This window comes from Aulostomus chinensis, chromosome 13 (genome assembly GCF_037954235.1).
Source record: "Aulostomus chinensis isolate RoL2024-O1b breed Wild chromosome 13, RoL_Achi_v1.0, whole genome shotgun sequence".
In the NCBI taxonomy this organism is placed as follows: Eukaryota; Metazoa; Chordata; class Actinopteri; order Syngnathiformes; family Aulostomidae; genus Aulostomus; species Aulostomus chinensis.
Window position 1 is genome coordinate 3864392 of NC_141332.1, and position 133066 is coordinate 3997457.

Below are 133066 nucleotides of genomic sequence, written 5' to 3' on the forward strand. Positions count from 1 at the left end.
AAAGTGAAATATAGGGATGTGATTTTCACGAGAGGAAGGTTCGTTTTCATGCCGCGTGGTGCTCTGCTGTGCAATTTGTTCAGCACATCATTCAGTCCGTCAGTAATTCATCTGGCCAATTTCTTGAACCAGTCATCCATTCAAGCACTCAGCCAATCAATACGCATGTGAATCAGCCAGCCATTTTTGCTGGTCATCCATAAAGAAAGCTGCAGCTGCACTAAAAATAGTTGGTGTTTCAATGCCAGGTTGGACTTCAGTCCAACCTTTAATTTGCCTCAAATGAGTAATTAAAGTGAATAAAACATCCCACAAAGCATTTTAATAAGACCGAGTGCCTCACAGAAATTGGATTTATAGGCTCCTCACGGTGTACTTTCCTCTGCGGCCGCTATGGAATTTGATGAGAATTTCTGGATATTTGATGTTTGCAACTGGGAACATACCAGACTCAAGCGAGATCCCTGCCACCTCACCTCAGGACTGACGTGAGGAGATATCGGGTTGGTTTAAGAGGTGTAACTGCAGCGAGGAGAAGCGAGGTGTAGCCTCTGCTAGACGTAGCAAGGTGTCCAAGATGGCAGGCCTTATCGTGCCCACGAGACTCACGTGGCGTAGGGACTCACATCACTTCCTGACCCATCCATTAACAGTACGGCGAAGCATCACCAGAGTTCAACTTCATTTACCAAGCGCCACGCTTTGTAGTCGACATGCAGTTTAACCTTCACAGTAACATATTTATACACACAGGGATGAACGTACTTTTAACTACTTACCTGTAGTACTGCCACAGCCTTCATGGCTTCGTCTTGTCCAGCTCTCCTTAGCTTAACGTGTCTTTGAACGAAACGTTGCAGTATTTTCATACCTGTATGGAGCAGGGAGACATTAAAAAACTTGACATTTTGTTTGCAAAAGATTTGTTTTAATGCTAAATGTGAAAACTTCAAATGTCTGTCTTCGTTCTTCCAGACAGGCTGTTAAACAATTGCACAACCGTTTTCGGCCGTGCTATCGAAAATAGAATGTTGCAGAACAATAAATCCAACTCACTCTTTCACTGGCACCGTTTAGGAAGTAAAGGAAGGTGTGCAGTGGCGTTGAGCTGCAGAGGAGTCACTGATGGTCAGGTGACACACAGCTTGTCAGAGCTGCTGTCTGTGTTGTTGGAATTCAGCAGAACATCGCGACACATCACATCTTGTCCTGCTACGTGTTTTACTTGGGAGATTTTGCAACGAACGCCTGCCTGCCAAAAATCCCACGACTCTGGAAATGAGTCAGCTGCAGCGAGTTAGCCGAAGCTCACTGACGTCGCTAATGTCAGCTAGCAGCAATGTTAAGCTCCGACCAAAACACAGCAAGGACGAGTTCAGAAGCAATTCAGAATGAATAAGAAGTACTTCATAAGGAAGTCATGCCTTTTCTTTTCAAGATATCAGGATAGTAGATATGTTTTCTTGCTAAATTATTCATATTAATAATACTAACGGCATACTGGATCTTTTAGTTGTATGCAGTACTGAACTGTTCCGGCCTACTTTCACCCCTGGATATAGGAAGAAAATAAAGGTTGTCCACAGGGTTAATTTGTCATTTGCATTTTTGCTTTGTCATTTATTAATTTTTTTATGTTCATGCACAGTCACATTGTTGTCTTTAATTAGGTTTCAGTTTCTGCCTCCCAGGTGGTCCCCGAAGAGGGACCACATCGCAAAAAGCCCACCCTGAAATCTGCAGGATAACAATGAGTCCAGCAGCTGTGAAAGAAATATTAGTGACCGGAACACTGAGTTCTCCTTGCTGAAATCCCGCCATATCCATCCAAGTCCCAGCTGTCAGAGAGCTTCACATTAGCATGCAGAGAGTTTCTTCAAGTCAAGGCTAAGAAATTAAATCCAAATACAATTTACTGCCAGTGAAATGCAAATTTGGACAGGAGGCTGAAAACTTTCCTGACCTGCCAACTCTTTAGTTCAGGACCGGTTTTATATTTAGAAACAAGGAAAGACGAAGATCTGGCAAACCAGTGCCCACACACACTTGATCATCTTTCAGCCACATAGCTGGATAATACCTTATTAGGTCAGATGGCAACACTGGAGATTCTCATCAGTGGAAGGAAAAGGGTGAAGGTAACGGGTAACACACAAACTGTCGTAGCATAAAATGCCCCATGGAGGGGATCGAGAGTGCTGGTCTCCTGGCAAGATATATATTGCTTTCCTCTGATTGGTCAGCAAACTGTAAACATACTATTACTACATTGGAAATGTCAAGCTCTCGTGATACTGTAGTGCACCTGAAATACCAGCATATAAACTCTCTGCAAGACACTGCACTTTTCTGTTGATACAATGTCATTCGAGCAGCTACAGCCTGTCCACATTCGGGCTTCCATAAGCCTGTTTTTTATGCGGATTTTCTACTTGAGAATAAAAATACTTGAATGGAAACACAGAACGTTCAAAAGAAAAACCCTGAGATTTAAGGCTCGTGTGCTTTCGCTGACATCATCACATCTTCTTCTGCCGCCGTAAACGAGACCTGACTGGATATTTGGCGCCACTCACGTCTCATCTCGATGAACTGACGCCAAAAGTTCCTTCCGTCCTGTCTCGTGTTGGAACGTGACAAATTCAGGAGGTTGTCAATAAGTTATATTTGATCAGTCGTCATTATTGTGTTTTTTGATCCCGTTGTTATTTAGCCAAGCCAACGTCATATTGCTGTTTTATACACCGCTGGTGCAGTACACGTGTCCTCAGTCATTTGTTCGTTTCTAATTAACCTGGAAAGTAGGAAACAAACAGTGAAGATCCTCCATAGCTTGTCTTTATCACTCCCATTCACCAAGCCTCCCCCGGAGCTGTCTGGAGCCCCCCCGGGGAACGCCGCCTCACACTTGGAAAACCTCTGGTTTACTGTATTTGAATTTAATTCATACAAAATGGGGCACAGTCAAAACCAAAAAGGAAAAAAAAAATAGAAGTAAAAGTTGAAAGGCTTTTAGCTCTCTGTGTCACGTAATTTAGAGAGGACGCACAAAAGCGCTGATAGAAAAATGTATTACATTTATTTCAATTTGGCCTTTCTAAGCACCCCAAGTCTGAAGCTAGACAGCTCGCCTGCTGTGCTCATGTTAACTTGGCTATGATGAGGAAATCAGTGCTTGGGAGAAAGACTTAGCAAGAGGCGCGAGAACATTTGAATGTTCGCTCATCCCAGGCTCTTCATCCTCGTCAGCATCATGCAGGGGTCGTGACCTTGCCACACGCTTTGCTTTCACTTTGGGAGGTTGAGAGAGTTGCAGGGCAAGAGCAGAACCCAGCAACAGCAGAACGAGTTTAAAAGGGGTTTCCATACAGCCTAGAGGGAAGAGCTGAAACCGTAGAGAAGCGACTTTGCTCCAAAGACAGTCACATTTATACATTTGCCGTCATGCGTCTGGGAATCATTAGTTCTTGTTGCCACTTAGAGACTCATCCTTGGACAAATGTGGTTCCAGCTGGTGGGCCTCGGTCCTGCTTCAGGTCCTGCTTCTGCTACACAGGTTTAGTCTGAAGACTGTACGAGGGGATAAGTGCTCTGTTTTTATTTTTTCATGGTCCTGACAAAATGATTATAAACTGTTTTTGCTATCAAATTGGACAATTGCACATTTGTTCATGAGCGGGACAGAATCCCAGTAAATATAATTGAAACTGCCCATCAAACCCAGCAGGAGCTGCACACAATTGAGAGAGAAACACTTTGTTTACAATGAACAAGAAGCCAGATGGCAACGGGCCTGGTGGACGGTCCCAGGTGTTTCTTCGTTGGCGAGGTGACAAGTCTAGCGGATGAACAGCACACGCACAAATATGATCTGAGGCTGTGACCACCTGAAATACTAACGAGACAAAACAGAGCATCTTGTCTGTTGTTGGGAGAGAAAAGAAAAACATGACACTCAATATCGCACACGTCAGTTAGCTCAGGTGTTTGGAGCCAAGAAGAGAAGAGAAAGCTTTTGGGGGAAAAAGTGCTGCTAGATTGGTGTGTGTGTGTGTGTGTGTGTGTGTGTGTAGCACCTGTAGCAACATGGTAATGTGACAAATAGAGCAAGTATGTGAACCAGAGCAAAGTCTTGCCTGCTGTCACACGAGTGGAAGCCCCTGCACCGATGGCAGGACCGAACCGAACCACCAGAGTGATGTTTTTCGGCCCGTTCTAACCCTCAGAGTCTCATCCACCAGGTGACCCTGCGAACTGAATGCCTGGGGGCATTTAACCACAGTGGGCGATGTTCTTCCATTTCTGAGCCCGTGGCTCGGATCTGTGTCCTCAGGGTCAAACCTCCTGGTGGACACTGGAGGTCGAGGGAGTTTGGATGTGTCATGGAGAGGAACTGCATAACCTTTCAACACCTCAGGAGGGGGAGGAATGGGGAACCATCCAAGCTCGAGCACAGCAAGAACAAGACACTGCTGGCCTAAAGTGATGAAGTAACGAGGCAGAAGGAGGGGCCTGAAGCATCTGTGTGTGCTGTCTTGAATGACACGCCTCTTTAACAGAGTATGGAGGGCGGAAGTGAAGGAGTAGCAGACAAAGAGCGGTGGTTCCCATCTTCCAAAAGGGGGACCACTGATTGTGGGCCTACGACACTGAAGTCTGCTGGACTGAAGAGGAACAATCCAGGTTCCATCCTGGCAGTGGAACAACCGCATCTTCTCACTCTCATAAGAGTTTGGTCCGGGAACGTGCACAACCGGTCTACTCGTGTTTCGTGGATATGGCGAAGGCTCGCGACTCAGTTCCTCGGGAGATGCTTTACTGTGCGGGAGTGGGGGGCTGCTCAGGGTGTTGGGGAGTGGTGCTTGTATTAGCTGTACTACACCATTGGGACAACAGGAGGAAAAGCTCTCAATCTACGGGTCCGGTGCCGTTTCTGCTCTCACCTTTGGTCATGAAGTTGGGTTTATCAAGGAAAGATGAGGAATACAAGCTGCCTGTCAGGAAGGTGGCTGGCAGCTCCCTCAGGGGTTAGAGTGAGAAGCTCAGTCTACCACGAGGGTGTCGGAGCTGCTGCTGCTGCTGAGAGGAGCCAGTTGCAGTCAGTAGAGGGGGTTTGGGCGTTAAGATGCCACCCGAGTGTCTCCCTGGGGAGATGTTCCAGGAGTTTCACGAATTCAAGTCAAAGATCTGAGAATTCTTCTAGTTACACGTTCTTCTATAAAATCTGTGAGTGAGTGCGTCACCTTTGCAAAGAAAATCCCTCCACTTTACAGGTGCGGAATATCAGCTGGATGAAGAGCAAGAAACCTCTCAAACGTGCAGTTTTATCCTGAAACAGTTCTAGAAATATCGAGGTTACTGTGGGTTGTGTGATGAAGAGCGCCTCTGACCGTGGAGATGTTCACCATTCAGCCTTCCTGAGATGTTGCATTCATGATAAAAATGATAAAAGTACAGATGTCGCATACATCAGGGGCTACAGTGACCTTGACCACCAAGATCTACTCAATCCATCCTTCACTTTGTGTCAAATACGAGGGCATTTCAACCAAGAGCTTCCTAAAATCTCATATTAACAGGAACAGGATAGACAGATAAAAGAAAAGAGAGAAAAATGCCAGAGAAGCAGTGTTTTTTGGTAGTTCTAGATTCATCATGCAACTATTACTATAAAGAACGCTCCTACTTCCAGGACAAGTAGGCAGGAGTATGGAAGCGCTGGGCACTAGGCTGGTAGAAATCTCCCACAGTTCAAAGAGGCAGCAGTGACGAGACTGGACGATCTGTTACCATGATAGTAGTTTTGTGTACCGTTTATCCTCACAAAACTATTCAGAATACTTGTACATGAATATGTAATGCCTAGTATATGATTCTGGGTGCAACACATCCAGTTTTCGTTCTTGCTGTACGAAGCCGTCTTCTCTCTGTACTTCCCTTGTTCTCTGGATTGTGATGTCACTAAAACAAACTCAAGGCTTGATGTTCCCTCATGCTGGAGAAAAGTAATGACAAATGCAGAACAAGTACATGATAATAAGGGAGTGCGAGAAATGAGAGACCTCCAGATGACAGTTTGTACATGTCAATGTGAAAAGATTACATCCAAATCATTAAAACGCTCTCTCTCCCTCACACACACACACACAAACACATGCGCGTGCGCACATACGCTCACATCAGGTGGTTCAGTGTCTTCAGATATAGGAGGAGGATCACAGCGTTCAGTGTGGGTGTGGATTCTTAAACCTCCACACGCATATGCAGGCACGGAACCGTTTGAGCGCGGTTCCTCTCCCTTTATCTCTCTCCAGGTTATTTAAAACTTAACATGACAGCTGCATGATTAAAGGAGGAGTCATAGATGCCAGTTCTGTGATTGCATGTGTGTCAGAGCAGACGGGGAAGTCTGATGAACTGCAACCACCACCTTGATCAGGCAGATGATACAAGACTGCAGAGGAAGGCGCTGCAGTGCCGAGGAGAAGTCAGGATTCTCCCCAGGCTACAACCTCTCCAGCAGAAGGGCTAAATACTTCAGTCCAGCGAGTATCCCAATCATGAAACCTCTCAAGATACTGCAGTTATTGGCAGTAGGCTTCAGCTATTGGCAGTGGGCTTGGAGCTAACTACTACCTGGAAACACTGAATAACAAAGTCCATAAGTACAGTGGTCCGGCGGGACCGGGACAGCGGAACCTGCTTACCAGTCCCACTCAAGCACAGCTGACATGTGATCCCTACTGCAGGGCAGCCAAGAAGTTGTAGCGATGCTTCTTGGGTTCAATTGCCTCCCAACATCGCATGATGATGGAGATGCGACTGTTGCACATGTGCACCTCGCTATGGCGACGCCTGAGTGACACATTGTGCAGCTCCAGTGTGTGTGTGAGTGTGTGTGAAGGAGGTGACGTTTTAAAGCACTTTGAGTACTGCAGAGGTAGAAAAGCAATTTATAAAACTGACAACATTTAACTTTAAACTCATATTTTTACACCATAACTCATGGAAGTAATTTCCATTCATCACACTGAACAGCGTCAGCCTCCATGAAACGCTGCACCACTCTAGGTGAGCCGTTTGTGAAGACACATTTCAGGCCACTTGGACAAAAATGAAAGAAGCTAAACATGAAATTGTCGTACCTTACAATGTTGATTTCCTGGAGTGGTTAGTGCCATGGATTAAACACTTCAGACACCAGGAGATCACCATCCATCCAGGAGCAAATACATCCAACACATGAGGAGACCGGCCATGAAGCTGCAGCACCGACTGAAGCTCACTGTCATCACCTCCATGTGCTTCAGAGATAAAAGAGCAGATGTACTTTCATCCTTAAAGTACAAATTGTACCAATGGACACGTTTCAGTACCTCTGCCTCATTGTCACCGGGGATGACTCTGCAGGAGAGGAGCAGGCAATTCCAGAACTAACCAGGCTGTTCGTCACGTGTGACTGAGTAGATGGGTTGAGCTTAATTAACATTTTAATGGGAAATGTACCTTTATTGTTCCTGTATACTTTCAAGATGGATGACTTCCTCAAACTCACAGTTCAACTCAGGGGAAGTCAGGATGTATTCTCTGACGCTGGGCTGTGAACCACGGCTGCAAAACACTACGCAGCAGACTGTGAGGTACAGCCAGTGTACTGCAGTATGTACTTCTACTAAGAAAACAAAAAGCAAAACGTCACACTTTATCAGGCAGCGTGCTGAGGGCTGGTCAATGACGTGGTCCTAGAAGGGTGGTAAGCTGCCGGCCTCCTCTGTTGACCTCCTGGCAGCTGCAGGAAACTGCTGTGCTTTCATGGACAGAAACACTCCGATAGTAAACAACACTTTGAATGGGACGCTGCCATCCAAGCAACACTTTAAGTAAGAGTAAATACTGAGATTCGTCTCGCTACTGAAGCGAAGACATGGATACACCTTGATCCCACCATGAAGACTCCATGGACAGAGTCACCTGTGACAGTTGTTACACCTCCGATGCACCGAAGGAGGAGCTGCTGAGGAGGACGTGGGGCACTCGTGGGTAGCTTCGCTCGCCGTCCTTCATGAGGACCCACACAGTCGTCTCCTACAAGCCCAAATATTGTCAGAGCCTGCTGCTTCTGAGCAGCAAACATTGTGAGCCAACGGTGACCAGGCCTGACACCAGGAGCGATCAGTGGCCACCAATTACAGCCGCTGCAGGAGAGGTGTCAACAGCGTTGAGAGGCACATTTATTCTTGTCAGTTTATATTCTGCTCTGCCATATGAAGTCCTAGTGCCTTTAGAAGGAATGACATGACATGTTCATATTATTCTATCGTGCTTTAAAATAGAAGACCTGGCCTCAGAATAGCAGGTTTTATATTTTTCAGGGGCATTTTCCCTGATTTTTGTGAGTAACAGAGATACAAGTTGTTCTGCTCATTATAATTATGACCAATTATTTTTCCGAACTATGTTCTTTTCTGAGAAGTACACAACATTATGCTGTTCACTTTCGACGCCAGGGTAAATCAAGCACACAACTTCAAATACAGTGTTTTTGTGGTGGGTGTCTTTAATTGTCTTTCCCAAGGTGCGATTCTCACGGAGAAAAATACAGAGTCACAGTCTGTCTGGTGGTTGCATACAAAAAGGAACTGATTGAGCTCAAAGCGGGAAAAAAACCCAAAGGATTCCAGGAATGTTCCCGTAGAACTCCAGCCAAAAAAATGCAGCACACCTACGGTACACATAAATACGGAAGAGGCTTTCTAGTGGAAGGAGAAGCCAAAAGAAGAAAACAAGACCAACAGTCACCACACTGCCTCAGAACATCACCTTACAGTACTCGTCTGCAACACACCAACCTGATGAACTGCTTAATTTCACTGAGTAAACAAAAGGTTTCCACACAGGTAAATACATAAGAACAATAAAGTTATTATTCAGCATATTAGGCATTATCAACAGACGCTTTCCCACCGAATTCACAGGTAACGAGCCCGGTGGCCCACTCGTCACGTTTGGGTTCCGCCAGCATGTGAAACCGTCAACAGCAACAGCAACGGCTCCTCCCTGTGACGCTGCGCTCCTGCTGGTTTTCTGGAGCATCCTGACCCCTCATTAATCACATGACTCAGGCAGAAACGGAGAATCTACGCCCCCTGCTGTCGAACACTGATATCTACAGCGGTACTGCTGAAGCAGAAAAATTGTATTTTCTGTGGCTTTATGTTTTATGAACAAATTTAAGTGTCATCATTTACCACCTGGTTACACTTAAATTCATGTGTGTGTGTGTGTGTGTGTGTGTGTGTGTGTGTGTGTGTGTCCCTGCCTCCCATTTGAAGGTTGCGTCCTCCATCCAGTGTCTTTTTCTTGTCCGGAAGAAGCATCAACCTGCACACGTTTCTACCGTCCCAAGTCGTTCTGGTGTGTAGCTCTGCCAAGTGTCAACGGAGAACCTTCTTTGGTTTACTTGATACAGATGTAGTTTGTTTAAGAGACTTTTCCCAGCCTCCGTGTGTACACATTCGATTATCCAACCCATACACGCCCGAGAATCTCATTCCCCAAGTCTCCAGCTCTGTGAAGGCAAACAGAGATACCGAGGTGGATTTGTTGGCGTTGTCGGCGCACTGGAGAGCAGTCGAGTGAAATGAGCTGATTTCGCCCCAAAAATGACAGTTACAAAGCGTCTATGGAAGCTCAGAGGGAGTCTGCGGCTGTGCGGCTCCGTGTAGTCCCCCATTCAGCCTCTTCGGGACGTTTGATAACGCGCATTCCACCTGCATATCTCTTTGCTGTCAGACTTCTCTGCTTTCCTTCATCCTGAGTCATGGTGACTCAGGAACTAATGGGAGTCAGACCACAAGCCGCCAGTCATTTGTCCCAGCTGACTGGGTAAACAGGCTACTCTTAATGAGCGTTTTAATTGAAGCGTTACCTTTTTGAACTTTTGGCTTCTGACTTTTCCAACAGCTGCATCCGATGGTTCAGACATCACTCTTCATTAACAGGCCGGTCCTTTATGGTGCTGCCGTCAGGACACACACATGCCAGAACCATCGGAGGAGCACACACACACACACACACACACACACACACACACACACACACACACACACACACACACACAGTCATAAACACCAGCGTCGTGTGAAGGAAATCATGGACACATAATCACTAAACTAACCAGACCAGCAGTGTAAAGTTTATTTGAAGAGATAAAACCGGACTGTGCTGACAGACCCATCAGTCGTCCTTCCGCTGTGTTTCTGTTCCCTTTCAAATGGCTGCACATGAACAAGTTATTTCTCTCTAGTTATTAGACACATTTCACCAACAACCAATACAACTGTCATCCCACGTAGCCCAGAGATTATTTGTTGTATACTTTACATTTTTCCCTCTCTCATGGAATCAATCATCCCTGGTACCAGCCACTAAAAGCTGCGCCTCATTACTTTCGCTGCTGCCAGACTTGATTTCCCACATCTGACATGCGATGTGTTCACTGCTGGCTGAATTCAATCAGAACTTTGCAGGTGGGATAAATAATGGTGACATTGGGGTTCAGAAACCAAAAAGCTGCAAAACTTTGCTGTTACTGGGCGACTTATAAAACAAATGACTCCAGCACTTTGATTCTGATGAATCCAAGTGAGTGTTACAGTTCTCCATGTTGTGGTCAGAGTCCCTGTCAGAACAACTAATTAAAAACATTTCCCACACCTACCAGCTCACATTTCATGGTTCAGCTAGGGTGTATACCTACCATACCTCTGCGGGAGACCGCCGACCTTCAAACCCTTGTGCTTGTCGCAGTGTGTGCGTGTGTGTGTGTGTGTGTGTGTGTGTGTGTGTGCGTGTGCGTGTGTATTCTGTAAAGTGAGATGGAGGTGTAACCTGATATTTGGATTTGCATGATGCGCAGAATCGTGGCACCACTAGGTGGCCCTAGAGAACACACATTTAGTACGTATGTTTATTGCTGTGTGTCACATAAAGACAACACAGGGTCAGTTTCGTTACATCAGGCTCACTTCCAGTAACCACGAGGTGGCACCGTACCTACAAAGTAAATGTAGCCTGTAACTGTCGTGAGGAATCAAAACATGTGCATTTTGGAGAAGATCTGAAAATATCAAGTCTCGTTATGTTTCTCTGCTCTACAGTATGACGAAATATCAAACATGGCCGCTTCACCGTGGTGAAGCTGCTGGGTAATTCTGACCTCGTCACTCCACGAGGAGGACGTCAAAGTACAAAAACAAAAACAAAAAAGGTTGGTGGCTGTTGTCACCAGGTGGCGCTATGATGAATAATTATGACCTGAAGCCCACCTTCATGGTGCAGAGGCCTACAGACTCCCAGTTGGATGAAAGAGTGTGGGGTCATTGGCTGGGCACGTTTACAGTAAACAACTCATCAAAATGATGAACAGCAGAAGCACCAAATGTATTCTGCTCTGTTTCTTCACCTCTTTCTCATTCTCTCCATACGCTCCTGAAAGTTTGATTGGCAGCACATCAACAAGTATAAAAACACACACACACATACACACACACACACACACACACACACACACACACACACACACACACACACACACACAGACTTCTTACCTCCAGTGTTGTCCTCCCCGTTATCTCAGAGGTACTGGCTGTATTTCCCTGTTTGGACCAGTGAATAATAATACGACTGGTGCTGGTGGGAGGAGGGGTTGCTTATTATTGTGTCTACACTGACGGGGTTATGTAGCACCACCAACACACCACACACACACACACACACACACACACACACACACACACACACACGTACGCGCGCACACACACATGTACACACTCACACTCTTCCTCTGTTTTCATCCTCTGGCTGCAGAACAGATCAACACCAGAGGGATTCAGCCTTTATTTATTTATTATTTTTTATTATCAACAGTCATAGAAGCAAGGACCCATAAACTACATTTATTTCAGTGTGTGTGTGTGTGTGTGTGTGTGTGTGTGTGTTTGTGTGTAATCAAGGGTTTTATGTGACGTTTTCTCATCTGTGTGTGTGCACTTATCCCATTTGTGTTTCTGTGAGTCGATGACTGCAAGGTTTGTGTGCCTTGTGAGATTTGCATACATTTTCTTCTGTTTAGTGTGTATTTGTGTACGTTTGGTTAATTCATCTGTGTTTATGCAGGTAACTGTGCCTGTGTGTGTGTGTGTGTGTGAGTGTTCAATGAAAAAAAACCCAAGAAGTTCATCTAAAGCTATCTCAGTAATCAGAGATGACCTTGATAATCGTAATGAGAAAATCTGAGCGTTAAAAGTCAAGAGAAGGAGATAAGGGCAGTGAGTTTGTGAGAGAACTTTGCAGATGGAGGGAGAGACTCACCGTCACACTCAACTCATCCGTCACCACCAGACGTCACACAGGCAAGGTGACGCCATGGCGGTGGATTAGGATGCACCCAGTCCAAAAATGTCTCTGGAAAATGAGATGCAAACATATTTCTACAACCCTACATTATTTATGACTTTTCCTAAAGAAATTAAAAGGGCAAATGCATGTCTTTTATGTTAAGCAGCGTTCCAGCTGAGAGACCAGCAGGGTTCCACACAGGGTCACTCACATTACTTCCATCCATCCATTTTCTATACTGCTTATCCCTGAAGGGTCGGGGGGTGGAGCCTATCCCTGCTGACATTGGGCGAGAGGCAGGGTTCACCCTGGACAGGTCACAGTCCATCACAGGGCCAACAGGAGCAATTAGGGGCTCAGTATCTTGCTCAAGGAGACTCACGGGGGAAGTAAGGATCGAACCAGCGACCGTTCAGTTGCTAAACGGCTACTCTACCATTGAGCCATGCTGCATACATTACTTAAAACCCTCAAATCTATACACTCAAATGAGGCGTAGAGCTTGTAGTTTTCAGCTGCTTGTGTTAATTTCCACCCTCTTAAGAGTAATGTAGTTTACTACCAATACCAGTTGATTTTTAGTTTTTTTTCCTCCTCAACGCGCTGAGAGCAGCAAGCCTCAGAGCTGAGAGTTCTTTAATTTGCTACACACTACTGCATCCATCAACCTCTAACTACGCCCCATGAAGTATCAAGAGTTAAAGCTACAAGCGCGGAGGAGTCTGATCCAGCTGAGGTCTCTGCACGGCCACAATTAGTAGAGGCAGACACAAGAAACAAGCTTTAAACACTGAAGGTAATAAACCTGCATAGGTAATGATTAGCTAATGATGAGGGTGTGATTACCTCACCAACATCTACCAACCCTGGGCCACCGAGTAGATGACCATGACCTCATCCCTCCCCAGTGGCTCTCAAAGCTTCCTTGGGGAGCTCAATGGCAAGTTTCATCAGCACCAGATCTGAAACTGCCTACGAGACTCTGGTGCTTGAAAGCGTCTAGCCAGTTTTTATGATCCCAATGGCACCAATTTAAGGAACTCCCTCTTGGATCCCAGAGTCAAGATAATGACCAAGTCTCCTCTCAGACTGGCTGACAGTTGATGTTTCTGAGGAGGACCACAGGTCGAGTCAGCTGACACTGTGACATCAGCGTCACCAGTATTGTAGTGGACGACAGCCAAGAAACACAGAGCCCCTGTCCTGAGAGCCACTGGTCCCCTAGTGGTCAAGTAAGGTAATCACACATCAGACACCACAGCTGTGAGGCAGCGGGAGGCGCGGTGTTTCCTCATCACTCCACACGTCTCCCAGCTCATGTGAACTTGTTCCCTTTCACAAAAACTGCCAGTGTAAGTCCCACCCAGTCAAGCTGGGGTTGTCACGGGACACGTCAGGTGGCCTCATCCCCCAAAGTGCAGACATTTGTTTGGTGACGCCATTTGTGGAGGAGGGAGAGTTTTATTCTTTTGGGTGCTTAACTGCGTGTGCTAAATTAGTGTTTCACAAAACTAACAGGAGCCTTGGTGGGTATGTTCCGCACCTTTTCTTTGATGCTGGATGTAAATTCTTCTGACTCAGGTGTAATGCCGGGGGAATCCTGAACTGCGTGAACAGAGTTGAAACATAAGGTGAGAGCGTCTAAGGCTCCCATCGAGCGTGTGCAGCAAAAACGAAGACATCTGCAGCCGAAGTTAGTGCAGGACTCCGGTGAGTTGCTGTGGAGCCTCATGTTGTGAACCACCAGCAACACAACATGCATATGTAGAAGCAGGGACCAGTGCAGAGGGCTGACTCAGCCTCCCCCAAATAGTAGCTTTAGAGGATAGAAAGTCAAAGCCAAAAGCACTGATATAAAACCAATTAATTTTTAAACTCATGATTAAAATTCCTTATGCGAATGTGTCATAGGAAGCGAGAACTCCTACAGTAGTTAATTACAAATGTGCATTAGTCATGTGAATTTTAATACAGCGTAAAAATCAGCAACTACACCAAGGCCGTAACGAATAACGCTGCAGCAGTGTGAAGGGTTTTTATATATATATAATATATATTATAATATTGTATATATATATATATACATTATACAAGAGATGCTTCATTGTGTTCTTGTATGATGACAATAAAGCTTCTTCTTCACATTCATTTATCATCACATATATCATAGGTATCATCATCATCAAGGTTCTGTCTTTAATCTCTGTCTTTGGCCTCAGTCCACACGCGTCTGTTATACACTTAACAGGAGCCAATCACATGCCAGTGTCCCCACAGCTGGAGGTTGTAGTCAGAGCCATTGATCCAAGGTCACCCAATCCGTCCCTCAGTATTTGTTTTTGTTTGTACTCGTGTTCTTGTGAGCTGTCATCACTGGCAGAATTTTACGTCGCATCCCAGAATGCCTTTCACTGCACCGGCTGACTGGGTGGGAGGATACTAGCGTTTGCGAGCCGCAACTTATTTCTGTTTTTGGCCAGGCTTACGTTTGAATGAAGACATGGCTTATACCTGAACGTGCAGTTGAGAGTTGAGTGTAAAAAGATCTTTTTGGCCAGTTTTGCCAAAACTCAACACAACAACCCAGAGACAACAACCAAATCAGCTAGCAAAGCCAGCGAGCTACACCAGGGCGTCACAAACAGTGCAGCCCTGCAGAGGGGGAATGTAAACAGCGGCGTGGTCTTAACGCAACGCAACCACACTTTGCATAAATTAGAGGCAACAGAACTGGCAAGCAACCACTGGCGGTAAGGAAATGCTTTCAGGTGGCAGAGTGGCTCCGACTGTGTGACTGAACCAAAAGTAGAAACCTACAGTGTAACAGCGTAACGGAAGTTACTTCCATAATAACTGTTAAAATACTGTATACTACGAACCCTTTTAGTTATGTCTTAGGTACTGCATTACAGCTAAGAGTACTACAGCACCATGCTGGTGTTACTTCTGCGAGGCGTTACTCCCAGCACTGTTGATCGTAGACAGAATGCATCAAGTGAGGCACAGCCGTCAAAGACAGGAAGAGTCGGACTGTCAGTCTCCATGAGGCAATAACCAGCAATGAGACATGAAGAAGCTGAAATGAAGAGAATCAGTCTGCCTGCTAACAATCAACTCTGACTGCAAACAAAACATTTGTTCTTGCTCTGTGTTGGATCAGTCATTTGACGTGAGCCTGTATGAGCTGCAGCACTCATCCTGCTGTGATATTTGGTCTCTCCTCCTCACTGTGACATATTCGCTTTCCTGTAAACTACAGAAATGTTAGTGAATTTTCTCTCTTTACATCATTTAATCTTCCAGTCGATTCCCGCCGGAACGCTGCCGGGCATCATTCCTGACCTTCAATTCACATGCCTGAATCCTCCCTCCAGCCGCTCTCCTCCTGCAGGTAAACTCTAATCTGGCATTTTTCAGGTTTTAAAGCACCTTTGTAGTGAATCAGCGTTCTCCCGTAAAGACGGGAGAGTACGTTCTACTAGATGGACAGAGTTAACTTGAATCATGTTTGTGGTTTAAAAATGCATCACCTCACGTCTCCTGCCATGAATACGTGCTGTCGCCACACTGTGACTACAAAAGGGCTGTGCAAATGACCCCATCATTATGATGCAGGGCTTGTTTACAGAGAACTAAAAAAAATTGCGATTACAGATTCCAGGGCTCTGCAATTCGAGGCGGGAAGTGTTACACAACAATGTCGGCATCAAGAACAAGCTGTTCTGCTGCTACCTTTGCCGCTGGAACGCTCTGTCCCCAGATTCCGTTGCAATTTAATACAGAAGGTGTAAGAGTGGTGCAATACTTCTTGAACGGGTGTATAAAAGGGGCTCTTGAGAGAGCCAGCACTGGCCTGAACTCTCTCCTCCTCCTTCCCTTCCTCCTCTGCTCCTCTGATCCACTGATGGATGAAGAAAGTGAGGAGGAGGAGGTACGTCAGATCAAACACAGCAATCTGAAAAGAGAGCGAGAATCCTAATTAAAGACAGAAGAAGGAAATGTGTGCAATCAAATGATTTCCCCACCAAAGGCAACTGTACAACAGGCTTGGTGTTTATGCATCACAGGAAAGACATAAAAGTCAGCGGAGACACAGACCACAACAGGAAGGAAAGATGGCTCCGCCGATAATTGGCTAGTTACCCGCCGTCTTTTTCTAGTTCGCAGGAATATATCACATTGTGTACATTCCCCTCAGCCACGCTGAACAGGAAGGTTCTATTATTTAGAGTATTCCACTACTTGAATGGTCTTTTTACAATACAGCAGCAGGAAGGTGCAAATACTGCAAATATTGCGACGTGACAAGAGAAAACAGGAAGGAGGGAGATGGACTGCTCGCCATCTCCCGGGGCCACACCCATATCTCTGCCAATGAAACACTGTTGCACTTAAACATCTTTTAAAGCGTTTCTCTTCTTTTCTTTAATTTAATTTTCTTAAATCCCCGGTCCCTACGGACGTACAAGCGTATCGAGTATAGCCTTTAATTCCTTTGAGCCAAGATCCTGCTCGGACCAGATGGGCAGTAATAAAAGATCCACACTGTCCCTGTAAATACCATTAACCGTCCTTCCAGTGCCGTTCAGTCATTGTGAAAAATGAGACGAGCACTTCAACATGTAAAACATGTATCTATTTTAGGACCATGTGTAACCACAGCTTGTTAAAAGCTGCCCCTAAAACAGACTTGGATGATCAGACACTCCAGACCAACCACTCTGTCCTGTTCTGTGTTAATAAGTCCCAGTAAACAGAGCTGTACTCGTACAGCTGCACAGTTACAGTGTTTACCCTCTTCTTTTTTAACCTCTTACACAGTAAAACATTATTGACACATTAAGTGGTTAAAGAGGTATTTAGCTTTTTTCTTTTTATTTAAATGATAGAGGGAGGGTCTCCTGAAAAACGCAGCTCATGTGAACAGTGGTTCAATGTTGGAGCCGCGAACTTCGTTCAAGTTGTAAATTCGGATCTGTGAATTTGATCTGGTTCATGCTGAGTCGTGTGAACTGACCTTTGCTCATGCAAAGCGTGAACTTGCACAAAACAGGAGTGGACAGAACCGTGGACTCTGGGCAGACAGACAGATGGACACCGATTCTAGATGATTCTCTCACCGTGTATCGAGTGGAATCGCTCCAGTGTGTAACTGTCGCTATCGTGTGCATGTGTGCAACCCACTGGGAGAGCATCTTCACGTGGTTGTGGCAACACTAGACTCTTGGGAGTCTTAGGCTTGGTTTTTTTTTAATAGTTTTTATACTATTTTCACTAAATCGACCCACAGACGTCTTCTTCCGTGGTGGCGTGGGAATGACCACCCTTGTCATGACCCATAGTTCACAGGTGGGAGCCGAGACTGACTGAGCTTTGCTGTCTGGCTCAGCTCTCTTTACATCGACAGTGCTCTGATACCGAGATCATCTGAGGCTCCATGAATGACGAGAGGTGCAACCAAATAGTCAACTCACGAAACGATACGGAATACAAAACAGGGTTCACGATACGAAATAAAGATGAAAGAAAATCAAAAATCAGAAATGCAAAAATCAAATATTCTTTATTTTCTTCTTTAATATGCAGACATACAAGTTATTGCTGCGTCAGTACAAAATAAAATGCTCTTTGCTTTGAGAAAACAAAATATTTGTTTTACATATATCTGGCGGCACAGTGGTGTTTTTTTTTTTTTTTTATCACTGTCGCCTCCCAGCAAGAAGGTTCCGGGTTCTAGTCCCGGCTGCAGCACGGGGTCTTTCTGTGTGAGTCTCCATGTTCTCCCTGTTCCTGCTGGGTTCTCTCTGGTACTCCAGCTTCCTCCCACAGTCCAAAGACATCAAGAGGGACCAGGTTAATCCAGACTCTAAATTGACCGTAGGCGTGGCTGGGAGAGCCAATGGTTGTCTGTCTCTATGTGTTGGCCCTGTGATGGACTGTTTTTTTTACATTGATTTTTATTTCGTGCATCTTTGAATTCTGTTTTGTCATTATTTATTTTGCAAAATTTTGTGACGCGGAATTTCGTAACACCCCAAGCAATGACTCATTCTTCGCTCGAAGTTGATGCTTCTACACCGTTTTCCAACTAGAACTGTGGCCTGAGATTCGATGAGCTGTTGTCATTCTGCTTATCAGTTCAATCCTTTATCATTCGGATGGATTCCTTATTCACGTTGCCTCACGTTGCTCCCCAACTCAACGTACAAAGCCAGACATTCATCCACACTTGCAATATTAATAAATGTATTTGTGAATAAACTCATGCTGGTTTGTTTAATGTTACGTGCCAGTGAATGTAAGGAAACATCTTCTTTCCTCTGACCTTTACTGGCTTTTGATGGTAATTGTGTTTATTAACTGAATCATTCCACGTTGACGGGTCAGTGGATTTTAATGAGACTGAATCGGAGAATGTGCTGGCCTTTCTTCCAGGGTGGTGCCCCGAGGCGGATTTAATAACAGTTCAATCGCATTACTTTGTACAATAATAATAATGATTTACAACAACGATTAATTATTTTTGATAGCCAAATTTAATCTGCAACATCCATAAAATCCCCCAACAGGTTATAAATCGGCCCCCACTCATTGTGGATGGATTGTGGAGATATGACAGGCCCAAGGAGGTTCGCCTCCTCCTGAGAGCTACAGACGCACCAGGATCACCATGGCGGACCTGCAGCTGTGTACATTTGGAAGTATTTTTACCCTCATCACCCACGTGACATCAACCTGACCCTGTTTGAGAAGGAAAGCAGCAGCTTGATGAAGTAGGCGTGCTGATGAAGTGAATGCTGCGACATCAGCATAATCAAGGCACTGCTGAAGTGGGTGAGGATTAAGTTGGGGACTTTTTCTGGGCTCTTTATAGGCCTTATCTTAACAGTACTTTTCCATGTTGTCATGTTTAATGATATGCGTTGATGTTATTGTTAATGTCTCCAATTTTTGGTCTAAATCTGTTTTTCTTTTCCAGTGAAATCACTTCCTTCCTGTGTCGTCCTTGTTACTTCCTGTCTGTCTGTTTCCTGCCTTTCTGAGGGACTCGCCTGCGTCAGTTGTCAGTTCAGCAGTCCTTGTCGTCCGCAAACCTGCTCCTATTTGCAGTCAGTGTTAATTATTATTCATACACATATGAAGGTTAACCTGTAAACTAACTACTACTACTAACTACTAACTGTAGTTCAACTTTCATTTGTTTTTTTGCTGCCTTTTAACTCCATCAGACTTTTAGCTGCAGCAGCAATGGAATATGACAGACATCTAATGACTTACTAGATGTTATACTTTCAAAAGTCCTTTTTTTCCAACGAAAGTCGATGAAGAACCTTTGGAGTGAGTGACATCACTTCTACTCCTGTAGACTGTCAAGATCAACAAAAGAAAATCTCCAACAACTTTTTTTTTTTTTCCTAGTTTCAAATTCCACGTCTGGCACATGCAGTATGAAGCACACAGAGGGTCTTTTTTCTTTTTTTTTGCATGTGTTGCACATCTCAGTCTCTCACTGTCCTCACAGTCACACTGGCTGACCATCATCTGGGTGGCCGGCATCAGGATTCTGTTCAGGTGGAATCCTGGATCATCTCAGAAAACCTCCAATCACAGCATGGCCCACTTCTGATACGACTCTGCTTTGTCCCTCAGCTGCTTACATAAGTAGCCTTCAGATGTGATTGTCTGGCCCTGGCCTCCACCACCGTGGATATAAAACTGGAGTAAACTGCTATCAATCAACCAGAGCGAGTGGACCGTCTTCTCCCCAGCAGGGGACACCCAGACAGACAGCAGGACTCTTCTTCATCCGGGGGCTTTCACATGTTGGGGGCCATATTGTGGCGCGATTGGTGACCGGTGAGTGAGTTAGTTGAGACTTTTCGGACCTCATAGCAACCTCTATTCCAAAAGCAACCCAGTTTGCAACGTTTAGGACCAAATATACAAACTTTTTACAGCATAGAGTCGTTCGTAATGAGTTGCATCTTTTCCGTCTCATTGGAGGCAAACTGCCTGTCCTCAGATCAGTGAGCATTAATGTCACCTCTCATCCAAGAATTCCGAATGACATATTTAAGAGCAGCTGGAACACACGCAGGCGAGAAAATGCTGCTCTCAGAATTTAATCCCAGAATGACACATTAAAGAAAGATACTTCTACAGCTTATATTTGAACGCACTCAGCTTCATTAGTGCGGTGTTCAGGCGCCGGGTCGAGAGTGACTCACTCTGGTGGTCGACACACATGAGGCCTCAGCCAGAACAGGCTGTGTCCTTCCATCCTCCAACCAGTGAGACTTGATAGGAAAATAAAGAAAATAAATAAACAATGCAGTTGTTTGCATCTCATACATGTTAACTGCTCAGTTGGCTAACACCACAGCAAGCTACTGACAGGAGTCAAAACATGCCACTTTGTCTTGTTCTGTCCCTCGCGCGCGCACACACACACACACGAGAGTCCATCCATCCACAGGGCTCTCAAGTTTTGAAGTGTAGTTCAGAGTGAGATTGTGGTGGCGGCCGTGGGGGTTAGGGTGGGGACTGAGGTCTTATCTGATAAATGTCACATAAACGTGTGTATGTGTGCACGCGTGATCAGTGTTTTGGTTGAAGGTGTTGAAACTAGCAAGCAGTCATTCAACTATTAACGAACATACCAGCTGCCTGGACACAGATACTCCCCAGCAACGGAACTCAAATCAAAGACCAGACGACTTCCTGTGTCGTAGGATATGGTGTTCTCCCACGTCGATACGTAGCCTGAGAGCCTTGGACAATGACAGTCGTCCTCTTTAGCGGAATATCTAAATCTTGCCCAGATACAACAATGCTATTATCTGATTGGCTGTTTGGTAGCTGGTAGGGAGGGCTTCTGAAGTCTAGGGGAGGGATTTTCTTCCTGTTCTGTTTAAAAAAAAATCGCAGTGCAACTTTGTGGGCGTTACCTTGGAAATTTCTCTGTGTGAGACATACATGGTGTGGCACGGGAGCGTGTCAACGGACTGAAATGTGTGTGTCACGCTCAATGCGTGAGACTTCCGAACGCTGCATCCATTTTCTATACTTCTTATCCCTGAAGGCTCGCGGGGGGGGGGGCTGGAGTCTATCCCGGTGGACATTGGGTAAGAGGTGCAGTTCTCTCTGGGTGCGTCACCAGTCTGTCGCAGGGCCATCAGGAGCAATTAGGGGCTCAGTATTTTGCTCAAAGAAGTCACTGGGGAAGTGTGGTTCCAACCAACGACCTTTCGGTTGCCAGACAGCCACGCTGCCTCAGAGCCACGCTGCCCCATAAGTCCACACGAGAGTCCTAATACTTAAAATTCCTAATAAGCATGAATCAAGCTCTTCTACCATCAGGTGCTACATTTGTTAGCTGCCTGAGGAACAGTAGAGCAGCGGAGATTCACCCCCTCCAGGGTCTTCTTTATTTTCACGACTTGAAATATTTCTGAATGTCTGACGGCTGCATGGAGACTGTCAGGCTGACCATTCTAGTAGAGGGACATGTATCCCTTCATGGCTCTCGCAAGCTAGGTAGGTCTGTTACCTGCATTTGCCGACACTCATACACACAGAGAGATGTTACGTAAGTGTTCATGGAAAAAGTATAAAAGAAGCTATGATCACAATGTGGAGTTAATGACGGTCGACAGCAGAATATTCTGGAGAACAGAGAGCAAGAGAGAAAGCGCGAGAGAGAGAGAGCAGATCTGCAGCGATTGTCAGGGGAAGCTGGAAGAGATTCAAACACAGCAGTTTTAACGACGCGCTTCAAATGATGAAACAGAGCAAAGTCAAGTTTGACACTCGTGGCCTCGACATGATGAAAAGGTTTCTCTCCAGATGGATGTAGCTCGGCCTCTCCGGGTCTCCTGGGGATTCAATGTCTCTGTCACAGATGCTTTATGATTCAACAAACTTTCAACACAGGAGCTTTGATTAGTCAGACTATGATGACACGGTTTGGAAATGTTTGGAAAGAGAAGCACATGATTTGTCAGAAATAATCTGTACTTCAGGCGTCGAGATTGTCATCAGTGACACTGGAGGTTAAAGCACTCGGCTTGTGAGCTCAATCATCTCATTTGAACACCGTCGGCTTCCTCTCCTCAGTACTGCACCCCGCTGCTGGTGCGGGGAGGTGAGGGCAGGGTCCGGGAAAGTTGAATGGATTGTGGCGCTCCAACAGGGAACAACATCTGTTGAAGCTAAGTATTTGTTAGGACAACAAAAAAAGACTCAAACGTACCCAAAGCTGTGCGTTGAGAACACAAGACCTATAAGTTCCGAGGTCATTCTTTTACTCATTTCAGTTTTTCCTCTGGCAAATACAGCCAGGCCAAATTATTGGGTGATTATGGGAACAAACCAACCTGGGAACTCAGCTGGTTTTGTTATATCATAATTATTATAATAACTAAAGGCCTGGGTGTGATTCTGAGACCTACATTGGGACTCCCAACGTAGATTGCGCTGCATTTTTAATTGTGCTGCAGGTGCGAGCAGGTTGTCAGAAAAACCAGCAGGTCCCAGTCGTGGATGAATGGAGATGGAGTCACCAAACAACGATGAAAGGAAGATAAATGCGGAGCAAAAAGTGTTTGTAGATCACCCAGCGTCCCTCTGGTTAAGGCAGACGTGGATTACACCAAATGATGCACTTGAGAGGTTGTAAATGAGTGTTTTTAGACATTTTTCTGCCCTCTGGAGTCCCTAAGAAGAAATGAAGCAGGCAAACAACATCTTTAGTGAGCTCAGGACGCTTATTTGTGAGTACTTGACAGGCAAACTACTTGTTCAAAGTACTTGTTTTCCCTGCAGGACAGGATGAGGCACAAAATCAATGGAACTTTATTATTGTCTGGGCATGAATGGTAATGTTGTTTGCAGGTGCTGGCGAGACTGGATACACACGTCACGGTAATGGAGTTAACACGCATGTTGCGCTCAGAAATGGTGGTATAAAAGTGAGCTTTGAACGCAGATAAGAGCTACACAATCAATCGCGTGTGCGACAGCCATCCAACAAGCTTCCCTGACATTCCACCATGGAAAGAGTAGAGAGGGAATTCTGGTGCTATGAAGTTCTGCAACAAAAACATCAAAAGGAATCATTTCATTCTCATGAACCTTGTGTTCTTGATAGATGACAGGATTTCACTGACAGATTTCACGGAGATGAAAAGGGTTCCAGTCCTAATGGACGCGGTTAAGGCCTGATTGGATGATGATGAATGGATGAATTATGAAGGCTCAAGGACGGTGAAATACACATCAGCTACAACGTCCAGCAGCAAGCGGAGAATTTCTTTACTTCGTTGTTAAGGGGTGCAACATTTGAGGAACTTCCCTTTCACATTATTCTCCTGGGGATTTTCTTTTTTTAGAGAAGCAGCTTGATCATCTTTAGTTGAGATGAGCTGCTCTGATGAGGTTAATTCATTCTGTCAAACGGTCTTCTTTTCATCAGTTAACAGCTTCTCAAGTCGCATTTTTCCCTCCTGTCCCAATTAGTGTTTAGTACACAGTGCCACTGTCATTATTGCTCACCCCACAGACACAGACAGACACGCACACACACACGCACACACACACACAACACGTTACAGGCAGACAGGTGACGGAGGGCAGTTGTGGCTAACTGTGACAAGAAAGACATGCTCTTTAATCACAGGACACACACACACACACACACACACACCTATCCTCTGTGATAAGGCAGAGGATGTGGAGGAGGAGAGCAGGCAGAGATAGAAAATGACTTAGCAAAGACAAGAAGGCGAGCAACCAAACAGGGAAAGAGAAGGGACTCCCACACTGCAGACGGCAGGACAGCAGGGCCGGGCAGCGAGACAGACGAGTGATTCACCTCTTCCCCCGTGAAAAGCAGCAGATGCTCAGCTGTCAGCCGTTATGAACCCGTCTGACTGTGTCCTCTAACACAGCAGCCCTCTTTTCTATGTTTTCATTTTCTTTACAACTGTTTGGCTCTGACCTCTCTGCTCCATTAACGTCCAGGCTTGTCGGGCCGGTTTCCTTGCTGTTCACCAGAGGTGGTTTAGGCACTGTTGCACCACAGGTAACAAACAAGCTGAGGCTGTGGGAGGTTTTTTTCTACTGTGCGAGGCCCAGCCCCGACTGGGGGGGAGTTGGGACACGTACCCTCATCCGGCTTCCGACCTGCAGACAGGACCAATAGTTTCAGGCTGGAGGTAACAGAGATTCAAACTTGCATCCACCCTGTTCGCACAACCCAACAGACCACTGCATCTCCTGGGAGCCCAAAGGCTCTGAGCACTGAAAACCTCCCACATAACCGCGTTCTTAAAAATAATGAGGGACAACGAGGAGCATTACAAACACCATCTTGCTTCTATCGTCAGAATCCAGAGTTGTTGTGTTCGACCAGGTGCAGCAGGCGAGGTTCATAATCTGATCAGTACGTCCATAGCAGGAAGGAGGACTGCGCTATGACAGACTTTGACCTCGAGGAGCCAGATGCTCCTGCTAACTTTGTCCTCATGTCCGTCGTCGTTGACATCTGTCTGATGTTCCACATGTTCTTGGAAAGGAATATGTGCAGCGCTCATTTTTTAACATGCCAACACAAATGTTCCTGCACACATTTTTTCTTTCTCTTGTTTTGTCAGTTTTGCTTTAACTGTAGTGCAGAACAACAAAAGGTGCTTGCATGCTCTCCTCTGTGGACAGTCTACATCTAGAATCCTGTACCCTCATACTTAAGGCCAATAAAAACCTTTCATTAAAACAGAGGATTTTTAAATAAATGTCTCAGATAAACCTGAAGCAATGATGAAAATGCAAAGACTGAATAAATTTCAAAAACACAAACTGATTTGCCAAGGCGGAGGTGATAAACCAAAACACACACACACACGCGCACACACACACACACACACACACACACACACACACACACACACACACACACACACACACACACACACACACACACACACACACACACACACACACACACACACACACGCACACACTTACCTCCTATACTGATCTGATCTTCTTAAAAGAGTCACACCTGACTGCAGGGCTCCTTTTATAGTAAGGGAAGGTAATTGGAACCCACCATTTGGACAGGGGAGTTTGTTGAGGTGTTGAGTGTTTATGTTGCATACACAAAGAGATCTATTGCTTAAAACATGTAGAATACTTACCTTGTATGTGTTCATGAGATACCTGAGATGTTGAAATATTTTTACATGGAGTAAAGTCACTTGAATGGTAGGTGAGTTTGTGTGACAGTACTAATATAGGGAGAGTTGGTTTGGTCCAGCGCAGAAAAGGCTCTGGCTGGAGAGCTTTTGGTTAGATTTGGGTGGTGAAAAGCTTAGGATGTATGGTAGGGAGTTAGACAGTGGGGTCCTTTAAGTATTTGGGAGTAGTTTTTAATAGTAAGTTGACTTGGGTGGAGCACATTAGGAGGGTTGAGGGCAGGTGTAGGAAGGTGATAAATGTGATGAGGTGTTTGTCAGGTAGGGACTGGGGGGGCTAGCTGTGCATCACTGAAGACGATTTGTACTTCAATGGAGAGGGCGGCACTAGATTATGGGTGTATAGTGTATGGGTCTGCTGCCAAGTGTCACTTGTGGGTTCTGGATGTGGTAAACAATAAGGCACTGAGGGTGTGTTGTGGGGCACGAGGGACGACACCGGTGGCAGCACTGCAGGTGGAGATGGGTGAGATGCCCCTGGAGCTAAGAAGGAAGCAGTTGATAGTGAGGTATTGGGCTAACCTGCAGGGTCACTCAAGTCATCAGTCTGGAGGGAGTTCTGAGGATGGAGGACAGGGAGAGTGTTAGGGTTCTTTTAGATTATTTGAGGGATACAGGATTGTATGATAGGATTTAGGTTTAGGAATTATGTTTAGGATTTAGTTGTAGGGGTTAGAAGTAGGGAAAGATGGTGTTCCGTGATGGGATAGAAGAGGGCGGTAATGCTCCATCTGGTTGGTTGCCAAACGCAGTAAAAACCAAGGAAGAAGAAGAAGCTTCTGGTTGGATTTTTCTTGAGGAAAGTGGAGAATGAGGTTGGGCACCAGGCTGCCAAGAGCTCTGCCCATATATGGCACGAGAGCCTGAGTATGCTCTATCTTGTTTGCTTGAGTTGAAGCATATATGTTTGTTATTTTAATTTTTGAATATCCTTTTTGTTTATAAAATTTTCGAATTTTAGTTTTCCAACTTGCAAGAAGAAAAATAAATTTGCTTAACTGCAGCTTTGATTTGCCTGTTCTGTACACCCAGCCCTCATTCAAGGGAACTCTTTTACACAGCAACATTATTTATTCTTGAAAAATTGAACCCTGTTCAAATTTCAGCCATATCGTCCAGCGGCAGCAATTAAACGCAACCTTTTGTGGCTCGTTGGTCTAGGGGTATGATTCTCGCTTTGGGTGCGAGAGGTCCCGGGTTCAAATCCCGGACGAGCCCCGTGACTTGCAGTCACGTCCATTGTTCTGGTGTCACCCGTCCTTTGAGAATCTATGAAATAATCCCTCACAGGTTACTCAAGATTGACTCTCTGCAGCAGCCCCTTGTCAGATCGCAAATGTAGGGTCAGTAGGTTGTTTCTTATGGAGGGTGTTTTTTTTACTGTAAACCCGTGACTTGCTGCATCATCCCCAATAATCAGTTTCAGCCAACATAACCCAAAAAGGAATCAATAAAAACACTTGGAGCAATTTTGGATGTTGCAAAATGAATCTCTTCAGCCATAATGACTTTCCTTTGTATGGGCATACTTGATCAGGTGGAAGGTGTCCTACTGTCCTTCAAAAAGCTTTCACCTCATCCATTAGAACAAATTGAGGGGAGAGGGCTGAATTTGGCAACCTCAAAGAACAGAACCATATTGTGTGAATTAAAAACGGAACCTGGTTCAATATCCAGCCAGCGACTGGCAAAATGCTTTTCTTTTTGTGGCTCGTTGGTCTAGGGGTATGATTCTCGCTTAGGGTGCGAGAGGTCCCGGGTTCAAATCCCGGACGAGCCCTTAGGCTCGCAGTGCGGTGCTTCATCCTGGACTCATTCTTCCCTTGGGAATGCTAGAGAAGGTCCACCTAAAGCTCTGCTGAGCGGTCATCATTAAAACCTCTGTAGGCTAAACTCAGAAGGGTACAGTGCGTCTCTGTTCTTTACCAAAGTTACCTGAAACTATCACTCTACTCATTTCTGCTGGTCAAAAAATACATCTTTAATCAAACTACGTTGCTTGCAATATCCATACTTGATCTGGTGGAAACTATACTTTTGTCCACAAATCAAGTTGAAATCTGATCACGGTTGGAAAACTTAGGAGAGAAGGCTGAATTTAGCCTGCTAAAAGGTCAGCAACATTACTTAATCTTGAAAATTGGAACCCTGTTCAAATTTCAGCCATATCGTCCAGCGGCAGCAATTAAACCCAGCCTTTTGTGGCTTGTTGGTCTAGGGGTATGATTCTCGCTTTGGGTGCGAGATGTCCTGGGTTCAAATCCCGGACGAGCCCCGTGACTTGCAGTCACGTCCATTGTTCTGGTGTCACCCGTCCTTTGAGAATCTATGAAATAATCCCTCACAGGTTACTCAACATTGACTCTCTGCAGGAGCCCCTTGTCAGATCGCAAATGTAGGGTCAGTAGGTTGTTTCTTATGGAGGGTGTTTTTTTTACTGTAAACCCGTGACTTGCTGCATCATCCCCAATAATCAGTTTCAGCCAACATAACCCAAAAAAGAATCAATAAAAACACTTGGAGCAATTTTGGATGTTGCAAAATGAATCTCTTCAGCCATAATGACTTTCCTTTGTATGGGCATACTTGATCAGGTGGAAGGTGTCCTACTGTTCTTCAAAAAGCTTTCACCTCATCCATTAGAAAAAATTGAGGGGAGAGGGCTGAATTTGGCAACCTCAAAGAACAGAACCATATTGTGTGAATTAAAAACGGAACCCGGTTCAATATCCAGCCAGCGACTGGCAAAATGCTTTTCTTTTTGTGGCTCGTTGGTCTAGGGGTATGATTCTCGCTTAGGGTGCGAGAGGTCCCGGGTTCAAATCCCGGACGAGTCCTTAGGCTCGCAGTGCGGTGCTTCATCCTGGACTCATTATTCCCTTGGGAATGCTAGAGAAGGTCCACCTAAAGCTCTGCTGAGCGGTCATCCTTAAAACCTCTGTAGGGTAAACTCAGAAGGGTACAGTGCGCCTCTGTTCTTTACCAAAGTTACCTGAAACTATCACTCTACTCATTTCTGCTGGTCAAAAAATACATCTTTAATCATAACTACGTTGCTTGCAATATCCATACTTGATCTGGTGGAAACTATACTTTTGTCCAAAAATCAAGTTGAAATCTGATCACAGTTGGATAATTTAGGAGAGAAGGCAGAATTTAGCCTGCTAAAAGGTCAGCAACATTATTTAATCTTGAAAATTGGAACCCTGTTCAAATTTCAGCCATATCGTCCAGCGGCAGCCATTAAACGCAGCCTTTTGTGGCTCGTTGGTCTAGGGGTATGATTCTCGCTTAGGGTGCGAGAGGTCCCGGGTTCAAATCCCGGACGAGCCCTTAGGCTCGCAGTGCGGTGCTTCATCCTGCAGTCATTCATCCCTTGGGAATGCTAGAGAAGGTCCACCTAAAGCTCTGCTGAGCGGGCATCCTTCAAACCTCTGTAGGGTAAACTCAGAAGGGTACAGTGTGCTTCTGTTCTTAACCAAAGTTACCTGAAACTATCACTCTACTCATTTCTGCTGGTCAAAAAATACATCTTTAATCATAACTACGTTGCTTGCAATATCCATACTTGATCTGGTGGAAACTATACTTTTGTCCACAAATCAAGTTGAAATCTGATCACGGTTGGATAATTTAGGAGAGAAGGCTGAATTTAGCCTGCTAAAAGGTCAGCAACATTACTTAATCTTGAAAATTGGAACCCTGTTCAAATTTCAGCCATATCGTCCAGCGGCAGCAATTAAACCCAGCCTTTTGTGGCTCGTTGGTCTAGGGGTATGATTCTCGCTTTGGGTGCGAGAGGTCCCGGGTTCAAATCCCGGACGAGCCCTTAGGCTCACAGTGCGGTGCTTCATCCGGGAGTCATTCTTCCCTTGGGAATGCTAGAGAAGGTCCACCTAAAGCTCTGCTGAGCGGGCATCCTTCAAACCTCTGTAGGGTAAACTCAGAAGGGTACAGTGTGCTTCTGTTCATAACCAAAGTTGCCTGAAACTATCTCTCTACTCATTCCTGCTGGTCAAAAAATACATCTTTAATCATAACTACGTTGCTTGCTATATCCATACTTGATCTGGTGGAAACTATACTTTTGTCCACAAATCAAGTTGAAATCTGATCACAGTTGGATAATTTAGGAGAGAAGGCAGAATTTAGCCTGCTCAAAGGTCAGCAACATTATTTAATCTTGAAAATTGGAACCCTGTTCAAATTTCAGCCATATCGTCCAGCGGCAGCCATTAAACGCAGCCTTTTGTGGCTCGTTGGTCTAGGGGTTTGATTCTCGCTTTGGGTGCGAGAGGTCCCGGGTTCAAATCCCGGACGAGCCCTTAGGCTCGCAGTGCGGTGCTTCATCCTGGACTCATTATTCCCTTGGGAATGCTAGAGAAGGTCCACCTAAAGCTCTGCTGTGCGGTCATCCTGAAAACCTCTGTAGGGTAAACTCAGAAGGGTACAGTGCGCCTCTGTTCTTTCCCAAAGTTACCTGAAACTATCACTCTACTCATTTCTGCTGGTCAAAAAAATACATCTTTAATCATAACTACGTTGCTTGCAATATCCATACTTGATCTGGTGGAAACTATACTTTTGTCCAAAAATCAAGTTGAAATCTGATCACAGTTGGATAATTTAGGAGAGAAGGCAGAATTTAGCCTGCTAAAAGGTCAGCAACATTATTTAATCTTGAAAATTGGAACCCTGTTCAAATTTCAGCCATATCGTCCAGCGGCAGCCATTAAACCCAGCCTTTTTTGGCTCGTTGGTCTAGGGGTATGATTCTCGCTTAGGGTGCGAGAGGTCCCGGGTTCAAATCCCGGACGAGCCCTTAGGGTCACAGTGCGGTGCTTCATCCTGGAGTCATTCATCCCTTGGGAATGCTAGAGAAGGTCCACCTAAAGCTCTGCTGAGCGGTCATCCTTAAAACCTCTGTAGGGTAAACTCAGAAGGGTACAGTGCGCCTCTGTTCTTAACCAAAGTTACCTGAAACTATCACTCTACTCATTTCTGCTGGTCAAAAAATACATCTTTAATCATAACTACGTTGCTTGCTATATCCATACTTGATCTGGTGGAAACTATTCTTTTGTCCACAAATCACGTTGTCATCTGATCACGGTTGGACAACTTAGGAGAGAAGGCTGAATTTAGCCTCCTAAAAGGTCAGCAACATTATTTAATCTTGAAAATTGGAACCCTGTTCAAATTTCAGCCATATCGTCCAGCGGCAGCAATTAAACACAGCCTTTTGTGGCTTGTTGGTCTACGGGTATGATTCTCGCTTTGGGTGCGAGAGGTCCCGGGTTCAAATCCCGGACGAGCCCCGTGACTTGCAGTCGCGTCCATTGTTCTGGTGTCACCCGTCCTTTGAGAATCTATGAAATAATCCCTCACAGGTTACTCAAGATTGACTCTCTGCAGGAACCCCTTGTCAGATCGCAAATTTTGGGTCAGTAGGTTGTTTCTTATGGAGGGTGTTTTTTTTACTGTAAACCCCTGACTTGCTGCATCATCCCCAATAATCGGTTTCAGCCAACATAACCCAAAAAGGAATCAATAAAAACACTTGGAGCAATTTTGGATGTTGCAAAATGAATCTCTTCAGCCTTAATGACTTTCCTTTGTATGGGCATACTTGATCAGGTGGAAGGTGTCCTACTTTTCTTCAAAAAGCTTTCACCTCATCCATTAGAAAAAATTGAGGGGAGAGGGCTGAATTTGGCAACCTCAAAGAACACGACCATATTGTGTGAATAAAAAACGGAACCCGGTTCAATATCCAGCCAGCGACTGGCAAAATGCTTTTCTTTTTGTGGCTCGTTGGTCTAGGGGTATGATTCTCGCTTAGGGTGCGAGAGGTCCCGGGTTCAAATCCCGGACGAGCCCTTAGGCTCGCAGTGCGGTGCTTCATCCTGGACTCATTATTCCCTTGGGAATGCTAGAGAAGGTCCACCTAAAGCTCTGCTGTGCGGTCATCCTGAAAACCTCTGTAGGGTAAACTCTGAAGGGTACAGTGCGCCTCTGTTCTTTCCCAAAGTTACCTGAAACTATCACTCTACTCATTTCTGCTGGTCAAAAAAATACATCTTTAATCATAACTACGTTGCTTGCAATATCCATACTTGATCTGGTGGAAACTATACTTTTGTCCAAAAATCAAGTTGAAATCTGATCACAGTTGGATAATTTAGGAGAGAAGGCAGAATTTAGCCTGCTAAAAGGTCAGCAACATTATTTAATCTTGAAAATTGGAACCCTGTTCAAATTTCAGCCATATCGTCCAGCGGCAGCCATTAAACCCAGCCTTTTGTGGCTCGTTGGTCTAGGGGTATGATTCTAGCTTAGGGTGTGAGAGGTCCCGGGTTCAAATCCCGGACGAGCCCTTAGGGTCACAGTGCGGTGCTTCATCCTGGAGTCATTCATCCCTTGGGAATGCTAGAGAAGGTCCACCTAAAGCTCTGCTGAGCGGTCATCCTTAAAACCTCTGTAGGGTAAACTCAGAAGGGTACAGTGCGCCTCTGTTCTTAACCAAAGTTACCTGAAACTATCACTCTACTCATTTCTGCTGGTCAAAAAATACATCTTTAATCATAACTACGTTGCTTGCTATATCCATACTTGATCTGGTGGAAACTATTCTTTTGTCCACAAATCACGTTGTCATCTGATCACGGTTGGACAACTTAGGAGAGAAGGCTGAATTTAGCCTCCTAAAAGGTCAGCAACATTATTTAATCTTGAAAATTGGAACCCTGTTCAAATTTCAGCCATATCGTCCAGCGGCAGCAATTAAACACAGCCTTTTGTGGCTTGTTGGTCTACGGGTATGATTCTCGCTTTGGGTGCGAGAGGTCCCGGGTTCAAATCCCGGACGAGCCCCGTGACTTGCAGTCACGTCCATTGTTCTGGTGTCACCCGTCCTTTGAGAATCTATGAAATAATCCCTCACAGGTTACTCAAGATTGACTCTCTGCAGGAACCCCTTGTCAGATCGCAAATTTCGGGTCAGTAGGTTGTTTCTTATGGAGGGTGTTTTTTTTACTGTAAACCCGTGACTTGCTGCATCATCCCCAATAATCGGTTTCAGCCAACATAACCCAAAAAGGAATCAATAAAAACACTTGGAGCAATTTTGGATGTTGCAAAATGAATCTCTTCAGCCTTAATGACTTTCCTTTGTATGGGCATACTTGATCAGGTGGAAGGTGTCCTACTGTTCTTCAAAAAGCTTTCACCTCATCCATTAGAAAAAATTGAGGGGAGAGGGCTGAATTTGGCAACCTCAAAGAACACGACCATATTGTGTGAATAAAAAACGGAACCCGGTTCAATATCCAGCCAGCGACTGGCAAAATGCTTTTCTTTTTGTGGCTCGTTGGTCTAGGGGTATGATTCTCGCTTAGGGTGCGAGAGGTCCCGGGTTCAAATCCCGGACGAGCCCTTAGGCTCGCAGTGCGGTGCTTCATCCTGGACTCATTATTCCCTTGGGAATGCTAGAGAAGGTCCACCTAAAGCTCTGCTGTGCGGTCATCCTGAAAACCTCTGTAGGGTAAACTCTGAAGGGTACAGTGCGCCTCTGTTCTTTCCCAAAGTTACCTGAAACTATCACTCTACTCATTTCTGCTGGTCAAAAAAATACATCTTTAATCATAACTACGTTGCTTGCAATATCCATACTTGATCTGGTGGAAACTATACTTTTGTCCAAAAATCAAGTTGAAATCTGATCACAGTTGGATAATTTAGGAGAGAAGGCAGAATTTAGCCTGCTAAAAGGTCAGCAACATTATTTAATCTTGAAAATTGGAACCCTGTTCAAATTTCAGCCATATCGTCCAGCGGCAGCCATTAAACCCAGCCTTTTGTGGCTCGTTGGTCTAGGGGTATGATTCTAGCTTAGGGTGCGAGAGGTCCCGGGTTCAAATCCCGGACGAGCCCTTAGGGTCACAGTGCGGTGCTTCATCCTGGAGTCATTCATCCCTTGGGAATGCTAGAGAAGGTCCACCTAAAGCTCTGCTGAGCGGTCATCCTTAAAACCTCTGTAGGGTAAACTCTGAAGGGTACAGTGCGCCTCTGTTCTTAACCAAAGTTACCTGAAACTATCACTCTACTCATTTCTGCTGGTCAAAAAATACATCTTTAATCATAACTACGTTGCTTGCTATATCCATACTTGATCTGGTGGAAACTATTCTTTTGTCCACAAATCACGTTGTCATCTGATCACGGTTGGACAACTTAGGAGAGAAGGCTGAATTTAGCCTCCTAAAAGGTCAGCAACATTATTTAATCTTGAAAATTGGAACCCTGTTCAAATTTCAGCCATATCGTCCAGCGGCAGCAATTAAACACAGCCTTTTGTGGCTTGTTGGTCTACGGGTATGATTCTCGCTTTGGGTGCGAGAGGTCCCGGGTTCAAATCCCGGACGAGCCCCGTGACTTGCAGTCACGTCCATTGTTCTGGTGTCACCCGTCCTTTGAGAATCTATGAAATAATCCCTCACAGGTTACTCAAGATTGACTCTCTGCAGGAACCCCTTGTCAGATCGCAAATTTCGGGTCAGTAGGTTGTTTCTTATGGAGGGTGTTTTTTTTACTGTAAACCCGTGACTTGCTGCATCATCCCCAATAATCGGTTTCAGCCAACATAACCCAAAAAGGAATCAATAAAAACACTTGGAGCAATTTTGGATGTTGCAAAATGAATCTCTTCAGCCTTAATGACTTTCCTTTGTATGGGCATACTTGATCAGGTGGAAGGTGTCCTACTGTTCTTCAAAAAGCTTTCACCTCATCCATTAGAAAAAATTGAGGGGAGAGGGCTGAATTTGGCAACCTCAAAGAACAGAACCATATTGTGTGAATTAAAAACGGAACCCGGTTCAATATCCAGCCAGCGACTGGCAAAATGCTTTTCTTTTTGTGGCTCGTTGGTCTAGGGGTATGATTCTCGCTTAGGGTGCGAGAGGTCCCGGGTTCAAATCCCGGACGAGCCCTTAGGCTCGCAGTGCGGTGCTTCATCCTGGACTCATTATTCCCTTGGGAATGCTAGAGAAGGTCCACCTAAAGCTCTGCTGTGCGGTCATCCTGAAAACCTCTGTAGGGTAAACTCTGAAGGGTACAGTGCGCCTCTGTTCTTTCCCAAAGTTACCTGAAACTATCACTCTACTCATTTCTGCTGGTCAAAAAAATACATCTTTAATCATAACTACGTTGCTTGCAATATCCATACTTGATCTGGTGGAAACTATACTTTTGTCCAAAAATCAAGTTGAAATCTGATCACAGTTGGATAATTTAGGAGAGAAGGCAGAATTTAGCCTGCTAAAAGGTCAGCAACATTATTTAATCTTGAAAATTGGAACCCTGTTCAAATTTCAGCCATATCGTCCAGCGGCAGCCATTAAACCCAGCCTTTTGTGGCTCGTTGGTCTAGGGGTATGATTCTCGCTTTGGGTGCGAGAGGTCCCGGGTTCAAATCCCGGACGAGCCCTTAGGGTCACAGTGCGGTGCTTCATCCGGGAGTCATTCTTCCCTTGGGAATGCTAGAGAAGGTCCACCTAAACCTCTGCTGAGCGGGCATCCTTCAAACCTCTGGAGGGTAAACTCAGAAGGGTACAGTGTGCTTCTGTTCTTAACCAAAGTTGCCTGAAACTATCACTCTACTCATTCCTGCTTGTCAAAAAATACATCTTTAATCATAACTACGTTGCTTGCTATATCCATACTTGATCTGGTGGAAACTATACTTTTGTCCACAAATCACGTTGTCATCTGATCACGGTTGGACAACTTAGGAGAGAAGGCTGAATTTTGCCTGCTAAAAGGTCAGCAACATTACTTAATCTTGAAAATTGGAATCCTGTTCAAATTTCAGCCATATCGTCCAGCGGCAGCCATTAAACCCAGCCTTTTGTGGCTCGTTGGTCTAGGGGTATGATTCTCGCTTAGGGTGCGAGAGGTCCCGGGTTCAAATCCCGGACGAGCCCTTGGGCTCGCAGTGTGGTGCTTCATCCTGCAGTCATTCATCCCTTGGGAATGCTAGAGAAGGTCCACCTAAAGCTCTGCTGAGCGGGCATCCTTCAAACCTCTGGAGGGTAAACTCAGAAGGGTACAGTGCGCCTCTGTTCTTAACCAAAGTTACCTGAAACTATCACTCTACTCATTTCTGCTGGTCAAAAAATACATCTTTAATCATAACTACGTTGCTTGCTATATCCATACTTGATCTGGTGGAAACTATACTTTTGTCCACAAATCAAGTTGAAATCTGATCACAGTTGGATAATTTAGGAGAGAAGGCTGAATTTAGCCTGCTAAAAGGTCAGCAACATTATTTAATCTTGAAAATTGGAACCCTGTTCAAATTTCAGCCATATCGTCCAGCGGCAGCCATTAAACGCAGCCTTTTGTGGCTCGTTGGTCTAGGGGTATGATTCTCGCTTTGGGTGCGAGAGGTCCCGGGTTCAAATCCCGGACGAGCCCCGTGACTTGCAGTCACGTCCATTGTTCTGGTGTCACCCGTCCTTTGAGAATCTATGAAACAATCCCTCACAGGTTACTCAAGATTGACTCTCCTCAGGAGCTCTGCAGGAGCCCCTTGTCAGATCGCAAATGTAGGGTCAGTAGGTTGTTTCTTATGGAGGGTGTTTTTTTTACTGTAAACCCGTGACTTGCTGCATCATCCCCAATAATCAGTTTCAGCCAACATAAACCAAAAATGAATCAATAAAAACAGTTGGAGCAATTTTGGATGTTGTAAAATGAATCTCTTCAGCCATAATGACTTTCCTTTGTATGGGCATACTTGATCAGGTGGAAGGTGTCCTACTGTCGTTCAAAAAGCTTTCACCTCATCCATTAGAACAAATTGAGGGGAGAGGGCTGAATTTGGCAACCTCAAAGAACAGAACCATATTGTGTGAATTAAAAACGGAACCCGGTTCAATATCCAGCCAGCGACTGGCAAAATGCTTTTCATTTTGTGGCTCGTTGGTCTAGGGGTATGATTCTCGCTTAGGGTGCGAGAGGTCCCGAGTTCAAATCCCGGACGAGCCCTTAGGCTTGCAGTGCGGTGCTTCATCCTGGACTCATTCTTCCCTTGGGAATGCTAGAGAAGGTCCACCTAAAGCTCTTCTGAGCGGTCATCCTTAAAACCTCTGTAGGGTAAACTCAGAAGGGTACAGTGTGCCTCTGTTCTTAACCAAAGTTACCTGAAACTATCACTCTACTCATTTCTGCTGGTCAAAAAATACATCTTTAATCATAACTACGTTGCTTGCTATATCCATACTTGATCTTGTGGAAACTATACTTTTGTCCACAAATCACGTTGTCATCTGATCACGGTTGGACAACTTAGGAGAGAAGGCTGAATTTAGCCTCCTAAAAGGTCAGCAACATTATTTAATCTTGAAAATTGGAACCCTGTTCAAATTTCAGCCATATCGTCCAGCGGCAGCAATTAAACGCAGCCTTTTGTGGCTCGTTGGTCTAGGGGTATGATTCTCGCTTTGGGTGCGAGAGGTCCCGGGTTCAAATCCCGGACGAGCCCCGTGACTTGCAGTCACGTCCATTGTTCTGGTGTCACCCGTCCTTTGAGAATCTATGAAATAATCCCTCACAGGTTACTCAAGATTGACTCTCCTCAGGAGCTCTGCAGGAGCCCCTTGTCAGATCGCAGATGTAGGGTCAGTAGGTTGTTTCTTATGGAGGGTGTTTTTTTTACTTTAAACCCGTGACTTGCTGCATCATCCCCAATAATCAGTTTCAGCCAACATAAACCAAAAATGAATCAATAAAAACACTTGGAGCAATTTTGGATGTTGCAAAATGAATCTCTTCAGCCATAATGACTTTCCTTTGTATGGGCATACTTGATCAGGTGGAAGGTGTCCTACTGTCCTTCAAAAAGCTTTCACCTCATCCATTAGAACAAATTGAGGGGAGAGGGCTGAATTTGGCAACCTCAAAGAACAGAACCATATTGTGTGAATTAAAAACGGAACCCGGTTCAATATCCAGCCAGCGACTGGCAAAATGCTTTTCTTTTTGTGACTCGTTGGTCTAGGGGTATGATTCTCGCTTAGGGTGTGAGAGGTCCCGGCTTCAAATCCCGGACGAGCCCTTAGGCTCGCAGTGCGGTGCTTCATCCTGGACTCATTCTTCCCTTGGGAATGCTAGAGAAGGTCCACCTAAAGCTCTGCTGAGCGGTCATCCTTCAAACCTCTGTAGGGTAAACTCAGAAGGGTACAGTGCGTCTCTGTTCTTTACCAAAGTTACCTGAAACTATCACTCTACTCATTTCTGCTGGTCAAAAAATACATCTTTAATCATAACTACGTTGCTTGCTATATCCATACTTGATCTGGTGGAACCTATACTTTTGTCCACAAATCAAGTTGAAATCTGATCACAGTTGGATAATTTAGAAGAGAAGGCTGAATTTAGCCTGCTAAAAGGTCAGCAACATTATTTAATCTTGAAAATTGGAACCCTGTTCAAATTTCAGCCATATCGTCCAGCGGCAGCCATTAAACACAGCCTTTTGTGGCTCGTTGGTCTAGGGGTATGATTCTCGCTTCGGGTGCGAGAGGTCCCGGGTTCAAGTCCCGGACGAGCCCTTAAGCTCGCAGTGCGATGCTTCATCCTGGACTCATCCATCCCTTGGGAATGCTAGAGTAGGTCCACCTAAAGCTCTGCTGAGTTGTCATCCTTCAACCCTCTGTAGGGTAAACTCAGAAGGGTACAGTGCGCATCTGTTCTTAACCAAAGTTACCTGAAACTATCACTCTACTCATTTCTGCTCGTCAAAAAATACATCTTCAATCATAACTACGTTGCTTGCAATATCCATACTTGATCTGGTGGAAACTATACTTTTGTCCACAAATCAAGTTGAAATCTGATCACGGTTGGATAACTTAGGAGAGAAGGATTAATTTAGCCTGCTAAAAGGTCAGCAACATTACTTAATCTTGAAAATTGGAACCCTGTTAAAATTTCAGCCATATCGTCCAGCGGCAGCCATTAAACCCAGCCTTTTGTGGCTCGTTGGTCTAGGGGTATGATTCTCGCTTTGGGTGCGAGAGGTCCCGGGTTCAAATCCCGGACGAACCCTTAGGCTCACAGTGCGGTGCTTCATCCTGGAGTCATTCATCCCTTGGGAATGCTAGAGAAGGTCCACCTAAACCTCTGCTGAGCGGGCATCCTTCAAACCTCTGTAGGGAAAACTCAGAAGGGTACATTGCGCCTCTGTTCTTAACCAAAGTTACCTGAAACTATCACTATACTCATTTCTGCTGGTCAAAAAATACATCTTTAATCATAACTACGTTGCTTGCTATGTCCATACTTGATCTGGTGGAAACTATACTTTTGTCCACAAATCACGTTGTCATCTGATCACGGTTGGACAACTTAGGAGAGAATGCTGAATTTAGCCTCCTAAAAGGTCAGCAACATTATTTAATCTTGAAAATTGGAACCCTGTTCAAATTTCAGCCATATCGTCCAGCGGCAGCAATTAAACGCAGCCTTTTGTGGCTCGTTGGTCTAGGGGTATGATTCTCGCTTTGGGTGCGAGAGGTCCCGGGTTCAAATCCCGGACGAGCCCCGTGACTTGCAGTCACGTCCATTGTTCTGGTGTCACCCGTCCTTTGAGAATCTATGAAACAATCCCTCACAGGTTACTCAAGATTGACTCTCCTCAGGAGCTCTGCAGGAGCCCCTTGTCAGATCGCAAATGTAGGGTCAGTAGGTTGTTTCTTATGGAGGGTGTTTTTTTTACTGTAAACCCGTGACTTGCTGCATCATCCCCAATAATCAGTTTCAGCCAACATAAACCAAAAATGAATCAATAAAAACAGTTGGAGCAATTTTGGATGTTGCAAAATGAATCTCTTCAGCCTTAATGACTTTCCTTTGTATGGGCATACTTGATCAGGTGGAAGGTGTCCTACTGTTCTTCAAAAAGCTTTCACCTCATCCATTAGAAAAAATTGAGGGGAGAGGGCTGAATTTGGCAACCTCAAAGAACACGACCATATTGTGTGAATAAAAAACGGAACCCGGTTCAATATCCAGCCAGCGACTGGCAAAATGCTTTTCTTTTTGTGGCTCGTTGGTCTAGGGGTATGATTCTCGCTTAGGGTGCGAGAGGTCCCGTGTTCAAATCCCGGACGAGCCCTTAGGGTCACAGTGCGGTGCTTCATCCTGGAGTCATTCATCCCTTGGGAATGCTAGAGAAGGTCCACCTAAAGCTCTGCTGAGCGGTCATCCTTAAAACCTCTGTAGGGTAAACTCTGAAGGGTACAGTGCGCCTCTGTTCTTAACCAAAGTTACCTGAAACTATCACTCTACTCATTTCTGCTGGTCAAAAAATACATCTTTAATCATAACTACGTTGCTTGCTATATCCATACTTGATCTGGTGGAACCTATACTTTTGTCCACAAATCAAGTTGAAATCTGATCACAGTTGGATAATTTAGGAGAGAAGGCTGAATTTAGCCTGCTAAAAGGTCAGCAACATTATTTAATCTTGAAAATTGGAACCCTGTTCAAATTTCAGCCATATCGTCCAGCGGCAGCCATTAAACACAGCCTTTTGTGGCTCGTTGGTCTAGGGGTATGATTCTCGCTTCGGGTGCGAGAGGTCCCGGGTTCAAGTCCCGGACGAGCCCTTAAGCTCGCAGTGCGATGCTTCATCCTGGACTCATCCATCCCTTGGGAATGCTAGAGTAGGTCCACCTAAAGCTCTGCTGAGTTGTCATCCTTCAACCCTCTGTAGGGTAAACTCAGAAGGGTACAGTGTGCATCTGTTCTTAACCAAAGTTACCTGAAACTATCACTCTACTCATTTCTGCTCGTCAAAAAATACATCTTCAATCATAACTACGTTGCTTGCAATATCCATACTTGATCTGGTGGAAACTATACTTTTGTCCACAAATCAAGTTGAAATCTGATCACGGTTGGATAATTTAGGAGAGAAGGCTGAATTTAGCCTCCTAAAAGGTCAGCAACATTACTTAATCTTGAAAATTGGAACCCTGTAAAAATTTCAGCCATATCGTCCAGCGGCAGCCATTAAACGCAGCCTTTTGTGGCTCGTTGGTCTAGGGGTATGATTCTCGCTTTGGGTGCGAGAGGTCCCGGGTTCAAATCCCGGACGAGCCCCGTGACTTGCAGTCACGTCCATTGTTCTGGTGTCACCCGTCCTTTGAGAATCTATGAAACAATCCCTCACAGGTTACTCAAGATTGACTCTCCTCAGGAGCTCTGCAGGAGCCCCTTGTCAGATCGCAAATGTAGGGTCAGTAGGTTGTTTCTTATGGAGGGTGTTTTTTTTACTGTAAACCCGTGACTTGCTGCATCATCCCCAATAATCAGTTTCAGCCAACATAAACCAAAAATGAATCAATAAAAACACTTGGAGCAATTTTGGATGTTGTAAAATGAATCTCTTCAGCCATAATGACTTTCCTTTGTATGGGCATACTTGATCAGGTGGAAGGTGTCCTACTGTCCTTCAAAAAGCTTTCACCTCATCCATTAGAACAAATTGAGGGGAGAGGGCTGAATTTGGCAACCTCAAAGAACAGCACCATATTGTGTGAATTAAAAACGGAACCCGGTTCAATATCCAGCCAGCGACTGGCAAAATGCTTTTTTTTTTTGGCTCGTTGGTCTAGGGGTATGATTCTCGCTTAGGGTGCGAGAGGTCCCGGGTTCAAATCCCGGACGAGCCCTTCGGCTCACAGTGCGGTGCTTCATCCTGGAGTCATTCATCCCTTGGGAATGCTAGAGAAGGTCCACCTAAAGCTCTGCTGAGCGGGCATCCTTCAAACCTCTGTAGGGTAAACTCAGAAGGGTACAGTGCGCCTCTATTCTTAACCAAAGTTACCTGAAACTTTCACTCTACTCATTTCTGCTGGTCAAAAAATACATCTTTAATCATAACTACGTTGCTTGCTATATCCATACTTGATCTGGTGGAAACTATACTTTTGTCCACAAATCAAGTTGAAATCTGATCACAGTTGGATAATTTAGGAGAGAAGGCAGAATTTAGCCTTCTAAAAGGTCAGCAACATTATTTAATCTTGAAAATTGGAACCCTGTTCAAATTTCAGCCATATCGTCCAGCGGCAGCCATTAAACCCAGCCTTTTGTGGCTCGTTGGTCTAGGGGTATGATTCTCGGTTTGGTTGCGAGAGGTCCCTGGTTCAAATCCCGGACGAGCCCTTAGGCTCGCAGTGCGGTGCTTCATCCTGCAGTCATTCATCCCTTGGGAATGCTAGAGAAGGTCCACCTAAAGCTCTGCTGAGCGGGCATCCTTCAAACCTCTGGAGGGTAAACTCAGAAGGGTACAGTGCGCCTCTGTTCTTAACCAAAGTTACCTGAAACTATCACTCTACTCATTTCTGCTGGTCAAAAAATACATCTTTAATCATAACTACGTTGCTTGCTATATCCATACTTGATCTGGTGGAACCTATACTTTTGTCCACAAATCAAGTTGAAATCTGATCACAGTTGGATAATTTAGGAGAGAAGGCTGAATTTAGCCTGCTAAAAGGTCAGCAACATTATTTAATCTTGAAAATTGGAACCCTGTTAAAATTTCAGCCATATCGTCCAGCGGCAGCCATTAAACACAGCCTTTTGTGGCTCGTTGGTCTAGGGGTATGATTCTCGCTTCGGGTGCGAGAGGTCCCGGGTTCAAGTCCCGGACGAGCCCTTAAGCTCGCAGTGCGATGCTTCATCCTGGACTCATCCATCCCTTGGGAATGCTAGAGTAGGTCCACCTAAAGCTCTGCTGAGTTGTCATCCTTCAACCCTCTGTAGGGTAAACTCAGAAGGGTACAGTGCGCATCTGTTCTTAACCAAAGCTACCTGAAACTATCACTCTACTCATTTCTGCTCGTCAAAAAATACATCTTCAATCATAACGACGTTGCTTGCAATATCCATACTTGATCTGGTGGAAACTATACTTTTGTCCACAAATCAAGTTGAAATCTGATCACGGTTGGATAATTTAGGAGAGAAGGCTGAATTTAGCCTCCTAAAAGGTCAGCAACATTACTTAAACTTGAAAATTGGAACCCTGTTAAAATTTCAGCCATATCGTCCAGCGGCAGCCATTAAACGCAGCCTTTTGTGGCTCGTTGGTCTAGGGGTATGATTCTCGCTTTGGGTGCGAGAGGTCCCGGGTTCAAATCCCGGACGAGACCCGTGACTTGCAGTCACGTCCATTGTTCTGGTGTCACCCGTCCTTTGAGAATCTATGAAATAATCCCTCACAGGTTACTCAAGATTGACTCTCCTCAGGAGCTCTGCAGGAGCCCCTTGTCAGATCGCAGATGTAGGGTCAGTAGGTTGTTTCTTATGGAGGGTGTTTTTTTCACTTTAAACCCGTGACTTGCTGCATCATCCCCAATAATCAGTTTCAGCCAACATAAACCAAAAATGAATCAATAAAAACACTTGGAGCAATTTTGGATGTTGCAAAATGAATCTCTTCAGCCATAATGACTTTCCTTTGTATGGGCATACTTGATCAGGTGGAAGGTGTCCTACTGTCCTTCAAAAAGCTTTCACCTCATCCATTAGAACAAATTGAGGGGAGAGGGCTGAATTTGGCAACCTCAAAGAACAGAACCATATTATGTGAATTGAAAACGGAACCCGGTTCAATATCCAGCCAGCGACTGGCAAAATGCTTTTGTTTTTGTGACTCGTTGGTCTAGGGGTATGATTCTCGCTTAGGGTGCGAGAGGTCCCGGGTTCAAATCCCGGACGAGCCCTTAGGCTCGCAGTGCGGTGCTTCATCCTGGACTCATTCTTCCCTTGGGAATGCTAGAGAAGGTCCACCTAAAGCTCTGCTGAGCGGTCATCCTTCAACCCTCTGTAGGGTAAACTCAGAAGGGTACAGTGTGTCTCTGTTCTTTACCAAAGTTACCTGAAACTATCACTCTACTCATTTCTGCTGGTCAAAAAATACATCTTTAATCATAACTACGTTGCTTGCAATATCCATACTTGATCTGGTGGAAACTATTCTTTTGTCCACAAATCACGTTGTCATCTGATCACGGTTGGACAACTTAGGAGAGAAGGCTGAATTTAGCCTCCTAAAAGGTCAGCAACATTATTTAATCTTGAAAATTGGAACCCTGTTCAAATTTCAGCCATATCGTCCAGCGGCAGCAATTAAACACAGCCTTTTGTGGCTTGTTGGTCTAGGGGTATGATTCTCGCTTTGGGTGCGAGAGGTCCCGGGTTCAAATCCCGGACGAGCCCCGTGACTTGCAGTCACGTCCATTGTTCTGGTGTCACCCGTCCTTTGAGAATCTATGAAATAATCCCTCACAGGTTACTCAAGATTGACTCTCTGCAGGAACCCCTTGTCAGATCGCAAATTTCGGGTCAGTAGGTTGTTTCTTATGGAGGGTGTTTTTTTTACTGTAAACCCGTGACTTGCTGCATCATCCCCAATAATCGGTTTCAGCCAACATAACCCAAAAAGGAATCAATAAAAACACTTGGAGCAATTTTGGATGTTGCAAAATGAATCTCTTCAGCCTTAATGACTTTCCTTTGTATGGGCATACTTGATCAGGTGGAAGGTGTCCTACTGTTCTTCAAAAAGCTTTCACCTCATCCATTAGAAAAAATTGAGGGGAGAGGGCTGAATTTGGCAACCTCAAAGAACAGAACCATATTGTGTGAATTAAAAACGGAACCCGGTTCAATATCCAGCCAGCGACTGGCAAAATGCTTTTCTTTTTGTGGCTCGTTGGTCTAGGGGTATGATTCTCGCTTAGGGTGCGAGAGGTCCCGGGTTCAAATCCCGGACGAGCCCTTAGGCTCACAGTGCCGTGCTTCATCCGGGAGTCATTCTTCCCTTGGGAATGCTAGAGAAGGTCCACCTAAACCTCTGCTGAGCGGGCATCCTTCAAACCTCTGGAGGGTAAACTCAGAAGGGTACAGTGTGCTTCTGTTCTTTCCCAAAGTTACCTGAAACTATCACTCTACTCATTTCTGCTGGTCAAAAAAATACATCTTTAATCATAACTACGTTGCTTGCAATATCCATACTTGATCTGGTGGAAACTATACTTTTGTCCAAAAATCAAGTTGAAATCTGATCACAGTTGGATAATTTAGGAGAGAAGGCAGAATTTAGCCTGCTAAAAGGTCAGCAACATGATTTAATCTTGAAAATTGGAACCCTGTTCAAATTTCAGCCATATCGTCCAGCGGCAGCCATTAAACCCAGCCTTTTGTGGCTCGTTGGTCTAGGGGTATGATTCTCGCTTTGGGTGCGAGAGGTCCCGGGTTCAAATCCCGGACGAGCTCTTAGGGTCACAGTGCGGTGCTTCATCCTGGAGTCATTCATCCCTTGGGAATGCTAGAGAAGGTCCACCTAAAGCTCTTCTGAGCGGTCATCCTTAAAACCTCTGTAGGGTAAACTCAGAAGGGTACAGTGTGCTTCTGTTCTTAACCAAAGTTACCTGAAACTATCACTCTTCTCATTTCTGCTGGTCAAAAAATACATCTTTAATCATAACTACGTTGCTTGCTATATCCATACTTGATCTGGTGGAAACTATACTTTTGTCCACAAATCAAGTTGAAATCTGATCACGGTTGGATAATTTAGGAGAGAAGGCTGAATTTAGCCTGCTAAAAGGTCAGCAACATTACTTAATCTTGAAAATTGGAACCCTGTTCAAATTTCAGCCATATCGTCCAGCGGCAGCAATTAAACCCAGCCTTTTGTGGCTCGTTGGTCTAGGGGTATGATTCTCGCTTTGGGTGCGAGAGGTCCCGGGTTCAAATCCCGGACGAGCCCTTAGGCTCACAGTGCGGGGCTTCATCCGGGAGTCATTCTTCCCTTGGGAATGCTAGAGAAGGTCCACCTAAACCTCTGCTGAGCGGGCATCCTTCAAACCTCTGGAGGGTAAACTCAGAAGGGTACAGTGTGCTTCTGTTCTTAACCAAAGTTGCCTGAAACTATCACTCTACTCATTCCTGCTTGTTAAAAAATACATCTTTAATCATAACTACGTTGCTTGCTATATCCATACTTGATCTGGTGGAAACTATACTTTTGTCCACAAATCACGTTGTCATCTGATCACGGTTGGACAACTTAGGAGAGAAGGCTGAATTTAGCCTGCTACAAGGTCAGCAACATTACTTAATCTTGAAAATTGGAACCCTGTTCAAATTTCAGCCATATCGTCCAGCGGCAGCCATTAAACCCTGCCTTTTGTGGCTCGTTGGTCTAGGGGTATGATTCTCGCTTAGGGTGCGAGAGGTCCCGGGTTCAAATCCCGGACGAGCCCTTGGGCTCGCAGTGTGGTGCTTCATCCTGCAGTCATTCATCCCTTGGGAATGCTAGAGAAGGTCCACCTAAAGCTCTGCTGAGCGGGCATCCTTCAAACCTCTGGAGGGTAAACTCAGAAGGGTACAGTGCGCCTCTGTTCTTAACCAAAGTTACCTGAAACTATCACTCTACTCATTTCTGCTGGTCAAAAAATACATCTTTAATCATAACTACGTTGCTTGCTATATCCATACTTGATCTGGTGGAAACTATACTTTTGTCCACAAATCAAGTTGAAATCTGATCACAGTTGGATAATTTAGGAGAGAAGGCTGAATTTAGCCTGCTAAAAGGTCAGCAACATTATTTAATCTTGAAAATTGGAACCCTGTTCAAATTTCAGCCATATCGTCCAGCGGCAGCCATTAAACGCAGCCTTTTGTGGCTCGTTGGTCTAGGGTTATGATTCTCGCTTTGGGTGCGAGAGGTCCCGGGTTCAAATGCCGGACGAGCCCCGTGACTTGCAGTCACGTCCATTGTTCTGGTGTCACCCGTCCTTTGAGAATCTATGAAACAATCCCTCACAGGTTACTCAAGATTGACTCTCCTCAGGAGCTCTGCAGGAGCCCCTTGTCAGATCGCAAATGTAGGGTCAGTAGGTTGTTTCTTATGGAGGGTGTTTTTTTTACTGTAAACCCGTGACTTGCTGCATCATCCCCAATAATCAGTTTCAGCCAACATAAACCAAAAATGAATCAATAAAAACACTTGGAGCAATTTTGGATGTTGTAAAATGAATCTCTTCAGCCATAATGACTTTCCTTTGTATGGGCATACTTGATCAGGTGGAAGGTGTCCTACTGTCCTTCAAAAAGCTTTCACCTCATCCATTAGAACAAATTGAGGGGAGAGGGCTGAATTTGGCAACCTCAAAGAACAGAACCATATTGTGTGAATTAAAAACGGAACCCGGTTCAATATCCAGCCAGCGACTGGCAAAATGCTTTTCTTTTTGTGGCTCGTTGGTCTAGGGGTATGATTCTCGCTTAGGGTGTGAGAGGTCCCGGCTTCAAATCCCGGACGAGCCCTTAGGCTCGCAGTGCGGTGCTTCATCCGGGAGTCATTCTTCCCTTGGGAATGCTAGAGAAGGTCCACCTAAACCTCTGCTGAGCGGTCATCCTTCAAACCTCTGTAGGGTAAACTCAGAAGGGTACAGTGCGTCTCTGTTCTTTACCAAAGTTACCTGAAACTATCACTCTACTCATTTCTGCTGGTCAAAAAATACATCTTTAATCATAACTACGTTGCTTGCAATATCCATACTTGATCTGGTGGAAACTATACTTTTGTCCACAAATCAAGTTGAAATCTGATCACGGTTGGATAACTTAGGAGAGAAGGCTGAATTTAGCCTGCTAAAAGGTCAGCAACATTACTTAATCTTGAAAATTGGAACCCTGTTCAAATTTCAGCCATATCGTCCAGCGGCAGCCTTTTGTGGCTCGTTGGTCTAGGGGTATGATTCTCGCTTTGGGTGCGAGAGGTCCCGGGTTCAAATCCCGGACAAGCCCCGTGACTTGCAGTCACGTCCATTGTTCTGGTGTCACCCGTCCTTTGAGAATCTATGAAACAATCCCTCACAGGTTACTCAAGATTGACTCTCCTCAGGAGCTCTGCAGGAGCCCCTTGTCAGATCGCAAATGTAGGGTCAGTAGGTTGTTTCTTATGGAGGGTGTTTTTTTTACTGTAAACCCGTGACTTGCTGCATCATCCCCAATAATCAGTTTCAGCCAACATAAACCAAAAATGAATCAATAAAAACACTTGGAGCAATTTTGGATGTTGTAAAATGAATCTCTTCAGCCATAATGACTTTCCTTTGTATGGGCATACTTGATCAGGTGGAAGGTGTCCTACTGTCCTTCAAAAAGCTTTCACCTCATCCATTAGAACAAATTGAGGGGAGAGGGCTGAATTTGGCAACCTCAAAGAACAGCACCATATTGTGTGAATTAAAAACGGAACCCGGTTCAATATCCAGCCAGCGACTGGCAAAATGCTTTTTTTTTTTGGCTCGTTGGTCTAGGGGTATGATTCTCGCTTTGGGTGCGAGAGGTCCCGGGTTCAAATCCCGGACGAGCCCTTCGGCTCACAGTGCGGTGCTTCATCCTGGAGTCATTCATCCCTTGGGAATGCTAGAGAAGGTCCACCTAAAGCTCTGCTGAGCGGGCATCCTTCAAACCTCTGTAGGGTAAACTCAGAAGGGTACAGTGCGCCTCTATTCTTAACCAAAGTTACCTGAAACTTTCACTCTACTCATTTCTGCTGGTCAAAAAATACATCTTTAATCATAACTACGTTGCTTGCTATATCCATACTTGATCTGGTGGAAACTATACTTTTGTCCACAAATCAAGTTGAAATCTGATCACAGTTGGATAATTTAGGAGAGAAGGCAGAATTTAGCCTTCTAAAAGGTCAGCAACATTATTTAATCTTGAAAATTGGAACCCTGTTCAAATTTCAGCCATATCGTCCAGCGGCAGCCATTAAACACAGCCTTTTGTGGCTCGTTGGTCTAGGGGTATGATTCTCGGTTTGGTTGCGAGAGGTCCCTGGTTCAAATCCCGGACGAGCCCTTCGGCTCGCAGTGCGGTGCTTCATCCTGCAGTCATTCATCCCTTGGGAATGCTAGAGAAGGTCCACCTAAAGCTCTGCTGAGCGGGCATCCTTCAAACCTCTGGAGGGTAAACTCAGAAGGGTACAGTGCGCCTCTGTTCTTAACCAAAGTTACCTGAAACTATCACTCTACTCATTTCTGCTGGTCAAAAAATACATCTTTAATCATAACTACGTTGCTTGCTATATCCATACTTGATCTGGTGGAACCTATACTTTTGTCCACAAATCAAGTTGAAATCTGATCACAGTTGGATAATTTAGGAGAGAAGGCTGAATTTAGCCTGCTAAAAGGTCAGCAACATTATTTAATCTTGAAAATTGGAACCCTGTTCAAATTTCAGCCATATCGTCCAGCGGCAGCCATTAAACCCAGCCTTTTGTGGCTCGTTGGTCTAGGGGTATGATTCTCGCTTTGGGTGCGAGAGGTCCCGGGTTCAAGTCCCGGACGAGCCCTTAAGCTCGCAGTGCGATGCTTCATCCTGGACTCATCCATCCCTTGGGAATGCTAGAGTAGGTCCACCTAAAGCTCTGCTGAGTTGTCATCCTTCAACCCTCTGTAGGGTAAACTCAGAAGGGTACAGTGCGCATCTGTTCTTAACCAAAGTTACCTGAAACTATCACTCTACTCATTTCTGCTCGTCAAAAAATACATCTTCAATCATAACTACGTTGCTTGCAATATCCATACTTGATCTGGTGGAAACTATACTTTTGTCCACAAATCAAGTTGAAATCTGATCACGGTTGGATAACTTAGGAGAGAAGGATTAATTTAGCCTGCTAAAAGGTCAGCAACATTACTTAATCTTGAAAATTGGAACCCTGTTAAAATTTCAGCCATATCGTCCAGCGGCAGCAATTAAACGCAGCCTTTTGTGGCTCGTTGGTCTAGGGGTATGATTCTCGCTTTGGGTGCGAGAGGTCCCGGGTTCAAATCCCGGACGAGCCCTTAGGCTCACAGTGGGGTGCTTCATCCTGGAGTCATTCATCCCTTGGGAATGCTAGAGAAGGTCCACCTAAAGCTCTGCTGAGCGGGCATCCTTCAAACCTCTGTAGGGAAAACTCAGAAGGGTACATTGCGCCTCTGTTCTTAACCAAAGTTACCTGAAACTATCACTCTACTCATTTCTGCTTGTCAAAAAATACATCTTTAATCATAACTACGTTGCTTGCTATGTCCATACTTGATCTGGTGGAAACTATACTTTTGTCCACAAATCACGTTGTCATCTGATCACGGTTGGACAACTTAGGAGAGAAGGCTGAATTTAGCCTCCTAAAAGGTCAGCAACATTATTTAATCTTGAAAATTGGAACCCTGTTCAAATTTCAGCCATATCGTCCAGCGGCAGCAATTAAACGCAGCCTTTTGTGGCTCGTTGGTCTAGGGGTATGATTCTCGCTTTGGGTGCGAGAGGTCCCTGGTTCAAATCCCGGACGAGCCCCGTGACTTGCAGTCACGTCCATTGTTCTGGTGTCACCCGTCCTTTGAGAATCTATGAAACAATCCCTCACAGGTTACTCAAGATTGACTCTCCTCAGGAGCTCTGCAGGAGCCCCTTGTCAGATCGCAAATGTAGGGTCAGTAGGTTGTTTCTTATGGAGGGTGTTTTTTTTACTGTAAACCCGTGACTTGCTGCATCATCCCCAATAATCAGTTTCAGCCAACATAAACCAAAAATGAATCAATAAAAACACTTGGAGCAATTTTGGATGTTGTAAAATGAATCTCTTCAGCCATAATGACTTTCCTTTGTATGGGCATACTTGATCAGGTGGAAGGTGTCCGACTGTCCTTCAAAAAGCTTTCACCTCATCCATTAGAACAAATTGAGGGGAGAGGGCTGAATTTGGCAACCTCAAAGAACAGAACCATATTGTGTGAATTAAAAACGGAACCCGGTTCAATATCCAGCCAGCGACTGGCAAAATGATTTTCTTTTTGTGGCTCGTTGGTCTAGGGGTATGATTCTCGCTTTGGGTGCGAGAGGTCCCGGGTTCAAATCCCGGACGAGCCCTTAGGCTCGCAGTGCGGTGCTTCATCCTGGACTCATTCTTCCCTTGGGAATGCTAGAGAAGGTCCACCTAAAGCTCTGCTGAGCGGTCATCCTTCAAACCTCTGTAGGGTAAACTCAGAAGGGTACAGTGTGTCTCTGTTCTTTACCAAAGTTACCTGAAACTATCACTCTACTCATTTCTGCTGGTCAAAAAATACATCTTTAATCATAACTACTTTGCTTGCAATATCCATACTTGATCTGGTGGAAACTATACTTTTGTCCACAAATCAAGTTGAAATCTGATCACGGTTGGATAACTTAGGAGAGAAGGCTGAATTTAGCCTGCTAAAAGGTCAGCAACATTACTTAATCTTGAAAATTGGAACCCTGTTCAAATTTCAGCCATATCGTCCAGCGGCAGCCTTTTGTGGCTCGTTGGTCTAGGGGTATGATTCTCGCTTTGGGTGCGAGAGGTCCCGGGTTCAAATCCCGGACGAGCCCCGTGACTTGCAGTCAAGTCCATTGTTCTGGTGTCACCCGTCCTTTGAGAATCTATGAAACAATCCCTCACAGGTTACTCAAGATTGACTCTCCTCAGGAGCTCTGCAGGAGCCCCTTGTCAGATCGCAAATGTAGGGTCAGTAGGTTGTTTCTTATGGAGGGTGTTTTTTTTACTGTAAACCCGTGACTTGCTGCATCATCCCCAATAATCAGTTTCAGCCAACATAAACCAAAAATGAATCAATAAAAACACTTGGAGCAATTTTGGATGTTGCAAAATGAATCTCTTCAGCCATAATGACTTCCCTTTGTATGGGCATACTTGATCAGGTGGAAGGTGTCCTACTGTCCTTCAAAAAGCTTTCACCTCATCCATTAGAACAAATTGAGGGGAGAAGGCTGAATTTGGCAACCTCAAAGAACAGCACCATATTGTGTGAATTAAAAACGGAACCCGGTTCAATATCCAGCCAGCGACTGGCAAAATGCTTTTTTTTTTTGGCTCGTTGGTCTAGTGGTATGATTCTCGCTTTGGGTGCGAGAGGTCCCGGGTTCAAATCCCGGACGAGCCCTTCGGCTCACAGTGCGGTGCTTCATCCTGCAGTCATTCATCCCTTGGGAATGCTAGAGAAGGTCCACCTAAAGCTCTGCTGAGCGGGCATCCTTCAAACCTCTGTAGGGTAAACTCAGAAGGGTACAGTGCGCCTCTATTCTTAACCAAAGTTACCTGAAACTATCACTCTACTCATTTCTGCTGGTCAAAAAATACATCTTTAATCATAACTACGTTGCTTGCTATATCCATACTTGATCTGGTGGAAACTATACTTTTGTCCACAAATCAAGTTGAAATCTGATCACAGTTGGATAATTTAGGAGAGAAGGCAGAATTTAGCCTTCTAAAAGGTCAGCAACATTATTTAATCTTGAAAATTGAAACCCTGTTCAAATTTCAGCCATATCGTCCAGCGGCAGCCATTAAACCCAGCCTTTTGTGGCTCGTTGGTCTAGGGGTATGATTCTCGCTTAGGGTGCGAGAGGTCCCGGGTTCAAATCCCGGACGAGCCCTTAAGCTCGCAGTGCGATGCTTCATCCTGGACTCATCCATCCCTTGGGAATGCCAGAGTAGGTCCACCTAAAGCTCCTCTGAGTGGTCATCCTTCAATCCTCTGTAGGGTAAACTCAGAAGGGTACAGTGCGCATCTGTTCTTAACCAAAGTTACCTGAAACGATCACTCTATTCATTTCTGCTGATCAAAAAATACATCTTTAATCATAACTACGTTTCTTGCTATATCCATACTTGATCTGGTGGAAACTATACTTTTGTCCACAAATCAAGTTGAAATCTGATCACAGTTGGATAATTTAGGAGAGAAGGCAGAATTTAGCCTGCTAAAAGGTCAGCAACATTATTTAATCTTGAAAATTGGAACCCTGTTCAAATTTCAGCCATATCGTCCAGCGGCAGCCATTAAACCCAGCCTTTTGTGGCTCGTTGGTCTAGGGGTATGATTCTCGCTTAGGGTGCGAGAGGTCCCGGGTTCAAATCCCGGACGAGCCCTTAGGCTCGCAGTGCGGTGCTTCATCCTGGACTCATTATTCCCTTGGGAATGCTAGAGAAGGTCCACCGAAAGCTCTGCTGTGCGGTCATCCTGAAAACCTCTGTAGGGTAAACTCAGAAGGGTACAGTGCGCCTCTGTTCTTTCCCAAAGTTACCTGAAACTATCACTCTACTCATTTCTGCTGGTCAAAAAAATACATCTTTAATCATAACTACGTTGCTTGCAATATCCATACTTGATCTGGTGGAAACTATACTTTTGTCCACAAATCAAGTTGAAATCTGATCACGGTTGGATAATTTAGGAGAGAAGGCTGAATTTAGCCTGCTAAAAGGTCAGCAACATTACTTAATCTTGAAAATTGGAACCCTGTTCAAATTTCAGCCATATCGTCCAGCGGCAGCAATTAAACCCAGCCTTTTGTGGCTCGTTGGTCTAGGGGTATGATTCTCGCTTTGGGTGCGAGAGGTCCCGGGTTCAAATCCCGGACGAGCCCTTAGGCTCACAGTGCGGTGCTTCATCCGGGAGTCATTCTTCCCTTGGGAATGCTAGAGAAGGTCTACCTAAACCTCTGCTGAGCGGGCATCCTTCAAACCTCTGGAGGGTAAACTCAGAAGGGTACAGTGTGCTTCTGTTCTTAACCAAAGTTGCCTGAAACTATCACTCTACTCATTCCTGCTTGTCAAAAAATACATCTTTAATCATAACTACGTTGCTTGCTATATCCATACTTGATCTGGTGGAAACTATACTTTTGTCCACAAATCACGTTGTCATCTGATCACGGTTGGACAACTTAGGAGAGAAGGCTGAATTTAGCCTGCTAAAAGGTCAGCAACATTACTTAATCTTGAAAATTGGAACCCTGTTCAAATTTCAGCCATATCGTCCAGCGGCAGCCATTAAACCCAGCCTTATTTGGCTCGTTGGTCTAGGGGTATGATTCTCGCTTAGGGTGCGAGAGGTCCCGGGTTCAAATCCCGGACGAGCCCTTGGGCTCGCAGTGTGGTGCTTCATCCTGCAGTCATTCATCCCTTGGGAATGCTAGAGAAGGTCCACCTTAAGCTCTGCTGAGCGGGCATCCTTCAAACCTCTGGAGGGTAAACTCAGAAGGGTACAGTGCGCCTCTGTTCTTAACCAAAGTTACCTGAAACTATCACTCTACTCATTTCTGCTGGTCAAAAAATACATCTTTAATCATAACTACGTTGCTTGCTATATCCATACTTGATCTTGTGGAAACTATACTTTTGTCGACAAATCAAGTTGAAATCTGATCACAGTTGGATAATTTAGGAGAGAAGGCTGAATTTAGCCTGCTAAAAGGTCAGCAACATTATTTAATCTTGAAAATTGGAACCCTGTTCAAATTTCAGCCATGTCGTCCAGCGGCAGCCATTAAACGCAGCCTTTTGTGGCTCGTTGGTCTAGGGGTATGATTCTCGCTTTGGGTGCGAGAGGTCCCGGGTTCAAATCCCGGACGAGCCCCGTGACTTGCAGTCACGTCCATTGTTCTGGTGTCACCCGTCCTTTGTGAATCTATGAAACAATCCCTCACAGGTTACTCAAGATTGACTCTCTGCAGGAACCCCTTGTCAGATCGCAAATGTAGGGTCAGTAGGTTGTTTCTTATGGAGGGTGTTTTTTTTACTGTAAACCCGTGACTTGCTGCATCATCCCCAATAATCAGTTTCAGCCAACATAAACCAAAAATGAATCAATAAAAACACTTGGAGCAATTTTGGATGTTGTAAAATGAATCTCTTCAGCCATAATGACTTTCCTTTGTATGGGCATACTTGATCAGGTGGAAGGTGTCCTACTGTCCTTCAAAAAGCTTTCACCTCATCCATTAGAACAAATTGAGGGGAGAGGGCTGAATTTGGCAACCTCAAAGAACAGAACCATATTGTGTGAATTAAAAACGGAACCCGGTTCAATATCCAGCCAGCGACTGGCAAAATGCTTTTCTTTTTGTGGCTCGTTGGTCTAGGGGTATGATTCTCGCTTAGGGTGCGAGAGGTCCCGAGTTCAAATCCCGGACGAGCCCTTAGGCTCGCAGTGCGGTGCTTCATCCGGGAGGCATTCTTCCCTTGGGAATGCTAGAGAAGGTCCACCTAAAGCTCTGCTTTGCGGTCATCCTGAAAACCTCTGTAGGGTAAACTCAGAAGGGTACAGTGCGCCTCTGTTCTTTCCCAAAATTACCTGAAACTATCACTCTACTCATTTCTGCTGGTCAAAAAAATACATCTTTAATCATAACTACGTTGCTTGCAATATCCATACTTGATCTGGTGGAAACTATACTTTTGTCCACAAATCACGTTGTCATCTGATCACGGTTGGACAACTTAGGAGAGAAGGCTGAATTTAGCCTGCTAAAAGGTCAGCAACATTACTTAATCTTGAAAATTGGAACCCTGTTCAAATTTCAGCCATATCGTCCAGCGGCAGCCATTAAACCCAGCCTTTTGTGGCTCGTTGGTCTAGGGGTATGATTCTCGCTTAGGGTGCGAGAGGTCCCGGGTTCAAATCCCGGACGAGCCCTTGGGCTCGCAGTGTGGTGCTTCATCCTGCAGTCATTCATCCCTTGGGAATGCTAGAGAAGGTCCACCTAAAGCTCTGCTGAGCGGGCATCCTTCAAACCTCTGGAGGGTAAACTCAGAAGGGTACAGTGCGCCTCTGTTCTTAACCAAAGTTACCTGAAACTATCACTCTACTCATTTCTGCTTGTCAAAAAAATACATCTTTAATCATAACTACGTTGCTTGCAATATCCATACTTGATCTGGTGGAAACTATACTTTTGTCCACAAATCAAGTTGAAATCTGATCACGGTTGGATAATTTAGGAGAGAAGGCTGAATTTAGCCTGCTAAAAGGTCAGCAACATTACTTAATCTTGAAAATTGGAACCCTGTTCAAATTTCAGCCATATCGTCCAGCGGCAGCAATTAAACCCAGCCTTTTGTGGCTCGTTGGTCTAGGGGTATGATTCTCGCTTTGGGTGCGAGAGGCCCCTTGTTCAAATCCCGGACGAGCCCTTAGGCTCACAGTGCGGTGCTTCATCCGGGAGTCATTCTTCCCTTGGGAATGCTAGAGAAGGTCTACCTAAACCTCTGCTGAGCGGGCATCCTTCAAACCTCTGGAGGGTAAACTCAGAAGGGTACAGTGTGCTTCTGTTCTTAACCAAAGTTGCCTGAAACTATCACTCTACTCATTCCTGCTTGTCAAAAAATACATCTTTAATCATAACTACGTTGCTTGCTATATCCATACTTGATCTGGTGGAAACTATACTTTTGTCCACAAATCACGTTGTCATCTGATCACGGTTGGACAACTTAGGACAGAAGGCTGAATTTAGCCTGCTAAAAGGTCAGCAACATTACTTAATCTTGAAAATTGGAACCCTGTTCAAATTTCAGCCATATCGTCCAGCGGCAGCCATTAAACCCAGCCTTTTGTGGCTCGTTGGTCTAGGGGTATGATTCTCGCTTAGGGTGCGAGAGGTCCCGGGTTCAAATCCCGGACGAGCCCTTGGGCTCGCAGTGTGGTGCTTCATCCTGCAGTCATTCATCCCTTGGGAATGCTAGAGAAGGTCCACCTAAAGCTCTGCTGAGCGGGCATCCTTCAAACCTCTGGAGGGTAAACTCAGAAGGGTACAGTGCGCCTCTGTTCTTAACCAAAGTTACCTGAAACTATCACTCTACTCATTTCTGCTGGTCAAAAAATACATCTTTAATCATAACTACGTTGCTTGCTATATCCATACTTGATCTTGTGGAAACTATACTTTTGTCCACAAATCAAGTTGAAATCTGATCACAGTTGGATAATTTAGGAGAGAAGGCTGAATTTAGCCTGCTAAAAGGTCAGCAACATTATTTAATCTTGAAAATTGGAACCCTGTTCAAATTTCAGCCATATCGTCCAGCGGCAGCCATTAAACGCAGCCTTTTGTGGCTCGTTGGTCTAGGGGTATGATTCTCGCTTTGGGTGCGAGAGGTCCCGGGTTCAAATCCCGGACGAGCCCCGTGACTTGCAGTCACGTCCATTGTTCTGGTGTCACCCGTCCTTTGTGAATCTATGAAACAATCCCTCACAGGTTACTCAAGATTGACTCTCCTCAGGAGCCCTGCAGGAGCCCCTTGTCAGATCGCAAATGTAGGGTCAGTAGGTTGTTTCTTATGGAGGGTGTTTTTTTTACTGTAAACCCGTGACTTGCTGCATCATCCCCAATAATCAGTTTCAGCCAACATAAACCAAAAATGAATCAATAAAAACACTTGGAGCAATTTTGGATGTTGTAAAATGAATCTCTTCAGCCATAATGACTTTCCTTTGTGTGGGCATACTTGATCAGGTGGAAGGTGTCCTACTGTCCTTCAAAAAGCTTTCACCTCATCCATTAGAACAAATTGAGGGGAGAGGGCTGAATTTGGCAACCTCAAAGAACAGAACCATATTGTGTGAATTAAAAACGGAACCCGGTTCAATATCCAGCCAGCGACTGGCAAAATGCTTTTCTTTTTGTGGCTCGTTGGTCGAGGGGTATGATTCTCGCTTAGGGTGCGAGAGGTCCCGAGTTCAAATCCCGGACGAGCCCTTAGGCTCGCAGTGCGGTGCTTCATCCTGGACTCATTCTTCCCTTGGGAATGCTAGAGAAGGTCCACCTAAAGCTCTTCTGAGCGGTCATCCTTAAAACCTCTGTAGGGTAAACTCAGAAGGGTACAGTGCGCCTCTGTTCTTAACCAAAGTTACCTGAAACTATCACTCTACTCATTTCTGCTGGTCAAAAAATACATCTTTAATCAAACTATGTTGCTTGCTATATCCATACTTGATCTGGTGGAAACTATACTTTTTCCACAAATCACGTTGTCATCTGATCACGGTTGGAAAACTTAGGAGAGAAGGCTGAATTTAGCCTGCTAAAAGGTCAGCAACATTACTTAATCTTGAAAATTGGAACCCTGTTCAAATTTCAGCCATATCGTCCAGCGGCAGCCATTAAACGCAGCCTTTTGTGGCTCGTTGGTCTAGGGGTATGATTCACGCTTAGGGTGCGAGAGGTCCCGGGTTCAAATCCCGGACGAGCCCTTAGGCTCACAGTGCGGTGCTTCATCCTGGAGTCATTCATCCCTTGGGAATGCTAAAGAAGGTCCACCTAAAGCTCTGCTGAGCAGGCATCCTTCAAACCTCTGTAGGGTAAACTCAGAAGGGTACAGTGTGCCTCTGTTCTTAACCAAAGTTACCTGAAACTATCACTCTACTCATTTCTGCTGGTCAAAAAATACATCTTTAATCATAACTACGTTGCTTGCTATATCCATACTTGATCTGGTGGAAACTATACTTTTGTCCACAAATCACGTTGTCATCTGATCACGGTTGGACAACTTAGGAGAGAAGGCTGAATTTAGCCTCCTAAAAGGTCAGCAACATTATTTAATCTTGAAAATTGGAACCCTGTTCAAATTTCAGCCATATCGTCCAGCGGCAGCAATTAAACACAGCCTTTTGTGGCTCGTTGGTCTAGGGGTATGATTCTCGCTTTGGGTGCGAGAGGTCCCGGGTTCAAATCCCGGACGAGCCCCGTGACTTGCAGTCACGTCCATTGTTCTGGTGTCATCCGTCCTTTGAGAATCTATGAAATAATCCCTCACAGGTTACTCAAGATTGACTCTCCTCAGGAGCTCTGCAGGAGCCCCTTGTCAGATCGCAGATGTAGGGTCAGTAGGTTGTTTCTTATGGAGGGTGTTTTTTTTACTTTAAACCCGTGACTTGCTGCATCATCCCCAATAATCAGTTTCAGCCAACATAAACCAAAAATGAATCAATAAAAACACTTGGAGCAATTTTGGATGTTGCAAAATGAATCTCTTCAGCCATAATGACTTTCCTTTGTATGGGCATACTTGATCAGGTGGAAGGTGTCCTACTGTCCTTCAAAAAGCTTTCACCTCATCCATTAGAACAAATTGAGGGGAGAGGGCTGAATTTGGCAACCTCAAAGAACAGAACCATATTGTGTGAATTAAAAACGGAACCCGGTTCATTATCCAGCCAGCGACTGGCAAAATGCTTTTGTTTTTGTGACTCGTTGGTCTAGGGGTATGATTCTCGCTTAGGGTGTGAGAGGTCCCGGCTTCAAATCCCGGACGAGCCCTTAGGCTCGCAGTGCGGTGCTTCATCCTGGACTCATTCTTCCCTTGGGAATGCTAGAGAAGGTCCACCTAAAGCTCTGCTGAGCGGTCATCCTTCAAACCTCTGTAGGGTAAACTCAGAAGGGTACAGTGCGTCTCTGTTCTTTACCAAAGTTACCTGAAACTATCACTCTACTCATTTCTGCTGGTCAAAAAATACATCTTTAATCATAACTACGTTGCTTGCAATATCCATACTTGATCTGGTGGAAACTATACTTTTGTCCACAAATCAAGTTGAAATCTGATCACGGTTGGATAACTTAGGAGAGAAGGCTGAATTTAGCCTGCTAAAAGGTCAGCAACATTACTTAATCTTGAAAATTGGAACCCTGTTCAAATTTCAGCCATATCGTCCAGCTGCAGCCTTTTGTGGCTCGTTGGTCTAGGGGTATGATTCTCGCTTAGGGTGTGAGAGGTCCCGGGTTCAAATCCCGGACGAGCTCTTAGGCTCGCAGTGCGGTGCTTCATCCTGGACTCATTCTTCCCTTGGGAATGCTAGAGAAGGTCCACCTAAAGCTCTGCTGAGCGGTCATCCTTCAAACCTCTGTAGGGTAAACTCAGAAGGGTACAGTGCGTCTCTGTTCTTTACCAAAGTTACCTGAAACTATCACTCTACTCATTTCTGCTGGTCAAAAAATACATCTTTAATCATAACTACGTTGCTTGCAATATCCATACTTGATCTGGTGGAAACTATACTTTTGTCCACAAATCAAGTTGAAATCTGATCACGGTTGGATAACTTAGGAGAGAAGGCTGAATTTAGCCTGCTAAAAGGTCAGCAACATTACTTAATCTTGAAAATTGGAACCCTGTTCAAATTTCAGCCATATCGTCCAGCGGCAGCCTTTTGTGGCTCGTTGGTCTAGGGGTATGATTCTCGCTTTGGGTGCGAGAGGTCCCGGGTTCAAATCCCGGACAAGCCCTTAGGCTCACAGTGCGGTGCTTCATCCTGGAGTCATTCATCCCTTGGGAATGCTAGAGAAGGTCCACCTAAAGCTCTGCTGAGCGGGCATCCTTCAAACCTCTGTAGGGAAAACTCAGAAGGGTACATTGCGCCTCTGTTCTTAACCAAAGTTACCTGAAACTATCACTCTACTCATTTCTGCTGGTCAAAAAATACATCTTTAATCATAACTACGTTGCTTGCTATGTCCATACTTGATCTGGTGGAAACTATACTTTTGTCCACAAATCACGTTGTCATCTGATCACGGTTGGACAACTTAGGAGAGAAGGCTGAATTTAGCCTCCTAAAAGGTCAGCAACATTATTTAATCTTGAAAATTGGAACCCTGTTCAAATTTCAGCCATATCGTCCAGCGGCAGCAATTAAACGCAGCCTTTTGTGGCTCGTTGGTCTAGGGGTATGATTCCCGTTTTGGGTGCGAGAGGTCCCGGGTTCAAATCCCGGACGAGCCCCGTGACTTGCAGTCACGTCCATTGTTCTGGTGTCACCCGTCCTTTGAGAATCTATGAAACAATCCCTCACAGGTTACTCAAGATTGACTCTCCTCAGGAGCTCTGCAGGAGCCCCTTGTCAGATCGCAAATGTAGGGTCAGTAGGTTGTTTCTTATGGAGGGTGTTTTTTTTACTGTAAACCCGTGACTTGCTGCATCATCCCCAATAATCAGTTTCAGCCAACATAAACCAAAAATGAATCAATAAAAACACTTGGAGCAATTTTGGATGTTGTAAAATGAATCTCTTCAGCCATCATGACTTTCCTTTGTATGGGCATACTTGATCAGGTGGAAGGTGTCCTACTGTCCTTCAAAAAGCTTTCACCTCATCCATTAGAACAAATTGAGGGGAGACGGCTGAATTTGGCAACCTCAAAGAACAGAACCATATTGTGTGAATTAAAAACGGAACCCGGTTCAATATCCAGCCAGCGACTGGCAAAATGCTTTTCTTTTTGTGGCTCGTTGGTCGAGGGGTATGATTCTCGCTTAGGGTGCGAGAGGTCCCGAGTTCAAATCCCGGACGAGCCCTTAGGCTCGCAGTGCGGTGCTTCATCCTGGACTCATTCTTCCCTTGGGAATGCTAGAGAAGGTCCACCTAAAGCTCTTCTGAGCGGTCATCCTTAAAACCTCTGTAGGGTAAACTCAGAAGGGTACAGTGCGCCTCTGTTCTTAACCAAAGTTACCTGAAACTATCACTCTACTCATTTCTGCTGGTCAAAAAATACATCTTTAATCAAACTATGTTGCTTGCTATATCCATACTTGATCTGGTGGAAACTATACTTTTTCCACAAATCACGTTGTCATCTGATCACGGTTGGAAAACTTAGGAGAGAAGGCTGAATTTAGCCTGCTAAAAGGTCAGCAACATTACTTAATCTTGAAAATTGGAACCCTGTTCAAATTTCAGCCATATCGTCCAGCGGCAGCCATTAAACGCAGCCTTTTGTGGCTCGTTGGTCTAGGGGTATGATTCACGCTTAGGGTGCGAGAGGTCCCGGGTTCAAATCCCGGACGAGCCCTTAGGCTCACAGTGCGGTGCTTCATCCTGGAGTCATTCATCCCTTGGGAATGCTAAAGAAGGTCCACCTAAAGCTCTGCTGAGCAGGCATCCTTCAAACCTCTGTAGGGTAAACTCAGAAGGGTACAGTGTGCCTCTGTTCTTAACCAAAGTTACCTGAAACTATCACTCTACTCATTTCTGCTGGTCAAAAAATACATCTTTAATCATAACTACGTTGCTTGCTATATCCATACTTGATCTGGTGGAAACTATACTTTTGTCCACAAATCACGTTGTCATCTGATCACGGTTGGACAACTTAGGAGAGAAGGCTGAATTTAGCCTCCTAAAAGGTCAGCAACATTATTTAATCTTGAAAATTGGAACCCTGTTCAAATTTCAGCCATATCGTCCAGCGGCAGCAATTAAACGCAGCCTTTTGTGGCTCGTTGGTCTAGGGGTATGATTCTCGCTTTGGGTGCGAGAGGTCCCGGGTTCAAATCCCGGACGAGCCCCGTGACTTGCAGTCACGTCCATTGTTCTGGTGTCATCCGTCCTTTGAGAATCTATGAAATAATCCCTCACAGGTTACTCAAGATTGACTCTCCTCAGGAGCTCTGCAGGAGCCCCTTGTCAGATCGCAGATGTAGGGTCAGTAGGTTGTTTCTTATGGAGGGTGTTTTTTTTACTGTAAACCCGTGACTTGCTGCATCATCCCCAATAATCAGTTTCAGCCAACATAAACCAAAAATGAATCAATAAAAACACTTGGAGCAATTTTGGATGTTGTAAAATGAATCTCTTCAGCCATCATGACTTTCCTTTGTATGGGCATACTTGATCAGGTGGAAGGTGTCCTACTGTCCTTCAAAAAGCTTTCACCTCATCCATTAGAACAAATTGAGGGGAGACGGCTGAATTTGGCAACCTCAAAGAACAGAACCATATTGTGTGAATTAAAAACGGAACCCGGTTCAATATCCAGCCAGCGACTGGCAAAATGCTTTTCTTTTTGTGGCTCGTTGGTCTAGGGGTATGATTCACGCTTAGGGTGCGAGAGGTCCCGGGTTCAAATCCCGGACGAGCCCTTAGGCTCACAGTGCGGTGCTTCATCCTGGAGTCATTCATCCCTTGGGAATGCTAAAGAAGGTCCACCTAAAGCTCTGCTGAGCAGGCATCCTTCAAACCTCTGTAGGGTAAACTCAGAAGGGTACAGTGTGCCTCTGTTCTTAACCAAAGTTACCTGAAACTATCACTCTACTCATTTCTGCTGGTCAAAAAATACATCTTTAATCATAACTACGTTGCTTGCTATATCCATACTTGATCTGGTGGAAACTATACTTTTGTCCACAAATCACGTTGTCATCTGATCACGGTTGGACAACTTAGGAGAGAAGGCTGAATTTAGCCTCCTAAAAGGTCAGCAACATTATTTAATCTTGAAAATTGGAACCCTGTTCAAATTTCAGCCATATCGTCCAGCGGCAGCAATTAAACGCAGCCTTTTGTGGCTCGTTGGTCTAGGGGTATGATTCTCGCTTTGGGTGCGAGAGGTCCCGGGTTCAAATCCCGGACGAGCCCCGTGACTTGCAGTCACGTCCATTGTTCTGGTGTCATCCGTCCTTTGAGAATCTATGAAATAATCCCTCACAGGTTACTCAAGATTGACTCTCCTCAGGAGCTCTGCAGGAGCCCCTTGTCAGATCGCAGATGTAGGGTCAGTAGGTTGTTTCTTATGGAGGGTGTTTTTTTTACTTTAAACCCGTGACTTGCTGCATCATCCCCAATAATCAGTTTCAGCCAACATAAACCAAAAATGAATCAATAAAAACACTTGGAGCAATTTTGGATGTTGCAAAATGAATCTCTTCAGCCATAATGACTTTCCTTTGTATGGGCATACTTGATCAGGTGGAAGGTGTCCTACTGTCCTTCAAAAAGCTTTCACCTCATCCATTAGAACAAATTGAGGGGAGAGGGCTGAATTTGGCAACCTCAAAGAACAGAACCATATTGTGTGAATTAAAAACGGAACCCGGTTCATTATCCAGCCAGCGACTGGCAAAATGCTTTTGTTTTTGTGACTCGTTGGTCTAGGGGTATGATTCTCGCTTAGGGTGTGAGAGGTCCCGGCTTCAAATCCCGGACGAGCCCTTAGGCTCGCAGTGCGGTGCTTCATCCTGGACTCATTCTTCCCTTGGGAATGCTAGAGAAGGTCCACCTAAAGCTCTGCTGAGCGGTCATCCTTCAAACCTCTGTAGGGTAAACTCAGAAGGGTACAGTGCGTCTCTGTTCTTTACCAAAGTTACCTGAAACTATCACTCTACTCATTTCTGCTGGTCAAAAAATACATCTTTAATCATAACTACGTTGCTTGCAATATCCATACTTGATCTGGTGGAAACTATACTTTTGTCCACAAATCAAGTTGAAATCTGATCACGGTTGGATAACTTAGGAGAGAAGGCTGAATTTAGCCTGCTAAAAGGTCAGCAACATTACTTAATCTTGAAAATTGGAACCCTGTTCAAATTTCAGCCATATCGTCCAGCTGCAGCCTTTTGTGGCTCGTTGGTCTAGGGGTATGATTCTCGCTTAGGGTGTGAGAGGTCCCGGGTTCAAATCCCGGACGAGCTCTTAGGCTCGCAGTGCGGTGCTTCATCCTGGACTCATTCTTCCCTTGGGAATGCTAGAGAAGGTCCACCTAAAGCTCTGCTGAGCGGTCATCCTTCAAACCTCTGTAGGGTAAACTCAGAAGGGTACAGTGTGTCTCTGTTCTTTACCAAAGTTACCTGAAACTATCACTCTACTCATTTCTGCTGGTCAAAAAATACATCTTTAATCATAACTACGTTGCTTGCAATATCCATACTTGATCTGGTGGAAACTATACTTTTGTCCACAAATCAAGTTGAAATCTGATCACGGTTGGATAACTTAGGAGAGAAGGCTGAATTTAGCCTGCTAAAAGGTCAGCAACATTACTTAATCTTGAAAATTGGAACCCTGTTCAAATTTCAGCCATATCGTCCAGCGGCAGCCTTTTGTGGCTCGTTGGTCTAGGGGTATGATTCTCGCTTTGGGTGCGAGAGGTCCCGGGTTCAAATCCCGGACAAGCCCTTAGGCTCACAGTGCGGTGCTTCATCCTGGAGTCATTCATCCCTTGGGAATGCTAGAGAAGGTCCACCTAAAGCTCTGCTGAGCGGGCATCCTTCAAACCTCTGTAGGGAAAACTCAGAAGGGTACATTGCGCCTCTGTTCTTAACCAAAGTTACCTGAAACTATCACTCTACTCATTTCTGCTGGTCAAAAAATACATCTTTAATCATAACTACGTTGCTTGCTATGTCCATACTTGATCTGGTGGAAACTATACTTTTGTCCACAAATCACGTTGTCATCTGATCACGGTTGGACAACTTAGGAGAGAAGGCTGAATTTAGCCTCCTAAAAGGTCAGCAACATTATTTAATCTTGAAAATTGGAACCCTGTTCAAATTTCAGCCATATCGTCCAGCGGCAGCAATTAAACGCAGCCTTTTGTGGCTCGTTGGTCTAGGGGTATGATTCCCGTTTTGGGTGCGAGAGGTCCCGGGTTCAAATCCCGGACGAGCCCCGTGACTTGCAGTCACGTCCATTGTTCTGGTGTCACCCGTCCTTTGAGAATCTATGAAACAATCCCTCACAGGTTACTCAAGATTGACTCTCCTCAGGAGCTCTGCAGGAGCCCCTTGTCAGATCGCAAATGTAGGGTCAGTAGGTTGTTTCTTATGGAGGGTGTTTTTTTTACTGTAAACCCGTGACTTGCTGCATCATCCCCAATAATCAGTTTCAGCCAACATAAACCAAAAATGAATCAATAAAAACACTTGGAGCAATTTTGGATGTTGTAAAATGAATCTCTTCAGCCATCATGACTTTCCTTTGTATGGGCATACTTGATCAGGTGGAAGGTGTCCTACTGTCCTTCAAAAAGCTTTCACCTCATCCATTAGAACAAATTGAGGGGAGACGGCTGAATTTGGCAACCTCAAAGAACAGAACCATATTGTGTGAATTAAAAACGGAACCCGGTTCAATATCCAGCCAGCGACTGGCAAAATGATTTTCTTTTTGTGGCTCGTTGGTCTAGGGGTATGATTCTCGCTTAGGGTGCGAGAGGTCCCGAGTTCAAATCCCGGACGAGCCCTTAGGCTCGCAGTGCGGTGCTTCATCCTGGACTCATTCTTCCCTTGGGAATGCTAGAGAAGGTCCACCTAAAGCTCTGCTGAGCGGTCATCCTTAAAACCTCTGTAGGGTAAACTCAGAAGGGTACAGTGCGCCTCTGTTCTTAACCAAAGTTACCTGAAACTATCACTCTACTCATTTCTGCTGGTCAAAAAATACATCTTTAATCAAACTATGTTGCTTGCTATATCCATACTTGATCTGGTGGAAACTATACTTTTGTCCACAAATCACGTTGAAATCTGATCACGGTTGGAAAACTTAGGAGAGAAGGCTGAATTTAGCCTGCTAAAAGGTCAGCAACATTACTTAATCTTGAAAATTGGAACCCTGTTCAAATTTCAGCCATATCGTCCAGCGGCAGCCATTAAACCCATACTTTTGTGGCTCGTTGGTCTAGGGGTATGATTCTCGCTTAGGGTGCGAGAGGTCCTGGGTTCAAATCCCGGACGAGCCCTTAGGCTCGCAGTGCGATGCTTCATCCTGGACTCATCCATCCCTTGGGAATGCTAGAGTAGGTCCACCTGAAGCTCTTCTGAGTGGTCATCCTTCAACCCTCTGTAGGGTAAACTCAGAAGGGTACAGTGCGCATCTGTTCTTAACCAAAGTTACCTGAAACTATCACTCTATTCATTTCTGCTGATCAAAAAATACATCTTTAATCATAACTACGTTTCTTGCTATATCCATACTTGATCTGGTGGAAACTATACTTTTGTCCACAAATCAAGTTGAAATCTGATCACGGTTGGATAACTTAGGAGAGAAGGCTGAATTTAGCCTCCTAAAAGGTCAGCAACATTATTTAATCTTGAAAATTGGAACCCTGTTCAAATTTCAGCCATATCGTCCAGCGGCAGCAATTAAACGCAGCCTTTTGTGGCTCGTTGGTCTAGGGGTATGATTCTCGCTTTGGGTGCGAGAGGTCCCGGGTTCAAATCCCGGACGAGACCCGTGACTTGCAGTCACGTCCATTGTTCTGGTGTCACCCGTCCTTTGAGAATCTATGAAATAATCCCTCACAGGTTACTCAAGATTGACTCTCCTCAGGAGCTCTGCAGGAGCCCCTTGTCAGATCGCAAATGTAGGGTCAGTAGGTTGTTTCTTATGGAGGGTGTTTTTTTTACTGTAAACCCGTGACTTGCTGCATCATCCCCAATAATCAGTTTCAGCCAACATAACCCAAAAAGGAATCAATAAAAACACTTGGAGCAATTTTGGATGTTGCAAAATGAATCTCTTCAGCCATAATGACTTTCCTTTGTATGGGCATACTTGATCAGGTGGAAGGTGTCCTACTGTCCTTCAAAAAGCTTTCACCTCATCCATTAGAACAAATTGAGGGGAGAGGGCTGAATTTGGCAACCTCAAAGAACAGAACCATATTGTGTGAATTAAAAACGGAACCCGGTTCAATATCCAGCCAGCGACTGGCAAAATGCTTTTCTTTTTGTGGCTCGTTGGTCTAGGGGTATGATTCTCGCTTAGGGTGCGAGAGGTCCCGGGTTCAAATCCCGGACGAGCCCTTAAGCTCGCAGTGCGGTGCTTCATCCTGGACTCAGCCATCCCTTGGGAATGCTAGAGTAGGTCCACCGAAAGCTCTGCTGAGCGGTCATCCTTCAACCCTCTGTAGGGTAAACTCAGAAGGGTACAGTGCGCATCTGTTCTTAACCAAAGTTACATGAAACTATCACTCTATTCATTTCTGCTGATCAAAAAATACATCTTTAATCATAACTACGTTGCTTACTATATCCATACTTGATCTGGTGGAAACTATACTTTTGTCCACAAATCACGTTGTCATCTGATCACGGTTGGACAACTTTGGAGAGAAGGCAGAATTTAGCCTCCTAAAAGGTCAGCAACATTATTTAATCTTGAAAATTGGAACCCTGTTCAAATTTCAGCCATATCGTCCAGCGGCAGCAATTAAACGCAGCCTTTTGTGGCTCGTTGGTCTAGGGGTATGATTCTCGCTTTGGGTGCGAGAGGTCCCGGGTTCAAATCCCGGACGAGCCCCGTGACTTGCAGTCACGTCCATTGTTCTGGTGTCACCCGTCCTTTGAGAATCTATGAAACAATCCCTCACAGGTTACTCAAGATTGACTCTCCTCAGGAGCTCTGCAGGAACCCCTTGTCAGATCGCAAATGTAGGGTCTGTAGGTTATTTCTTATGGAGGGTATGTTTTTTACTGTAAACCCGTGACTTGCTGCATCATCCCCAATAATCAGTTTCAGCCAACATAAACCAAAAATGAATCAATAAAAACACTTGGAGCAATTTTGGATGTTGCAAAATGAATCTCTTCAACCATAATGACTTTCCTTTGTATGGGCATACTTGATCAGGTGCAAGGTGTCCTACTGTCCTTCAAAAAGCTTTCACCTCATCCATTAGAACAAATTGAGGGGAGAGGGCTGAATTTGGCAACCTCAAAGAACAGCACCATATTGTGTGAATTAAAAACGGAACCCGGTTCAACTTCCAGCCAGCAACTGGCAAAATACATTTGTTTTTGTGGCTCGTTGGTCTAGGGGTATGAATCTCACTTAGAGTGCGAGAGGTCCCAGGTTCAAATCCCTGACGAGCCCTTAAGCTTGCAATGCGGTGCTTCATCCTGGAGTCATGCATCCCTTGGGAATGCTAGAGAAGGTCCACCTAAAGCTCTGCTGTGCGGGCATCCTTCAAACCTCTGTAGGGTAAACTCAGAAGGGTACAGTGCGCTTCTGTTCTTAACCAAAGTTGCCTGAAACTATCACTCTACTCATTCCTGCTGGTCAAAAAATACATCTTTAATCATAACTACGTTGCTTGCCATATCCATACTTGATCTGGTGGAAACTATACTTTTGTCCACAAATCAAGTTGAAATCTGATCACAGTTGGATAATTTAGGAGAGAAGGCAGAATTTAGCCTGCTAAAAGGTCAGCAACATTATTAAATCTTGAAAATTGGAACCCTGTTCAAATTTCAGCCATATCCTCCAGCGGCAGCCATTAAACCCATACTTTTGTGGCTCGTTGGTCTAGGGGCATGATTCTCGCTTAGGGTGCGAGAGGTCCCGGGTTCAAATCCCGGACGAGCCCTTAGGCTCGCATGGGATGCTTCATCCTGGACTCATCCATCCCTTGGGAATGCTAGAGTAGGTCCACCTAAAGCTCTTCTGAGTGGTCATCCTTCAACCCTCTGTAGGGTAAACTCAGAAGGGTACAGTGCGCATCTGTTCTTAACCAAAGTTACCTGAAACTATCACTCTATTCGTTTCTGCTGATCAAAAAATACATCTTTAATCATAACTACGTTGCTTGCTATATCCATACTTGATCTGGTGGAAACTATACTTTTGTCCACAAATCAAGTTGAAATCTGATCACGGTTGGAAAACTTAGGAGAGAAGGCTGAATTTAGCCTGCTAAAAGCTCAGCAACTTTACTTAATCTTGAAAATTGGAACCCTGTTCAAATTTCAGCCATATCGTCCAGCGGCAGCCATTAAACCCAGCCTTTTGTGGCTCGTTGGTCTAGGGGTATGATTCTCGCTTAGGGTGCGAGAGGTCCCGGGTTCAAATCCCGGACGAGCCCTTAGGCTCGCAGTGCGATCCTTCATCCTGGACTCATCCATCCCTTGGGAATGCTAGAGTAGGTCCACCTAAAGCTCTTCTGAGTGGTCATCCTTCAACCCTCTGTAGGGTAAACTCAGAAGGGTACAGTGCGCATCTGTTCTTAACCAAAGTTACCTGAAACTATCACTCTATTCATTTCTGCTGATCAAAAAATACATCTTTAATCATAACTACGTTTCTTGCTATATCCATACTTGATCTTGTGGAAACTATACTTTTGTCCACAAATCACGTTGTCATCTGATCACGGTTGGAAAACTTAGGAGAGAAGGCTGAATTTAGCCTGCTAAAAGGTCAGCAACATTACTTAATCTTGAAAATTGGAACCCTGTTCAAATTTCAGCCATATCGTCCAGCGGCAGCCATTAAACCCAGCCTTTTGTGGCTCGTTGGTCTAGGGGTATGATTCTCGCTTAGGGTGCGAGAGGTCCCGGGTTCAAATCCCGGACGAGCCCTTAAGCTCGCAGTGCGGTGCTTCATCCTGGACTCAGCCATCCCTTGGGAATGCTAGAGTAGGTCCACCGAAAGCTCTGCTGAGCGGTCATCCTTCAACCCTCTGTAGGGTAAACTCAGAAGGGTACAGTGTGCATCTGTTCTTAACCAAAGTTACATGAAACTATCACTCTATTCATTTCTGCTGATCAAAAAATACATCTTTAATCATAACTACGTTGCTTACTATATCCATACTTGATCTGGTGGAAACTATACTTTTGTCCACAAATCACGTTGTCATCTGATCACGGTTGGACAACTTAGGAGAGAAGGCAGAATTTAGCCTCCTAAAAGGTCAGCAACATTATTTAATCTTGAAAATTGGAACCCTGTTCAAATTTCAGCCATATCGTCCAGCTGCAGCAATTAAACGCAGCCTTTTGTGGCCCGTTGGTCTAGGGGTATGATTCTCGCTTTGGGTGCGAGAGGTCCCGGGTTCAAATCCCGGACGAGCCCTGGGACTTGCAGTCACGTCCATTGTTCTGGTGTCACCCGTCCTTTGAGAATCTATGAAACAATCCCTCACAGGTTACTCAAGATTGACTCTCCTCAGGAGCTCTGCAGGAACCCCTTGTCAGATCGCAAATGTAGGGTCTGTAGGTTATTTCTTATGGAGGGTATGTTTTTTACTGTAAACCCGTGACTTGCTGCATCATCCCCAATAATCAGTTTCAGCCAACATAAACCAAAAATGAATCAATAAAAACACTTGGAGCAATTTTGGATGTTGCAAAATGAATCTCTTCAACCATAATGACTTTCCTTTGTATGGGCATACTTGATCAGGTGGAAGGTGTCCTACTGTCCTTCAAAAAGCTTTCACCTCATCCATTAGAACAAATTGAGGGGAGAGGGCTGAATTTGGTAACCTCAAAGAACAGCACCATATTGTGTGAATTAAAAACGGAACCCGGTTCAACTTCCAGCCAGCAACTGGCAAAATACATTTGTTTTTGTGGCTCGTTGGTCTAGGGGTATGAATCTCGCTTAGAGTGCGAGAGGTCCCAGGTTCAAATCCCTGACGAGCCCTTAAGCTTGCAATGCGGTGCTTCATCCTGGAGTCGTCCATCCCTTGGGAATGCTTGAGAAGGTCCACCTAAAGCTCTGCTGAGCGGTCATCCTTCAACCCTCTGTAGGGTAAACTCAGAAGGGTACAGTGTGCATCTGTTCTCAACCAAAGTTACCTGAAACTATCACTCTACTCATTTCTGCTGGTCATAAAATACATCTTTAATCATAACTACATTGCTTGATATATCCATACTTGATCTGGTGGAAACTATACTTTTGTCCATGAATCAAGTTGTCATCTGATCACAGTTGGACAACTTAGGAGAGAAGGCTGAATTTAGCCACCTTAAAGGTCAGCATGTGGTAAAGCCAGAGACTGCCATTCCCACTTACATATTTCAAGCCACATATATGTGGTGTTTTGTTTTGTTTTGTTCTTTTTCCCGAACACATTTATTAGTTTTTTATCCCCTTGTAGATCTTTCATCATTCTCATTACCATAGTTTAGGTTGCAGTATGTACACCTTAGTTAGTCTTGGGTTTCTGAAATCATACAGCATACAAAAAATACCAGGTTGAAACATATTTATTTAAAGGAATTGAACACGGTTTCACGTACACACACACACATACACACACACACACACACACACACACACACACACACACACACACACACACACACACACACACACACACACACACTTGCTGTGGTTTTATCATGTTGTGTGCTCCCTAGGGAAGTATCTCCTTCATCCCTGACAGTCTTCAGAAGTGTCTCCACACTCACAGTCATCCAGCAGAGACATTTGAACGTTCTTAAACCTTCCACCTCCTCCCAGACAACAATGGGTACGACATCCTGAGCTGTGCAGCCAACTGGTTTATGACAGGAGGCAGTTTCTTACCCATTTATCTCTCCAAGCTTGCGCAAGTTGTGTAGGTCAGGGATTCCCAGTGTGGCGCACGAACTGCCACTGGGGTGTGCGCGAGATAAAAAAATGTGATGGCGGTTTGGAGTGCTTTTTAAATTGGCTTTTATCATATAATAATGATGTTTAAACATCCATCCATCCATCCATCCATCCATCCATCCATCCATCCATCCATCCATCCATTTTCTTCCGCTTATTCCTGTTAAGGGTGGCAAGGGGGGTGGAGCCTATCCCAGCGGCTTTCGGGCGAGAGGCGGGGTTCACCCTGGATGGGTCACCAGTCCATGGCAGGGCCAACACATAGAGACAGACAACCATTGGGTGGCATTGCTCAGGGGTAGAGTGGCCGTCTAGCAACCAAAGGGTCGCTAATTCGATCCTCGACCCTGTGACCATGTCGAAGTGTCCTTGAGCAAGATACTGAACCCATAATTGCTCCTGATGAGTAGGTTGGCGCCTTGCATGGCAGCCTCCACCATCAGTGTGTGAGTGTGTGTGTGAACGGGTGAATGAGACGACACTGTAAAGCGCTTTGAGTGCTGCTAAGGTAGAAAAGCGCTGAATAAAATTGAGTCCATTTACCATTTACCATTGGCTCTCACAGTCACTCCTACGGTCAATTTAGAGTCTGGATTAACCTGGTCCCTCTTGATGTCTTTGGACTGTGGGAGGAAGCTGGGGTACCAGAGAGAACCCAGCAGGAACAGGGAGAACATGCAGACTCACACAGAAAGACCCCGTGCTGCAGCCGGGGCTCCACCCACAACCGTCTTGCTGTTACAGTACAATGCTGACCACTGTGCCGCCCGATGTGTAAACATTTCCTTTATAAAATTTAAAATCAAGTATTGACATATTAATTCATAAACAAATGCAGGCTATTCAAAATGCACCTCATCTTAAGATGAAGTGTAGAAGGAGACATCTTCGTCGCACTGTATGTGGCATTGTTGCGTTTTTTTTACCAGAAGATGTGGGGAATTGTTGGGATATAAAAGGGGGGTGCGCGACCATAATAGGTTGGGAACGGCTGATGTAGGTCATCGAAGAAGAAACAAACGCCCTCTCAGTGTTGAGGGGCCAATGAGCAGCAGGAGATTAACCTTCATCAGATAGTGTCGCCAACCTTGGCCTCCGTGCTGCTCTCCGCCCAATCACATCTCTCCCCTGTGGCAAGCCGCATCCATGAGGCGGTTTCACTGGCTTCCAACTCCACTCCTCTCTAGAATAACTTCATTAAAGTTCAGCACACGCCTCACTTGGGCATGAGAATAGCAGAGTTCTTCGACTCGCTCGCTGCTTCTCTCCGAGGGTCCAGTGTGTAACTGCTTCATCCTCACTTCATGTTTCTTCAGGACTCTGGGTGTTGGTGTTAACTGACTAGACTCCCATTTCCATCACTGGTATCATCCACTGGCGCTTCCTCATGTATTTCCCACAGTTTAACTGTGTTGTTGGCAATTACCGGGTCAACAATGAGCATCTGGAAGTATTTTGCCGCTTCCTCCTGAGGGAGGCGGCAACCTTTGGCTGCTTTGATATCCACTAAACATTTGTCCCTGCATAGAGAAATGTTGTGTAAACTGTATTGTGATGTTCTATGTAGCTGAATTATGTTGGAAGGCTTCAAATCCCTGCTGTTCTTCTGCTGGAAAAAAATCTGATTACTGATGAAGATTTGGTTGCACTGTTAAACCGGCAGCAGCTGAGACTGCTGCTCACAACACAATCAACAATTAGGGCCCATATCGACTCAGACGCCACAGCCCTCGTCCTCCTCCTCTTCTTCTGTTCCTCCGCTTGGCTTCCCTCCTTCTCTTGCCTTCCTCCTCTTTTCCTCCTCCTCTTGGTCTTACCTGCGCTCTCACTGGATCCATGGTTCAAACTACATCAAGCTGGAGCGTTTCTCTTTTCTCTGTGTGGTAATGAGACTAAAACCTAGCTTTCTACATGAAATTGCTTTTTTTTCGGGTGATTATTGTTTCATTTTGTTGTCAACACTTCATGCGAAGATTTTTTTTATAAATTTGAGTAAAGTTACTGAGAAAGTGTACAAGATTTGACACCACTATTTTTTAAGTGTTTTTTTTGGTACAGTTTTGAAAACAGTCCATGTTTGTCTGTCATTGAATACAGGTCATGTGATACACTGGTGACGTGGCAAAGCCGCCAATGCCAGCTGGGATGGGCTCCGCCCCCCCCCCCCCTCCCCCCGGGGCAAGCGGTATAGATGATGGATGAATGACTGAATCCTTCAAGTTGACACAAACAAGTGTTTCATATGTAACAAAGCTGCGCCAAGATCACACCTGTCAATCTGAAAATGTATAAGTTACAGTAATTATTTTATAATGTTGATATGGTACATTAATGTGTAGCTTGTCACATTTCTCTGAAGGTCATCACAACCATGATGAGAGAGAAGAGAGAGGCCCCGTGGGTTTCGTACCACGGAGCCTTCACAGTCTCATGTGCACATACATCAGTTCACTGCAGGACACCACTTTACGCTCAGCTGGGTGCACACACACACACACACACACACACACACACACACACACACACACACACACACACACACACACACACACACACACACACACAGAGCAGTCAGCCACTTGACTGTCTGCTTCCCTGCATTCATTTATCCACTACACACACACACACACACACACACACACACACACACACACACACACGTTTGCATTCCCGTGTTAAATAATGCATAAATGGGTTCCATCTGGTGTTGGGTTGAAAGCGTCCTCACATTACCAAAATGTTCAGTTCAGTCTTGAGTCACTTGCAGGGGAAGACACTGAACACCCCACAACTTCCTCGCCGTCCTCGGCTTGTTTTTATCCGGAGCTGAACATTTGGAATGGAGTTTCCTCTCGACTTGTTCTGCCTGCCATCACTCCTCCTCCTCCTGCGGCGTCTTTTCTCTCCTCATTTACAGACGCGGTCACTTTCATCTGATCCTCTATCTTAATCTCCTCACTGCCTCTGGAGGCCAATTGTAAATTCAGAGAGCAGGACTGAACTTCCTAGAGGGAGAGGTGAGAGCCCAACCAAAATCTTTTAAGTTCAGCTCTCTTTCATTTCTTTGTTACTCCTCCACCCGCTTCTCTCAGTATGTGAATGTTCCCACACGGTTTTTAAAATAAATCCAGTCCGTGGAGAGACGGGTCAGCGGGGAAACATCCTCACTTGCTCTCTGTCGTCTGTTTGATAGCAGAAAAAAAAAGAGTCATGATGGAGGATTGAAGTGTTTACTTGATGCACAAATGGCGCTCTGGGTGTCATGTGACTTGTTGTGTTTACATGGTCAAGTAGACAGATAGTCTAAGCAAGAATATTTTCATTTAATTCATCATGACCCCAATCATAAGGTATGGAGCATCCAAAACCCAGCATCCAGACATCTACAATTACCTGATCAGCTTCCCTTCATCCATTCCAAAGCCTCTGAAAGCCTGCAAATGCTTGGAGGTGTAGAAATGGACGCAGTCCCTCTCTGTGGTCCACGTTCTGCTTTGGAGTCTTCTGGCTAAAAAGAAACAGCAAGGTCTTCACTGGAGGGATAAACGCCTGCTCAGCTTTGTTACCTCTGCACTTTTATGTGAGATATTGAGGTTAGGAAGCGTTCATATTCTGTACCTACTATAAAGTAGCATGGGTTCCCAGGATCCGGTAAAATGTTCCCCCTTTGCTCGTTCTGGACTATTGTGGCGTCTCGGGGAACATAAGCAGTCCACCATGGTCAGCTTTTATAAACGCAGCAGGCAGTGAGACCAGTTAGCTGCCAGGATCCAATACTTCACAGTCGCTTGAGCAGCCTGCCAGTATTGTTGGGTTTTGCTTTAGACTGTTGCATGCTGGGACTGCATGACATCAGCTAGCAGAGTTCAGCAGTTTGCAAAGTCACCCTGCTCGCTTGGCCTCCCGATGGCCGGCTGTCCACAGGCAGGCGGTCACCGTGGATGAATCATGTTTGCTACTGGCTCAAACATCTGTGTTGTTGTTAGGAGGGTTTTAACGCCTTCATCGTTGCCTCATGTAAATCAATAACAGTTGCTCTCTTCTAGTTGGCAAACCAGCTTATAGGTGCATTACTGCCACCTACTGGACAGGAGTGTGTCAAGTGTAGTATTACAGCAATCGCCAAAGTATTTCTCTCTTCTTTTCCAGAGGATGATACTCTGAAGTGTACCAGGACAGGATTTCCAGACTGAATATTTCTACCTTCCAGTTTCAGGGGGGAATTCTACATTTATTGCTCCCTCAAGTACTCTTGTCATAACGATTAATATCCGTTGGGTTTCAGGAAGTGGAAGCAGTGACAGATGAGGGTGAACACATTCAAGTGTGCTTCATTGATGCTTTTCCACCTTTAATGTGTTTCTTATCTCAAATGCATCAGTGTTACTTGACCTCACTCGTCCCTCTTCCTCCTCCGTCTCATTAATACCTCTCCCTACATCCTCGTTCGTGATTGTCTGTGTACGTCTTCCATCTCACATGGCACCTTGATGTCCTTCTCCCTTTTTCTTTTTTAGCCTAAATCACTTAAATTAAACTATTATTCATTTCTGCCTCTGTTCTTCTCTGCTTGAATGGACAAAGAAGACACAACTATAATTATTTTCATTATCTGTTTGCTGACTGGTCATTTTGTTTCAAGAGTGAATTGATGGTGTGGAAAATGTAAATGAGACTAAGTGTAAGTCCACCGAAATGCTGATTTTGAAGGTAGAGTTGTTTGGTCCATTGGCTTGTAAACACACAACGTTCATTCAAATCGAGCCCCCCACCCCCTGGACTCAGCGGCACCAGAAGCTCATACATGCAAAGCCTCTCCGTCAGTGCTGGAAAGCGAGCGAGAGCCGAACCAAGATTCACTTTTCCTGGAATGAACTTTAGCTTCTCACCCGTTCCCCTTAGTCAGGCTCCCCGTCCAGAAACGTCCCGACAGAACAATGAGCGGTGACATGCAGGCAGAGGGCAGCGGACACAGCCACCAACCACACATGCCTAGGAGCCCAGAAGTGAGGACTGAGCCACGCTCATTTTGTGTAAGTCTATATTTTGTTAACCTTTAACAGCAGTTTAAGCAGTTCTTGAAATATTGCAACGTTTCCACTGCAGCCGTGGAGGGACGTGATGGATGAGGCAGCTGCAGCTGCAGTGCAGGAGACCACCAAGCTGTTACGGTTGCTGTTGTGCTGCAGCTCATTCGATGCTGAATGTGATCTCATCGGTCGCTGACAGGCCGCTGTTGAGTTTGTATCTCCAGTTGTGAGTGTTTCTGAGCAAAGGTGATATATGAGCATATCAGCGGTTCCATCAGGGAGTCTCCCCTTGTGTGAGTTTCAATAACGCACTCTTATTTATTATAATTTTGCGATGCCTTTTTAACCAGTTTTATATTCATAGAGCATTTTTCTGGCTACCAGCTCTGCAGTTGGCCGGACCTTTAAATTCATACAGCACAGTATTCTCACGGGGCATTAGCAGGAGACGGGAGACAGAAATATAAGACAGACATGCATGAGTGGAGCGAGAACTCGAGAGAAAAGAGGATTAGGCAAGAAAGAATGAGAGAAATGACCAATGAATCTCCAGGAGAAAAGAAATGAAACAAAGTTCTGCTAAAGTGCTGCCTCAGATGAATGGCTCTTCTTCCTGGAAAGACCGAGACCCCTTCTGGCTTTTGATCTAAACAGGGCTGGGTCGTTCATCACCATGGCAACAGATGAGACAATGGGCATTGATATGACATTGAGCTTCGGAGCGTTGGCCCACGCTGGAGTCAGTTCTCACTTCATTTACTGGGAGAGGAGCCAAGTTCCTTACAGAATCACTCCACTACAGCAGACACACAGCACACTGCAGTGTGTGTGTGTGTGTGTGTGTGTGTGTGTTCCATATGCACACAACTTTTCATCAAACATTCTCTGCAGATCAAAGTTTTCATTCATCGGATGAAAAATCTCAAAATTCCACGGGATGGATCGACACAAAACCCTTCATTTAGGTTCCCAGAAGATGTGTTCTAGTAAGACTTCACTTTGGTTCTTGCTAAATCACAGTTTTACCTGCAGCTCCATCACTGGGGTCCCATTTAAATAATCCAAAGCGCCTGGTGAAAGGCGCACAACTGTGGGGTGTGTTCAATCCACTAGGATTAGTCTCTACATTAATCACAGTTGTATTTTGGAGTTAACACAGCTGCACCTGCACCTCGGTGTTTTGATGTTTAGTTTGTTAGTTGCAGAACCGAATGCTTTGCTGACAAGGAACCAACCTGCTTCTCGCTGGTCTGACTACTAATATTTCTGTGTTTTCACTCTTTCTCTCCCCGGAGAGTTGCTTCTTTCCTTTTAAGTTTATTACTAAACTGTCTAGATTTGCTGGTAAAATGTTCCACAAATGTTCCACTGAACACAACCTCTCTAATCTTTAAAATAAGAGTTAAAGAAACAGGCGTCAAAATAAAACACATAAAGAAATGATCTGGAAAGCCCCTGATGTGCGGATGTGTTCAGACATGTAACCCATCGATCAGGTGGGGGGAGGTGGCAACAGGAACCAACCAGCGCTCCTCGAGGTGAGGTTTCACATAAATCATCTCTTTAATGTCACAGTTGTGATCGGTGTAATCCTGTCAGCAGCTGCCTCAGTCACCCATTCACACACATGAAAGCACGCACCCGTAGCCCCCCCCCCCCCCCCCCACACACACACACATACACACACTGGAGCAATTAGGGATGCAGTATCTGGCTTAGGGCTGCTTTGACTCACTCACCAGAAGGTGTGTGAGTCAAAGCAGCCACCGCTCCAGCTCCAAGCCGTGCCCCACCTCCCAGCATGTGAACAGATTGTGTGGTCTACATCTGAATGTTGCACCCTTCAGGTAGCAAGACCGGGTCTGATTTTAGACCTGGTTTTTGATGGCCAATGGCCGCCAGACCTACATTTATGACCTCTACTCTCATTTGCTAGTTAGTCAATGTGGTGCAAGAAAATGCTAACTGGTCAGAGACACCAGTGTCTCACTGGGCATTAGAACTAGGACCTTCTCATCATCCTCAGCTGAGTATTCTTATTATTTTTTTAAAAAGTCTAACAAACATTAATGTCATAGATATAGAGATATACACACATGGATGCCACCTTGGGGTCGCCGCCATCAGGTTCTCTAGCCGTCAGGCTGGTGGCTGATAGCAGCTTTTCTGTTGCTTTGAGGTTGTTGTAGAATAGACAAACGCTACTGCAGAGAATTCATTGATTTTTATATTAGGCAACAAAAAGTGTGTTCATTTCGATATTAACTTGTCATCAACTTTTCATTGTGATGTAATCCTTTTAAACTGACATCAAGTTAAGAGAGTGAGCTGAGAGTAATTCAGGCCCACGCAGCAGGAAAAACAGGGGCTGATATTTGTCTCTGTGTCTGTACCTCCTCAGACAAAATGGCACACTGATGAAGAGTGACTTCTTTATGGATACTTGGCTGGTGCATCTTTTCGTAATGCTCTACGTAGAATGTAAATCAGCATTTATTTCCATAATTACAAACAAATGACATCACGGAAGCCATTTATATGCAGTAAGAAAAAGATGTATCTGAAACTTAAATAGGCAAAGTTTATTTTAAATGTTTGTTACAGAACTATTCCTCTTATCCACATGGTATTTCTATGGGAAAACGCACCCTCTTGATTGAAGAATATGTTATGTATTATTAATACCTATCCGTCTCTTGTGCTGGATGGCTACATGCGTTAGCAGGGCCGACCAACATAGCAGCTGCATCGATGCATCGATCCAGTGAAGAGCAACATGACACAGCCTCACTGGATTAGACAGAGCCAGGCTAGTAGTCTCCTTCATTAATGCTAAGCTAGGCTAAACATCTCTGATCTACTCTGGTGTGCTCAATCCTTCAGTGACGGCTGCAGGTTGGAATACAGTTACACACATGCAGCAGTGTGCACGACACCGGGACCCCCAATCTGGAGCATCCAAACAGGAGGAATGTGAAAAAAAACCTGCCTCCATCATCCTGGCAACACAAACTGAGGAGTCCTAAAGGCTTTCCTCTCTTTGCCCCCCACACAGTGACAATCACATTTACATTTTTAGAAACAAATTTTTGTTTTTGTTCTTGTAAATGTGGAAGCAGATGAAATGTGTGTGTGATGGAGTGTTGGTGTGGAGGGAATTTTTTTACAGACTTGCTTTATCTGCAGTGTTTAATGTTAAACCCACATGGTGCTCTCCAGGGAGGGAGGCTGGTTTTACAGTTGGTGCACATTTATTATTTATGCATCTGGTTTCCTCAGATACCTAATTATCAGATTTTGGAGTACAGACCCAGTGATTTTCTCCAGACTCGTACCTGAAGGCAAACCTCGTACACACTCCCAGAAATCACTGAGCGAGATTTACTTAAGACCCACCACACACACACACACACGCACGTGCATGCACACACAAATCCATCTGATTAGAATACGTTCGTCAAAGCTAGTAGGTGAAAAGAAACCAGCCTCTTGCTTCAAAACAACATCATGTGACATTCCCTCCTTTATCTTCCAGCAAAGCTCTGCTGTAGTTCTCTCCTACTGCTCCGCAGCACAACGCCGCCATGCTGGCAACTGATGTTTGCCTCTGAACTCTATTTTGAGTTACACATTTTAATGTCCTCTGCAACTGTGTGCCTTACCTCCTCCTCAGTGACTCATTTTGCATCATCACATGTGAATTTTTACAACTGTTACTTGCTGTAACTTTGTTGTGGTAATGTGTTTAACTCTTTTTGAGGTGGCGAGCGACTCGCTAACACCTAGCTCCATTTCTGTAATGGGAACAGATTGTGTCAGCATTTCAGGGGACACAAATCCCAAGTGAACATGATAACCTGCAGTCGGTGCCTCCGATCGCAGACGAACAGTCGGCGATCTGCTTTCAACAAACATCAACAGTATACGTGGAGGGGTATTCGTTCGTCACCTCCGCTGGTCACTGATGCAACTTTTTATCACCTAGGCTACAAATTCAACCTCTCAAGTTCATGTAGCGATATTCTAGGATTTTTCAGTCAGCACTGAGTTTGAAAAATAGAAACTCTGCAACTGTCCCAGGAGCTGCTTGTACTGTTGCTGACAAAGATTTTATACTCCACTCCAGGTTGTTTTCAAGTATGTTTGTTTCTTTCTGGTCTTTCTGGTGCAATGACTGTATTTGTGACCTCCACTCTGACGCACGTCGAACTTCCTCGTCTCCTCAGGATTTATTCAAGGGGAAAGGCTTCACAACACGCGTGCCTCTGTGCATGTAAGAGACCAGTTCTGAGTAAGGGAGGTGTTTAACCTAAACTATCCTCATCAGTAATATTACATAAATATACTTCTAAACTACCAGAAATATCCTGGCTGAGCAGAGACAGTGAAGATCTGTGTCTGGGGGGCACTGAGATGGTCTCACCTGAGATGAGGAGATGATACCTTCGTTACCAAGGAAACCTTATCAAGAGTGTAGTTGTACATGAAGGCAGAGTTAGAGACCCTGGGCTTGAATCTGCTGCCAAATTAGCAAAGGCATGCTGCTGCTTTATTGTCCAGATGAGGCAATATAACAATTAGACCCTCACAAACTTGCTCAAAAATGGCTGTCATTTGAAAGCTGTGCTAATTCTCACACACACACACACACACACACACACACACACACACACACACACACACACACACACACACACACACACACACACACACACACATCTGGCTTCTTGAGAATAGCTGCTACACTTGACACATCAAAGACACTAGGAATGATCAGTAAGAGGAGAGAGTGTTTGGAGTGCACAAGCGTGTCACTCACATGTGCACTTACGGCAGGAGGAGCAGCGCCACCTGCGTCCCTGTTTTCTCTCGTTGTTTAAAAGTAGTTCTCATCCTGAGCGACACTCACAGAGATTCCTTCTTTCCCAAAGCCAGTCGATTCCACTCTTCAGTCACCAAGCGCTGCTCAGTCGGGCCTCTGATGATATATTATTCCAGACCTGCTCTGTAAGAAAAGTGCCCCGAAATACCTTCTATGCAAATAAAGCTGAGCTGAATAGGATTGGATTACATCAAGGTATTTACACAATCCCTCAAGTACCATCACTTAGATTGTTTCATGGTTGTTCTTTATTGTGTGGCTTTCCCTCTCGCTCAGGTTCTACCTGTGTGTGTGCCTCAGATGAATTCTCTCTCCCCAGATGAACTCAGTGCTGCTGCAGTTTCATTCTGCTAACTCAAACTTTTATTACAACAATTAGGTCGAAACTTCTGAATGAAGCAATCAGGAGTTTAATGGATGATCATTGTGAAGTCATCTTGGCTTAAAACAGAGATAGCGTGTGTGTGTGTGTGTGTGTGTGTGTGTGTGTGTGTGTGTGTGTGTGTGTGTGTGTGTGTGTGTGTGTGTGTGTTTTTCACTCTTCACAACTGTGCATCCCAGTAATGGCGACCTTGGCTGTCTTCTTGAGTGAAAGTTCAGTCTGATGTCATGTGGATGAGAGGTTCTCAGTTCAACTGCAACATGATTCTTAACCCATGAGATGTTCGATATGTCACATTAATCAGCAGGTTTAGTTGGAAAAAGGTTAAACCAAGCAACTAGTTGTTTTTACTCTTGAGTACCAGCTGGTATTGGACACACTGCTGCTGCCAAAGCGTAACTGTGGAACAACTGTGAAGATGCAGGCAGCAGAACCGTCTGGTCAACCACAGACGTAGCTCAGCTGGAGATGCTGTTTCCATCTCCTGTGCATAAGAAAAAGAGCCAGCGAATAAAAACTGAGAAAAAAGATTTTGTGAAAATACTATGTATATATATATATATATATATATGTGTGTGTGTGTGTGTGTGTGTGTGTGTGTATACAGCTCAGTTGAGGAACATTAGCGTGAGAGGCCGGCAGGTTGAGGAACATCGCAGAGGAGGACAGACTTTGTTTGCTGTGCGAAAGAAGTGATGCTGGGGATGAAATTCATTTTCTCCTTTACCGTCCTGGTTATGACGACTTGACGGATGTGTTATTGGGTAAAATGTCTTCCATTCAGATGGATGACGTGCAAAACTTGAAATGTGTTCCAGAACTTTTTTGGTTGCAGATTTTATTTGTCAGGCTTGAGAGAGAAGGAAGAGACATTTGATCACTACTGAGATACATGAGGAATATTTGGGGGAGATTTTGTGATTAATTGAACACTTTATGGTGTCCTGTTCCAATGAGTGTTGACATTTATGCATATATATATATATATACATATATATATATATGTGTGTGTGTGTGTGTGTGCCAATTCAACAAACTTGTGTCAATAAATGGTTTCGTGAGTGACTGACAGACTGCAGCACTCCCAGGTAACTATCAGCATTATTGAACTCACGAGGTGAGGACCAACCAGTCTTGCTGAACGGCTCATAAATACAGACTTTTGTTACCTTTTATTAGCATGAATGTTTCTGTTCACACATCCTCCTCTGTTCCAGTCACGCTCAAAGGACTGATGTACATCACACTGCGTGACAGGGGATTGTTTAAGCCTCCAGTGTTCCACGTGTGAAACCTTTGTCCGGGAGCGCTGCAGTGGCGTGGCTACTTCATTCAGAGACAAACACATCTGCGTATTTGTTCCCTGAAGGAACCCAGCGCTGTGCTTCGCTGGCTTCACGTGAAGTGCTGAGTTCTTCACCGGTCTCATCTCACTGCAGTGGGATGGATTTATTGATGACTGTCCTCACCCTGGTGACGGAGCAGATGTTTGCTCTGGTTTCACTGTGTTTTGGTACATGATAGTAAAATGCCTAACATATGCCATGTTTATCCATGTACACATGCTTGTGTGTGTTGGAGTTGTGTATTATGGAGTATGCATGTGTTGGTGTGTACGTGCATGCGTGAATGCTGCACGGTGTGTTGGTAACAACCCCTCCAATCTGCAGCACCCTGAGTGCAGGTGCATTCTGCTGTCCTGCATGTGTGTTGCTGTCATTTGCCTTCCCTTAGACAGGAAATAGAGATCGCGCACACACACACACACACACACACACACAAATGTTCACATTTGGTAGAATACAAGTTATTATGACAGTTACAGGAATGAAAAAAAGACACCCAGGAAGGAGGGAGGTGAAGTTTTTTGTGATGTGGTTTTATTGATGCTCACAGTTTTGTTTGATTTTGCAGTCAAACTCCACCCTTTCTTCCCACTGAATTAAAAACAAGCATTCTTAATGGGCGGTCTGGGAACCTCAGACATGTTGGAATTGAGAGGCAGATCAACATGTTTTCACAGGATTTGTTGTCGGGAGGAAAAAGAGATAATTGCCACCTTTAAACAACTCGATTATCAAAGCAGCTGCTGAAACAGCGACGAGTCGTTTGCACATCCCGTATTTAGCAGAGACTGTAGGTTGTGTCCATCAGCAGCAGAGCCGTGGGGTTGCCTATTGAGGCCATTCAGTAGGTATAAGGGGGGTCCTTCCTCCTTGTTAGACTGCCAGTCCCATTCTCCATCCCTTAATAGCAGAGAGAGCCAACAGTTCAATATGTTAATCTAGTCTGCCTGACTCATTGATTCCTCATCTGACGGAGACTTGGGCACATTAGAGTCCATGGCTCTGAAAGCTCAGCAGCTTTGTTCTGTGGGGTAAATGTGTGACGCTGAAGAATCAGGATGGCTCGGGTCCTTCTGGCACTTTCCTCTGGAATCTTAAGGAAAAATCCAGAGCAGAGATGTATGAGAATTACATATCAAGGCCGCTGTGACCAAAATCATCCCAGCTTTTGGTGTTGGTTGGAACATGCAGGAAAAAAAATATTCAGTAACACAGACAGAATGTACAAATACCGCTATCAAAAAAGAACCAAATTGTGTATTAAACAAATGAAGTAAGCAGCAGCACTTTGCGCTTTTGGAAATAAACATTAAAATAACAGTAATGTAAAAACCACCATGAAAACCACAGCACAGAGTGCCAGCGGCAGAAATCGTTTCTCTAATAGAGCAAAAACAATCTTAACTCCTCGTATCTTGTTAATTTTGTATTGCGAGTCAGCAGCAGCGGCGCCAGCGTCTTCACGTGAGCAACGCGAGCTGACAGTTTACGTGGCTGGCAAGTTCGAAGTGAGTTAGACAGCGAAGAGGAGGGGGAGACGATACACACACAGACATGCTGAATATTTTATCAGTGTGTATTTTCGCCGGTTTGGCTGACGTGAAGATCTCAAAGGGTTATGTTGTTGTGACCCCACGTGGTTTTAAGATTTCCACCATGTTATTAAATACTGGGTCTTTTAATGTACGAGCTTGATATCACAGAAATATGGTTTTCTTCTCATTTGCAAACACTGTTGTGGATGGCGGTCACAAAGATGACGAGATCTGTCACACTGAGCCCCGGAGACATTTTCATGGGTTTTCTGCACACAGGTTTGCCATATTTAATTCACTGTCCCTCAGCACTTCTAGAAAACCAAAATAGACCCGCACTTCTGATTTGCTGGTCGTGGAGCGGCAGCACATCCCTGGGTTCTGGCTCCACCCTCCAGTACTGCCTTCCACCGTGCTCTCATGGTAGTTTCCAGAAGGCAGCATGGTGCAGCTAACAGTACAAACCTGCATGTTCAGCAGGCTGCATCTGTGTTACTGCAGTATTTATTAATGATCACACACCTACCATAATTACTAATGGAAAATTACTAACTGTTGGGAGTCTGGTTGCGCATCCTGATGACCACGAACATTACACAGCAAAAATCCCAGTGTATATTGTACTCTTCAAGTGTACATTTAACACCAGTTTCGGTGTGTGTAGGTCCAAGAGTTCGGTGTTCACTGAACACTGTCAAGTGCAAATTATATACTCCAAATAAAGACGTACATTTGAACCCTTACAGTGTGCATTTGTACTGTCACTGGTACTTTTAGACACTATTCCAGTGCTTTTCAACACCTGCAGTGCAAACCTAGAACTCCCAGAGTAAAAGATATACTCTGAGTTAGTGTTTTGTAGAACTCTGTTCTAGCTTATCATTTTACACTCTGAGAATGAGAATATACTCTATGATTGGTGTACACCTAACACTTTTAAAGTGAATTATGATCGCTTCAAGAATATGTAATCCACACATTCTTTTCTTGAAAACATAATATTATGTTTATTATATTATAATAAAACATTAACATATTAACAAATGTCTTTAAATTTTTGACATTTTGTACAGTCAGCTCTTAGGACAACAGTTTTATTTTAGTGTAGTCTATACATTACTGAAATCTGAAACTGGACCATAAATCAGTTCATACACCGGACATCAAACACTGCCAAAGTTACACAGCCATGGTGCAAAATAAGCTTGAAAAATGTTTTTTTTGTATCATCACTGAGGTAAAAAACAACAGCAACAAAAAACAGAAGTGTAAACGATGAAACATAAAAATGCAAACATTTCCTACACCAATGCATGTACAGGCACCACATACTGGCCATCTCTGTCAAACCCATACGTTGTCTGCAGATCAAATGGCTTCAACAAGTGCAACTCATGAACTTTCAGCAGGGAAATATTTTCAGAATGACCCTGTCTGACATGAAAAGAATGACAATGTTCTGCCAAACAAAGTGTCTCAAAATCCTTTGCCAGAAGAAAATAGTCACCATTAAATTCAACGATGTCTTTTATCTGACTGAATACTGGCAACTCCTCCTCTGTGTTTGAACAAACCAGAAGGCCTGGGCGATACTCTGTCCCAAAACAAGTGATCCACCAAGTCACATTAATGTCACTGTGCACATCAACCTGCAGTTCTTCAGCAGTTATTTCACCATTTTCCAAGGCACTGGCCTCAACAGTTTTCACTGGACCACAGCTGATGCTTTTGAATGGCGTAGATTCCCAGTGGTGTGCCACAGCCACCTGATGTTTTTTGGCTAACAACTTTGTTATGTTCTTAAAATTTTTGATAGTGCTTTTGAAAAACCTGTGTTTCGCTTCAAACCTCACCGCCCAAACGTGAAGAATTGGGCCTATTTTTCGGATGCATCTGGGGGAAAGGGGCATGAAGTGATGCTTGGGAATCATTCTGCGATGTGGATTTTCATGAAGACCTGTTCTTTGTCTGTACTGTGCTTCAGTAGGGATATGGCCTCACAACACTGGTCTCCCTCCAGTTGCTGATCTTTTAGCACTTCCCTAGCCAACTCTGGTCCGCTGCTCTCTGCGGTTTGAGAGGTCCTTCTCCTCACTCCACTGTTGTTGCCAGAACTGAGTCCTCGCTGTGTGTTTTTTAGTTTCCATGCAATGTAGCCCTCATTGCTCTCTGCATCAAAGAAATGCTCCTAAGTTGAAAATATAAAGAAATTCAAGCAGGATTATACACCTAGTGAAATGAAAATGCTTAAAAACATTATTCATTTACAACCAAAACAAGTACAGTCCAAATTTGGCTGTCAATTTCAAGAATATTGACTGCCTGTACAACACCGCCTGTCTATATTACTCATAGGAAACAATAACTTTTATATTGACATAATTTGAAAAGTTGGGGAACTTCTTAATAAAAAACTTTACTCACATAGCCTTTTTTGGAATAGGGATCTCTTAGGGGAGGGAAGAGTGTTACAATCCCCAACGCATATTGTGTCCTCTTGTCCTTTGGTGGAGCACTTCTGTAGGTGTAATAGAGAGGTTGCACTGACGGCAAGAAACTCCATTGCATGTTTTTCATGAACATGTTTGCGATCAAATACAATGAATATGCCTTTAACTAAATCATGCACCTTCAAGCATTTTACATACCCATACTTTTCCAACATATCAGCAACGACAATGTTGACAAGTTCACGGCGTGTTCGGTCCTTCATCTGTCCTTTAGTCGCATATTCTGCAAGTATTTTGTCCCCTCCAGGCTTTTGTTCCAGAACTCTCTCGACAAGCTTGAAAACAGGAAAAATATAAGATGAAAAGTAAGATCACGCCCCACCCCAAAAATACGTCAAAAACACATTATTTACATCATAATGAGAAGGAATATACAAAAAACACCACCTCTTTGGCTTGTGAAGAGCTGTCATCAACACCCTGACTCTTTGGGGGGTTCAGAATGCAATCATCGATGCGCTGTCTTTTGGGAGACATCAGAAAAGCATCACTATCCGACGAGTGTGATGTAGTGACAAGGTGTCTGTGCACGAGGATGCAGGAGAGTCTGAAAAGAGGGAAGACAACCTTTTCAAAAACACATTTCACATCTGCTTTAATTAATTGACCCGCAGTTTCAAATGAGAAGAGGTGAGAGCATGGGAAGACATGGTGAAACTGTGCACGTCTTTCATTTTTATACCTTTAATAGACTCCCATCAGTTTTAGTGGTTAATGTCGCTACATTACATGGCAATTTAGGCCATAACAGACAGTGTGTTGATATTTTCGTAAGTAAATGGATCGGTTCTGTAAATAATGAAAAACAAATTCTGCCTAAATGATCAAATTAAATTTAAACAGAAAACTGGTGAGGACCTTATCAATTGTGTGATTAAAAGCCAATTACAATTGTCAGATATTGATAGTGTAAGCCTGGAATGCATTTGATCAAATGATCACTTACCACTGACAGACTGTCAACAATCGTCCACTGGATGTCAGATTTTTCCTCCAGGATGTCGCTGAAGACCTCTTCATCAACCTCTGTTCCAGTGTCATGCAGCAAATATGTGTCCTTCTCAGCAGGTATACTGAACTTCATTTGAGCTTTGAACACAGAAAAAAGGATGAATTAAGCTTGGTTGCATTATTGGTTAACTTAGTATAACAGTAAGAGATTTTTGCACCTAAAAATGCAACAACTTGAGAATACAAATTACATGTCAGTAGTATAGTGGACGAAAGTGAACACATAATATGTCTTAATAGCTCTCAATTTGACCAGCTGTTTATTTACCTGTAGGGAGCATATCTTTTTCAGTTAAGAATGGCTGTCCACTGCGTCCATCAACAGACACAGACAGATTATTTAATTATGAATGTCCTGGTGACACAATATACAACCTTTAGGCTACCTGCAGCACAGACATTAACTTACCCTCCTTGAGAAATTCTGAGTGAGAGGCTCCATGTAGTTTGACGTACTTCTTTCCTTTATACTACACTTTGAACAGCATGGCTGTAGGTTTTGCACGACTACAACATGAAGATAGAATTCTGTTAGTGGACACAATATTGCAAAACCAGGCCTTGTGCACAACTTGATTCTATTTCATGACTGGACGAGGTCAGGCCAGGAGAAATGGAGAATACACACCCAACATCGAAGAGAGGTACAGGCAACAAGAGGTTCAAGGGCTAAGCTATGCTAGCCGCGACCTGAGCACATGCTGTCACCCCGCTCACTGCCACGGTCTTCGGTCCTCGTAACCCTCTTGACGGCCGGGTGCGAGTCCGACAAGCCCGTTCTTCATTCGGACACTACTTTTCTCCGTGTTAGGTGTGTGCAGTGCTAGCAACATATTCTCGGTCTAGAGCATTTGTGTATTCGAGCAGGAGTCGGAAGCTCTGAAGTAGCTTCAGTGATATTAGCTCAGTGGGAGAGCGCTAACGCTAACAGGCAATTCGTATTTCTCTCTGTTGGATAACCTGGTTCACTATGGCTTACATTAAGACCGCAATTAAAATTCTGAAGAGTTTTAACATTTGCAGTGACTTTATAACAGATAGAGTAAGCTAGCTAGACTAAACTGAAGCCACGTTATTGCCTCTTTGTTACCAAGTCATGTTAATGATAGTTATGAGACTTCAAACGTAAAGAATTATTCGATATTCTCGACATTATTCACTTTATAGTTTCTCACCTGCAGTCCGGCGGGGCTGTCGGTAGGGAGAGACAGGGTTCAGCAGATCTGCTGCAGCACTGCTCCAACATCAAACGAACAGCCACCGCACCAACCAATGAGAGGCCGCAGAGAGCTGACGACAAAATCCAAACCTAAACTTGGATGCGGCCGGGGAAGACTCAATCAAATAGACTCCAATAGAGTCCCTCTTTGCAAATTAAACACTGCAATTACTCTACTCTGACACTCTACATGGAAAGAACACCTGAGAGTGATTCCGGTTCAGCCTGAGAGAGCACTTAGTGCTCATTTGACACCAAAGTGTAAAGTTTTTACTCTGGTCATCAAAACTCTGGGATTTTAACACTTTGGCATTTGCTGTGTACATTGATACAGTAGAGTTATTAGCTTATAAATGCTGTAGAGCTTTACCCTCATGAACGGGTCGGCAACCCGCGGCTCCGGAGCCGCATGCGACTCTTCAGCCTCCTTGTTGTGGCTCCCTTTGGCGTTAACAAAAAAAAAAACAAAAACATGAAAATGAATTTTAAAAAAAAATTAAAATGAATAACGAATAATGAATGAATCATGAAAAATGAAAAATCTCATACGAAAAAGGAGACTAACTCTGCGTGGACAGATGAATTTGCCTTCACTGCTAACGACGCTGGATTAGCGGTGTGCTTGATGTCGAACAACAAAAAAGGTGATGTTGAAAGACATTTTCAAAACAAGCACTCAGCATTCGCTGAAAGACACCCAAGTATTCAGTACTCAGTACTCAGAACTGCAACGGAGAGCTGAACAGAGCAAACACGCGCTCAAGAGGTGGATCCCCTCTCCAGTCAGCTACGGTTGCTAGTTGTGTGGCAGCTCAGGAGATCCTGAAGAGAGGTAAGCCGTTCACAGAATACCTTCATAAAAATGTCAGAGCATCTGTTCTCTGACTTCAAAAACAAAGGGCAAATTGTTTCCCCGAATTTTATGTTGACTTTTTTAAAACTGCTAAGCTGGTGCTAAATGTTTTATTTATATTAAAGTGGGCTAGTTTTTATTTTGATTTTACAAAAATATAGGAAGGACTCAAACAGGCCTGCGCGGTTGACTTTTATTTATGTCAGAGCAGGCCCACACATGCACTCTGCACTTTATTGTGTATGTGCTTGTTAAAGGGAAACTTTAAAATAATATTAAAACTTTTAAAGTACTGTTCTGTGGCTCCAGACTGTTTTTCTTTGGCGAAAGAGGGGGCGAAATGGCTCTTTTGAGAAAAAAGGTTGCAGACCCCTGCTCATGAGCTCAGCACTGACACCCATATTAAACTGTTCCTTTAATATTCCCACAATGCACCAGAGCTGCTGCTGTAACTCAGCGGGGACGGGAATCCATGTCTGAGGCCATTCAGCAGGTACACAGCTGTCCCAACCTGGACACTTACAGATGCAGGGTGCTGGTTCTCCTGGAGAACGACAGAAATGTACTGTCCAGCAAAAGTGTTCCTCAGTGAACAACCCTTCTGAAAGTTATTTTCATTTTTTGTATCCATCCATTTTCTATACTGTTAATCCATGAAGGGTCACAGGGGGTGGGGCCTATCCCAGCTCAAATTGGTTGAGAGGCGAGGCTCACCCTGGACAGGTCACCAGTCTGTCACAGGGCCATCAGGAGCAATCAGGGGTTCAGTATCTTGCTCAAGGACAGTTGGACATGGTCACTGGGGAAGTGAGGATCGAACCAGTGACCCTTTGTTTACTAGACGGCCACTCTACCTCTGAGCCATGCCGACCCTGCATTTTACTTAATTTAAAAAAATAAATTTAACTGGTTCTTAACTTTAAATGAAGTTTCTAATGTAGATGTGTATTAGTACACAGTCCCTCAATAAAAACTTCTAAATATATGAATATTTATATATTTCACTTCAAAGAGTAAAAACAGAAGAGTGAATAAACAGTGCAAATGTATGGATGTTAGTGTCGCTACCAGCAGAAGAATCAGCGGGTTGACAAAACCAGAACGCATTTGGAAGGTGACACCAGTGTACTGGAACTGGTTGTGTTTCCTTGCGTCAGACAGGTAACCACACACACACACACACACACACACACACACACACACACACACACACACACACACACACACTGTTTAAATTGTGTAGAGGGCATAATTTACAGTTTGTTGTCCTTAGAAGACCTTAAAACTAGCTCTAAAACAGATTTTTAAAAAAAAGGGAGGAGCTGAATCAGTGCTGGACTGGAGTTGGTGCTGTGAGGGCCTATCCACCCTTGGGGCCCCGGCTCCTGAGGGCCTCCATCTTTGTCCAACAGGCCCAGACAAAAGCTGAAGGGAACCACAGTCAGTGCTCCTACATATACACATACATACACCTACATCCCCAGGTAGCAACCAAGAACACTTTTCATTCTTGCAGACTCACACAGCAGGGTAGGGAACACTGTGTTCCTCCAAAGTACTCTGGTTCTTTCACAGCCCCCAGCTTGACTCTGCTGGTTCCTGTGTGCTCAGCAGCTCTTAGTTTCTCCATATCTCTGCATCCTCTTCCTGGCGGTCGCCCATGGCTCCTGTGACCTCGAGATGGACCAGTCCTGACCCTTGTCAACCCTGCAGTCCTGGCAGCCACAGGCCTCTTAAACCAATGCCCATAATCAATCTGCAGGCGCAGGTGTGTTTTTGAGTTCACTGATGTGGACGGAATTAAAAGCATGCTCACCGCAACACGCTCACTTCAAAATAAAAGCAGTCTCAAACAATCAAACAGCATATAAAACTAACTAAAATCGTGCAAGTAAAACACAACAACCATGCAAATAAAATAAAAGGAGATCAAGAATAATAGAATAGAAAAGAAGTACAGATGAATAAAACACAGTCCCGTCCATATTTAGACGGATTGATCCATCCATTTCATGATGTCTACTAGTCTCTGAATCTGTGGCATGGATGCCGCCTGTTAACCTTTTTGGGTTGTGATGCAAAAGTTGAACCTGCTGTAAGGGGGGCACATCTCCAACCACGGTTCTGGAGGTGGACAAATTCAATGTCAGTCGTCCGACACAATGCTCTGCGTGTGAATCCAGTGGGTGTAGATCTCCCACAAACTGACGTAGCTCAGAGGGGGGGCATGACTGTTGTCGCTTTGGTTTGGTTTTGCTCTCCTTCATTCCTCAGTACTTTTGACTTACTTTTCACTGAGCTCTTTGGTGGTGGAGCTAACACGCTAGCAAGGCGGCTCCATTGTTCTGTTTCTGAGACGAAGCCAGAATGCAGCATTATTTTAATGCAGCACTGCAGTGTCGAGGCTAAATCATGTGCTTGAAAGCCTTTTGGAAATGTGATTCATGCATGAACAGAAGCTTACTTAACACAGCACTGTCCATAAATTCATGGGTTCTGTTGTGTGAATTTAAATTATTCATTGGAGCCTTCAAGCAACGCAAAGGGTTGACTTAAAGAAAAGATGTCATGAGCGCAGAGGAATGTTCTCTCTTTTTTTGCCATATACGCTGAGACTAGTGTTTGTCCATTAAATATGATAATTAGGAGACATTACCGTGAGTAGTTGTTTCCTGGTTCTGCGATCTCTTCCCTGCCAAGATAGTTTATCCAAGACAGGCAGGCTGCAGCCTACAGCCCCTTCTCATCAGCTTGATGCAAGGAATGGTTTCATCATCATCCAGCAGGTGGTGTGGAACCTCCACAGGACACACGGAGGATCTCTGTTTGTCACTAGAACGTCACACAGGAGAAAAATCAGAAGAGCTCACTCACTCAGATGACTAAAGCCAAAACCGTCTGTCCTTGTGTGGACAGTATATCGTTGAGCAGGTCACTGCGGTCCCGGTCTTACTGATGAAAAACCTCCTGTAACTTCTTGTGACAGAGGAAGATCCACCTGCTGTGTTTGAAATTCAGACAGTTGCTGCTGCTGGGAGCCGGCGAGCAGCTTCACACGGGGAACTGAACGCTCAATCAAGGACTCTTAAGCAGCAGCAGAGGCTGAAGAAAAGAGGGAACGTTATACAATTCATCTTGATGATCTCATTTGGAGAGGGACTGATCTCTCTCTCAGCTCTTCAGTTGAGCTCCGACACCATGAGCAATAGAGTTGGATGGCAAATCACGTCAAACTCTGAAGTACTTATATGGGTTATTCACTTTTGGAACATGGAGACTTGGAGGGATTTACACTGGAGTGTATATGACACTGGTTGGCTGCTTGCACAGCTGGGCTGGGCTCTGGAGATTCCCTCTGCAGCGCATCAGAGCAGCTGGGCTCCCATTTCTGTCCTCAGCTGCCACCCACCAGCCAGCCTGAGCACCTCCTCAGGATCTCAGGACAGGAACACCGCCAGCACCACAAAGGGGTGGGGTGCGGGGGGCGGGGGGCGGGGCGTCACATGTCTCATGGGACTGCACACCACTACAGAGTTACCACTTCCAGTAACTGGTCCACCTGGCAGGTCAGCCCCCCTTAAAGAGAGCCTGAGCTGAGGTTGATACTACCTTTTATCTTAGCTAAGCAAAACCACTTCCTGGTTACAGTAATAATCAAACTAATATGATCAGTCAGTAATATTGATTGACCCATAACATTGATCACCATGACAATAGTGAAATCGAATCATCATACCATTACAGCTCTATTTCACCAACAAATAGCCTGAAATGTGCACAAAATATGATTATAAATATTTATAAAAATGGCAGCACTGTGGTGCAGTGGTCAGCACTGTGGCCCCCCAGCAAGAAGGTTCCGGGTTCAAGCCCCAGCGCGGGCACGGGGTCTTTCTGTGTGAGTCTCCATGTTCTCCCTGTTCCTGCTGGGTTCTCTCTGGTACTCCAGCTTCCTCCACAGTCCAAAGACATCAAGAGGGACCAGGTTAATCCAGACTGATTGATACTCTAAATTGACCGTAGGCGTGGCTGGGAGAGCCAATGGTTGTCTGTCTCTATGTGTTGGCCCTGTGATGGACTGGTGACCTGTCCAGGGGGAACCACGCCTCTCGCCTGTAGCTGCTGGGATAGGCTCTGCCCCCCCGTGACCCTTAACAGGAATAAGTGGAAGACAATGGATGGATGGATGGATCATATAATTACATGGCAAACGGTCTCTCTCTCTTTCTCTCTCTCTCTCTCTCTCTCTCTCTCACACTCACACACACACAGACAAACGTTGTGTTTCCATCATTTCAGGGGACATTGCATTCGCTTGGATGAGCTTCCTGGATACTTGCTCCAACGGTTTAACTAACTGACCATAACTTTAACCAAACGCTACCCTAATCAGAGTCTTCACGGTAAAAATGAATGATTTCCATCATGGGGGACCTTCTTTTTCCCCTCCAAAAAAAACAAACCCCAACAACAACCCCCCCCCCCCCAAAAACAGCAAGCACTCACATTTTGAGTGTGATTTCTTTAACTGCAAAACAACTAATTCATGCACCCCCCCCCCACACACACACATGCACTCACAGCACTGCTATATTCACAGACGTGGCATTGCCTCCAACTTCACAATCACCAGTTTACAAACATTTGAGCACACAATCCTTAATGAACAACACATTTTAAAAAAAGAAAAATGAAACGGTGTACATACGCTGATGATCGGGGCTGCTTGAATGTTAGCTTTGTTGAGGTGAGGACAAAACTCGGGGCTTTGCTCACAGTCTCTGCGCTCACACAGAGAGGAACACACAGGACCTGCAAGCAAGAAAGAAGCTGCTGAAAGGTGTTAAAACACTCAGAAAATGTGAGTCGGTGTGCTGAGCCGGTCACATGACATGATCATGCCCGTATGACAGGTGTTCCGAAGACCTCAAAGTTTAATACGCCGGATAAAGTTTGACGCTTAAGTTTACTTTCATCATAGATAATAAGAGCTTGAACAGACAAGTGTAACTTTACGTACATACCTGTTTTAATTTCCCAAGATGGGAATACCTCTAGGTTGCTGTAATTACATTATAATTGTATAATATACCTAGGCAGCTGATACCCTTTTATTCAATTAGCCTGGTATCATCAAATCCCGAGGGCAGTGATGAAATACATCACCTCAAACACAATAACCTTCAGTGGAACCCTTTGTGAGTATATGCATCTTTCACTGTTGGTAGTTTATACGTCGCTGATATATATTTCAACTGTTCAGGTTTAATGATCTCTTCTTTCAACCTGCTTTTAGGAAAAGGCAGACAACAAATGAAAATGTCAAGGGATTTTCTTTAAATAAGGTTGAATTAGAGAAGACAGCTCCTCAGTGATGCTGAGAAGCAGATCGATGGTGCCAAGGTCTGGCAGGACAGAGCCGGTATTTTTTCAGGCTGCAGAGCACCAAACTCAGCTCTCCTGTCTGCCTCCTCATTGACAGCAGATCAGCGTGGCTCAGAGAGGATCAGTAGCCTGGAAATGTCAAAAGTGTCACAGAGAATCAATTCAAACCAACTGTGAGAGATGAGCTTCATCTCTGGGTGGACATAAATATTTTTACTTAAAGGTACAATTAGTGTCCTCCACAAGCTGCTGCCAAGCCTTGTAATACCACCGTGATCCTCATGAGGAGGTACTGAGTCACTGCAGCCTCACTTTGCATGTATAAAAATGCTTTTTATTCCGAGCAAGAGGTTCCAGAATGTGAAACCACATTCTTTATAGCTTTTATAGCTTTAAATATTAAAGCAATAAGTGTATACTTACATTTATACATTTTACTCCCAACTCCAGGGAATTGGTTGAACAATTACCAACCTAATGTATGCGAAATGGATTAAAGGGAATTGTTCTGAGACAATATTTTCCACTTGGGTGATTCAGTGGTAACGTGCTCCGAGCATCATAATAACCCTCCTCATGTATATTTCCCCCTTTCTCTTTCCACTGTAGATTGATGAGAAATGAGTACACACACACACACACACACGCACACACACATTTAGAGAGAGAGAGAGAGAAAGAGAGAGAGAAAAATGGCCACATTGCCATTTTTCCATTTTTCTCTGCTGAAGTCAGATGAGTCAGCAAGTGAATCAGTAAATGGCCCATTACAAGGTCCTGTCCTCTAAAAACTATGCTAACATTTATGGAAATGCCAAGAAGGATTTATATCCCCGAGAGCTGCATTGATTCTCGCTGTAGGTCCTGACACCATTAAAAACTAAAGGATAAAGCTTTTCCCGGGACTCTTGAGGATGACAAACAACCATTAATAGCTCGTTCACTAACAAAGACTACGCCAGTGGTCCTGTGGTAACGCAGCTTTATTTAAATGGGCAAGGATGCAGAAAGGAAGTCACAAGAGTCGATGTGGAGGAGCAAAGTGTGTGTGTGTGTGTGTGTGTGTGTGTGTGTGTGTGCAAATGATGAGCAACCTGCCCCGTTTCATTCATCTTGATTGAAAGAGGAGTGACAACATACATGCAGATGAGGCTCTAATGTGCATGTTGTTACAGTTCAATTTTGCTTGACACTGTCGTCACAATGGGCCCCATAAGTTTACCGCATGGCTGAAAGAGACATGCTGAGTGAATCCAGTCACCTCCCTCCCCCCCTGAATTCTACTTTTGTAATTTTATAGATTTAAAGACATATCCTTTTAATTACATAATGAGCCCGATTCTCTCAGACCCCTGCAAAATAATCCAACATTAATACATGGAAAACAGGCAGACCAGGACAACCGGTGGGTTTGTCTCTGGTTACGTTGGTTTGGAAGAGGACGCACGGACAAGTTTGAGCTGAAGGGGAATCAGAAAGATCTGTCTGAGACAGCATGGATGTCTGTGGAGCGACCGGGAATGTCGTTGGGGAGGCTCGCATTGTTGTGAGCATTTACAGGAGGCTGAGGTTCTGATGGTTAAATAAAAGGAGGCTTCGAGGGTTGGTCGAGCGGCTGTTTAACAGGGTTTGTTACGTTCTGATGAAGATGGGGACCAAAAATGGACCGAGTGGTGAGAGTCTAGGTCTAGAGCTGAGGATGTTAATGTCATGAAAGAGAAACCAGAAGGAGTGAAAGATGGAGTCTTGTACGCTGGGCAGATGAATGGGTGTTGAGCTGAGATCAGGGTCAGTCTGCAGGGGAACCCCATGTTTGATTCTGACCTTTTTAATGGGACCAGCTAAGGGGTGGCTGTCTGAGAACGCCCTTCAGAACCACATTAACAGTCTAAGAGGCAGAGGTCAATACCAAAATTGGCAAATTGATGATCTGGCAAAGGGAAGGAGAGATAGGTTGCTCATGGAAGTCACGCCCACATCACCATGAAAACATACAGACACCAAAAAGACAGGTGAGGGGGGGCAACAGAAAACCTTTTCCCACCAAATTGAAGTTAGGTCTTGAATAAGTGCCATTCAAGGTCTTTGGAACCTTGATTCTGTCTGCAGAACTGGCTCATGTTCTCACCAGTTTTGAGCAGAACCTGGCGTCACTGACAGAGGGTGTTGCACATGTAAACACAGCTGGGTGAGGAACAAAAATTCATCCATTCATACACAGATGACATGTATGAAACAGAAACAACTGAAACAGAAAGAAATAAAAGAACAGGAGTCATTAATTTCACCGGCTCATTCGCAGGTGATCCGCGACGATGCAGCCACTGCAAAAACAGGAACAACCCGGGACTGTAGGGTTGTGGGTCCATTGAGTGCTACTTCTAATCAAGATAGCGACTCTTGACAACATCTTGAAAATAAATTGGCTTGGAAAAGGTGGGTGGATTCAGACAACTTCAAAATTGAGCTTATCGCATCAGTTAAATTAATTTTCTGCAGTAGATGCATATCTGCTTGCATTTTCATGAGTTGGTTCATATATATATATATATATATATATATATATATATATATATATATATATATATATATATATATATACTGTACACACACACACACACACACACACACATACACCTTTTTCAATTTAATTGATTGCATTAATTGTTACTATGAAAATATGATACGGGTAGAGAGGAGGAATCCCACACTCAAATGTGTGTGTGTGAGTGTGTGTGAGAGAAACATAAAGACAGTATTACAACAGTAAGTGAGCAGAGCAGCTGGAGCCCAGGTGGTGTGTCTGTTTCCATGTTGCCCCTAACTTGTTGCACATTTTACAGGGATGTCATAGCAGCCAAGGTGTTAGCTGGTTGCCATGGTAAACATCTCCGTCTACAGAGATCGTCAACAGACATGATAGCTTTCACTTTCTCCTCCAAGAACTGTTCCCTTATAGTTCCTGAACTATTATGGCAATGGCAATAAACCCAGCAGGCTGATAGCTCTTAAACTGAAGCATTGTGAGTGTAAAGCTTCCACTGATTTGACAAAGCCTCCTACTGATGGTGTTATTTTAGATTCGAGGGGTATAAATTATATGTTCCAGGCATACGAAGGGGATATAAAATGAAAGTCCTCTGGAAGTTTTTATGCTGATAAATGTCACTCCTTCTTGCAAGGTTTGGATCTGCCCTATATGCAGGAACATAAACCAGCAGGCCGGTGCGGGTCGACTTCTCTGCAAGAACTGAGAGCCCCATTGAGCAGAATGTTAAGAGGGGAGTTGCCAGGTCCTGATCCCACCTTGAGTGCTCTTGAACTTCTGGGATCCCCTTCATTCAGTATGCAGTCGAGGAGGGAATCTGCCACCAGCACAGCACCGCAGCCATGATATCACTGATACCTCGGAAATATCAAGGACCCACTCTACTAGTTTAACTACAGGCCGAAATCTCTGATACACTCAGACACAGAGGTGTACTCCAAATTACTAGAAACTCATTTGAGGTGTACATGGACAAATATACTGACCGATCCCGTTTTATGAGAGGCGACTAAAGATGCTGGACCCGTCCGGCCACTCAATACTGCAAGAGTTTGAGTAGCAGCATTTATGGGCTGTTTGAAGCCCTTTTGGCTCAGTGACTCACTCATCATGTTGGTCTCGGTGTCGCCCACCAGCCCCTCAAACATAGTTAGCATGGTTATATTTGCACCGATTCAAGTTGGACATAAATCTCATCAATTATCCATCAGTGGATGACCTCCTTTTAGATTTGATGGACAAAGAAAACACCATTACCTCTCTTTTGGCTACATTTGAGGATTTCGGACAGCAATCTGGGTACAAGATAAATTGGACTAAGTCTGCTGTGTTGGCGCTGAATGCTCATATATATATATATATATATATATATATATATATATATATATATATATATATATATATATATATATATATATATATACTGTATATAGTTAGAAAACCCTCATATTTTAAGTAGAATGTTGTTCGGTTCATTAAGTTTGTTTTATTTCCATTTACAGTCTAAATTGAATGTTACAGTTTTTTTCCGTAGTGTCCCTGAACGCACCTTGTTTACCATTATTCTGTGTCTTGGTTTCTCTTGCGCGTGCATGTTTATATATAAAACATTATATCTGCTTTGAAAGCCGTTTAAACTGTAATTTCTTTGCTGCGTGTGAATGTCCAAAGAATCACATTGATGGGTAACAGCTATCTGCCATGGATACCTGCCAGCTGCTCCGACACCTCATAGCTTGCGCCGCTCTGAAACCACACACCTGGAGACATCGGTCTCCTTTTTATATATATATTGAGCCAGATTCCAATATTATCCAAAATTACATACCTTGGCATTGAGACACACACAAATGTTGAAAGTAAAGTTTAGAGCAATTATGAAAAAGTCCATAATGAAAATGATGAGTTTCGTTTGCATCGTTTTGGTTTGTCTGGCTCTTCTTTTCTTTCAAGTGAGGTCAGCGCTTCAAACGTGTGGCGTGCGACTGGGAATCCAACCATCCCTTCATAACCTGGGTGAACATGCCTCCCTCCAGGGGGTTTGGGTCAGTGACTCTAAACTGCACTGACAACACCAGGACTTGTCAGTACTTAGGTCTGGGTGATGGGGTAACATTTTCTCTGCTTGAAGTGACAGAAATCATCAAAGCCGTCTTCATGTACACATTTACATAAAACACCTAAAAAGGTGTTGGCTGACAGTCAAAAATACTCAGGTCATTTTCAAAAAGAAGTCTTGGAGAGCGACACAAGACGATACAATCTTTCAAACGTCTTGGGTGAAGGAGCATTTGGCAAAGTTTTTGCAGCTGTAACACAGACCACAGAGGAGAAGGTGGTCCTAAAGCTGATGAAGCACAACAGCTACTCAACAAGAGAGGTAAGTCTTCCAACTCTTTGGGGCAAAAACGCCTTTTGCTGACTTAGATACAGTTTTGTCTTTGGTGAGGTAAAAAGCTGGTACCAGACTAAATGTCTCAACCATGTCGTCTCTTGATCCTCTCTACAGATCGCCATGCTGGAGGCAGTGAACGTCCTTGACCTGGACAAGAAAAACATTGTCAGGTACATTGAGAGGTTTACCAGCAAAGGACACACCTATCTGGCATTTGAGAGGCTGGATAAGAGCTTGGTGGACTTTTTATGTGATGAAAGACAAAAGCCACTAACGCCGAGTGAAATTCGGCCTTTAGCCCAGCAGGTAAAAGCTGTTTTGAATGACTCGATTCACCAATACTGGGAATATGGAGGTCAGTGGTAACTTGAACTATATATGCTTCCCTTTATTTCCTACAGTTGCTGACAGCATTGGACGCCCTACATTCCATTGGTGTCATTCACGCTGACCTGAAGTTGGACAATGTGATGTTGGTGAACCAGAAAGAGAAGCCTTTTACGTTGAAGCTCATCGATTTTGGTTTGTCCCTCCGAAAATCTGAGCTGGCAAGTAAACAAGGCTGGACAATGCAGGCAAAGGGAATACGGTAAGATCAATCTTGGAAGCCCCTCTTTTAAAATCTTTGCTGCACAGCTGTTAATCGATTAGAAGTTGTGCACAATCTGAATTTCCCTTCAACATCTCACTTCTTTTCTACCAACAGTGCACCTGAAATCGTTCTGGGCCAACCAGTAACTGAGGCCATTGATATGTGGAGTATGGGCTGTCTTCTTGTGGAGTTGTACACAAGAAGATGCCTGTTTATGAACGATATATACCAGATGGTGAGTAACAGAAGATAACCTTCTTACACAACACTGCATACAAACATCCAAACTCATCCAGGGATGTGAAGCAGGACCAGGATCTGGGCTAATGAGATTATTATTTATTGTTCCTCCAGATGAGAGAGATGGTCAAACTCTTTGGCCAGCCACCTGACCACCTCCTGGATGCTGGCAAATACACCCACAAATACTTCACCAAGAGCATATACTATACACCAAAAGGGAGGCTGAAGGTAAATGATCTTGTTCTTGTTTTCTAGATGTTTTCAATTACATAGCAACTCTCTAAAATCCCATTTGAGGAGAAAATATCTAATACGGTGTTTTTGTTGCTGTAGACCCCAAAGGAGTACACGCAGGCGACTGGCAGTACACCTATGAGAAGCAAGACCTTTATCCATTCCCTGGAGGAGCTGCTGACAGTAAGTGGTCCATTTGCAGTCGTACCAGTTTGCTCTGCTGCTGAGAGAGAAGGATCCCGATTAATAGAATTTTTTGCGAATTCAGTTCCTCACAGAGACAGAGAGCTCAGCCATGCTGGAGGATCGAGCAGCATTTGTGAACCTCCTGAGGAACTTTTTCCAATGGACCCAGAGAAGAGGATCACACCAGAGGAGGCCCTGAAGCACCCGTTCATCACAATGGTCCATCTGAGTACCTACAAGGACGGCACTTGTAGTAAGTAACTGTTGTTGCCTTCAGCAGGACTGGGTAGACCCCTGAGTCGATGAAGTCAATAACTGACTCTGTCCCTGTCATGGTTTTGTTTTCTCCGGTGTGAAAGACTGTGTTGAGAAAATGCAGTTGATTTCAACGGGCAACGCTGAAGAATCAGATGCTGAAGGTGGCACAGCCATCAAGCCGTGTGGTGGGCACCAAGCTACTCCTCACTCCAATTCTGGGGTAACTGAAATCAGCTGCCAGCCAGGATGCAGCCAGGAGTCCAACTGAGGAGATGGATGGTGTCCAAAAAGGATTGCCCAAAAGAGTATGTTGTTACCCAAGGAAATTCTGGAGTAATGTCGTTCGAAGGAAGAACAGAGTTGCTGCTCCCCTGCCTCCTCCTGAATGCAATAAAAAACATATTTACATTGTTCAGAAACCTCTTGGTCTGCTTTTGGGTTCTGTTTAACACACTGCTTCAGTATTCCCTATATCCACTTTAAAGGTGCGAGAGACATCATTTAAAAAAAAAATCTACAGAAGTTTTAGAAAAGTTCAGAATGAAAATCTAAAATATATCTGAGAACAATATTACTATGGTGAAATAAGTAAACTTTTTTTTTCCCCATCAGGTCAACTGTCTTCATGTCAGTTACATGGCGAATGATATGGCTGAAACAGTTCGGGATCTTGGGCCTGTAGCAACAAATGCTGATATCAGATGTATCTATTTGTGGTCACCAACCACAGGAGCTCAGGAGCTACGAGGTGTTGATTAACCAGAAAAATGGCTCAGAAATTTAAGTATTAATTCATAATCCATCTCAAATACTGTTGGAATAACAAAGGAGCAAAATGAGGGTCAATAATGGTTTAGTCTTTCTTCCTGTCTTGCCAAAATACTGGAAGGGTCTCAAAAGCTATGCTGAGGTGGCCCCTTGTCTGCTGGACAGCTAAGCTAACGTTTGCTAACTAATGATATCAACTGCTTACGTAAGTGACTTAAGCCTCTGACAGGTTTATGTTGTTATTGTTGAGTGAAAAATATCACAAAATCAATCTCGATGTGATTGACCACATGAAGTGTTTGTCTTATTACCACTATTCCAACTCTGACAGTGTTTGTTTAGTTGTGTCAACCTGGTAACCAGTAGAGTAGATCAGTGGGGATGAGGTGGATCCTCAGATGAAACAAGGCCAAAAAGAGGTGGGCATGGCTCCGAGGTAGACTGTCCGTCCAGCAACCTATGGTACAACCCCTGGTTCTATCCTCATTTCCCCTGGTGACCATGTGGAAGTGTTCTTAAGCTGAACCCATATGTGTTCCTGATGAGTAGGTTAGCATGGCAGCTTCCACCATCAGTGTGTGTGTGAATGGGTGAATGAGATGACACTGTAAAGTGCTTTGAGTGCTGTTACGGTGGAAGGGTGCTATATAAAAATGAGTCCATGTACCAGGTAACTAATGAGTAACAGTGTGCCATTAACTATGCTGGGGCGTTTAGTTTGAGGAGGTCGAGTTCTCATTGGGTGACTGTGTCCCACAACATTCTCTGGTCGGCAACCAGCCACTCAGTCACACTCAGGGCACCCTCCCCCAGAACACCCACAAACACCCAAAACCAGAAGGATATGTGGCTTTGCTGACATTTTTTTTATTTTAATTTGATCTGAAACACCTATATGCTCAGGACAGAGAGTGATAAAGGAGTGGAATGAGTAGTCAGCTGCTTTACATTACAAGTCAGTCAGCATTAAGTCATTGGCAGTAGAAGCACATTTGATTAAATATATTTTAATCTTCCTGACAGCTAGTTTCTTGATATTGTTACTCTCATGGTTTTACTAAATGTTGGTAATGTTTCATTTTTGTCTCAGACGTCCCAACCCTGGAGTGCAATTACAGGCTCATCTGTTCATAATCTCCCAGCTTTGTGACATCATTCCATGAATTTATCTTAAGTTCTAATGCTGCTGGAACAAATGTGAACACATGACTCTCATATTAAGTACATGGACTTCAGTACATTTGTAAATTTCTGTCATATCAGGTCTACTTGTAGTTCCTAGTGTCTCTAAAAATAGGCTCCACTCCTGCGGAACCATCTTCCAGTTTCAGTCAGGCACACACCCTATCTACATTTAAGAGTAGGCTTAAAACCCTTCGTTTTTGGACTCCCATGATGCATTGAGCTTTCTCCTCCTCTCTGTTTCTGTCCAACTTCATCCAAAACATTGGCTTGTACCAATGCATCTATTAACAAACTTCTTCCCCAAAGTTGTCTGTGCTCTCTAGGCCAGCAGGTCACCTGGGGCTGTAGATGTTGGGTTGATCACGTCCTGCCCTGGATCACGTCCTGCCCACGGCCACGTCCTTTGACCATGACCTAGCCATGGCCCTGTGTTTCTCCCTCCTTTCTACTCCTGCATCTCTCTCTCCTCTCCACCCCCAGCCCCATCTCTCTCCTTCTCCAACCCAACCAGTCAAGGCGCATGGCTGCCCACTCTGAGCCTGGTTCAGCCTGAGGTTTCTTCCTGTTGAAAGGGAGTTTTTTTTTCTCGCCACCGTTGCCGAGTGCTGGCTCAAGTGGGAATGTTGGGTCTCTTTCATCCAAGTTAAAGAGGAAGGTTCTAGACTTGGAGCCGGATTCACTAAACCTTCTTAAGAAAAAAAAAAAAATTCTTAAGTGTCAGTTTTTTCATGAATTAAGTCTTAGGAAGGAAATAGAGAAAAAGTGATATCCTCAAAATAGGTTCTTAAATATTTTCACAACTTTCTTCATATCTTTCGTCTGAGGAAAATACTTAAGAAAAAATGGTATTCTTGAAATCAAAGTTCTTAAGTTTTTTTCTTGATTTTTTTCCCCTCAAGTTTAAGACAACTCAGAACCTGTCTTAAATTGCTCCGGTGAAAAGGTGAGCCTCTAAGATCATATTTTTTCCTTCACTCCTTGCCCGTCTCTCAGCGTCCCTCCCACCGCAGAGACCGCCTCACCCACTTTGGCCCGTCCCCTCGTGTTGTTTTCAGCTGTTACTCCCATATTATCAATTTTCCCAAATAGTAGTGTTTGTCCTTGAATTAATTTCCTCCAACATCACCTCAAGCTCTTGTTTTGAAAAGTTTTCAGACCGCCTTTTCTCCCTCTCCATTTTTAACTGACGATGCTAACGTCAGCGTGCGATGCAGCATACACTCGTGACGTATTTTAAGAAGTTCGTAAGAAGGAACAATAAAGAAATTTGTAAGTGGTGGGGCTGTTCTTAAGAGGATATTGAGGAATTGCACTCAAGAGCTCTCTTTGGAACTTCTTAATTTTAGATCTTAAGCTCTTTCTTAAGAACAGATTGGTGAATCCAGCAGCAGTTCCTTGTGTTAAGTGCTTTGAGATGGCATTTGTTCTGGTTTGGCGCCTTATAAATAAAGATCGATTGATTGATATGTCACAAATTTATTGACAAACAATCTTTACTGATTTTAACATTAAAACACACGCTAAATATCCCACCTTCAGCAGATGAATTTAAACTTACGGAATTTAAATAACACATTTATTTAGAATTAATCCCAACAATCTCCTGTCTTGTGCAACAGGTTGGGGTCAGAAGATATCAGCTTATCAATCCCATTGATTTACCTTTGTTAAACCCCTCTACCAGCTGAGATTCTGTACCATCTCGTACTGTGTACATGTGTATGGATGGTGGAGTATCATCACACTTTAAGGGCTATTTAAAATAAACTCTGCAGGTTGTTAGTGCATCAATTTAAGTGAAATATTTTAACTGCACCCTATGATAATGAGACATTACACACTTGTATCGGTCTTTATAGTGTCTAGGTTTTCTGTCTGCTGACCAACAAATGACTCAGGTTTTAAAGGATAGCTGGCATTTTTAACTGGTTTTGTGAGTCCTGAACTATTATACTCCCATGTTCTCCAAATTGTGTTTGTATTTACAAAATGTTTTGCCTTTCATAAATAAATCCTTTTATTATGTTTCATCGGCTTTGCTAGTATCAATGTAGTTTTAACTGGACTTCCTTTACTCATAGGGGATGGCCACTCCCTATCCTGAGAGTTATACCTCAAATTAACAACAACGGGGTGTTTATCTTCAAGCAAACCCTAACCAAAAAGAAGTATACATCAAGTTCAATTTATGAAGTACCGGTATTTCCCAAAGTATACTTTTATGGACCAAGTACTAATATCAATATACTGGCAGTATACTTCTAAGTATACAATTTCAATACTTCTTGGGACTGAATTGGCCCACTTTTAGTTTATCAAAAGTACACAGAAAGTATACTTTAAGTGTAAGAGAAGTTAACTTATCAGTGCACTACTAGTTTACTGCTTAAAAACTTACAGTCCACGTTTATTATTTGAAAGTATTCTTTGAAGTGTACTGCAAGTAAATATTGGTGTACTACTAGTTTACTAGTAATAAACTTCTAGTCCACTTTTAGTTATAGTTGAAATTATACTAGCATATACTTTAACTGTATTTTAAGTAGCCATGCACACTGGCAGCAGACCACTGTCTTTTTTCTTCAGGTTATACATAAAAGTAAGAATTCAAAAAATAAAAAATGCTCAGGATTAAGGACATATTAATTTTATCAATTAAAATTTAAATCAAAATTGTATCGGACATCAAAGTATAAAAAACATGGCTACTTCAAATCCGAATGAAAATAAACAATGACTAAAATCCTGTCATATGTCATGAAGGCAGATGGCAAACCACGACTGAACAATTGGACACAAGCTCAGATGACTCAGCATAGTACCGTGTACTGTGGAACACGTTCAAGAAATGCAGTACAGTAAATCCATCCTCTGGAAGCAAGGTGGTTTGGTACTCAGGACAGAACAGCCTTTTGGGTAGGTTGACTTTCAAATTCGTTGAAGGCCTAAACGTCCGTGCTTCTGTCCATGGTCTTTGCAGAAGTTTGCTTTGTGTAGCTTTCGTTGTTGCATTTTTTTTTTCCCCCCTTATGATGCGTCGCACATCTGGCAAGCTTTTGCCAGGGAACTTTGACAGGGCATGTGAGTTAAACCGCATACACACAGAAACAAACAAAACATGAATTAAACCTCCAACATACAACGTCATTCTATTTAAAAACTGTAGAGGTTATGTGCAGGAGTTTATTTGAGAGTGAAACGTACTTTCAATGAGGTGCGCTCACCAAATGGAGCATCAAGTTTTGTGCTATCAAGTTGTGGTTCTGATTCCACATCTGTGTGTGCTCCCGACTGTCTCCCTGCCAAACTGGAGCAAGACAGCCTCTCCCTGCCGTGGACATGGACGGCAAGGTCCCCGGTGTGAAACTGACGAATTCGTAGCTCGCAGAGAGTTAAGCTTATGTCTGGGGACTTTGACATCAGAGCCTGGCGCAAGAGACAACTGCGCAACAATCAAGTCATCTGTCAGTTTGCGATTGGTCATGCATTACTGTTCCAAGGGATGGGCCAGTATGCACTTGTGTACGAGTAACAGGTTAGCAAATCATAGCTGTTCAGATAAAATCAATAATGAAATAATAATCAAAGATGAACTGTTTAGGGGTGATAATGCTGCCTCTCTCGAGTGTAGCAATGTTACACATAACAGACATATGGAGCCTGACATAATGTTAACAACTTGTTAGTACAGTACTTCTTATACTTGAGTTGTGAATGCCATGGCAACCAGCAAGAATCAAAGTGCTGTGTGGCAATTATTTTTTTAAAAATGCCAGCGGGGACACAGTCAGTGTATGATCAGTTAGATGTGTATGTCAAGCTTTGGACACACGAGCAATGCGTGGACGAGGTGAGACGACTCATAAACACACTCCCAATGAGTCTTGGTTCTGCAGCCGGCCTTCCCTTGGGGAAAACTGTGATTGCAACTGGGTACGTTTCTGCATGGCTCCCATTTTCAAGTTTTCCATTCTATACTTCAATTTCGCTTTGAATGTTGAGATAAACGTATCTGCCTAATCACGCCTATGGGATTGGGATGTATTTTGAATTGTGACAGCGTGCAAATGCGGTCAAAATCCAACCCCAAATGATTTAACTGTTAAATGATATTATATGAACCATATACACGTTTAGAAATGTTTGTAACCGTTCCAGCCTCCAATTATTACACACCAACAATAGGTGATATCATTAATATTCCCTAAACATTTCCTAAATCTCATTCCACCCAAACAACTAACGTGGGAGCCCATCACCAATAAAAAATCCCCCAAAATTCTGCATAAATTTTTTCTGAGCCAACAATAGAGACACACAAATGTAATTTTCAATGATAAAAGTCTAACATTGTACAAGAAGAATGGTTATTAATAATACAACAGATAAAACCCATGAACACAAGAAAACAAAAACAATCACATTATGAGCGTTCATGAAAGTTGCACATTGTTTGGTTAAATACCAGAATCAGGACATCCAGCTAGTGGAAGTCAGTGGATCCTTTGAAGATCACCGGTGTGCCTCCATCTTTGTATGCAACAGTGATAGCAAAACTAGGTCCCCATTGCAGGAGCAATCTATAAAGTCAACATGTGATTAAGTTCTTCACTAAAAGCAACTTAAATTAGACGCACTGACCACAGACACATATGTATGTTTCTGCCCACCATGCACAAAAAACAAGTTTCAGACATATGGCACCATGTACTAAATACTAAATGAATAAACCTACCTTTGATTGCATCCAGTATCTGTTTATCACCTGTCTGACCGCCATCTTTAAGCCCCCTGTTCTCTTCTTTAAGTTTCTTTATTTGCAGCTGTACGCCAGTTCCTAGGCTGTAGGTCCTCATATGATGATTCCTCATATACAGAAGCTGACTACAAGATACAAACAAACACACACACACACACACACACACACACACACACACACACACACACACACAATTATACTGTGTCAAACACAAAATGATTGATGATGATGATGATGATTTGATGATTAGCCTTCATCAGGGCAAGTAACCTTGCATCCTGGAAAGCGAAGGATAAAAGGGGACTGTGAGCCAGACATGGTCTCTTCTTCAAGTTCTAGTCAACATGTTTTGGACCAGCTGGGGAATCTTAAGGGAATTATTAGTGCAGCTTGATAGGAGGAAGTTTCAGTAATCCATCCTGGAAGTGACAAAAGCATGGACTACTTTTTCTGCATCTTTTTGAGACAGGATGTGTCTGTTCTCCGGTGCTCCAACTTCCTCCCACAGTCCAAAAACATGCAAATGTGGACTAGGCTAGCTGGATAATCTAAATTGACTGCAGGCGTGGCTGTGAGAACCAGTGGTTGTCTGTCTATATGTGTTGTCGTTGGGGGGGGGGGGGGGGGTGTACGATCAATTTAGAGTATCAATCAGCCTAGTCCCCATACTGCATGTCTTTGGATGGTGGGAGGAGGCCAGAGTACCAGAGAGGACCCTCACAGACACAGGGAGAACATGCAGACTCCACACAGAGAGATCCTGTCCCTGAGATTATGACCAATGTCCAGCATTTGGATTCACTGCTTGTCCAGCAGTCGAGACATGAGAGACTTGGGGTCCTGCTGGGCAGCACTCAGGGTGCTCCAGTCTCCTCATGATGCCACGGCCTCTTCATCCTGCCTTCAACAAAGCAAGGAGAACCACTTGATTCAAGGTTCCAGGTGTGCTGTGTTCAGGCATGCTCTCCAGCAAACCTCTAAAACAGAGGGACAAGTTTTTGTTTTATTTCTGTCCTACCCATGTGCGCACACATTGATGCATGGGCACAAACACTTTCTCTCTAAATTTATTCAAGCTTTATTTAATCTTCAGGACAAGGCAGTTAGCAGTAAGTCAGTGACAGGAGAAGCTCAGTCTGAGGCTGTTTTGTAATTAGTTAATTTAGTCTTCTGATTATAAACATTGGGGTGATGCTTAATCTAGGGCTTTCAAAATTGATTTTCAAATAAATAATCGATGAAGCAACTTTGGATCAATCCTCAATATAGTTTTCATTAAAACAAGCCACACCCACTTTCGGCACACCCCGCCCATTTCCGGATTAAGCCCCGCCCATTGGTAGAATAGAGAGGAATTTCTGTTTGCAGGTCTGAACGCACGTTGCTCAGTCATGATGACTGAGACAAAATCTGCAGTGATGTTGATTGAATCGCTGGGATGAACGAATCATCAAAGGCCATACAGTTATTTATATGGGGTGCAAAACAAAGTTTACAATTAGGTCAAACAAGAGTTGACTTTCACAGGTTATTTTTTTGGACTGCAAATTACGCCGTAACAAGACACAATGAGACAAGGTAAGTAAATGTACTTTGACAATTGCAGTACCAACTGTCACCACAAGACATTGTGGACATACTTGATGGGAGGTTGTGTGATATCATTACTCATGAAAGTTACAATGTACCAAAAAATATTCAGTTGATCTTTAGGGGATGTAAATGTGATAAGACTGCTGGGGGGTGAATAGTTACCTTTGCTTGCAGAACGCCAGAATTAATATTCTGCTTTTCTTTTCACTTTGCTTTGCCACCGGTCATTTTCAAAAAGAAGTCTTGGAGAGCGACACAAGACGATACAATCTTTCAAACGTCTTGGGTGAAGGAGCATTTGGCAAAGTTTTTGCAGCTGTAACACAGACCACAGAGGAGAAGGTGGTCCTAAAGCTGATGAAGCACAACAGCTACTCAACAAGAGAGGTAAGTCTTCCAACTCTTTGGGGCAAAAACGCCTTTTGCTGACTTAGATACAGTTTTGTCTTTGGTGAGGTAAAAAGCTGGTACCAGAATAAATGTCTCAACCATGTCGTCTCTTGATCCTCTCTACAGATCGCCATGCTGGAGGCAGTGAACGTCCTTGACCTGGACAAGAAAAACATTGTCAGGTACATTGAGAGGTTTACCAGCAAAGGACACACCTATCTGGCATTTGAGAGGCTGGATAAGAGCTTGGTGGACTTTTTATGTGATGAAAGACAAAAGCCACTAACGCCGAGTGAAATTCGGCCTTTAGCCCAGCAGGTAAAAGCTGTTTTGAATGACTCGATTCACCAATACTGGGAATATGGAGGTCAGTGGTAACTTGAACTATATATGCTTCCCTTTATTTCCTACAGTTGCTGACAGCATTGGACGCCCTACATTCCATTGGTGTCATTCATGCTGACCTGAAGTTGGACAATGTGATGTTGGTGAACCAGAAAGAGAAGCCTTTTACGTTGAAGCTCATCGATTTTGGTTTGTCCCTCCGAAAATCTGAGCTGGCAAGTAAACAAGGCTGGACAATGCAGGCAAAGGGAATACGGTAAGATCAATCTTGGAAGCCCCTCTTTTAAAATCTTTGCTGCACAGCTGTTAATCGATTAGAAGTTGTGCAAAATCTGAATTTCCCTTCAACATCTCACTTCTTTTCTACCAACAGTGCACCTGAAATCGTTCTGGGCCAACCAGTAACTGAGGCCATTGATATGTGGAGTATGGGCTGTCTTCTTGTGGAGTTGTACACAAGAAGATGCCTGTTTATGAACGATATATACCAGATGGTGAGTAACAGAAGATAACCTTCTTACACAATACTGCATACAAACATCCAAACTCATCCAGGGATGTGAAGCAGGACCAGGATCTGGGCTAATGAGATTATTATTTATTGTTCCTCCAGATGAGAGAGATGGTCAAACTCTTTGGCCAGCCACCTGACCACCTCCTGGATGCTGGCAAATACACCCACAAATACTTCACCAAGAGCATATACTATACACCAAAATGGAGGCTGAAGGTAAATGATCTTGTTCTTGTTTTCTAGATGTTTTCAATTACATAGCAACTCTCTAAAATCCCATTTGAGGAGAAAATATCTAATACGGTGTTTTTGTTGCTGTAGACCCCAAAGGAGTACACGCAGGCGACTGGCAGTACACCTATGAGAAGCAAGACCTTTATCCATTCCCTGGAGGAGCTGCTGACAGTAAGTAGTCCATTTGCAGTCGTACCAGTTTGCTCTGCTGCTGAGAGAGAAGGATCCCGATTAATAGAATTTTTTGCGAATTCAGTTCCTCACAGAGACAGAGAGCTCAGCCATGCTGGAGGATCGAGCAGCATTTGTGAACCTCCTGAAGCTTCTTTTTCAAATGGACCCTGAGAAGAGGATCTCACCAGAGGAGGCCCTGAAGCACCCGTTCATCACAATGGTCCATCTGAGTACCTACAAGGACGATGACTTGTAGTAAGTAACTTTTGTTGCCTTCAGCAGGACTGGGTAGACCCCTGAGTCGATGAAGTCAATAACTGACTCTGTCCCTGTCATGGTTTTTTTTTTTCCAGTGTGAAAGACTGTGTTCAGAAAATGCAGTTGATTTCAACGAGCAACGCTGAAGAATCGGATGCTGAAGGTGCTATTCCTCACCCCAATTCTGGAGGAGCTCTCAGTCAAATGTCCTTGACGGAGAAATCAGCTGCCAGCCAGGATGCAGCCAGGGGTCCAGCTGAGGAGATGACTCGCGTCAAACCTCAACCTCAACATGTAAAACGGAAGAAATTTCTGCCGATACGAATATATTGTTGCCTCAGGAACTTATGGAGAAACATAGCTCACAGGAGGAACAGAATCACTCCCACATGACAATCCCAAGCCAGTTTTTCTCCTGAGTTAAGTATCAACAGAAATCCAAGTCCAGTTCTTGTTTACTGTCTTGATGGCAGTTTCCTCATGCAGTTTGTCTTTGAGGACTTGCAAGCTTCGTGGAGAGCTTGTTCCCATCCAATCCCATCACTACATTTTGGAGAAACTCAAAAGTGTATTCGAGGATGCAGGGGGACATAGGAGGGTTGGGGGCTGGCCTCCTTGATGCTGATCAGACTGGGTGCCCTGACCATGGGCTACCGGCTGGGGGTCCCGTCGTGCACGATGGGCCTGGGCCCTCCCTGCCCTCACACGGCGGGGTGGTGGACCCTCTTTCCGGATCTCCGTAAAGTGCCCCTTGGTGCTCCGGTTTGACCCCTGAACCAGGTAGGCTAGACTCCCTGTCAGCTGGTTGCGGTGGTGATGGGGGTGGCCAGAACAATGCTCCCTCTGCACCAGCATCAACAACCTGCGGGTCCGGCCCATGCCTCAGCCCCTTTCATCGCCTCTCTGTCCCATCACACCACATCTCATGTGATACTCGGCCTTGAGGGGCTGGACCCCCCAATTTTAATCACATCGTAGACATTGAGGGCTTGGGGGAGTGCATGGGGATGCACTGGGAGACTCTGCTGTCTGCAACCCATGCCCTTGGTGCCTCCCCCAATTTGAACTACATTCTAGTCATCCACATCATCACATCTACACTCCCACGCACAACACGCATCCTGCACCATGTTGGGATGGGGTGCAGTGGGTCTGTTGCTGCCCCTTTTGCTAACTGCACCAACGCGGGCTTGGGGGCCGGACTGGTGCTCTTGGGATGGGTAGTCTGCCTCCCAATACGGTGGTTGGGCTGGAGTTGGTAGCAGGTCTCCCTGTGTTCAGGGGGTTTCTGGGTGACACTGGTGGCTTGGTCCTGACCTGCCTGCTATCCTGGACTGGGGGTGTGTTGTTCTGGTCCCCCACATTAGCTACAGTCAGCTACCCACAGCATCCAAGACAAACCGTAGTATACACACACACACACACACACACACACACACACACACACACACACACACATACACACGTGCATATACACATACATACTTGTGGTGCACAACTGATCCATAATCACACACAGACATTTATTTTAAAATCATATTAAACCAAATGGTAAATTTGCACAACCATTGTTTTTCTTTTTTCTGTTGCTATTGTTGTTACTGTTTTTTGTTTGTTTGTTTTTTTTGCTATTGTTGTTGTTTTTGTGTGTGTCCCTTGTCTTCCTGTCCCTGTTCTCTCTTAGTATCCACTCCTGAGCCTCAGTCCAGTAGCTTCATCAATGAACCAACACCATTCCTAATAAAATTAAACATAAATGGCGATAGGAGGAGTTTATCAGATTCCTCCTTTGCAGAGTAAAACTGCTTCAGTACAACAAGACACCAGGAACATTGATGCTGCTGAACAGGACAGGCTAAAAAAAAAAATATTGAAAGTCCTTGGGATAGCCCAAGTTTAAATAAAAGATCAAGCCAAACATGGTTACGCATCCATTTGCCACTTAAGTCTTGCAGCACTGCACATCCTTCAACGAGGACGCCAACATCAGCAGGCGGATCTGTTCCCTAGGTCCCTTCTTGTTGGACAGGGTAGATGCCCAGAACAACTTTGTCCATTGCTCCCTCTGCACCAGCATCAACAACCTCACAACAGCAGAAAGAAACAGTATTAATTTCAACATATTAACATATATATACATTTATATAATTTCAATTTATGTATTACTAATGTACATTAAAGTATAAGACTTGTAATTGTGTTTTTTTCTTGAATTGAATTGTATTGTATTGTATTGAATGGGGCAGCACAGTGGTGCTGTGGTCAGCACCGCCGCCTCACAGCAAGAAGGTTCCTTGTGTGTGTGTCTGATTTAAGCTAGCAGTGACAGTTGTAAACTCTACCAAAATACATGACCGAGTGCAATAAAAAAACTGAAAATACTTACAGTAACGCCGGATGACACAATGTACAGTTTCCCACTGTTTTATTAAGGAAATGTTTGTATTTTCCAAATTGTTCAAGGACAACGGTCCTGAGCACATGGTGTTCGAGTTGCAATGGTTCTGACGTAATTCCAGCGCATGTCTGAGAATGCGTCATACTTGAGTAGCTTTGCGTGTGTGTATGATTTAAGTGAGATTGTTATGTTTGTTTGAATGTCCTGTGTTTTGCAGCCTTGATATGTCTTACAAAGTTATACAATATGAACAACATCACTATTTCATTTCTTAGAGTGTAAGGAGGGCAGGAAGCTTCAACCTGACAGCACAAAGGTCATTCACAGATTTCACATCATATGCGCCAGAATAACAGGTGGCAGCTTTTTGGATAACATTTTCATCCTCAGCGAGAAGCCATACCTTTGGTCAACCCTCATAACTGGACACTGGGGCTCTTCTTGATACTGGTTCCTAGCAGAAACACAGCTGAGCCACCACGTTTCCATATGGAACAATGACAATTCCCAGGCTTTGGATTCATAGAAGTTCATCTTGTGTATTGCCTGGCCTCCCAACTACATTTACCACCCCAGATCCCAGACGTTATTTCCCCTAAAACGTGTGTGATTAATTGCATATTTTGTGCTTCCACTGAATAAACTGGCCCACATTTGTTTGCTCCCAGTAGGGTGGCCAGCTTTCTGGATTTATGATTATAGGGTTTTGATGCATCGTGTCCTTCCACTGCCTTGATCTTGATACACATCTGTCCTTTTGCATTCATCCTGAACTCACCAAACAACCCAAAAGGCCAAAGGGAAACCGTCCCATCTAGCAACACCCCAATGCTACTGTGGCAAGCTGTGTTCGCCAGTATGCTCTGCTCAGGATGGCTAGTAAAGGCAATTCAGACACAGTGAGTTGGACTCTTCAGGGCTCTGCAACTAGTGTTCACAGTATGTAACTGTTACATGTGTCTTTTTTCTTAAATGTAATTATCTGCTCTGTAAAATTGAAATTGTTACTCATCTTCCAGCCTGTAAAGCCTGCGGTGGAACCTGCCATGTACCAACTCACTTGGAAGTGTATGAATCTATTTGATGGTTTGAACTGTTGCATGATAGTTTGGTTCATGCAGGCTAAAATATGTCAGTTGCATCTGCAGTAAACATGTGTTCCTACATAAAAACAATATTATTGAAACTTTAGGGGATATTTTTTTTCTTTGTATTCAAAGTGTCTGTCTGTGACTCTGAAGTTGGTTTATGGGTGCTTGAGATAGAATGATAATGGGGGGGGGGGGGTTCTCTGTAAGAACAGCAGAGACGTCTTTAGGTGTGGTGGCCTTTTTTTCTGAGACCTGACATTGAATACATTTGTCAGGTCAAGGTCAAACTGCTGCCCCTCCCATAGGAGACAGCTGGGACAAGCTTGGGTTTTGCATTTTAATTTTGATGTCTTGGAATGACCCGTAGAGACACTTTGCTTCATTTATGATTTGTTATTACACCAATATTTGTTTCTGTGGTTTAGTTCAGTGTCGTGTGTATTCTTGCGATGATAAATCTTTGCATTCGGCTTGGTGGATTCAATTCCAGCCAGATGGGTTCATGAAAGCATTAAAAATGCAGTCGCTCATGTTTCCATCAGGTAGATTGACTGTAAAATAGTCCGATCTTTCTGGTAACATGGTCCAGACATTTGAATAACTCCACCGAAACCCCGACCATCTCCTTTCAACATGCGTGCTACAGACAACAGCCTCTGAGGTAAATATCATAATTTTTATGTGTTTGGACCCAAACAACAGCAGCCTCAAGGAGAAGATCCAAACCTACTGACAGGATTTGAATGGAAGCTTCTCAGGGTGCCACACAACGGCGAAGCCACACTTGCGTTTTAGAGACGTGACCCGCAGGAGCCCTGAGTCCTAACTGCATCTCCCCACTGTCACTGAGCTGACTGCTGTGATTGAAGGAGTCACTCTGACCCTCTTTCCCCTTCACTGTGGGCAACGTCCCCTCTGCCTTTCTGTCTCTACGTTACTTCCCTTGACTCCCTTTTCTCTTCTTTTGGCTGTGGGCGAACAGTTTTTTATATGTGTCACTTCAATTTTGCCTCTTTCTCTGGCTCGGGGCAACGCCTCTCCATCACTCCACGTCTTCCCTCTGATCTCCTCTCTCATGTGGGTGGAGGGTCACTACCCCCCCTCTCTTTATGCCCTTCAGTGCCTGCTTGTGTGACTTTTTGTTACTGAAACATCCTGAAGACATTATTGCCTCATGCTCTGCCAACACTGAGTCATGACGGATGCTCATCCTCAGGATCAAGCATTATGGAGGACAATATTGTCACTTGGCAGCTCCAAAAAGTCTTTTCTTGCTCTGTGTTTTCTTTCATTGTCCTTATTGTATTATTGCCTGAATTGATGGTAGAGGTGATATTTAACTATTGCACCACATTAAACTGTTTTATGTCCAGTTGGCCCTTTTCACCACGATTATGATTCCATTGCAGACCACCACAGCTCCCTGGCTGACTGGTCAGTTCAATTCTGGTACTGGTTTGGGTGAAATGGAAAAAAAGAAAATGATGTATAAATGAGAGACCTGCATGTTTGCCTTGAATCATGCTCATCGACTGTAAAAAAAATAAAAGAGAAACCTTCCACGAGGACACTCATGGGTTTACTGGTGAGCATTTTGGAGGCTGTGTAGTGTGGGTGGTAGTGCCTGAAACACGCTAACCTAGCTAAACTAGCTAAGCTAGCTCCATGCTACATCATTGCCACCAGCAGCGGCAGCTAACAACTATGGCTAAGAAGCTAGGCTATTCTGCCTGCAGCGCCCTATGTTTGTTGTGGCTGGGGTCTGTCGGTCTTGTTCAATAAGGACGCCCCAGCACACGTATGAGGTAAGCCCATCCCCCCATTGTTACTGCAACAGTTCAGGTTGTGGCAGTTACAAAAATGTCTTGAGGAGTTTTTGCTGTGCGAGTTTTCGATTATCATGAATATGATTTACAATCCAAAACATTTCATAACTTTTACATGATGTTCCTATCTTCTCATATCATCACCTTCTTCAAATTATTGCCCAAGTCATTTTTTGACAATTTTTTTTGGCCTAAAACAACTCCTTATGATGTTTTGCCTCCAGTTTTTTGTGCTCTCTGAAAAACTTTAAAAAATGACTGAGTCGACTTTTGTAAGATGGCAACGATTTATAAAACCTTGTGCCGTCCTGAAGTCCCAGTCTTGATGAAGCAGATATTCACTGCCTTTCGTCTCGGATTTCATTGTAACACACAAATGATCTGATGAATTATGTCTTCTAAGAAGGTTACGCAACATAGATGAAGATTCTTTGGGTGATGGACAAGGATGCTGCAGTCCGTGACGACGCTCCAAGTCTTCAATAAATAAGTGGGGGAGGGGGGATGGTAGGTGATAATTCCTACCTGTGTACATGAATTGTACAAGGCCGCAGATCTTGGAACGGCACTTTTTGTCACCTATGGCGTTTGCTTCATGGATCGACTGCAGCGTTTCGGGCTTGGGGGCCTATCCCTGCTGACATTGGGCAAGAGGCGGGATTCACCCTGAGCAGGTCGCCAGTCCGTCACAGGGCCGTCAGCAGCAATCAAGGGCTCAGTATCTTGCTCAAGGACACTTGGACATGGTCACCGGGGAAGTGAGGATCAAACCAGCGACCCTTCGGTTGGTGGACAGCCGCTCTACCTCTGAGCCACGCTGCCCGCTGGAGAAAACTTTGCACAGACAAAAACACGTGTTGTATAAACTCCACCACACTTTTTGACTTGCAAATAATTAACGAGTTTCAAAATTTTTGAAATTTCTTTTGAAGCATTAAAAAAGAAATTAAGGAAAAATTGGAAAAGAAAAAAAAAAGAATTCTATCCACAAACATCTTAACATCTTGATGTGGCAAAAGAAGTAGGACGAAGTGTAAACTTATTTACAGTCATCATACTCGCTCCTTCGCTGATCAAGTATATCCGTAATTACCCTCCATAATGATACCTAATAAAAAGGTAATATGATGAGGATTAACTATCAATAATTTATTCAGCCGATAAAATTCAAATGTTAACTGAATGTTTTTAACCTTCATTAAATGCTTCAAATATTTAATGAGTACAACTATGGAATAAGCTGAATGTGGAACTCAAGCCACGTTCAAACACGTGGTATTTTGAAAGAAAAGGGGACATCCACATTCAGCTTAGTTTACTCAATTAGTTCTACTCAGTAGATTGATAGAGAAAATCTTGTCATTTTGGGATGAATATTGTAAGTGTTAATGTTGAATTTTCCCCTTAAACTCGACCCTCACGGTCCTCCATCAAACATTTCCTGAATGTTATCTGGGAGCTGATAATTCCTACCTGTGTACATGAATCGTACAAGGCCGCAGATCTTGGAACGGCACTTTTTGTCACCTATGGCGTTTGCTTCATGGATCGACTGCAGCGTTTCGGGCTTGAGTGAATTTCATTGAGGCCTGTTCAGTTTATTTATTTTTATGTCTTTTTATGTATGAAATTAAATGTCCAGGCAACATGGGAGGAAAAACAGTGGGCCTTTATCTAAGTCAAACAGTGAAAGGGTTCCCCACTGGCTTTAAAAAAATAAAAAATCATATATCTAATACTCATTCTATTTTCAATGAAATATTGATGTTATCTTTTATCTTTTGAGGAGTAGAGAGTCATAATGGAGTCAGAAATATTGGCCTCATTAACATCAGTGTGGTAGACTTAGTCATGCTGAGTTATAAAACCTGTTTTAGCTGTGGAACAGAAAGAATACTGTCTCTGGTCTTCGCCAGAAGCAGCAGCAGCGAATAAATGTCATTAACATCCATTTGATATCTGACAATGCAAAAGCTTTTGGCTGTTTTTCTTCTGCTTTATGTTTTCTTTCAGACAAGGAGGGAAAAACCTCCCAAATGTTTGTTTCACACACTAAGAGCCAGAAATTTCCACTTCAGTCGTACTTCTGGACACCAAACTTTCCAGTTGTATGCTTGTTGTTATTCTGAAGGTGTTTACAGATGACTTTGGTCATAAATTATTCATAGACTGATGTATATTGCATTTCCTATCGAAGAACATGGTGGAAATTGATTTTTTTATGGCTGTTGACGGTAGTTTTTCTAAATTATGGAGTGAGGGAGGAAGGTCCCCCTTGACTCAAAATGTCAACACAATGAAACCGTTGTCAACCTGCTTTTCTCCAGTGTTCAGAAAATGAATGCAAATCCGTGAATATTTGACGAGATAATGTCTCATTTGCACATTAAAACCTGCTCAGAGGACAACTGGGTTAATCTACAGGGGAGGTTTTATGGTGTCAGTTGGTCACCTGTGGTTACTAACCTTGAACTCTTGGGTCCCTCGCAGCCAGGGAGAGCGACGAGGCACTTGCGTCACCTCTCAGCCTCTTGTAAAGATGCTTAAGATGCTGAAGATGAATGTTTTTGGTGCACAACTGCCAGTATCTTCTCTTCAAACATTGAACTGTCCACAGAGTCTCATTTTATATCGGACCTAAATGGAATAAAAAAATAAAAAAAACTCACCAGAGGCAGAAATCCCTTCGGTGTTCTCTAGTAAATCCACGTGGGTACACAGATGGTAATTCACGCAAGCTAAGTAATTTAAAGAAAACAGCAGGTAGAGGAAAAAAACAAACAAAGGGCAAAGGAAGTATCCAATCAACACAGGTGACCATTGCACACAGAGAACTTAAAAACGCCGTGACCAACGACGCAGGAAATGATAAGGGAAGGCCGAAAAACATGGAGAGAACACAAAAACTACAAACTAAAATGGCTGACAAAGTAGACAGAAGAACAATGTGGAATTGTCCCAACGAGTTAAAGTTCCAGTGCACTTTTGAAGACAAACACTAGATGGCGATACGGTGTCACCGCTGCCATATGGGACTACAATTGCAATGGGAACAGAACAGACACACTGCCAACATCACTAACCAGATGAATGAGAAGAGACATTTGAGGTTTTAAGTTCAAAATTCGTAAATGAATGCAGAAAATAAAAGGGGGAAGAGTTGACCCCAGATGACCAACCACAAACCTTGAGAGACCAAAGCGGCGTCCTCCACTGAAGAACCCCGTCTTCATCAATGAGAGGAATATAAATCTGTCCCGCTGCCTGAGAAATGCTGCAGTGATTTCAAGGTAACCAGGAGCTCTGGTTGCGTTCAAACCACTGCTCCTCATTAAGACCCCAGCAGGGGGTCTCAACACTCCAGCTTCAACTTCTGAGGCAAATGAACATGCTGATATTTGCTTTGTTGTATTAATTAAAAGGCTGGTGCAAACCTACTGTAGTTGTGTTTTCTGAAACTTTTAATTTGTGGCTCTGCTCTTGTCCCTCTGCCTGTGGTTGCCCTTGATCTCCAACACCGACACGCTGTCCCAGGTGACGCCTTAGCTCGTGGACTCTTGCGGTTGCATGATGTGAGATACATGATTAAAGTAGTTACATTAAAACAGGCATACCCCCATCATATTATTTCATTATTTTATTGTATTTCGTTTCATATAACATTTAATTTCATTAGGATGCTATTTACATTATTCTTGGGACTGTGGTTAAAACGTGGCACATAACACACATGTACTTAAAGTTGTAAAACACTTCATCATTCTGGGTGTTGCACTAAAATGACTGTGAGTGACACTCATTGGGACGGGCGATCTTTGGGCAGCTAAACACTCTCTGTGCAACGCACATGTTGAACAGCAGGGGTCCTCCCTCTAAAGAAAGGACTGGAGTTTTCCAGGAGTGCCAGTGTTGCTCATGTGCATTTTGTCCGTGTTTTTACAGGTGAGAAATGACGAGCTAAAAGTGTATAAAGGTAATGGGGAATATGTTAAATGAAGGTATAAACGGAGGAGAGTATCTGTGGAGCAAATGTGTGTGTGGAATGCACGTTAGTAACACGAGATATACTTACTCATTATTATACCTACCGTGACGTCGAGTGGGTAAAGAAGCTCACCTGTAGCCTGGAATGAATGGGATGTGAATGGTGTGTTGTGCAAAACGATTTTATCATGGTTCTACTGAACAGAGTCATGTAATGCCGCTGACATATTTCGTTTTGGGGAAAGAGTGTTCTTTTTGGTAATGTGAGAGGATGCCAAGGATATTTTTTTATTTTGTTTACAAGAAGAAAAATGTACTGTTGTTATAGTAATGTGAATTTCGATTTATTTGATACAAGAGAGTATTGATTATTGATATTTTATGCTTACCAGAAAATGCACCTTTATTGTTTTGCAGTATTTTTGATATGGTGATATGTTAAAAGGAAAGGACCGGAGTTTTCAACGAGTGCCAGTGTTGCTCATGTGCATTTTGTCCGTGTTTTTACAGAACAAGAAAATAAAACCTTATTCCCGCACACTGGAATTATCATTTCTATTCAAGTGTGTAACAATGAGCATTGAGGACCTTGGTTAGATTTACGGAAAGATTCATGGAGCTTAATTGACACCTTGAACTCGTTTGATGAGGGATTTACGGAAAGGGACGTTCATTTACATGAAAATGTGATGCACGAGAGCGTTAACTCTATGCTTCTAATGAAAACTATATATTTTTTAAAGTATGCAACATTTTAGCTCATCGGTTGTTTTTTTTGTTAAGGTACATTAAATATTGAATATTTTCTGGATGAGGTATTTTGGCTGAGTTTGCAGGAAATGAAAGATGTCTGCATAATAATAATCATCACGATCATGATGTTACAGCATGCTGATCAGGGTAATGAGAAGTTTCGATGAAATCCTGATGTCTCTTAGCACCGTAGGTCCCTGGGGGTCAGGTGGCGTCAGTGCAGGCGGCAGTGCTCTCTCTGTGGCCATCAGGTTCGTTGTGTTCCTCTCTTTGATCTGGTGTTTAAAGTCTTTGCTCTTTCTGTCTGGGTTTCTGTGTCCCAGCTGTGCAGCTTGTAGTCAGGTAGTTCTGCAACACAAGCGCCTTTGAAATGTAAATCACAATTGTGTCTGTGAGAGGGAACATTTTAGAAGCGTTGGATGGAAATATAGTTGGCAAGCGGGCAAAGTCACCGTTTGAAAAAACTAGAAATCCATGGGGGCCTGCTTTCCTGAGAGCCACTCTTCTTTGTATAATTTCAATAAACATATTTATTATTCATCCATCCCCTCCTGTTTACCCTCCATCATGACCATCTCGTTTCCTGTCCTGTTTTAACTCTCAGCCCAGGACTCAACACGGTGCATGCAACCTCTGCAGCAAAGTGTTTGTTGGAATGTTGGGCTTTTTTATTTATTTTTTTTTTTATTGGTTTCATGAGGCAGATGATTTCTTGGTCTGAAACTGACACAATTGTCTCCTGGATACACTTGTCGTCATCATCTTCCACTTATTCAGTTGCTCTGGGTCGCGGGGGCAGCAGCCTCAGCAAGGAAGCCCAGACTGTCCTCTCCCCAGCCACTTCCACCAGCTCTTCCAGGGAATCCTGAGGTGTTCCCAGGCCAGCTGAGAAATATAATCCCTCCAGCGTGTCCTGGGTCGGCCCCAAGGCCTCCTCCCGGTCAGACATGCCTGGAACACCTCCTTAGGGAGGCGTCCAGGAGGCATCCTCACCAGATGCCCGAACCACCTCAACTGACTCCTCTCAACATGGAGGAGCAGCAGCTCTACTCTGGGCACCTCTCAAATGGGAAGAAGAACTAGGAGTCTGTGAACCCAGCCAGGCCCAGGGTTGGGGCCCGTTGGCAAGCGCCTGGTGGTTGGGCCTTAGCCCATGGGGTCCAGCTGGGCCCAGCCCGAAAAGGTTACATGGACTCGTCCCCCCGTGGAGCCACCACCTGCAGGAGGAACCGGAAGGGTCCCCAGTGTGGTTTGGGCAGCAGACCAAGGTGGGGGCCCTTAGCTGTCTGATCACCAGACATGGAAGCCGGCTCTTGGGACATGGAAACACTCACATTTTTGGAATACAGTGATTGCTGATGCAACCACCAGCCACAATCAGTGGTCAACTAGACTTTTACCAGCAGGTTGCTTTGACAAAACCACCGCAATGGGATACCTGAAAGTAGTGTCCTGAAAGACACGCATCTATTAAGGAAAACACGTAGAGACTCACTTAGACCATTGTTCTCAATGTTGGTTTCACTGAAACTAAAAGCCGTTTTTCCCTGAGAGGAACCAGTTGATGGATGAAAGTGACCAATTATCACGTAGAAGTGACTGATGCCAATTTAGCAGCCTCAGTTATTATGATCGCAGGACAGGAAAGAAGTCTCTTTATCTCAACAAAAAGTGGAAAAGAATGATGTGTCAGCGAAAGGTGTGTTGGACTGATGGAAATGTGACTGTGGTGCAAACGAATCATGTGAGACCATTTGAGGGAGAGTGGGGAAAGTTGTTTTGATGTCATGCGTCTGAAGTCACAGATTGCCTTGCTCCTGTGGCTCGTTGGTCTAGGGGTATGATTCTCGCTTCGGGTGCGAGAGGTCCCGGGTTCAAATCCCGGACGAGCCCTCAATCTTGTAATGCAGAGCTTCCTTCTGGAGAGATCCACCCTTGAAAGAGTTTGAAACAACCCACCTGAAGAACTGTTGACATACCACATGGTAGAGCTCAGAGAATGGTACAGTGGATGGGCTTTGTTCAGGAGTGTCTTTCTGACTGCAAATCTCTGTATCATAGAATCTAACCTAAACTTCAAAATAAACTCTCAGTTTCAGAAATGTTGGTGGTGCGCCATGATGATGTTGCTTGGTGTAGCCTGATCATCATCATAAAGCATTCATCTGACTGCGTTTGAACAACTTAAGAATGAATCTGGTGAATCCAACAGACAGTAACTCTTTCTATTGACAAGTAATGATCCGTTGTCGAGAACTTGAGAGACTGCAGTGAGTCGACAAGGAGCCAAGCTACTAGTGCCAGTGTGGCTTGTTGTTCAAGAGGAATGACTCACACTTTGGGTGCACGAGGTCCCAGGGTCAAGTTCCGGATGACCCCGTGGAGTCAATATGTGATCTTCAATTTTAACCAGACATGAACTTCAACATAAGCATCAGTGGAAGTCATTTTGAGGGGCTTCAGTGGCGGCCATGCTGTTCCTTCCTTCCTTCCTTCCTTCCTTCCTTCCTTCCTTCCTTCCTTCCTTCCTTCCTTCCTTCCTTCCTTCAGCGTAAAGACTTTTGACTACAGGAGGACCAGAGTCCCTGGTGCAGCAGGATGAAGTTGGAGGTCTTGACTGTCAGTGCTGCACCCCTGTACCCAGCATGGGCTTGAGTCAGTGGAACAGAGCTGTATGTTGTCAAAGGGTGAGGTGGAGTCTCTGGGCTCGGCGTGGTCACTCTGGGCTCAGCGTGGTCACTCTGGGCTCGGCCTGGTCACTCTGGGCTCGGCCTGGTCACTCTGGGCTCAGCGTGGTCACTCTGGGCTCGGCGTGGTCACTCTGGGCTCGGCCTGGTCACTCTCTGCCAAATTTGCTTTTGTTGGTGGTTGTTTTTATTTATTATTTTTGTTTGGCTTAACACAAAAAATGATCTGTTTGTTGTGTGCAGGTGTATAAAAATTCCAGCTCTCTGCCTCTCAATATTTTGTGGTTGTAACAGTCAGGCTGAGGAGCAATTGAAGATGTGGATCATTGTGTGTCGCAAAATGAAGCTTTTGTTAAGTGTTCCCGACTGTCTTATATTCCTGGAATTGTTTGTTCATGCTGCAGAGATAAACCCAAGTCAATATATGCCTGCTTTATAAATCCAGAGCGCATCCAGGAAGGCGAAGGCAGAGCACTCACTTTAGAAGAGGGTGACATGCTGCTGATTGTGTCCGCACTCTAAACATGAGCAAAGAAAAGTCTTTGTTGTTCATTTATGGGTGAAGCATGACATGGAGACTGAGGCTGAGCCACCCTGAGGCTGTCCTCCCTGAAAACAAACTGCATAATTTAATTCCATTTAATGAATGAGAACACACACACACACACACACACACACACACACACACACACACACACACACACACACTTATTGTTCTGTGTTATTGAACTCTAACACATTTTCCTGCTGTTCTTCATCTAACCACTGAATACAGTTAGACTTTTCTAACTTGCAAGGCCAACTTCTGCACCTTGTAACTTCTCTCCACCGTCCTCCTGCGACCTGGACATCGATCTCGAGGGATCTCTGAATTCCTAAAAGCAGCTCAAGGAGAGGGGAGGCACATGTGTCTCCTTCACTAAAGTCCTTGTTGTTTAAATAAATATCTGACATGTTTTGTGGTCAGCCCTTTCCCTCATTCTGTTAACTGTGCCTTTGTAACACTCAAGGAACCCTGCAGGTCCAAGGCCCCACGTTGACAACACCTAATCTAAAGTAGAGAATCCGACATTTATGCAGGAACCAACAAACAGGTTTAAATCTTGCCGACTTTCTCCTTATCCTCTGAGACAATAAAGATGACTTGAATTTCTGCAGTTTCACTGAACCTCATCAGTCTTGACAGCTGCTCCTCCACGTCTGAGAATGATCCCAATCAGCGTCAGGTTCCATTTCATCTTGAACGCCCTGTAAATCCAACGTTGCAGCTGAAGGGGTCAACTGATCACTGCCATCTCGAGCAGAATCTATCAGTCCTCATCATGTGGTGACTCTCAAATCACATGACTCTGATTTGAGGGTGTTGAATATTTATTTTAGTTCCATTGGTTTGCTGGCTGCTTTGTTTCTGCTATTATTATAACTATAATGACCCCCCGCCCTCCCCCGGGCCACAACAATACTGTCACTCTGGAGTCCCACTTTAGTTCTTCAGCTGTGTTAAAATAATCTCCATCAAGAGAATATTGCAGAGATATTGTTGTCTTTCATTTAAAAAAGCAGCGCTCCGGTGTGTGAACTGTAGGCATAAGCGAAGTTTTAGAAGTCTCTGAAGTTTCCTGTGGTTATGAAACACATATTTGATAAGAGTGTGAGACCTGAATACCACCTTTGTAAAATGGTGGCACCTCCAGCTGCTGCTATTCACAGGAGCTCCACCGCAAAACACAGAGTAGCATCAGATAGCTCCGATAGCCGCCGCAGGTCTGCTAGTAGGTCGCTCATGGTGGATGTCACTCAGGGGTTGTTTTCAGTGGGAGCAAACCTGTGACCTGGTGCCCTTCCACACAAAACGTCAGAGTGGCTGCTGTTGCTGCGGAATGAACTGCAATGAGTAAAACCAGGACCTTTTCTCTTGCCATCCATGGGAAGATCTATTCTGTGTAAAACACAGCACAACAACCTTTCCTCAGTTCAGTGAGAGACACCAACTTGTGTCTCGCTTAGGACTGGTAATTGTAACCATGTTAGGGGCAACAGTACAGCCGTACCTCTCCAGACGCTCCCAGACAACAAGAGAAGTTTGTTCTTCCTCAGCAGGAGCTGCAGTGTGAGGCTGTAGCTCCCTGACAGCGTTAGACGATCCCCTCTGTTTTCAGATCATACACTCCTCTTTCATGGAGATTGCCGATCTATGATCCAATCACGTGAAGGAAGGGAGGGAGGAGTTACCTCACTGATGGGAAGCAAGCATTGCGGGCAGAGAAAAGTCGAGTTGGTGGCAAAGAAAAATGGCACAAAGCAAATATGACAGCCACAAGCGCAGCGATCTAAGTCAACGACCGCTTGAATTACAGGAGCCTGTTATTACTGACGGACCGGAGGATGAAACGGTGCTCTGAAAAAATTGAAAATGTGACTGCTCTTTTCGATGCGTTATATTTGAATACGCTGTCGTTTAAAGTCGGGTTTGAGATGAAGCTAATTGCACCTCCCTGGTCCTAATTAATGGCAGCTTTTGCAAAAGGTGTAAGATACAAGTATGGATCGAGTGCACAACAGCAGACATGGAGGTTCGTTTTGAAAATACTCAAAATAAAAATAGAACCTGATCCAGTATTAATTACTTTAGGAACGTCAGAAGGAGCGAGGAGACCGACAGCACCTGGACAGTGTCTTTCATCCGATGGGCTTCTCGCTTTGGGACGAAAAACTGAACAAACTGACAAAAACGTTGCATTTACTGAGAAATTGACCTCTTCTTCAAAATTAACCCAATTAATTTGCACCTTTTAATCTCCTTTCTGAGGAGGCAGGAGAACTGGAACCCTGTGTGTCTCAGGTGATAGTGGGCCGCACCTTTTGTAGTTTTTTTTTTTTTTTTTTGGCTGTTATTTTTTTAGTCTTAGTGTCTTTTTGTTTGTTTGGGGTTTTTTTTGCTCCCTTCAATTCATGGCTGATGAGATGAGAATAATTGTGTTTCTGTTTTTTGAGGTTCACTATGTGTAAGATTCTGCTCCCGGTGTTACAGCCAAATAATCTAACGCAATTACTGTGTCTGTTCGTTGAAACAAACGCAGAATTATTCAGGTCTTATTTGTGTTGGACATGCAGTGCTTCCCAATAAATATATCTAGAACAAGTGAGTCTTATTCAATTTATTAAGATGAACTCGCACATGCATTTTTCTTTCTTTGGCTGTACTCAGGATGACAGTCTGTTGTTGTTTGAGTGTTTGTGCCGTTGTTTATCTATAATGGAAGCTGTAAGGCCACCCTCTACATGTCGAATTTTCTTCCTGATACAGGAAATAAATATGAAAACAAAGCAAAACAAGGAAATGGCATTTTTCTTCCTCTTCACACAGACGCCTCACTCGGCACGATCACGTCTGTCTCTGAGTGACAAGTGACGCCATTCAAGAAGAGAACATCTCTCTTCTCAGGACTTCAGCCACCTGTAATGAATACCTTTAACTTTTCTATCCTTTACAAAGATAATTCTTCTTGGTGTTTGTTTTCAGGTCTCAGCTTTGTTGAATAATTTCCCCCTCAAGAGCATTTCAGGGGGCTGTTGCTGACTCCCTGCCGTGTTTTAGTTTGGGGAACCTTGGGACTCCTTCAGCGTGCCATAAAAATGATAATGGGCTTTTCTTTACTGACTGCATCACTTGCCAGATTATTTGGAAACTGTAGGAATTTTGACTCAGCCTGGGAAATCTTTATCCATGGATGAGTCCCAAGAAGCTTTTTATTTGTATTTCTGAAACCTTTTTTTTAATGAACACTCAGAGGGTATTTGTTAAGGTTTTGTTGCTCTGCACTTTCCTCTCAGTTCTTTAGCATTCCATGTCTGTCTTTGCCCTGATGATTACGCTTCATTATTTTCATTCTGAAGAGCAGATGACACATGGCCCATTCATTCCTGTGTTTGGGTTTAAGCCTGCAGGCCTCTCAGCCCACGATGGTGGACTGGGATGGCTGTGGAGGGCGAGCCCAGTGGCAGAGATGTAGCCACTGACGAGGCAGGCTGACCTCATTTACTGGTCTTTGCTGTCAAAGTGAGAGGTGACCCGGACCTGCGCTTCCTTCTGGAGTCAAGAATGGAAAGCAAGTGAACATGAAGGGTGAACATGGGACGACACACAGCCCGCTAGCTGCGTGACAAGAGCCTCCTGTGGCTGAGGGAACACAGGCCCAGCGTGTTGAGCACTGGGCTCACCCTCGGCTCAGCTCCTCTCCTTGTTCATAGTCTCTCTGGAGGTTACTGTGACCTGAAATACTTAGGTTTTTTTAGACTTTTATTCTACAAACATCAAGCAATTATGGGTTCATGCAATTATTGTGCAATTTTAATTTTGGAGAAAATCTGAAATGGACAGAGAAGTTTATCTCTTCGTTGTTCGTGGATGCAACTGATGTTGTCCTTGGCATCTGACCTGTCCAGCGATGTGAGGTGTTTGTTGGTGATGATCACTGGTGAGAGATTAACCTAAGATACAAATCCCTGAGGTGGTGCAGTCAACATCTCCTCAACAAAGAGGCAAGTCAGCTTAAATTGCCTGTAGGCGTGAGTTGTGGTCTGTCTCTATGTGTCGGCCCTGTGATGGACTGGTGACCTGTCCAGGATGACCCCAGCTCTTGCCCAGTAACGGCTGGTTCCAGCTCCAACACCCCAGGTGATGGACAGACAGGGGTTACACAGTGCTTTTCTTGTCAACTCTCCCAGTATTTTTTTCTCTCCAGTCCTTCCTACTTGTCATCCAACATGACAATAAAACAATAACAGTATCCTGCATTTCCTGGAGGCACCAGTAATGTACACACACCAAGTTTGACGTCAGTCGGATCAACAGTTGTTGAGATGATCGAGCAACTTGCTTCAGATTGATTTGGCTTCATATTTGTAGGGTGCAACTGTAGCCTCCCACGAGGTGGAGTCTGTCTCGCCATCGGTGTGGGGACGAACGCGTTACTGCGTTAGTAGTTACTGCCAAAAAAGTAACTTTGGCAGTAACTAATAATCAAACGCATTATTTTTAAAATTCAATAACTCAGTTTTAGTTACTAAACGATCCGTTTATTAGTTTATTTTATGTTATTTTACTGTCTGAGCCACTGTGTTTACTTCCTGTGTCGGGGGGGGCTTGGGGGAAGTGCAAGAGACAGGAGGAGAGTGAGCTGCGCTGTGGGGGCGTGTTTGTTTATAACAGCAAGAACGTGCAAGACATCATGGCGGAACCTCGGGCTGGTTTCCTTAAGTGGAAGTAGGCTCACTACTTCTCCTTCGTTGAGCAGAAGGAGAAAAATGTTTATGTTAAATGCAACTTGCGTCTCGGAACTAAGAGCCTCTCTGCGGCCGCTAACAGCAACTCTCATCTATTAAAGCATCCAGGCACGCAGCATCCAGGCACGCAGCATCCAGGCACGCAGCATCCAGGCACACAGCATCCAGGCACACAGCATCCAGGCACGCAGCATCCAGGCACACAGCACGCGGCGGCGACGACACTTGTTGCTAAAGCTAGCGGGTCAGGGACCGGCACAGATACCGACACAGATGTCACCTCACTCCGTTCACCTGAGCAACAGCGCCTGAGTCGTTCTTTTCAGCGAGGGAGTGCTACTGCTAGCCAGGCTAAAGTTAATCAATCAATCAATCTTTGAAACATCTTAGTGTTTGTATGAATGTCCACCACATTGCTGAGCAGAGTTCAGTTCAGTGATGAAAATGCATGTCCAGTAGGACAGAGCTTACAATGTTGACGGTTCTGAACTTTTTTTTGTAGCTAAATAGTTACTTTCCATAGTAATGCTTTACTTTTTGGTTTTAATAACTGAGTTAGTAACTGAGTTGCTTTTGAATTGCAGTAACTAGTAACTATAACTAATCACTGTTTTTCAGTAACTAGCACAACACTGCTCACCATCTTCTGTAGCTCCACAACAATGCCACTGGCAAGTGTTTTAGCCAGCACAATTCCCAGCATAATAAAAGCTCCATCTTGTAAACTAGGGGAAAACACACTGCCCCGAGTCACTAATCTCCCCTAGTTCCTCTACTTTACTCTTCTCCAGTTTGATTACAGCCGTATCTGCTGGTTGATGCAGAGCCTCAGAGGCATAACTCTAATGTATTCATTATCACACTATTTACTCTGCCATGGATGATTCATACGCCAGTGCAAAGCTGTGATATCAGGGTTGGTGGGCTGGAAGAAGAACATACAGTGAGGTCACGGGTCACCCTGATATCAAAGTGTATTTGGGGCCTGTGTGGAGCGGCTGCTGCATCATTGTCACAGCAGCCGTGTGTAGAAATAATTCAGACTGAAGGTGATGTTGAAAACGCTGCCACAGCCGCCACAGCAGGAGTCCTGGGCAAATGATTCCCAGTCCCTTTATGGACGATGACCTTTAAAAGCCCAAAGGTTAGGATCATTAAGTGGTGGATGGATGGAGGGGAGGGAGGGAACACCACTGGTGGGGAAGTGGTTGGAATATCATCAAAAACTGAAAAGTCACATCAAGGGTCCAGCCGACCCTTAACAGATAAGCGGTATAGAAAATGGACGGACGGATGGAAGTTACAGCATTCTTAAGCCCGTTTCCATTCGAAGGTCATTTGTTGCAGCTGTAAAGAAAGATGAGGAGAAGCAGAAAAAACCAGCAGCTATGGATGGAGCCGTCACATGGGTGGCAGGTTTAGAGGAGATGGAGGGCAAAACCTGGGAGTATTTTGCTTCTCTACACAGCTCCATAATCTGTTTATAGAGCGGGAGGAAGAGAAGTGGAAGAGATCAAAAGAACATTACATCTATCTCCTGTTGAGAGGCGGCGAGGAGGAGAAGCAACAGCAGAAGCCTCAGTGAAAGCGGAGCGTCGGCGCTCCCGTCCATCCAAGAGGCTACTGACAGAAGAGCAGCAGGACACCGGGATACAGATAATCCCCGAGAGAAGAGACAGGAGTCAACTGAGCTAGAACAAGAGTGTCTGAGGAAGAGAAGAGGGAGGATGCGGGGTGTCAAGTGTGAAAAACAAGGGAACAAAGCGAAGGACGTGTAGCGCTAAAGAAAGTTCTGGTGAGGGGGACGCACGGGCTGTGGAGAGAGTGATGGCACGCAAATGAAGCAGATTAGAGTTTGTCCATCACACTACCAGGCAAATACGCAGCATATATATGCATGTATGCAAGATCCTTTGCAGCGCTAATCCTCAGACGGGAGCCTTGTGGAAATTAATATATGGAAATTATAAATATGGATAAAGTAGACTTCAGGGAGGTGATTTGTTTTCTGCCATTATGTATGCAAACTGAATCAACACGCTTAACCTGACAGCCCTTTTTATTTATCTCCATTACAGAAAACAGATAAAAGCAAATGTATTCTGCTGAAACGCTCAGTTCAAGTTTTTCTTTCTGTCTGTATGTTTATCTCGCTAGGCTCCAGGAACAAAACCTTCACAACAATAATGATAACAATAAATTCTGTTAATTACAAATAACAGCAACAACGCACAAATGTTGAACAATGTCCTGTTTTTACCATTTTCAGATGATTTAAGATTCTTTATTGTCCCAGAGGGGAAATTAACTCTGGTAAGTAGCGCATTTCAAATATATTAGAGAAACACAAACAGATGATCAAAGAAGCGTCTCTCTAGACTAAAAATAACACATAAGCACATAAACATTGTGTAAATATTGCACACCAATTGAGATGGAAATTTCATAAATACAAAG

At 44.3% G+C, this 133066-nt stretch overlaps 3 protein-coding genes, 4 long non-coding RNA genes and 78 other non-coding genes across 91 annotated transcripts; 81 read left to right on the top strand and 4 right to left on the bottom strand.

Moving 5' to 3' along the window:
• Positions 1-14653: 14653 nt before the first annotated feature.
• On the top strand, positions 14654-19245 carry LOC147250538 (uncharacterized). Of its 2 annotated transcripts, none has more exons than XR_015119005.1 (3): positions 14654-14708; positions 15703-15790; positions 18969-19245. It is a non-coding gene; the product is annotated as an uncharacterized LOC147250538 (long non-coding RNA). The 2 variants fall into 2 exon arrangements; XR_015119004.1 differs by lacking the exon at positions 14654-14708 and adding an exon at positions 15131-15149.
• Positions 19246-23213: 3968 nt separating this feature from the next.
• Positions 23214-25441, bottom strand: LOC147250539 (uncharacterized). Its single transcript, XR_015119038.1, has 3 exons — positions 25423-25441; positions 24398-24582; positions 23214-23489 (listed from the first exon to the last, which is right to left on the bottom strand). It is a non-coding gene; the product is annotated as an uncharacterized LOC147250539 (long non-coding RNA).
• A 1357-nt stretch (positions 25442-26798) lies between these two features.
• Positions 26799-26870, top strand: trnap-ugg (transfer RNA proline (anticodon UGG)). The gene has a single exon. It is a non-coding gene; the product is annotated as a tRNA-Pro (tRNA).
• A 490-nt stretch (positions 26871-27360) lies between these two features.
• trnap-agg (transfer RNA proline (anticodon AGG)) lies at positions 27361-27432 on the top strand. The gene has a single exon. It is a non-coding gene; the product is annotated as a tRNA-Pro (tRNA).
• Positions 27433-27855: 423 nt separating this feature from the next.
• Positions 27856-27927, top strand: trnap-ugg (transfer RNA proline (anticodon UGG)). The gene has a single exon. It is a non-coding gene; the product is annotated as a tRNA-Pro (tRNA).
• A 490-nt stretch (positions 27928-28417) lies between these two features.
• trnap-agg (transfer RNA proline (anticodon AGG)) lies at positions 28418-28489 on the top strand. The gene has a single exon. It is a non-coding gene; the product is annotated as a tRNA-Pro (tRNA).
• A 424-nt stretch (positions 28490-28913) lies between these two features.
• trnap-agg (transfer RNA proline (anticodon AGG)) lies at positions 28914-28985 on the top strand. Its single transcript has one exon. It is a non-coding gene; the product is annotated as a tRNA-Pro (tRNA).
• A 424-nt stretch (positions 28986-29409) lies between these two features.
• On the top strand, positions 29410-29481 carry trnap-ugg (transfer RNA proline (anticodon UGG)). Its single transcript has one exon. It is a non-coding gene; the product is annotated as a tRNA-Pro (tRNA).
• A 424-nt stretch (positions 29482-29905) lies between these two features.
• trnap-ugg (transfer RNA proline (anticodon UGG)) lies at positions 29906-29977 on the top strand. Its single transcript has one exon. It is a non-coding gene; the product is annotated as a tRNA-Pro (tRNA).
• Positions 29978-30402: 425 nt separating this feature from the next.
• On the top strand, positions 30403-30474 carry trnap-agg (transfer RNA proline (anticodon AGG)). The gene has a single exon. It is a non-coding gene; the product is annotated as a tRNA-Pro (tRNA).
• Positions 30475-30898: 424 nt separating this feature from the next.
• trnap-ugg (transfer RNA proline (anticodon UGG)) lies at positions 30899-30970 on the top strand. Its single transcript has one exon. It is a non-coding gene; the product is annotated as a tRNA-Pro (tRNA).
• A 490-nt stretch (positions 30971-31460) lies between these two features.
• On the top strand, positions 31461-31532 carry trnap-agg (transfer RNA proline (anticodon AGG)). Its single transcript has one exon. It is a non-coding gene; the product is annotated as a tRNA-Pro (tRNA).
• Positions 31533-31957: 425 nt separating this feature from the next.
• On the top strand, positions 31958-32029 carry trnap-agg (transfer RNA proline (anticodon AGG)). Its single transcript has one exon. It is a non-coding gene; the product is annotated as a tRNA-Pro (tRNA).
• Positions 32030-32453: 424 nt separating this feature from the next.
• On the top strand, positions 32454-32525 carry trnap-ugg (transfer RNA proline (anticodon UGG)). The gene has a single exon. It is a non-coding gene; the product is annotated as a tRNA-Pro (tRNA).
• A 490-nt stretch (positions 32526-33015) lies between these two features.
• trnap-agg (transfer RNA proline (anticodon AGG)) lies at positions 33016-33087 on the top strand. The gene has a single exon. It is a non-coding gene; the product is annotated as a tRNA-Pro (tRNA).
• Positions 33088-33512: 425 nt separating this feature from the next.
• Positions 33513-33584, top strand: trnap-agg (transfer RNA proline (anticodon AGG)). Its single transcript has one exon. It is a non-coding gene; the product is annotated as a tRNA-Pro (tRNA).
• A 424-nt stretch (positions 33585-34008) lies between these two features.
• Positions 34009-34080, top strand: trnap-ugg (transfer RNA proline (anticodon UGG)). The gene has a single exon. It is a non-coding gene; the product is annotated as a tRNA-Pro (tRNA).
• Positions 34081-34570: 490 nt separating this feature from the next.
• trnap-agg (transfer RNA proline (anticodon AGG)) lies at positions 34571-34642 on the top strand. Its single transcript has one exon. It is a non-coding gene; the product is annotated as a tRNA-Pro (tRNA).
• A 425-nt stretch (positions 34643-35067) lies between these two features.
• Positions 35068-35139, top strand: trnap-ugg (transfer RNA proline (anticodon UGG)). Its single transcript has one exon. It is a non-coding gene; the product is annotated as a tRNA-Pro (tRNA).
• A 424-nt stretch (positions 35140-35563) lies between these two features.
• Positions 35564-35635, top strand: trnap-agg (transfer RNA proline (anticodon AGG)). Its single transcript has one exon. It is a non-coding gene; the product is annotated as a tRNA-Pro (tRNA).
• A 424-nt stretch (positions 35636-36059) lies between these two features.
• trnap-ugg (transfer RNA proline (anticodon UGG)) lies at positions 36060-36131 on the top strand. Its single transcript has one exon. It is a non-coding gene; the product is annotated as a tRNA-Pro (tRNA).
• Positions 36132-36632: 501 nt separating this feature from the next.
• trnap-agg (transfer RNA proline (anticodon AGG)) lies at positions 36633-36704 on the top strand. Its single transcript has one exon. It is a non-coding gene; the product is annotated as a tRNA-Pro (tRNA).
• A 424-nt stretch (positions 36705-37128) lies between these two features.
• On the top strand, positions 37129-37200 carry trnap-ugg (transfer RNA proline (anticodon UGG)). The gene has a single exon. It is a non-coding gene; the product is annotated as a tRNA-Pro (tRNA).
• A 997-nt stretch (positions 37201-38197) lies between these two features.
• On the top strand, positions 38198-38269 carry trnap-cgg (transfer RNA proline (anticodon CGG)). The gene has a single exon. It is a non-coding gene; the product is annotated as a tRNA-Pro (tRNA).
• A 424-nt stretch (positions 38270-38693) lies between these two features.
• Positions 38694-38765, top strand: trnap-ugg (transfer RNA proline (anticodon UGG)). The gene has a single exon. It is a non-coding gene; the product is annotated as a tRNA-Pro (tRNA).
• Positions 38766-39189: 424 nt separating this feature from the next.
• On the top strand, positions 39190-39261 carry trnap-ugg (transfer RNA proline (anticodon UGG)). The gene has a single exon. It is a non-coding gene; the product is annotated as a tRNA-Pro (tRNA).
• Positions 39262-39762: 501 nt separating this feature from the next.
• On the top strand, positions 39763-39834 carry trnap-agg (transfer RNA proline (anticodon AGG)). The gene has a single exon. It is a non-coding gene; the product is annotated as a tRNA-Pro (tRNA).
• A 424-nt stretch (positions 39835-40258) lies between these two features.
• On the top strand, positions 40259-40330 carry trnap-cgg (transfer RNA proline (anticodon CGG)). The gene has a single exon. It is a non-coding gene; the product is annotated as a tRNA-Pro (tRNA).
• A 424-nt stretch (positions 40331-40754) lies between these two features.
• On the top strand, positions 40755-40826 carry trnap-ugg (transfer RNA proline (anticodon UGG)). Its single transcript has one exon. It is a non-coding gene; the product is annotated as a tRNA-Pro (tRNA).
• A 500-nt stretch (positions 40827-41326) lies between these two features.
• On the top strand, positions 41327-41398 carry trnap-agg (transfer RNA proline (anticodon AGG)). Its single transcript has one exon. It is a non-coding gene; the product is annotated as a tRNA-Pro (tRNA).
• Positions 41399-42318: 920 nt separating this feature from the next.
• On the top strand, positions 42319-42390 carry trnap-cgg (transfer RNA proline (anticodon CGG)). Its single transcript has one exon. It is a non-coding gene; the product is annotated as a tRNA-Pro (tRNA).
• A 424-nt stretch (positions 42391-42814) lies between these two features.
• On the top strand, positions 42815-42888 carry trnap-ugg (transfer RNA proline (anticodon UGG)). The gene has a single exon. It is a non-coding gene; the product is annotated as a tRNA-Pro (tRNA).
• Positions 42889-43387: 499 nt separating this feature from the next.
• On the top strand, positions 43388-43459 carry trnap-agg (transfer RNA proline (anticodon AGG)). The gene has a single exon. It is a non-coding gene; the product is annotated as a tRNA-Pro (tRNA).
• Positions 43460-43883: 424 nt separating this feature from the next.
• trnap-ugg (transfer RNA proline (anticodon UGG)) lies at positions 43884-43955 on the top strand. Its single transcript has one exon. It is a non-coding gene; the product is annotated as a tRNA-Pro (tRNA).
• A 490-nt stretch (positions 43956-44445) lies between these two features.
• Positions 44446-44517, top strand: trnap-agg (transfer RNA proline (anticodon AGG)). The gene has a single exon. It is a non-coding gene; the product is annotated as a tRNA-Pro (tRNA).
• A 425-nt stretch (positions 44518-44942) lies between these two features.
• Positions 44943-45014, top strand: trnap-ugg (transfer RNA proline (anticodon UGG)). Its single transcript has one exon. It is a non-coding gene; the product is annotated as a tRNA-Pro (tRNA).
• Positions 45015-45438: 424 nt separating this feature from the next.
• Positions 45439-45510, top strand: trnap-ugg (transfer RNA proline (anticodon UGG)). The gene has a single exon. It is a non-coding gene; the product is annotated as a tRNA-Pro (tRNA).
• Positions 45511-45934: 424 nt separating this feature from the next.
• trnap-agg (transfer RNA proline (anticodon AGG)) lies at positions 45935-46006 on the top strand. Its single transcript has one exon. It is a non-coding gene; the product is annotated as a tRNA-Pro (tRNA).
• Positions 46007-47003: 997 nt separating this feature from the next.
• On the top strand, positions 47004-47075 carry trnap-agg (transfer RNA proline (anticodon AGG)). Its single transcript has one exon. It is a non-coding gene; the product is annotated as a tRNA-Pro (tRNA).
• Positions 47076-47486: 411 nt separating this feature from the next.
• Positions 47487-47558, top strand: trnap-ugg (transfer RNA proline (anticodon UGG)). The gene has a single exon. It is a non-coding gene; the product is annotated as a tRNA-Pro (tRNA).
• Positions 47559-48058: 500 nt separating this feature from the next.
• Positions 48059-48130, top strand: trnap-ugg (transfer RNA proline (anticodon UGG)). Its single transcript has one exon. It is a non-coding gene; the product is annotated as a tRNA-Pro (tRNA).
• Positions 48131-49050: 920 nt separating this feature from the next.
• On the top strand, positions 49051-49122 carry trnap-ugg (transfer RNA proline (anticodon UGG)). The gene has a single exon. It is a non-coding gene; the product is annotated as a tRNA-Pro (tRNA).
• A 424-nt stretch (positions 49123-49546) lies between these two features.
• On the top strand, positions 49547-49618 carry trnap-ugg (transfer RNA proline (anticodon UGG)). The gene has a single exon. It is a non-coding gene; the product is annotated as a tRNA-Pro (tRNA).
• Positions 49619-50042: 424 nt separating this feature from the next.
• Positions 50043-50114, top strand: trnap-ugg (transfer RNA proline (anticodon UGG)). Its single transcript has one exon. It is a non-coding gene; the product is annotated as a tRNA-Pro (tRNA).
• Positions 50115-50615: 501 nt separating this feature from the next.
• trnap-ugg (transfer RNA proline (anticodon UGG)) lies at positions 50616-50687 on the top strand. The gene has a single exon. It is a non-coding gene; the product is annotated as a tRNA-Pro (tRNA).
• Positions 50688-51098: 411 nt separating this feature from the next.
• On the top strand, positions 51099-51170 carry trnap-ugg (transfer RNA proline (anticodon UGG)). Its single transcript has one exon. It is a non-coding gene; the product is annotated as a tRNA-Pro (tRNA).
• Positions 51171-51670: 500 nt separating this feature from the next.
• On the top strand, positions 51671-51742 carry trnap-ugg (transfer RNA proline (anticodon UGG)). The gene has a single exon. It is a non-coding gene; the product is annotated as a tRNA-Pro (tRNA).
• A 424-nt stretch (positions 51743-52166) lies between these two features.
• Positions 52167-52238, top strand: trnap-agg (transfer RNA proline (anticodon AGG)). The gene has a single exon. It is a non-coding gene; the product is annotated as a tRNA-Pro (tRNA).
• Positions 52239-52662: 424 nt separating this feature from the next.
• trnap-agg (transfer RNA proline (anticodon AGG)) lies at positions 52663-52734 on the top strand. The gene has a single exon. It is a non-coding gene; the product is annotated as a tRNA-Pro (tRNA).
• A 425-nt stretch (positions 52735-53159) lies between these two features.
• trnap-ugg (transfer RNA proline (anticodon UGG)) lies at positions 53160-53231 on the top strand. Its single transcript has one exon. It is a non-coding gene; the product is annotated as a tRNA-Pro (tRNA).
• Positions 53232-53655: 424 nt separating this feature from the next.
• Positions 53656-53727, top strand: trnap-agg (transfer RNA proline (anticodon AGG)). The gene has a single exon. It is a non-coding gene; the product is annotated as a tRNA-Pro (tRNA).
• Positions 53728-54151: 424 nt separating this feature from the next.
• Positions 54152-54223, top strand: trnap-ugg (transfer RNA proline (anticodon UGG)). Its single transcript has one exon. It is a non-coding gene; the product is annotated as a tRNA-Pro (tRNA).
• Positions 54224-54713: 490 nt separating this feature from the next.
• On the top strand, positions 54714-54785 carry trnap-agg (transfer RNA proline (anticodon AGG)). The gene has a single exon. It is a non-coding gene; the product is annotated as a tRNA-Pro (tRNA).
• A 425-nt stretch (positions 54786-55210) lies between these two features.
• Positions 55211-55282, top strand: trnap-agg (transfer RNA proline (anticodon AGG)). Its single transcript has one exon. It is a non-coding gene; the product is annotated as a tRNA-Pro (tRNA).
• A 921-nt stretch (positions 55283-56203) lies between these two features.
• Positions 56204-56275, top strand: trnap-agg (transfer RNA proline (anticodon AGG)). Its single transcript has one exon. It is a non-coding gene; the product is annotated as a tRNA-Pro (tRNA).
• A 424-nt stretch (positions 56276-56699) lies between these two features.
• On the top strand, positions 56700-56771 carry trnap-ugg (transfer RNA proline (anticodon UGG)). Its single transcript has one exon. It is a non-coding gene; the product is annotated as a tRNA-Pro (tRNA).
• A 501-nt stretch (positions 56772-57272) lies between these two features.
• Positions 57273-57344, top strand: trnap-agg (transfer RNA proline (anticodon AGG)). The gene has a single exon. It is a non-coding gene; the product is annotated as a tRNA-Pro (tRNA).
• A 422-nt stretch (positions 57345-57766) lies between these two features.
• On the top strand, positions 57767-57838 carry trnap-agg (transfer RNA proline (anticodon AGG)). Its single transcript has one exon. It is a non-coding gene; the product is annotated as a tRNA-Pro (tRNA).
• Positions 57839-58262: 424 nt separating this feature from the next.
• trnap-ugg (transfer RNA proline (anticodon UGG)) lies at positions 58263-58334 on the top strand. The gene has a single exon. It is a non-coding gene; the product is annotated as a tRNA-Pro (tRNA).
• Positions 58335-59318: 984 nt separating this feature from the next.
• Positions 59319-59390, top strand: trnap-agg (transfer RNA proline (anticodon AGG)). Its single transcript has one exon. It is a non-coding gene; the product is annotated as a tRNA-Pro (tRNA).
• Positions 59391-59801: 411 nt separating this feature from the next.
• trnap-ugg (transfer RNA proline (anticodon UGG)) lies at positions 59802-59873 on the top strand. The gene has a single exon. It is a non-coding gene; the product is annotated as a tRNA-Pro (tRNA).
• Positions 59874-60297: 424 nt separating this feature from the next.
• trnap-ugg (transfer RNA proline (anticodon UGG)) lies at positions 60298-60369 on the top strand. Its single transcript has one exon. It is a non-coding gene; the product is annotated as a tRNA-Pro (tRNA).
• Positions 60370-60870: 501 nt separating this feature from the next.
• On the top strand, positions 60871-60942 carry trnap-agg (transfer RNA proline (anticodon AGG)). The gene has a single exon. It is a non-coding gene; the product is annotated as a tRNA-Pro (tRNA).
• Positions 60943-61364: 422 nt separating this feature from the next.
• trnap-agg (transfer RNA proline (anticodon AGG)) lies at positions 61365-61436 on the top strand. The gene has a single exon. It is a non-coding gene; the product is annotated as a tRNA-Pro (tRNA).
• Positions 61437-61860: 424 nt separating this feature from the next.
• trnap-ugg (transfer RNA proline (anticodon UGG)) lies at positions 61861-61932 on the top strand. Its single transcript has one exon. It is a non-coding gene; the product is annotated as a tRNA-Pro (tRNA).
• Positions 61933-62433: 501 nt separating this feature from the next.
• On the top strand, positions 62434-62505 carry trnap-agg (transfer RNA proline (anticodon AGG)). The gene has a single exon. It is a non-coding gene; the product is annotated as a tRNA-Pro (tRNA).
• A 424-nt stretch (positions 62506-62929) lies between these two features.
• trnap-ugg (transfer RNA proline (anticodon UGG)) lies at positions 62930-63001 on the top strand. The gene has a single exon. It is a non-coding gene; the product is annotated as a tRNA-Pro (tRNA).
• Positions 63002-63985: 984 nt separating this feature from the next.
• Positions 63986-64057, top strand: trnap-agg (transfer RNA proline (anticodon AGG)). Its single transcript has one exon. It is a non-coding gene; the product is annotated as a tRNA-Pro (tRNA).
• Positions 64058-64468: 411 nt separating this feature from the next.
• On the top strand, positions 64469-64540 carry trnap-ugg (transfer RNA proline (anticodon UGG)). The gene has a single exon. It is a non-coding gene; the product is annotated as a tRNA-Pro (tRNA).
• Positions 64541-64964: 424 nt separating this feature from the next.
• Positions 64965-65036, top strand: trnap-ugg (transfer RNA proline (anticodon UGG)). The gene has a single exon. It is a non-coding gene; the product is annotated as a tRNA-Pro (tRNA).
• Positions 65037-65537: 501 nt separating this feature from the next.
• On the top strand, positions 65538-65609 carry trnap-agg (transfer RNA proline (anticodon AGG)). The gene has a single exon. It is a non-coding gene; the product is annotated as a tRNA-Pro (tRNA).
• Positions 65610-66032: 423 nt separating this feature from the next.
• trnap-agg (transfer RNA proline (anticodon AGG)) lies at positions 66033-66104 on the top strand. Its single transcript has one exon. It is a non-coding gene; the product is annotated as a tRNA-Pro (tRNA).
• Positions 66105-66528: 424 nt separating this feature from the next.
• Positions 66529-66602, top strand: trnap-ugg (transfer RNA proline (anticodon UGG)). The gene has a single exon. It is a non-coding gene; the product is annotated as a tRNA-Pro (tRNA).
• A 499-nt stretch (positions 66603-67101) lies between these two features.
• On the top strand, positions 67102-67173 carry trnap-agg (transfer RNA proline (anticodon AGG)). The gene has a single exon. It is a non-coding gene; the product is annotated as a tRNA-Pro (tRNA).
• A 424-nt stretch (positions 67174-67597) lies between these two features.
• On the top strand, positions 67598-67669 carry trnap-ugg (transfer RNA proline (anticodon UGG)). The gene has a single exon. It is a non-coding gene; the product is annotated as a tRNA-Pro (tRNA).
• Positions 67670-68666: 997 nt separating this feature from the next.
• trnap-agg (transfer RNA proline (anticodon AGG)) lies at positions 68667-68738 on the top strand. Its single transcript has one exon. It is a non-coding gene; the product is annotated as a tRNA-Pro (tRNA).
• A 423-nt stretch (positions 68739-69161) lies between these two features.
• Positions 69162-69233, top strand: trnap-agg (transfer RNA proline (anticodon AGG)). The gene has a single exon. It is a non-coding gene; the product is annotated as a tRNA-Pro (tRNA).
• A 424-nt stretch (positions 69234-69657) lies between these two features.
• trnap-agg (transfer RNA proline (anticodon AGG)) lies at positions 69658-69729 on the top strand. Its single transcript has one exon. It is a non-coding gene; the product is annotated as a tRNA-Pro (tRNA).
• A 424-nt stretch (positions 69730-70153) lies between these two features.
• On the top strand, positions 70154-70225 carry trnap-ugg (transfer RNA proline (anticodon UGG)). Its single transcript has one exon. It is a non-coding gene; the product is annotated as a tRNA-Pro (tRNA).
• Positions 70226-74294: 4069 nt separating this feature from the next.
• On the bottom strand, positions 74295-75695 carry LOC147250617 (uncharacterized). Its single transcript, XR_015119026.1, has 3 exons — positions 75378-75695; positions 75149-75263; positions 74295-74937 (listed from the first exon to the last, which is right to left on the bottom strand). It is a non-coding gene; the product is annotated as an uncharacterized LOC147250617 (long non-coding RNA).
• Positions 75696-83989: 8294 nt separating this feature from the next.
• On the bottom strand, positions 83990-93526 carry LOC147250618 (uncharacterized). The gene is made up of 3 exons (XR_015119001.1): positions 93477-93526; positions 93180-93355; positions 83990-84488 (listed from the first exon to the last, which is right to left on the bottom strand). It is a non-coding gene; the product is annotated as an uncharacterized LOC147250618 (long non-coding RNA).
• On the bottom strand, positions 85842-90623 carry LOC147250619 (uncharacterized). 3 transcript variants are annotated; one of them, XR_015118999.1, is made up of 8 exons: positions 90041-90055; positions 89627-89741; positions 88861-88958; positions 88387-88529; positions 87828-87987; positions 87579-87715; positions 87355-87448; positions 85842-87118 (listed from the first exon to the last, which is right to left on the bottom strand). XR_015118999.1 is itself a non-coding variant. In XM_086222499.1 (7 exons), the coding sequence occupies exons 4-7, from the start codon at positions 87915-87917 to the stop codon at positions 86858-86860; spliced, it is 582 nt and encodes a 193-aa protein (XP_086078625.1). In that variant the 5' UTR covers positions 87918-87987; positions 88387-88529; positions 88861-88958; positions 89627-90623; the 3' UTR covers positions 85844-86857. The 3 variants fall into 3 exon arrangements, 1 of the variants encoding a protein (XP_086078625.1); XR_015119000.1 differs by lacking the exons at positions 89627-89741; positions 90041-90055 and adding an exon at positions 89080-89289 and having other exon boundaries at positions 85843-87118; XM_086222499.1 differs by having other exon boundaries at positions 85844-87118; positions 89627-90623.
• Positions 93527-100360: 6834 nt separating the features above from the next.
• Positions 100361-102872, top strand: LOC147250620 (homeodomain-interacting protein kinase 2-like). 3 transcript variants are annotated; one of them, XR_015119002.1, is made up of 8 exons: positions 100363-100836; positions 100966-101157; positions 101253-101440; positions 101558-101678; positions 101798-101914; positions 102020-102103; positions 102189-102359; positions 102466-102609. XR_015119002.1 is itself a non-coding variant. In XM_086222501.1 (7 exons), the coding sequence occupies exons 1-7, from the start codon at positions 100807-100809 to the stop codon at positions 102630-102632; spliced, it is 1155 nt and encodes a 384-aa protein (XP_086078627.1). In that variant the 5' UTR covers positions 100361-100806; the 3' UTR covers positions 102633-102872. The 3 variants fall into 3 exon arrangements, 2 of the variants coding, with proteins under 2 accessions (XP_086078627.1, XP_086078628.1); XM_086222501.1 differs by having other exon boundaries at positions 100361-100836; positions 102020-102359; positions 102466-102872; XM_086222502.1 differs by having other exon boundaries at positions 102189-102594.
• A 7430-nt stretch (positions 102873-110302) lies between these two features.
• On the top strand, positions 110303-113413 carry LOC147250621 (homeodomain-interacting protein kinase 2-like). 2 transcript variants are annotated; one of them, XM_086222795.1, is made up of 9 exons: positions 110303-110654; positions 110908-111056; positions 111186-111377; positions 111473-111660; positions 111778-111898; positions 112018-112134; positions 112240-112323; positions 112409-112581; positions 112680-113413. In XM_086222795.1, the coding sequence occupies exons 1-9, from the start codon at positions 110645-110647 to the stop codon at positions 112975-112977; spliced, it is 1332 nt and encodes a 443-aa protein (XP_086078921.1). In that variant the 5' UTR covers positions 110303-110644; the 3' UTR covers positions 112978-113413. The 2 variants fall into 2 exon arrangements, with proteins under 2 accessions (XP_086078921.1, XP_086078922.1); XM_086222796.1 differs by having other exon boundaries at positions 110911-111056.
• An 11044-nt stretch (positions 113414-124457) lies between these two features.
• Positions 124458-124529, top strand: trnap-cgg (transfer RNA proline (anticodon CGG)). The gene has a single exon. It is a non-coding gene; the product is annotated as a tRNA-Pro (tRNA).
• The last annotated feature ends 8537 nt before the right edge of the window (positions 124530-133066 follow it).

Coding starts and splice junctions, on each gene's coding strand:
- LOC147250619 (XM_086222499.1), bottom strand. CDS start 87,917: ATGTCTCCCAAAAGACAGCGCATCGATGATTGCATTCTGAACCCCCCA. Junction 87,716..87,827: donor GCTCTTCACAAGCCAAAGAG/GTGGTGTTTTTT, acceptor CCTGTTTTCAAG/CTTGTCGAGAGAGTTCTGGA. Junction 87,449..87,578: donor GATATGTTGGAAAAGTATGG/GTATGTAAAATG, acceptor TTACACCTACAG/AAGTGCTCCACCAAAGGACA.
- LOC147250620 (XM_086222501.1), top strand. CDS start 100,807: ATGAAGCACAACAGCTACTCAACAAGAGAG. Junction 101,158..101,252: donor TTCGGCCTTTAGCCCAGCAG/GTAAAAGCTGTT, acceptor TATTTCCTACAG/TTGCTGACAGCATTGGACGC. Junction 101,915..102,019: donor CACCAAAAGGGAGGCTGAAG/GTAAATGATCTT, acceptor TTGTTGCTGTAG/ACCCCAAAGGAGTACACGCA.
- LOC147250621 (XM_086222795.1), top strand. Junction 111,057..111,185: donor ACAGCTACTCAACAAGAGAG/GTAAGTCTTCCA, acceptor TCCTCTCTACAG/ATCGCCATGCTGGAGGCAGT. Junction 112,324..112,408: donor CCCTGGAGGAGCTGCTGACA/GTAAGTAGTCCA, acceptor TTGCGAATTCAG/TTCCTCACAGAGACAGAGAG.